The sequence below is a fragment of the Fundulus heteroclitus genome, chromosome 5, assembly GCF_011125445.2.
Source record: "Fundulus heteroclitus isolate FHET01 chromosome 5, MU-UCD_Fhet_4.1, whole genome shotgun sequence".
Classification (NCBI taxonomy): domain Eukaryota; kingdom Metazoa; phylum Chordata; class Actinopteri; order Cyprinodontiformes; family Fundulidae; genus Fundulus; species Fundulus heteroclitus.
This window is the reverse complement of record NC_046365.1, coordinates 17,826,420-17,970,598: the sequence shown is the minus strand read 5'-3', so window position 1 is coordinate 17,970,598 and position 144,179 is coordinate 17,826,420. Positions and strand designations below refer to the sequence as shown.

At 39.6% G+C, this 144,179-nt stretch overlaps 2 protein-coding genes across 7 annotated transcripts in view; both read right to left on the bottom strand.

Annotated features, from left to right (window-relative positions):
- Positions 1-39,539: 39,539 nt before the first annotated feature.
- Positions 39,540-125,159, bottom strand: npnta (nephronectin a). Of its 6 annotated transcripts, XM_012882211.3 has the most exons (14): positions 124,632-125,157; positions 110,705-110,805; positions 102,649-102,699; positions 97,118-97,210; positions 83,383-83,478; positions 76,348-76,467; positions 72,641-72,760; positions 65,880-66,014; positions 63,537-63,659; positions 59,283-59,681; positions 48,765-48,854; positions 46,879-46,977; positions 44,082-44,341; positions 39,540-41,851 (listed from the first exon to the last, which is right to left on the bottom strand). In XM_012882211.3, exons 1-14 carry the CDS (start codon positions 125,105-125,107, stop codon positions 41,741-41,743), a joined length of 2,274 nt encoding a protein of 757 aa, XP_012737665.2. In that variant the 5' UTR covers positions 125,108-125,157; the 3' UTR covers positions 39,540-41,740. The 6 variants fall into 6 exon arrangements, with proteins under 6 accessions (XP_012737665.2, XP_035992936.1, XP_012737666.2 ...); XM_036137043.1 differs by lacking the exon at positions 72,641-72,760 and having other exon boundaries at positions 124,632-125,159; XM_012882212.3 differs by lacking the exon at positions 102,649-102,699 and having other exon boundaries at positions 124,632-125,156.
- Positions 125,160-134,717: 9,558 nt separating this feature from the next.
- gstcd (glutathione S-transferase, C-terminal domain containing) overlaps positions 134,718-144,179 on the bottom strand; it is a gene marked incomplete in the record, with an annotated part of 61,403 nt that continues 51,941 nt past the window's right edge. Inside the window, 3 exon segments of the mRNA XM_036137040.1 lie at positions 134,718-135,027; positions 137,866-137,935; positions 142,557-142,587. Coding sequence (XP_035992933.1) covers positions 134,855-135,027; positions 137,866-137,935; positions 142,557-142,587 — 274 coding nt within the window.

The window sequence follows — 144,179 nt, the reverse complement described above, 5'->3', positions numbered from 1 at the left end:
CAAACAGGAACAAAAAAAGTCTACTCTGCCTTACTGGCATGGAATTCAAATACAGAGAGCTGTGGGGTGAAGGAGCATAAAGTAATGAGCACTCACACTTTACCTTCAAATGCCAGTAAAGGGTGAATGTTAACATTTTGACAGAGAGGGTGCAGCTCACAGTAAGTGGACTCGTTTCTTTGCATAAATGTTAGTGATAAGCATGCAGTACACCAAAATTTTAGTCAAATGAAAGCCTTGGGTTTTTTTCTTGTTTTATTAATATTTTAAATTCATTTAATTTCTTGAGCTGAATCACTGAAATGTCTCATATTTCTGCTGATAAACCAGATAAAATTTCACATGTTTAGTCAGGGAGATGCATCTATAAACTTCCAGCAAAAACAATATCATTGTATTTGCCACCAAGTGTTATTGATTAGTGAGGATTATTGTTCAAATTACTTATCTAAAACACCAATGAATGATTTATCACATCTTTGATAGCTGATTACATATTCAATTATATTTTGGTCTATAAGGATCTGACCAGATAATTAGAAATGACACAAAGTGCATATATGTTTGTGTATTTTACACAATGTTAATAAAACGTCAATAATTAATTCAATCCCTTAAAGTAAAAGTTGGAAGGTGTACATCTAGGAAGCCTGAAGTTGTTCAAGTTATTTACAAAGGTCTTCCTCAACATATAGTTAAACAGCTTCAATACATCAAATATCATAGTGATAATATAGTGTGGTGTGCACCGACAGTCTGTAGGAAAGCTCAAAACTAGGAAGGTCTAAAAGTAAAAGAGGTCTTTAATTCATAAAAGGAAATTTACATTTGCTACGGTGATTGGCAGACATGTGGAAGACAGACGTGGTAATGATCATGGGGTTTGTGCCTGTGTGTTAAAAAAAGTAAGCAAAAGTAGTAAGCAAAAATAATAAGCAAGTGTTTAATGTTCTTAGCATATAGTGTTATTCAATAAAGAAAAAGAGCAAAAACCTACAAAAACTCATGAACAGGAAATTGGCTGAAACAGGGGCAGAGCAGTGGAATAAAATGTAGATTCAGGCAGACAGATGGGAGATTTCAGCAAAGAAACAGTCCAACCATATATATATATATATATATATATATATATATATATATATATATATATATATATATATATATATATATATATATATATATATATATATATATATATATATATATATATATATATATATATATACTGAGGCAGGGGTAGAGAAATGACAGAAAATCCAGAAGAGCTAATCAGAGGTAATATGGATCAGATGAAGAGGCAGCTGAGGGAGATAAGTAATTAACACTGAGGAGCCGAGCTGGCACTCAAACAGATCAACAATAGAGGGACGAAAGGTAAACAGGATGATAACAAAATAACACTAAATATGTGGAGAACAGAATCAATTAGAAACTACGCACAAAGCAATAAAGAGATAAGGCAAGCTCTAACAAATAAGAAAATCATCAAAATGAAAACACAGATAAAACCAAAACTTAACACCAGTGTATCATGACACTTCACAGTGGACAAAATACTTCACTTGAAAAGGAATTCAAAATCAGGCAGATTGCTGGGTCTTGAAAAGCAGTATAAGAGCCTAATGGCACATTAGTAAAGGAGCAGGGTACTTCCTCCTTCGTGCATGGATAAAATTTCCATAATAAATTTGTGTTTGTTCATTATCATTACCTTCTCTCCATCTTGGCAAAGCCACCAAAGGAGTTACATCTGCTACTGCCTAAATGATATATATATTTTTATCCCTTAGATCAGGGGTTCCCAAACTTATTTAGCCGCACACACCCTTCAGTGTCCCAACTGGGTTGACGCACCCCCCAAAAAAAAAAAAAAAAAAATCAGTTGCAGTTAACTATCATAACAAATGATGTTATAGAAATAAAATTAGAACATCATTTGAATTAAATTGCAATAAAGTTACACACAACAGAATCCTGTTGTGGATGTTTTCAGGTGCATCAGTGGCTCAGCCTGGAGCGAGAGAAAGAAAGAGACGCTCAGATATGTCACACCTTCACAGACAACCTGAAACATCTCTGAAGCAGCCATCCAGGTGAATTCACTGACTAAACTCTGGTGTTCTACCTATGTGTGTTCTCACTATATTTATTTTATGTAGCTGCTTCTTAATCTGAGTCTGACTCGCAATTTACATCGCGAAATACAAATATGAAGAACTTTAATTTGGTTTGTGTCCGATGACGAGTGAGCAAGAGAGAAAGAGAACTTTGGTAGAGCAGACTAGAGTAATAGTAACAGAGCGCTCCATAAAGATATTTTTAATCAGAGAAATAAAAATGTTCACAGCGGTTACATTCAGCAGGTAGACACGCCCATGACAACACACCTAAGCTCCTTTCAGCTCCAGTCCCACCACCGGTTTGTTCCTGTCTGAATACGCGCTAAAACTGCATCTTTAAAATAACTGCGCCTGTCTGAATCACAATGAAACGTATTGCAGCTCTGTGCGTGAGCAGAGTCAAGAAATTATTGCTGCAGCGGTGTGGACGAGTCATGCGCATCAGTGGTCATATATGTTCAGAGTGACAGCACCATGAGCAGCGCTGTTTGTAGGCGCTACGCGATCGATAGAGAGACTACGTCACTCAATTTAGTCTTGTAAATAAAACTTTCGGTCCCAATTTAATTTGCCCACTACTGATGTAAATGACGTGAAGCGAGGAGAGAGATAGAGAGACATTTGTCTTCTCCCAGATCTGTTGCAATTCTCTCGTCTTTTACCTCCGATTCCCTGGTTTCAGCCAATTGAGCATATTTGCGAGAATGAATGAAGTAGAGGGCACAAGCTAGGTACAAGCATATGAAGCACAATGCGCAGAAGAAGATAACGATGAACGTAAGATGAAGCAGAAATGTAGGACAAGACTTTTTAAAACAAATAGATTTTCATGTCAATACATTTTATTTTTTTATTAAATTTGCGTTCCGATCCTCGGCTGCAGAAGCTGGCTCTTGGGACGTGGAATGTCACCTCTCTGGTGGGGAAGGAGCCTGAGCTAGTGCGCGAGGTTGAGAGGTTCCGACTAGAGATAGTCAGACTTACCTCGACGCATGGCTCTGGCTCTGGTCTCGATGAGAGGTGTTGGACATTCTTCTTTGTGTGGGGGGACGGACTCTCACTGTTGTTTGTGCTTATACGCCAAACAGCAGTTCAGATTACCCACCCTTTTTGGAGCCCTTGGAGAGGGTACTGGAGAGTGCCTCTCCTGGGGACTCCCTCGTTTTGCTGGGGGACTTCAACGCTCACGTGGGCAATGACAGTGGGACCTGGGGGGGAGGGGGGGGCGTGGTTGGGAGGAATGGCCGCCCTGATCTGAACAAGCCAATCAGATAACTGGATGTGACGCAAACTCCAAGGAACCCACTCTGTTTTAGCTCTAGCAGCCAGTTGTTGAGATTTTAAAAATACAGGTGCTGGTTTTACAATTAGAATATCATGAAATAGTTGATTCGTTTGATTCAAAAAGTGAAACTTGTATATTATATTCATTCATCACACACAGACTGATATACCGTATTTCAAGTGTTTATTTCTTTCAATTTGTATGGTTATAACTGAAAATGAATTTAAAAAAGACTAATTCAGTATCTCAGAAAATTTTAATATTGTGAAAAGATCCGATATTGAAGACACCTGGTGCCACACTCTAATCAGCTAATTAACTCGAAACACCAGCAGGTCATCGCTAAAGAGGCTAGCTGTTCACAGAGCTCTGTGTCCAAGCACATTAATAGAGAGGCGAAGGCAAAGAAAAGATGTGGTGGGAAAAAAGTGTACAAGCAATAGGGATGACTGCACCCTGGGGAGGATTGTAAAACAAAGACACTGAAAAATGTAGGGGAGATTCACAAAGAGTGGACTGCAGCTGGAGTCAGTGCTTCAAGAACCACCACGCACAGACGTATGCAAGACGTGCTTTCAACTGTCTCAGTCCTTGTGTCAAGCCATTCTTGAACAAAAGACCGCATCAGAAGCGTCTCGCTCTCTAATGAAAGTCAATTTTACATTTATTTTGGAAATCAAGGTCCCAGAGTCTGGAGGAAGAGAGGAGAGGTACATAATTCACGTTGGTTGATTCCAGTGTAAAGTTTCAACAGTCAGTGATGGTTTGGGGTGCCATGACTTCTGCTGGTGTTGGTCCACGGTGTTTTCTGACGTACAAGGACAATGAAGCTGTCTACCAGGAAGTTTTAGAGCACTTCATGCTCCCTGCTGCTGACCAACTTGATGGAGACAAATATTTCCTTTTCCAACAGGACTTGGGCACCTGTAAAGCTACCAGTACCTGGTTTAAGGACCATAGTATCCTTGTTCTTAATAGGGCAGCAAACTTGCCCGTCCTTAACCTTAGCCGACTTTGTAATTGTCCTTGCATGCCTTTGAAGGTTCAGGTCCGAGTCCATCACTAGACCCAGATTTTTGGCCTGATCAGTGATTACTAGCCTGAGTAAATGAGCATTCCCCTGGCTACTTAGTTTTTTGTGTCTTTTCTTTTCTTGTAACCACCACTCAATCGTGGAAGATGGGGGCCCTTGTTCTGTTTTCCTGAATGTCACTTTCTGTTACACGATAGTATATAATTTTCACTGTCACCACATACTTTCTCAGGATGACTGATTACTGCAAAGCATATTTCACTGCTATCGGATGTACTTCCTTAGTATCTATTTCACAATTTGCATTGTAAACTAAACTTGACTCTATTGTCGGATGAAATTGGAATGTATTCAATTGAACCTGCCTGTTAGCAGTAGTGATTACTGATCCATGAAATATTAGCTGGAAAATTTAGTATCACACATTTAAAGAAATGCCCAGATGTTATGACTAAGGATGAAGAAGGGAGGAAGAGGTAGAAGAAAATAATGTGACCAACTGATCAACACTAAACCAAATTATTGTTTAACACAAAACAAAATTCTTCTTAGATAAATTCTAACACTTTTTAGATGTATGTACTTGAGGCTTTCATCTTCAGATATCAGATTTGGGGCTTAAATATGTGAGTATAAATCAGGCCTGTGCTTGTACAGTGCCTTTCAAACTATCATTTCAGTGGCATAAATTCTAGAATTGCAGTGCTCAAGGTGGAAACATGTTGGAGGTACTTTCAGTCTGATATATTATGTTTTAAAACCTTTAATGTCTTCTTTTGTGGAGCAAAATTGCTTTTTTTTTTTTTGGACAACTATACCCTCAGGTCAAGGGTTAGCAACCTTTCCAACTCAAGGAGAAACTTTTACCCCTGCTGCTACTGAATAAAACTGGTGTAGAGGCCCAAAAAATAGGCTTTCGAAAAACTTACTCAATGAATTAATATTAATATTTTTAGATTTTAGAACAAAATTAACTATTTAACTTTTATAAAGAGAAAAAAATATTTTGTAGAATCAAGTTAGTTGACTGAGCCATTTACATGTATCTGCAAAATTGCTGAGAATAAAAGAAATAGCTGAGATTAAGTAGATCTTTTAAAAATATAAAGCACATAGTCAGAAGCCAAAAAAAACCATTAAATACTTTTAAAAGCATGGCACTCTTCTGTTGCAGACCGTGCATAAAAACAGACTCTTGCTCTTATGATCTTTATAATAAAAAAAACATTTATTTGGTTTATAAGGACCAAACTGAAGGGGCCAAAGAGCCATATGTGGCTTTGGAGCCACAGGTTGCAGACCCCTACATTAGGGTATTTGATACTATGCTGCTGACAGGATTAGGGTTGCTGAGAGCTTTTATACTTTTGGACATTTGTCATGATGCTGAACCATAGCAACAAGGTGTTTTTTGCAACCAGGTGTCATGAATCGGAGACAGGGGACCCAGTAGTGATGTTACGTTATGTGCCGAGGCTTCGAGGCGTGTGTCGAGTAATGGAGGGGGCGTTTCCGCAATGCGCGTATCGAGGCTTGCTTCATTTAGGGGAGGAGCCGAAAACGATGACGTCCGAAGCCTCGCTGCCCGGCTGTACCACGTGACTGCTTCGGGAAGTGGTTCAGATTTCGGTGCGGGGTTTGACCACTGAGATATAGCTCAGTGGGTTTGACAGCTTTAGAAACCCCACAGCAGTGTTTCCCGCAGCACTATGTGGGCGAGGCGGCCGCCTCGCCAAACTCACGCTACCGCCTCGGCAACATTCCAAAAAAAATAAAAAATAAAAAATAACTTGATATGCTACGCATGTTTATTTGACGTTAACACGTGTTTTTTTATTGTTGCTTTCTCGCGTACATATAGGGAATGACAGGGAAAAAAACAGGCAAAAATACATGGATACTTTGAAGCGAGAAGTGACTTCACCGACGCCTACCCCCCCTCCGCCAGTAACCGCGCCTATGACTGGCGCATTACTATTTTACAAACACACTATCACAATTTTTGCATGCTGATGTTTGCTTGTTGTGCAAATAAAGACAGGTAACAGACACTGTATTTATTCCCTTTTAACCAGCCACCAGAAAACAAGAGCTGGATGAAGCTCTTGTCTCCATGATAATGAAGGATACCCAGCCTTTCACTGTTGTGGATGACGTTGGATTCAGGAAAGAGGCAAACATAAGCAGGCTGGAGAACCCCCTGGAGTACTGGGCTAATCATTGGTCACTGTACCCCAATCTGTACAAACTTGCACTTATTTATTTATGCACCCTAGCATCATCTGTGCCATTTGAGCGTGTCTTTTCAAAGGCTGGAGAAGTAGTGTCAAAAAAGAGAAATTGTTTGAAACCAAAAACTGTGGAGAAATTGTTGTTTCTCAATAATAATGCATGAAATCATCCAAGTTACACAAGCATTAGCCTATTCACTACCCCCTCCCTAGTTCCACAAGCACTTTCACTGTCCTCTGCCTGATTAAGCTCATGCCATTTTTCTAGAGTCACGGAAAAACATTATTACACAACATGCCATATCACATGACACTACTATTTTGGGAATAATTACACACATAGAATACATTCAAACAATATTTTATTATACACATATGTGTATACATAATTTATGTAGACAAATGAGTTCGTCCTACACCTTTTTTGAAGTCATTCCCAAGAGCCATAATAGACAAAAAAATCAATGCATCACACATGTTAAGATACAGCTGGCTGTGATTATACACCTCGCCAGTAGGTGGTGTCGTGTGCACATGAAGCGTCAAGAAATGAACCCTTTCTCGAACCAGTTGGCTCAAGTGGTTCAATGCCTCATGAGGCTTCATCTCACCATCATTAGGACCCAGTATTCAGCCAGACAAAAAGTAGGTATGATTAAAGAAGGTTTAATGGAGGTGTTCTTCACAATGCAGGGACAAGCAGGCTCGGTGGTCAGAATAACAGTCAAAAATCCGGTACACAAGAAGCAATCCAAAAACAAGCAGAAGTACAGATCGGGGTAAGGCAAACTCAGAATATCACCAGGCAGGTCCAGGTCAGGAAAACGGGTAGGCAGACAGACAGGGCAGGGAAAAACAGGTTCAGGATGACTCAGACGTCAAAAAGGCAATTGGGTAATATCAACAGACATTATGGATGCTGGACAAAACTCACCAAAGGCTTGTAAAGACAATGATCTGGCAGAGTGCAGGAGACAGAGGCAGATATAAGTAGGGGAGTGAGCAGGTGAACAGAATGAAACTAATTACAAGAATGGGTGGAGCTGATCGGGGGGGGGGGGGGGGGGGGGGGGGGGGGGGGGGGGACAAAATGGCTGCAACTAAACTGAAGCTGATTGGATGGTAACTGGTGAAGGGGAGTGAGAGCAAGACAAAAGAATGCTGGCAGGTGAACTGAATAAAGGCTGGTGACAGAAGTGATTAGAGCAGGCCAGATGAAAAGTACAAAATCAAACCACATTAAAACCCAAACTATTCCATTAACCAAAACTAGTACAAAAACCTAAACCTAAGACAGAATTGATTACATAAAAGAATCACTAAACCAAAACTTCCAGAACCAAAATCACCATAAAGACCAAACAGAACATAAGCAAATAATAAAAACCCAAATCATGACACCAGGAGCAGCTTATCAACATCTCAAAAGCTAAAATGTTGCTTCAACTGCAGCCCCAAATCCCAGATGAGTTTACAAGGAGAATGTAGAGCAGGAGGAAAGAGAAGTTAAAACTATCTCTTCCATAAATTGCCATGGGCAATGTGTGAAACAAGCTGGATGAACTCCAAGGCCTAACAAGGACCCAGTCAGAGTATTGGGAACAGATTATTATGGGTTTCACTGACATGGCTGCAGGATCATACCCCTGACTTTCTAACCCTATGACCAGACAGAGATTTAAAGAGGAACAGCAAAAGTAAATTAGGTGGATTATCAGTACTTGTGACCAACAGAGGGTGCCGTCACATACTGTGAAGTGTCATCTCTGCAGCGCAGATGTTGAACTGCTTGCTGTAACAATGGGAACTATTGTTCTATGTTCACGTTGCACACAAACCTGTTAGTGGGGGAACACCAAATATACATGTGCCCAGATCGAGCTGTATGTCTTTAACATATACAGCTTCGTCTGAGCAGCATAACATTTAACTAAGTTAATAAAGTTAATAACCCTCAGGGTTAAAGCTGGACAGAGTCTGAGCTCTCTGAGTAAGTACGAGACGGGTCATGTCTCTGAAGTGTCATCTCTGCCACCAAATTGTTGAACTTTTAGCATTACTTTTTTGGCCATCTTTTTAGAGGGGTTATTTATATTTACGCCAGTGTTGTTTTGGCAACTGCTTATGCTCCACCATCTGCTGTCTGTGATGTCCCCAGCTCGGTTTTTGCTAAGCTATTGACACAACACTCCAATGGGCTTTTGGCAACATTTGGAGATTTTAATCATACCTCACTATCTGTTACACTTCCAATATTTCAACAGTTTGTTAGCTGTTCTATCGGTGAAAATAAACAATTGGATTTGCTTCATGCAAATGTCAAGTTTATACATCTCTAAAAAAAGACTTCCTCTTGGAAAATCAGATCCCAATCTTGTTTTTCTCTGCTCAGAATATACAGTAATCCGCTTGTTCAGAGGCACCCTGTATTAAAGAGAGATTTCATAAGATGGTCACAGGAAGTTGAAGAAGCCCTGCGAGGTTGTTTTGAGTCTGCAGACTGGGATGCACTATGCTAGCCACATGGACAGGACATCAAAACCATGACTGAGTGTGTGACTGACTATATAAACTTCTGTGTGGATAACACCATCCCCACTAGAACATTGAGACGCTTCCCCGATGTGAAACCCTGGATCACCAGTGACCTGGAAGGTCTGCTAGACTAGAAGAAACGGCCATCATGGAGGAAGACAGCAAATTATTGAGGAGTATACAGAGGGAACTTAAAGCTGTAGTTGGTAATCCTGTTCATAAACACTTTTTGTCATACTAGGTGAAATGGTCCTTCCATCCTGACAGTAGTCATGAGATTATGCAATTACAAAAATGAGATAAAAAAAATTACTGTAGATTTCTGTGCAGCTGCAGGCATGTATAAACTCTGATCATTCACTGCTATTTGGTGGTCAGAGGTTTGGTCCTGCCCTCACCCCACTCTGCCCACAAGTTCCAGGTGTATTGCTTTATATGTTGGTTGTCCCACATGCCAATCATTCTAGTCACATAATGCCAATGTGCGTGCTCGTTTCTTGTGAGTTTCCGCTTGCTCTCTGTGCATGCAACTTCTAGTGATTATGTATGTGGTTAGCTTCGGTGTTAGTTGTTCATTATAGCTCCGCTGTTCTCACTGTATACTTTGAACATGGCTGAGAGTCGCAAGAAGCAAAGAAAAGGAAGGCCTCAGGAGAAAGAAGACCAGAGCGGATGTAGGAGATTTTTTTCCACACAATCCTCCCGAACAGCAAGGTAAGACAGGGTTGCATGTGTACACGTATTCAAAAAGGGACTTATGGAATCTTCTTGAAAAATCAGACTATACCTTTAAGCCTCTTTCCATTTAAAGCCTGATACAGGTAATTGGGAGGAAACTTCACATTTTTGAAAATAGAAAATATTTTTGGTTGCTTTAAAAAAAACATCAGGCTTTCAAATTCTCTTTGTATTGTAATTGATACATTAGACCAAAAATACAATTTCCTCATGTTTTCTGCATTTCCATATGGGGAGTGCAACATACGTATGTTCAGAAAAAACCTGACTTTGTTGAAGAGGTAGAGGTCTTACAAATATTTGTATGAAAAATTATACATTTGGAGTTATTGGGCTAAAGAAGAATTTCAGCTGGAAATTAGGTGTCTATTACCTGAATAGCCACAGAAAACAAAATTTCTTACAGTGGTTAGTAGCTTTATGAAAACTACAGAAGAAATACAATTTTGGTACATTTACGGTTATAAGTGTGACAGGGGCTTTAGAGTGTAGGCCTACACCATGAAGGAGGTGTAGGCCTACAGGGAAGAAGGTGGAGAACAATCCCCTGCAATTCAATAAAAGAGATGTGTGTTCGAGGATGAAGAAGATCACAGCTTTAAGTTGAGGGAGATTTGGACATCTGGACAGAGCCAATTAGGTGAACACATTGTTCAACAGGTTCAGTTGAGAGACATGCTCAGCATCCTCCTCTGCTGCCCACAGCTAAACAGACGTCCCACCCTCCTTTGACCCAAAACTTTCCTGTCACACCTCAAAGGATTTATCTTCCACCTCAGGAGAGCTGCTTCTAAAGATATGTCTTCAACCAGATCTGAAGATGCTGATACTCACTTTCCCTATCTTGTTCACCTTTATTTCTCTAGAAGCGAGACACAGAGGCAGCTGGAGAAACTGCTTGGAGTAAGGCTGCAGGTCCAGATGGTGCTAGGATGAGAGTCCTGAAGGCCTGTACAGAGCAGCTCTGGAAGTCTGCCGAACCTCCTCAACCTTACCCTGACCCAGAAAACCTTTACCATTATATATATTATCGTAGGCTTTTGTACTCATTTTACCTGGGCTGATATTTATTCTGGAATTTCCTGATACATTTGGTAATCCAGAAAATAATTAGCTCATTTGTAGAGGTTAATGCACCTGGTCCTCAGTGTTAGTTATGAGCTCCACACAGCTTTATTACATTCAATTCCTTTTTTCCTCTGGCACTCTCATCTTCCTTCATATTAAACTTAGGAGTTCAAGAACAGCCTTTAATCAATTTCCTTTTTTCTGACAGCTTAACAATATTTCCTCACGCCCATTGAGAGACTTCCTTGTGTCCACAAAACAAACAGATTTATTTGCTATTCCTTAAACAATTGTGGAGAAGATTATGAATCAACACACACATTCTCAGAGATACCACTGGCTGTGTCTCTGAGCATGTGTGTCTGAGTATCTGTGCTGAGCCCTATGGCTTGTAGATTAGTTGTCGTAGGTTGGTTATTGTTATTGAAGAAATGTTTGCTCACCCATTTGGCTCTCAATAAAGATGCTTTTAACCAAAATGAAAATTTCAGTTACTTCATCAAAGACTGATTTAACACAAAATAAATGCAGGCCTAAATAAACTTTCGATTAGTGACTGTGCGAATTGGACTGGGTAAACATCTGAGATAGTACTTGTGGCACATTTACTGACAACTAATTTAAAGTTAACAGAATGCACAGCAAAACATAATCTTGAAGAAATGCACTTTCATGTCACTGCTGCTACCATATTCGGTAACTACAACTATACAATTTGTTTAATATATATATATATATATATATATATATATATATATATATATATATATATATATATATATATATATATAGGAGTGTAATGGTATATTTGCCCAAAGAAAAGGCTATGCATGACAGTGGGTTCACAAGAACTAGACAAAACTGTAGCACTATTAGTTACATTCTGGCTTTTCTGAATAGAATTAAGGTTTCATACATATCAAACTTCCAAGTTCAAATTTGATTTGTCTATGTATTTTAGAACCACATGCAGTCCAGACTCAAAAACCCTAGCCCTTTAGTTGCAGTATTCTCACAGTACTTGAAAATTATGGGTATCCTTTCCGTCACCTATTCTTTTTTCCCTCGAGTTGTCACACAAACGATTTAAAAGAGGTGAATGCTTTAGTAATCGATTGTGGTTAGCCAAATAAATGAAATCTTGCTCTATCAACAACATATGGCAAAACTCCAAGAACTACTTCCTTTTATATTTCAAAATAAGAGTCTTTAATACAGATATGATAGGAAAGAATACAAATACCTTTATTGTCCCACAATGGGGAAATTCAGAAACCTCCCTCTCGCCAGACAATTCCTTAATCTGGTGTGCAACTCTGGTGTATCCAGTGTGTGTTTTTGCCACTATCATGCCTGCATTTCTAACACGACTGTCACCAGATGGATTTTGTTCTGCAGAGCTCCACACATCCATCTGGGATTGCTCCATTGGAGATGTATTTCAGAAGGAGGTGTCTTATCAAAAATCCTTGCATTCTTGTCCGTCATCTTTACTCTACTACAAGCTCTTGCCAAACCTGGTCGGGAGAAGGAGAAAAACATAATTTACACTAACAAGAGACTTTTAAAGAATTAATATTCAGTAGCTTGGACAAAACTGAAGAAATAGCAGCATCAATGTTACCGCTTGCTTCCTCACTGTGAGCTGCCATTGTTGAATCAAAACAGTCGCTTCTCTGATACGTCACATCTGCGAAAATCCTGCCTGCCGATCCTGATTGACTCGTCCACTCCAGATGGACGTGTGGAGCTGCAAGGAGCTCTGCGGAACTACATCCATCTTGTGAGAGTCAGGTTACTCGTCTCACTCCTGAAGCACCAAAGTAGCCCCAGATAATCATACTACCAACACCATGTTTGGCTTTAAACATGATGTCCCTTCGCTGAAATTCTGTTGCTTTTACTGCAGATGGACCAGGCCCACAATTTACACACAATCATGATTTCACATTGTCTATTCAGTCCAAAGAATTGTACCATGGAATTTTGTTATTTTTGGTCAGCAATGATTGTGCCTTAAAAGTCTCCCCAGGATGCCATTTTGGCCCATCTAGGGTGTCATTCAAAAAACTAACCAGGTAATAGTAATGTCAGTTATGTTATTTCAAAACTTGTCCACAATTTTCTCTATGTGGAAAGCTAACCCTTTTCACACTTAGATATGAAGTTGGGGTCTTCAATTAGATGGAATTAAAGAAGAATTTTATTAATGCATGCACCAGGTTTTAAAGTTTAATGTGAAAGAGCTTCTGGGTAGTTGCTGATTAATGCTGAGGTACGTATTTTGCTTATGTGGCAGAGTCGTTGATGGCTGCTGTTAATTACTGAGGTTGCATTAAGTGTCTGTTAGCCGCAGTGCCTTTTTGCATCAGTAATGAGTTCCTTCTGAGCAGAAATCCTTGCTTTTGCAGGCGTGTGTGCCTATGGCAGTCTACTCAAAAGAATACTACAGCAATCGCTAAGTGAAATACCATGTAAAGGTGGACACAAATGTAACAGCAGCTAGAATGAAGCTTAACTGCCCTGTTGTAATTTGTACAATCTATTGCAAACTGAAATATTTCAAAGTCACCACATTCCCCAAAATAAAGATTTAATTACTCTTCAGATAACCCATTTGGTGTTACACTTAAAAAAAAACTAAACCGAGACGTCAGTGTCCAGTCTGAAAACACACTAATAAATGCAAGGCAACTAACATTAGAATGCAAATGTAGTTGCTGAGACTTAAAAAAGAGCAGGACACCAGTGTTTAGACTTCTTGTGTCTTAGCATAATTTAGCATGTCCTTTTCTGAACCTAATAAAAAACAGTAAAATTCCCATTTAATGAAACCCCTGGCTTCAGTGACGGGCCATGGGCCTGTGTGTGTGTGTGTGTGTGCCATATTTGCTGCTAAAGACACTTTACCTGTTAAAATGTAGATGTCTGAAAGGTTTACTCTTTTCCACAATTATCTTTTGGATCAGGCATCATTTTCCAGGTCTCCATCTTTGGCCTTGATCTAACCACAAAGACCATTGTCTCAGATGGTCCTACACTGAGTAGAGGGATACATTTTAAACAAAGTAAGACGATCAAAATCACACTCTTGCACAAAGCTGAAATTTGATGTTACGCACCTTAAACAACTACAAGAGGCCAGATATCACTGAAAATGAAGTGCTTTTATAATGACTGATGGGGACATTTAATGCAATAAAAAATTGATAAATGTAAATAGAGCTAATTTGGTTTTCTACAGAAACACAGACATAAAGCCAACAAAAATAACAAATGACAATAATATATCACAGATTTTCACACTGGCGCATCATCTAGTGGGGCGCTAAATGAATTACAAACAACCTCACAGTTAAGCATGTAATAACTCCTACAGAAGCTTTGGAGTATCATAAAAGTGACAATGTAAACCTGTCCTCATTGTATTCAGTACCAAGCTACTGCTAATAGCTAAAAGCTACGGTCATCGTGCGAAGTGGTTTTTGCCACAATTGCCAAGTCTGCTTGCTGTTTTTCTAAAGTCGCTTGTAAATTCCCTGAGTCATGTTTTTTTTGGGCTCATTTCTGAATGCCCAGTCGCTTATTTGGGGTCTAGTATAAGAGACCCGCTTTTATTGTTGCGCTATAGAAAGTGTGAACCAGCTGACTGAAATATCCAGGGCACTCAACTCTCACGCATTGACCGTGTGACACACACATCTCACTAACTTCACATGCAACACATCACATTTCTCACGCAAAAAAATAACAAAGCCCGGCTGGGCTGCGGATGATCCGCTCACAGCTCTGTCCATCCAGAGCTCAGTCTAAACCTCGCCTTCTACGGAGCTGAAGAGAGGAGCAATCAGAGTTATAAATAATTTTGGTCTTAACCAGTGGTGAAAGTACTACGTACGCAGGAGGCAAGGGGGGAGAGCGGCTGCCAGATAAAGCCTTCATTCAGAACCAGTCATGGCTGCACGCTGGATCAGAAAACAGTTCTGCTAACCAGATGCAGTCTAAAAAGCCACTTATTCTGTTTATAAGTTTTGTTTTTATTAATTTAGCATTTTTTAACTACATGCGCCGTGTTTCTGTCCCTCAACACTCTAACTGCTCCTCTCCCCTCCCTTCTCTCGGACCCAGGTGCTTTTATCAGCGGCCACCATTCAAAACGTGAATCACTACGTTTAATGTCCTCACACCCGTAGCAAAAGGTGCCAGTTAAAGTCAATAGGGGAGTTAGTAGTTGTGTTTCATGCTCTTTGGTTTTTAACGACACAGAACCAGTGGTGCTTCAGTGGGTGTGCTGCCTTGCGCTTTAATACAAATACTTATTTAATATAAATATGTTACATGTAATTTAGGTGTGCACTTTTAAGGGTAATTTTAAGGAACTTGTAACATCAGCGATTTTAGCTCAGACCCATCATTCCTCCTCTTCCCTATAAAAGCCCTTTACAGTCTTTATTGATGCATTTTCCCACTGTTTATCCCTCGCGTGGAGCGCACCAGTGGGGGTAATAATAGCTGCACCAATATAGACTCTGATTTTCTCTGATTATTAGTTATTTTTCTTTTCTTGGTGACTTTCTCTTCCCTCTCGCTGGGCAAAGAGTATGAATGGTCCTCCATTTTAACAGAAAACAGCAAATAGAATGATCTACGGTCATCTTTTCCTGTTTTATATTCCTCCCCCACCGACAGCATGTCTTTATATAGAAGACAGACAGGGAAAACACGTAAGGCTGACAAGTTTGGCCCCTTTCGGCTACTGAAATCAGAAATAGTGACACAACATGGGGCCTCCCAGTGGGTGCACTTACACTTATGTATTTATGAACTACTAATTCTAAGTTTTGAGAATGCTTGCATTTTTGATGGGATGTTTTTAGACAGAATAGCAATACTTGATACAGAAAAGGTCAACGATAATGACTATATGATAGATAACTGTTACCAAGCAACAACTCTTTAACTTAGTGACAAAGTCACATGGCGCAAACATGACAAAAATGTTTATCCTTTCACAAGGTTTGCAACTGGTGCTGAGTGAAATTCTGAGTCTTGTTACACAAGGAGTGTGGAGCAGATCTTGGCAGTGTATTCTGGGCAGTGAGCCATCGTTTACTCTGGTACAGCCAGACTCCTGGCATCACCTCTTAAACATAGCTGGTCACTACAATATCTTTACAACTGCAAACAGAACTACAGAAGTTGAATGTAAGTTAAATTTGGCCAAAAGCCTGTTCTGAATCCTGCATGGTGATGTTTCCTGTTGCGTCTGCAATGGATGTCATGTATGCTTGGGTCATGGCATGCACTGATTTAATAGTGATCTCTCTGCCAGTGTTGGTCTCAAAAACAGAGTAGTGAGGGTTGGACGTCTGACGGACTGCAGATGGCTGAAGATTTAGATAAAGGACTGACAGAAATAATTATATTCATTCAACATTCTGCCCGGAGCCATTGTATGACGTTTTTGCATTGCACAACAAAGGACTTTAAAGGGATGATGCAATGTCACAGGTTCAGTGTCAGCACATCTAGGGTTTGGCACATTGAGCGAAAGTACACACATGCTGTAAGCGGAATACAGAAGAAAACATTTTAGGGAACCAGAGTTCAAACATGAATCATAAAAGGGAAAACTATAAGGGTTCATCTGATGCAATGTCTGAATGACAGTTTCTACTTTGCAATCACTCTATATACGGCATAAAATTGCCTCTAACTTTCACCATTGAAGTCAAATCGTAGTAATACTCTAGGCCAAGCAGTGTTTAAAGACGCTGTAGAAAGACAACCTTTGAGGATCTAAAATGTTATTATTAACTGTTTTAGCTATGTGGGAAAGTATTAATGAACTTGCAAAAATGAAAATACACACAACGAGATCTCAGTTAAGTTTAGGAACAGTAGTTTGTACACAGAAGAAATTATTAAATAAAATTGGGGTACGTGTTCAAGCTCTGACAGGTTAGTGTGAAACTAAGCAAGCTGACCAAGCTTCAAAAGCTTTTTGGTGAATTAATAAAATGTTGAATTGTCCACATGACTTGATTATGGCAACAAGGATTCATCATGTTTTTCATGGGTGCAAGCCACTTACTCAGCTGTGCTGCTCAACCCACAAATGGATTTTTCTTACGGTTGTGGAGCCATTGAAAAGTAAATCAACTGTATTTATTGCTAAGAAGCATTTTTACAACATTTGAAAACTGATTTCAATTGATTTACTAAAATAAATTAACTTTTCAATAATATTTTAAGGATGGGTCTGTATGTCTCCTTTTTGTTTAAATTTACAAAACACAAATGTATAAAAGTTGAAGCCCTGCATAACTGCATTTGTGAGGTAAAATATTGCCGTTCAAAAATACTTACAATACAATTTGCTTTCTTTTAAATTGCCAAGTTGCAACAGCTGTCATGGAAGAACATGTTTTCCACGACAGGAAACTTGTCAGGCAGAATCAACATGGATTCACACCCTTTTGAAACTGGTAGCTATAAAAGGCATCTTCCTTCCAAAAGGCAAAAAGAAAAAAATTTATCTTTACCTTTTACTGATTTTAACACAAAAATACTACAATCATCATATTCCATATTCTTGAATACATGCAAGAGAAGGAAACATTTGGAGTTAACATTGTCAATATGAGTAAAGTGATGAAAAAATGGCGTACTATTATGAATATCATTAGTAGTAGTAGTAGTAGTAGTATTTATAATTATTATAATTGTCATTATTATTATTATTAAAATAGAACCCTTACAGGGCCACCTTTTCAAAATCACCACCTGAACCCATTCTTACACCGTAGCTCTTTTGCAGGGCAATTCCACACTTTCACCTTTTTTTTTTATCCTATTTCAGTTCAACTGTATGACACAGTGGGATGAAATTAGTTATCAAACCAAAACACCCCTTTTTATTCCAAATAATAAATGCTGTGTCAATCAACCATTCAGGTCACCTTTTGTCCTTTGCAAAAGAAAAAAAAAAAAAAAAAAAAAAAAAAAAAGAGAGAGAGATAGAGATAGAGAGAGATAGAGATAGAGAGAGAGAGATAGAGAGAGAGAGATAGATAGAGAGAGACAGACAGACAGACAGACATATAGATAGAGATATAGATATAGAGATATATATATATATATATATAATACATACATACATACATATATATATATATATATATATATATATATATATATATATATATATATATATATATCAAAAGCGTAAAGAAGATTTAATTTTTGACTTCTTTGCTATAACAGTGCATTGGTATTTATAGCAGGGCTAGCCTTTTACAATGCTTCTGTCTTATGCTGTCAGGACCGAGGATCGAAGCACACAGACCAACTACTTTCAGGACTCACCGCAATAATCAGAAACCCTGCCATAAATCGATACGCGGCACATGAATAGTTCAAACTGAACTTGTTTCTGTTCCCACTGTCGACTAAACCTACCACTTAGACTTAGACATCTTTATTTGTCATTTTGCATGTACAGAGTGCATACAGAACGAAATTTCGTTGCATACAGCTTCTAATTAAAAGTAAACAATTGAAATGTAAACAATGCATGAAAATTGCAGCAGTGATTGTCAGGACTCAGTCAGCAGGGCTGTGCAGCTCCCTGCCAGTCCTGCTATTTTTCCTCCACAGGTGTTCGTAGTTGACTGGTGGGCGGAGACGCACACCTGCGACTCATCCAGCAGCACCCGAGTGGCCTACAAGAACAGCATTCGAACAGAGAGAGGACGCCAGAGTGTTTTCGTTGCGGTATGCCTAAGCAGCTACGACCTCTCGCCAGCTTTCCCCTCGACGCTAAAACTTTGCCTCTGTGTCTCCCTTAAGGTTACCTTCTCGAGCTCCAAGATCCACTTCGTGACTCTTCAGTTCCTCCGACCTCCTTCCGAGTCGAAACCGCTCTTCTGGATCCAAGGCTCACTCCAACGTCCTCCGGTTCCTCTCGCTGTTCTGGATCTCGGTACCCACGGTGCTGCTCGGACCTCCTCGCCCCGCTCACCGGCAACCCGGACATCTGCCATCAACATCTGAGCTGAGTCCTCTCACACACCAACCTCCCCGGCCGTGTTCTCTCGCACCTGGTGGTAAGCTTACGCTCAGTAGTCACCTCTATAAGCCAATACTAGCACTAATCACTTACCTTGCTCCTAGATCGATCCGGTTCCCTGGTCCCGAGCCCGCCCGAGCCGTCTCCTCGTTCCGCAGATAGTTCTGCCGTCTCCGAGCCGTCTCCTCGTTCCGCAGATTAGTTCTGCCGCCTGTATCCACCCGAGTCAATAAAACCCTTAACATCTACCTGTTTAACCGAGTGTGTTTCTGCATGTGGGCCCGACACCTTAAGGCTAGCGTAGCGGCCCAGCAGGATCAGATTAGGGGGCTGGAATCCACCGTTCTGGGCCTGCAAGGCCATTTGCAGAGCTTAGCCGGTCAGATCAACCAGCTCACCGCTATGCTAAGCACTAACCTGCAGCCTCCTGTTTCGGCTCCGCCTGGTCCCGCCCCCGAGCCTGTCGCTCCTCCAGTGACGTCATCACCCGGTTCTGAGACCTCCTCCCCTGCTCTGGAGAAATTCTCCGGAGACAGTGGGGATTGTGGAGGATTTTTGTTTCAGTGTACCTTAGTTTTTAACCGTTCCCCGCGCTTATTTGCCCAAGATGAAGCAAAGATCTCTTTTATTTTACGGCTTCTTACGGGCCGCGCTCTTAAATGGGCTGAGGCACGCTTTCCTGACTGCCAACAGTTTGGTTGTACTTTTAATGACTTTCTGGCTGAGTTTAAAATGGTCTTTGCCGCAGAGGCAGACCAGGTTCAGGACTCCAGGCGGTTGTTAGCTCTCCGGCAGCGGGGTAGGCGTTTAGCTGATTTCGCTATCGAGTTCCGCACAGTGGCCGCTGCGGCTGGCTGGGAGCAGCGTGCTTTGAAGACAGTGTTTTTCCAGGCGCTAGATGAGTCCCTTAAGGACGAGTTAACCCGCCAGGAGGAACCTGCTACACTCAACGAGTTTATCTCGCTAGCTATCCGTTTAGACAATCGTCTCCGTTCCCGCTCCAGAAATCGACCCCTCGGACCGCTCGCTCCTCGACCACAGCATCACGAGCGAGCTCCCCCTAGACCCGCTGATCCTCCGCTTCCGCCCCCCCCGAACCGATGCAGTTGGGCCGGGTTCGGCTCACTCCTGAGGAGAGACAGCAGCGCATGAGTTTGAGGTTGTGTTTATATTGTGCCTCCGCCGCTCATTATATTAAGAACTGCCCAGAGCGGCCAAAAGGATCAGCTACCAACTTAAGTTTACTTGTTCATCTCCTCCGCGGCTTTGCCTAAAAGCAACCATTGTTTCCCCCCGTGCCACCCTTTCGTTGTCCGCTCTGGTGGACTCAGGGTGTGATTTTAATTTGATTGATAGTACTTTCGCCCGACGGGCTGGGCTGAAGACTATTCCCTTAGATTCGCCTCTCCATGTTTCGGCCTTAGATGGAGGCGTTCTCCCGAGTATTACCCATAGAACCCAGCCGTTTGAGTTAGTTATCTCTGGTAATCACAGAGAACGGCTTTCCTTTTTCGTTTTTCCCGTTAAACACGCCCCATTGGTTCTCGATGTCCCCTGGCTGCAGCAGCATAACCCCCACATCAACTGGGTGGACCATCGGGTGGAGTCCTGGTCGTCCAACTGCCATGCAGTCTGTTTGCAGCCTGCGGTGCCTTCCTGTCAGGCCCCACCGCAGCCGCCCCTTCTGACAGATCCTGAGTCCTTGAGATTGGTGCCTGAGTGTTATCACGACCTCAGGCAGGTTTTCAGTAAATCACAAGCCTGCTCCTTGCCTCCGCACAGGCCTTACGACTGCGCTATAGATCTCCTGCCGGGTGCCCCGTTGCCGGCCAGCCGTCTCTATAATATTTCTCAGGCTGAGCGTCAGGCCCTAGAAAAATATATAAAAGAGTCCCTGGCTGCCGGGCTTATCCAGACCTCTTCCTCGCCGTTAGGGGCGGGTTTCTTCTTTGTTTCCAAGAAGACGGTACCCTACGTCCCTGTATTGATTATCAGGGTTTAAATGCAATTACGGTGAAGAATAGGTACCCCCTTCCCCTACTCTCCTCGGCCCTTGAACCGGTTCAGTCAGCTACCGTCTTTTCCAAATTAGATCTACGTAATGCTTACCACTTGGTGCGGATCCGCCGGGGAGACAAGTGGAAAACGGCCTTCAAGACCCCTTTGGGTCATTTCGAGTACCGAGTCATGCCCTTCGGCCTGTGCAACGCCCCTGCGGTCTTCCAAGCCTTAGTGAATGATGTTCTCCAAGATTTCCTAAATGTGTTTGTATTCGTCTACCTAGACGACATTCTCATTTATTCTCGCAACCTCACTGAGCACCAACAACATGTGCGCCTAGTCCTCCAACGCCTGCTAGAGAACAAGTTATTCGTTAAGGCAGAGAAGTGTGAGTTTCACAAGCCCTCAGTATCCTTCCTCGGCCTAATCCTGGAAGGAGGACTAGTCCGTTCAGACCCTGAAAAGATCAAGGCAGTCCTCGACTGGCCAGTCCCCGAAACCAGAAAGCAGCTCCAACGTTTCCTGGGGTTTGCAAACTTTTACAGGCAGTTCATCCGGGGCACCCCTGTGCCTTTTTCTCCCGGCGCCTAACCCCGGCTGAACGGAACTACGACGTCGGGGACAGAGAGTTGCTCGCCATCAAGCTCGCCCTGGAGGAGTGGCGCCATTGGCTTGAGGGGTCCGAGCAGCACGTTCTCATCTGGACCGACCATAAGAATCTGGCCTATATTCAAACAGCGAAGAGGTTAAACCCCAGGCAGGCCCGCTGGTCCCTTTTCTTTTCTCTGTTTAATTTGTCCATCTCATACCGCCCCGGTTCCAAGAACCAGAAACCAGACGCCCTGTCCCGCCTTCACTCCACCCCCGACTCGGAGGAGGAACCAGCCACTATCCTCCGTCCATCCTGTGTTTTTGGTGCCCTCCAGTGGGAGATCCAGGATTTAATTACTCAAGCTCTGCAGACTGAACCTGACCCCGGTACTGGACCTCCTGGCCGAATGTATGTCCCCACCTCCGTCCGTCCCCGCGTCCTACAGTGGGCCCATTCTGAGAAGTTCTCCGCGCACCCTGGCATCCACCGTACCCACACGTTCATCTCCCATCGTTTCTGATGGCCCACCTTATCCCGTGACGTCAAGACCTTTGTCCTCTCTTGCCCCGTCTGTGCCCAGAACAAGCCGTCAAACCGACCACCTGCGGGTCTCCTACAGCCCTTACCCATACCCGAGCGCCCCTGGTCCCACATAGCCCTAGACTTTGTCACCGGTCCACCCCCGTCCCAAGGAATGACAACCATCCTCACTGTAATCGACCGTTTTTCTAAAGCCTGTCACCTCATCCCCCTCCGTAAGCTTCCCTCAGCACTTCAAACGGCCCAGCTCCTGGTCAGACACGTTTTCCGCTTGCATGGAATCCCGCAAGAGGTTCTGTCTGACCGTGGTCCACAGTTTATATCTCGTGTGTGGAAGGAGTTTGCCGTGGCCCTTGGGGCCCGGTATACTCTAACCTCCGGTTACCACCCACAGACCAACGGTCAGACAGAACGTCTGAACCAGGAGCTGGAAACCGCCCTCCGTTGCCTCACTTTTCAGAACCCAACTGACTGGAGTAAGTTCCTCCCTTGGGTTGAATATGCACACAATAGCCATGTTTCCACAGCCACAGGTTTATCCCCCTTTGAGGTGTCTTTAGGTTATCAGCCTCCACTACTCCCAGAAGACAACTCACATATCACAGTCCCCTCAGTAAAGGATCACATCACCCGCTGCAAACAGTACTGGAACCAGACCATCCAAGCCCTCAAGAACACAGCCGAGACTAATCGCCAATTCGCTGACCGGAGGCGCGTCCCGGCCCCCAGTTACCATCCTGGTCAGAGAGTCTGGCTTTCCACACGAGACCTCCCCTCCCGAGCTGCCTCCAAGAAACTGTCTCCACGTTTCACCGGCCCCTACGAGATCATCTCCATTGTCAGCCCCACAACTGTCCGTCTCCGCCTCCCGTCTCACTCCCGAGTTCATCCCACGTTCCATGTCTCTCAAATCAAGCCCGTCGTCTCCAGCTCCCTGTGCCCTCCGGCCGAACCCCCTCCACCCGCCCAGGACCATCATGGGTGCCGCATCCAGCGGATCGTGGCCTCCCGTCGGCGTGGTAAGGGGTTTCAATACCTCGTTGACTGGGTTGGTCGTGGTCCTGAGGATCGGACCTGGCTTGCCGGCTCCTCCATCCCGGATCAGTCTCTTATTGACTCCTTCCTCTCCTCCCGACCTTCCACGTCATCCTCAGGATCGCCAGGTGGCGATCCTTGAGGGGTGGTGTCAGGACACAGTCAGCAGGGCTGTGCAGCTCCCTGCCAGTCCTGCTATTTTTTCCTCCACAGGTGTTCGTGGTTGACTGGTGGGCGGAGACGCACACCTGCGACTCATCCAGCAGCACCCGAGTGGCCTATAAGAACAGCGTTCGAACAGCGAGAGGACGCCAGAGTGTTTTCGTTGCGGTATGCCTAAGCAGCTACGACCTCTCGCCAGCTTTCCCCTCGACGCTAAAACTTTGCCTCTGTGTCTCCCTAAAGGTTACCTTCTCAAGCTCCAAGATCCCCTTCGTGACTCTCCAGTTCCTCCGACCTCCTTCCGAGTCGAAACCGCTTTTCTGGATCCAAGGCTCACTCCAACGTCCTCCGGTTCCTCTCGCTGTTCTGGATCTCGGTACCCACGGTGCTGCTCGGACCTCCTCGCCCCGCTCACCGGCAACCCGGACATCTGCCATCAACATCTGAGCTGAGTCCTCTCACACACCAACCTCCCCGGCCATGTTCTCTCGCACCTCGTGGTAAGCTTACGCTCAGTAGTCACCTCTATAAGCCAATACTAGCACTAATCACTTACCTTGCTCCTAGATCGATCCGGTTCCCTGGTCCCGAGCCCGTCCGAGCCGTCTCCTCGTTCCGCAGATAGTTCTGCCGTCTCCGAGCCGTCTCCTCGTTCCGCAGATTAGTTCTGCCGCCTGTATCCACCCGAGTCAATAAAACCCTTAACATCTACCTGTTTAACCGATTGTGTTTCTGCATGTGGGCCCGACACCTTAAGGCTAACATGACAGTGATTAAAAAGTAAACAATTGAAATGTAAACAATGCAGGAGAAGAGAACAATGAAAACCATTTGTATGTGCAGAAATGATGGTGCGCATACAAATGTGCAGAAATGATGGTGCAAAACGCATTTGTGCAAAAATGCAATACCACTGACATGCACTGGGAGAACACTAGCCTCCTAAATGTGTTTGTGTACCCAAAAGCAGAAATAAGTGACAGAATAATCCCTGGGGTTATTTCAGGTTTGGAACGATTTGAAGAGAGAAGTAACTTGAATATAATCTGGTTGTACTGAGAACATTGCTTGTTCTTTACGAAATTCTGTTAGTGAGTAACCAAGTTTTGGTATTTTTCTCTATTACATTTTTCTCTAAATTATTTAATTTAGTCGATAGAAGTACAGTATACCAGTATACATTTGTAACTTTTTTCCAATGGTTCGGTTTGTTTTTGTAAATAGATAATTCCAAGCGAACTAAAACAAAACAAAACAAAAATCTAAGCAAGAATGTTGATTCTCTTAGTCAGATTCAGCCAGGGTGGGAGAAAGTAACATAGAAAGAAACAACCTAGTATATCAGTCATTAAACATTTAAATATTGAACATGTCGTACCAGTTATTTGCCTTGACTGTCTTTTGATTGAATGTAAATTATTATGAATCAATCAAAAAACGTCTACAATAATTTTCCTTGGGTCTAATTTTTAGTAAGTTGTTGAAGTGATTGATGAAGAGATGCAGATATTATGATTGATGAAAAAAGACATTTCACTGAAGGAGAAAGTGAAACCTTTTTTTGATACTTAGAAAAATTGACTACGCACGCACCAGGCTCCCCCTCTCCAGTTGGCTCTGCAGCTGCTCTGAAATCAACTGTGTTCCCTACTGTTTCACTGTTTGCGTAATGAACGAGGGAGGCTGACAGTTCTGTACCGCCAGTCTGTCACTGGTTGTGTACGTAGTTGGGTCAGTCCTAGTGGCGCTTATTGCACAAAAACATTTCTGTCTTCTTTTTTTGACTCGTTAGGTAATATTGGAGCAGGTAGTGATTCTATGGAATACAATACAAACAAGTCTGGTTGTTTTTAAATAACGTTACCAAATCTAATGTAATTTGGGAGCTTAATGCTTTTTTAAAAAAAGACATCTACTTCTTGATTTCTTCTTTTGTGAGGTGTCAGCCCCAGAAGGCAGACACGTCACAACGCGTCTGCATGTCATGATCTCCAAGGGTTTGTTTTGCACTGAAAACTCCAGGATCTTGCCCTTTTTGGTTCATTATTCATATGCAAAAAATTATTAAAGGAGTAAGACACTGTTTCATTAAATAGACAGAGAAAACAGGTTTTGTCTGTTTTAATTGTTGAAAGCAGCATTCGAGGGACACTCAAGCAGAAGCTTCGCAGATGTGCGCAACGAGTAAGAAACACCATGTCCTTTCATAAGAAACAGATGCAGGCATACAGCTTAAACCAGGAGTCCTCAAACTTTTCGTGGCCAGGGACCTTTTACCAGTGGTACAATTTTCCAAGAACCCCTTTAGATTCCTCATGCTGATAATATTTTTTAAACAGCCTTTTGTACTGTTAAATACATTATGTATATTTTCAGATATATATAAATGTACCTTATATTAGAGATTTGGTGATTAGATCCTCATTCTCGATAAAGCCAAACTTGATGTAACTGATGTGATACTTCCTTATTTTAGCTGATTTGGCTTTTTACCTTAGTTGATGAAGTGGACAGTTAAATATTTGTCCGTTGTGTTACTTAGCTCAACCCCGACACATCTTCACCAGTGCCTCCTAAGTCCTGTCAACATGCCTTTCATGGACTCCCACCCCGGGGATACGGGGACCCCGGTTTGAGGGCCGCTGGCTAAACTACAATAACAGGAAGAGCCTTACTGTTACTCTTTAACCTTCACTTTGACATACAGATTGAAAAGTGAAAATTCTAAGTATACATATGAACCTCATGCCTGATGTACATATTCGAAACTGAACTTCAACTAACTTCACACTGTTTATTTTTATTTTGTGGGTTTAGTTAGAGGGATTTGTTAGCTAATTATGTACATCGTTTTGGTATTATATTTATTATATTGGTATTATAGTTAGCTTTCTTCATGTTTCTTCGCTGTCTGCCACAGTTAATTATTCTGCTTCTTCCTGAGCCCTCTGCCCTGATTACTCTCAAATATTACCTATTATTCACTCATCTGCTTACTTACAACTGTTCTCCATGCGTTCTCTCCTCACTCCCTCTGTATATAAGCTGTCTGGTTTTCGCTTAACGTTTGCTGGTTTCTCCATTATTTCTCCTCTGGTTGTTCCTACTTTTCACTGTGGATTTGTGCCTCCTGCCTCCCTGTTTCTCACCTTCTGTTGTTACCAGTTTTATGTCTGGCTGTAAATCTTTGTCATTCTAATTGAAACATCTTCATAAACATATGTGTTTGGGTCCTTCTCCTATTGTGACATGATACAGAAAGAAGAGGCTGAGTTCCAAATTAGTCAACAACATGGAGAATATAATCCTGTTAGCATTTTTCTGGGTACTGTTTCTGGCAAAATTATCTGAGAAATACACCAAATGATTTTTGGAAGACATTTTTATAGTCACATAGTGATTTATGATTTATGAAAAAGAAATGCTGACTTTTTAATTAATGTGTTTACAAATAAACATTCCATATTCTCCATTCCAACCTAATGTGATTGCTTTGTTCACATCTACAGAAACAAACCACACTGATGGGAAACAAACCAGAGTTTGTATTGAACAGACTAAACACCTAGGGTGTGAAACCACAAAAGAAGATAGAAAACGGCCACATGGTGTGTACAAATTCACATGAGATCAAAATTAAACAACCTGTGTCAGAAAACTTAATATCATGCCCTACAAAAATTGGAAAAGAAATTACCAAAACTGCAAAGGTATAAAACAGCAAGTCGCAAAATGACCAGCATACACTCAGGCTTTATAATTATTCACATTTATCTTTATTATTCTGTGCACTGCTTTTTAATTCAGTTCTGTAATGTTCTGTTTTGTGTTATTTGGTTAGTGTTATTTTCCTGCCTCTTGGGTTATTTGTGTTCTAGGTTCGTGAGTCCTGTTTAGCCGGTTCATTATTTTGTTATCTGTTTTCTGTATTAGTTCTGCGCTTTGTCCTCATTGATGTCCTTGGACTCTGGGATTTTTCCCCCCAGCTCCTGTCAGTTCTGTATTGCTTCCACCTCTGGTTAATTAGTTTCAATTCCGCTCACCTGTTATCCGTCTATTTAAGCCTCACTCCCTCCTCAGTTAGTTGTCGGGTCGTCACATTTACATACCCATGCTCTGTTCCTCGTTGTCTGCATTCTGCCTCGGTAAGAGCCCTGACACCTTAAGTCTGTTTTTGATTAACCTGTTTCTGTTTATCCTGCCCAGTTTGTTCGCCTGTTCCCGTCAGTTATTTTTGGATGTCTGCCTTTTTTGGATCCTTTTTGTGTTCATTCCCTCAATAAATCCCTTTAAGTGAATTTCTGTTTCGGATGATTATCGGGTTCAGTCCCACACCACTCATGACAAGTTCATTGTTATCGTCTCATGGTATCTTACAAAAATAAAGAGATGAAATTAAAAAAGGAAATTCAAACATATCATAAATTCTATTTTGATCCTTGTAATCAAATACTGCAGTTAAGTTTGTTATTCAAACAGCTGAAGTTTTTTGTGCAAGGAAATTCCACCAGATTGTATTAAGTAACTGACTTCATGACAACTCCTAACACCAAGCATCTATATAGTGACAGTGGAGAGGACAACTTCCATTTTACAGGAAGAAGCAGAACCAGGCTCGGTGTGAACATCCATCTGCCACGACCGATTGGGGTTTAAGAAGAGCAGACATACAAAAAGTGAAAAAAGTACTGATCTAGGAATAGTTTCTATATTAAAGAACAAGTAAGCTGACTTCGTATAGGAGATAAACACAACCAAGCAAATAAGCTCTGAGCAAATATGGATATGAAGAAGGTAAAAATAGTATTGTTTGTGGAAGTACTTTGGACTGTTCTGACACCATAATTCTTGGTTTAAAAGTGTGTTGTGTGTTGTGGAAAAGTGTGATATATAAATGTGGGTTACTTCCACCTGAACTTGGTGTTTTGTATTATGTTAGCAACTGTTGACTTATTTTACTTCAATGCCTAAAAGACTAGAATTTTGATTTAACTTTGTTTGCTAACTATGTTTGTTTTTCTCAATAAATCTTTTACCAATCAAATCAGATATGATTAAACAGTTACCTTAGTCATAGCATCTGAACTTCAGTTGCCTTTTTATCTTCCAAGGTTTAGAGGCATGATATTATAAACTTCCCAGCTGCAAACTTAAAATCATCAATAAAGAAGTTAGACTATTATGTAGATGTTGTCTTTTCAAACACTAAACTGAAATTATTTTTGAGATTTTATTTTGTTTAGTTTTGCTTTGACTTTTTATTTATCTGATAATAGTTATATAATAATTCATTAAATACTTAATTAGCATTTGGTTAAACCTACCAAAATTTTATCAGGTTAAACAAAAAAATCCAGCTGTCTTTCATGTATAAAAACTTTCACAATAAAAGAAAGCTACCATCACACAGTGAAGTTTTACTTCACTATTGAGAGATAATTTACAATGTTTGTCATATCTGCAAAATGTTCTCTCTGCAGTTTTAGAAATGGTAAGAATATTAATACCAGTCACTGACATATTAAAAACCTAACATGATACAAAACTGAACATTTAAGTAAGTATTTATTTTTATTTTAAATTAGCAACTGCAATAATTAACACTTCATACACATTTCTATATATTACTGTATTTGTGCACAAAGCAATAATTCAAGTTCTAATTTTCTGGAAGCATGAACTGTTAACCTTATTAAAGAGATGAATAAGAGGTTGTTGTTGCTCTACATGTGTTTGTTAAAAAAATACGAAACATACATGTCCTCATCATAAATTGTAATTAATCTTTTTACCTCATTTTAATGATATGGAGGTGTACTTAAACACTTTAGACTTTTAACAGGAAACATTTCCTTTCGCTAACTAGAAACAACATTTAGAGAGATTTTTAAAATTCTCTCTTGACTAAAGATGATGTTTAAAGGCATTTTAAAAAGGCTAAACTGCTTTGCTTTTATTTCCATAAGGTTAGAATTTTCAGTAAATGTATTTATTTTGCATATCTAAACATCTACTACCTTAACACTCTGAATACAGTAAATATGTATTGTATTTATATCCCAGCTCAGTCTGTCTCCTCATTTACTGAATGTTATGTTTTGTAAAAGTGTACAATTTAGGATGAGTCAGACTGCATGAAGGTTAGCAAATGAAGATGTACTGTATGTTTACCTGAGATTATGTTTATGACATTTTGTTCTTCCTGCTCCTGTCTATACTTTGTGTCTGAAATGAATGGTAAAACATCTCCAATTTCATTATACATTGTAGAAGGACAATCAAGCAGATTATGTTCTGTTATGTTCATTTTAATTTTAAAAATCCACTTGAAGATTTCTTAAAAAAAATATTTTTTGTTCATCACTTTTGGTTTGTTTCTTTACATTTCATACAACGGTCAGCCAATAAACAATTTAATGCTGCAGAAAGGTTCTTTAGACTTTATGAAACATTTAGAAAGCTGATTTTATGCAATCAGATCCACAACTGGTATTACAAAAGAGACAAGAGAAACACTTGATGTTTGTGCGAGTTGCTTAATTAGTCTCCGTAAACAAACACTATCAACTGAACTTTTATAAGTTATCTGTGGTGTTTATGATACATAATATTGGTTAGTTGTTTCTGTTTGGGGAAGTTCTCATGTGACATGGTGAGAAACATAACAAATAAAAAGCAATGTACAAGCAGACAAATGTCATCCATCAGTCAGGTCAAAGATTTATCAATTAGCTTAGATATACATCTAGAAGTCATTAAAAAAAGAAATACTGATTCAAAAAGTTTTTTCTGATGATTAAGTAATTAATAGTCTAATGAAGGGATTTCCAAGCTTTTACAAATGTATACCTTCACTTGCACTATAGCTCCACCTTCAAGCCTTCTAAGCACAGGGGTGACCAGTGGGTCGCTCCTCCAAAGCTGATTTCTTATATATAAAACTGAAACCAGAGATTTACATATACAGTTATAAATGCAAACCAAACCATGGCATCATCATCTGGGCTTTCCATAAGTACCTAAAGGCAGAGTACTCTTAATGAGCAAACGTCTGACTTTGAAGAAAATCTAAAAAATCTAATTCTCAATAAAAAGACATCAAATATTATTGCCTGTGATAAGCTGACGACCTGTCTAGAATGTACACTGCCCCTTGTTGAATGACTGCAAGTGGTAGGCCACAGAACCCACCAACTCCTCTCCCTCCCCATATGCCTGCAAGGAAGAGAGGGTGAGGACAGTGGGTTTTTCACTGTTGTGGCTATTAGCAAACAGAAAGATACAGGAAACCTTTAGTCTGCTTTCATGCCATACATGGACAGACAAAAAAAAGTTCCATCTGTTTAGGTATAGGTGCTGATAGTATTGTTGCTTCTTGCAACTCAGCTACTTCATTGGGACGTACCATGTCACTCTATATACTGCCATCTACTGATAACCTTGTGTAAGTGCATAAAAAAACGTTTTCAAGCCAACAGAATGGCAGAGAGCAGGAATTTTATGGGATTATCCAGCCGCCTCTTCAAATGTTCAGGGTCCATGCATAAGGACTAATAAAAAAAATAAAATAAACAGCAGCTTTATGTTTCAAGGAAATTAGAATGATTTGTTCATTGGAGTCATCATGCTGTCATCATCATACTGAATCTGTTTCTGAATATTGGCTTCTGGAGAAAAAAAAGATAACCTAAAATATTCCAAAAAAGCATAAACAATATTTCAGTCTCTTCCTATTTTCCTATTTTAGGAAATGAAGTTCTACCCAAGACGTTGGTGGAGGAAATCTCTCCAGTCAGTGGGGATGGTGTTAGTAACAGTGGTCATGGAAATCTCAGAAAAGGAAGCACTGAAAATAATTGAAAGATATATTGTGGATGCTAAATAGACTATTGTGGGAAAGTTTGAGGATTTGAAGATATATTAAATTAGTTAATTCTTACAATAAAAATGTATTAAGGTTTTAAAATTAATGAGGTAAAGGATGACTGTTATTTCGCTCTGTGCCATAGACCACATTATTATAGAAATATATATTTGGTTGTTTTCTTATACAGATATACAGTACAACAGTAGGAAATAGACAAAGTATGAAGAGTGAAGAGGAAGAGATGAGTGAGGGATAAGCCAGACACATTAAAAATAATAGACTAAGGAGGTAAAGGTCAGAATTGTTATTAAACTGCAGCATTAGAAAACAGGAAAAAAAAAATGCTGGCAAGTATTTTACACATTACACAATCCAATTATTACATGTTACATTATCATTTCGACACAATACAAGAGATTTTCATGTGAAATACATATTTCAAAGTCAATAGTTATGTTATCCCCTGTATGTCAATAACCTTAGTGTTTTAGAATATAATTGAATATAATATAATTGAACAAAAATGTTTTAATTTATCCATCTACTTATTGTCTTCTGCTTATTCGAGATCGGGTCAAGGAGGGAAACCTAAACAACCTTTTTCTCCATTGACATCCTCCTGCTAATTTTAGGTGAACCCATAGTGTTCCCAGATTAGACATAAAGACTCTCAAACAAATTCGGCCTTCCCAGGGCTCTCCTAGTGGATGTGCCCAGAAAACCTCTAAATGGAGGTGCCTAGGGGACCTCCTCATCAGATGTCCAAACAACCTCAACTGAGTAATTAGGATGAGGAGAACCAGTGGCTCTACTTTGAGCTCCGCCCAGAAACCACGCTCCTCCCCTATCTCTAAAGCTGAGCCCGTCCACCCTCGGGAGGAATCTTTTTTCAACTGTTTGTATCAGGAATCTTGTTCTTTTGGCTTTGATCTTTACCTCATGACCATAGGAGAGGCTCGGAATGTAGACAGACCTACAAATGGAGAGCTTTGATTTATGGCTCACCTCTTTCTTTACCACAACAGCCTACAGCAGCACCCGTATCACTGCAACAAAACAAAACAAAAACAAAAAAAAGCTCCAGTCCGTCTGTCCATCTCCTGTTCCATCCTCACATCACTTGTTAACAAGACACCAATTTACTTAATCTCCTCTGCTCGAGGCCAGACCACCTTTTTCTGGTCTAGGACCATGACCTCAGACTTAGAGGAGCTGACTTTACTTCCCACTCAGCACCAAACCACTCCAGTGTACACTAGCGGTCACAGCCTGAAGACACCAACAGAACCACATCATCCACAAAAAGCAGAGATGAGATCCTAAGGTTTCCAAACCAGACACCCAACCAAGCATTGAGATCATGTCCATGAACAACACAGACAACATTGGAGACAAGGGGCAGCCCTGGGGGACTACAAGATGACTTTTAAAACCCACCCATATAACCCATACTCACACAGCACTGCAGTATACACTCAGTACGCCTGAGTATCTTGAAGCCTTAAAGATAATTGTGGGAACTTCACAATTGATGAAATATTACACTGAAGAAAAAAAATAAACTACAATATATTGTAAATAATAAAAACATTGTCTTTGAATCCTGCTCCAACACAGAGAGCTGTTTGTTGGAGGAGTGTGATATTTTTAGACTTCATTTTCTAAAACACTCTCATAAATACTGACAATGAATGCATGCATGCGTGCATGTTACCTTTTAAATGTCAATAAAGGTTAAATGTTAAATTTTTAAATTAAGGTAATGGCACACTGTGAGTGAACTCATTTCTTTGCTGTAAATGTTCATGATAATACTGCTGTGCACTGATATTTGAATATCATTAAAGCACAATTGATCTTTTTCTATGTTTTTGACATTTGGCTGTGTGAGCAGCACCGCTAAAAAGCTCTCAGCTTTCTGATCATAGACTTATTTAAAGAAAGGTTTGGTCAATGAGATATATCTATAAAACATAAAGGATTTTGCTATATGGTTTTCAGGAGTAAGTTTTTTTAATTAACCTCAGACTTAAGTAGTGAAATGAGCTGCAACATTTGTCCCACTATTTAGGGACAGATCTTAGAAAGCCCTTATTTGGGACAAATAAACCTGATAGTGTTTAATTTTGGAAGAGCTCACACACAAGAGGTGATATGTCTTTCAGCTTTGTCTCGCAAGTCATCATTTGATTGAACACCCAGTTTGTTTGCCATCTCAGTCTTGATTTTTGTGTTAAGTGAAAAGATCTTGTAAAACTGTGAAATTGTAACTTTTTAATGTCAATGATTGGTGAGCAAATCCTCACAGGATCTTTCAGAGTAAGTAAAGGAAGATGTGTAACGTAATGGATACATACTGTAACTACGTATATAGCCTACAGAATCTTTTTTATATAATGGCATTCAATAAAATAGATGGAAAAAGTTCATGTTTCTGTAGCTGCAGTGAAAATTATATAAAGTTATCAGATACAGACTGATGTCTCCAATCCTTTATGTATCTTTTAATTACATTTTCACTTACTTTTAATAAGAACAGCATCAAATATTACATCAGACCAACAAAAAAAAGTTTACCATAAAGTAATATGGGCTTAATGGTAAATTAATACCTGCTCAAAGGTCATCTTCAACAAGGTACTTTTAACCTGACAAAGAAGCCTCATTGGAATCCATATTGTTATTCATTAAATGACAGTTTAAAAAAAAAAAAGGTATTAAATATATGTGATACAGGGCTGCATAGTGACATTGGCACTGTTACCTTGAAGCAATAATCTCCTGGGTTTGAATGTGATTTTTCTGCATGCTTTCCTTGTGGATGTGGGGGTTCTCTCCAGGTAAACTGTCTTTCTCCCCAAGTTCAAAAACACATGCAAAATTGATTAATCAGTTCAAATTGCAAGTAAAAAGGTCATGTTCCTTACATTGGAAAAAACTCTTTCACAATCTTGAAAATGTATACCCAGTGTTTCCAAATGTATGAAATGAATTGTGATGAACCAACCTCAAAGACGTATGTGTAATGCTGAGACAATCAGAGAACCCAGTATTCAAGCCAGACACAGAGTAGCGCTTAAAAGGTTTATTTAAGATTAAATAATAAAAAGTAGGTGCAGGCAGGATAAATTCCGGAGTAAGAGAGCTAACAGCAGGGGATGATGGCAGAAAGGGCTGGAGACAGAGAGCAGATGAAGTGAGGAGAACTGGGGTCATGCACAGAGAAGGCAGGCAGGAAGCTAGCAGACAGATCCTTAGGGCAGGACAGGAATCATGGTCAAGAAAATAGTCCAAGGTCGTTTCCAGAATCAGAAGTCGATAAGGTACCCAGCTAGGCCAGGGCGAGCAGGAGAATGCAGAAAACAAAACGATGCAACACTAACACTGGAAGGCAACTCACACAAGGCTTGATGGCGATCTGGCAGAGTCTGGCGGTGGGAGGCAGGTATAAATAGACAGGAAACGCAGGTGGAACTGGTGGAGGTAATCAGGGGTGAAGGCAGATGTATCTGCTCACTCAATTAAAAGAGAAACGCAGAGAATAGTAAACAGCCAGCCAGAAACAACAGATGATCACTTTTTTTTTTTTGTATTTCTTAAATGGCCATTTATAACCACCAAAGAAAAAAAAATTAAAAATGTTTTTTGTCTCATAAAAGTGATAGTTTTCAAGAATATTAAATACATGCTCCCTGCATGTAAATACAGATATTGCACTGAGGAATTACATAAAGTAAAGTAAAAATTAAGGCATGATTAAACATAAGGTTTATACATATACATGTGTAAACAATGTTGTTCTATTTTTGTCTATATGTTGAACATAATTAACCTTACTTTTTAGGCGACCTGAAAAAATACACATACTTTTTTGAAAACATCTGTAGAACTTTAAAAGAAATATGCATTTGGCCTGAAGGTGAATGTTTCGAATTTGACACTTTAAAAAACTAAAACGCAAGGAAGTCTCTGAAGAACACAAGGCCACAATATGAACAATAGCAGGATAAGCAGAGCATGACTCTGCTCCGTCTATCTAGCAATGACAGCAATGCCTTAACTGAAATCGGACTGATAACCTGCAGATAAGAGCAGTGTTATCTGTTTTCAAGAGGCTTTTTGGTACAGTCCATTGACATTTATGTTTGATTTTCATCTGTCTTCACTTTGATTATTTTCTTTTTATGTCTTGCCCTGTCTAGGTTATCTTCTCTGTTTGGTATTGTTAGCATGGTCTTGCTATATCCGTTCATTTCTTACTATCCTTCTTACCTTCTTACTATCTTCGATTTTAGGAATCTTCTCCATGACAAACTATTTGACATGGTCCGAATAAACTTTCGTCGATCTCAAGTTTGATGTGTGCAAACTGGGTTGTTGCTTGTGGGCAGTCCACCAAGCACACGGCTGATTAAAATGCACCTGTTGGCAGGTCGATGCTCCATCGTGTGGTGGTTTGTTTGTTCTGGTCAGATCTAACAGGACAAGTTATCCCGGACAGGAGTTGAACTGGAATTCCAAAACATGTTTTCTTTATTTGCAGGGCAGCACCGTTCGTAACTTGTGGAGCCTCTTGTATCGGGGCAGTCTGATTAGCAGACGTAGGCTGTAGCAGCGATCACACAGTGAGATATTCATTGCAAATATCTGACACTCTCAGATATTGATCACGTTATCTTTAGTCGCAAGAGACGCTAACAACGGCCATCGTCGAACCTGTCTCACAGAGTTAGACCCACAACCGAACAATTTTGCTAAAGTCATCTTTTGTCTGCAATGACCCAGAATTGCACAGTATGCACCAGCCATTAGGCCCTTTCTTGTTTAGTGTAATCCTTAAGTTTACTTTTTGTTCTGTTTTTAAATTTTTTTTTTTACGTATGATCGTTTTACATTTGGATTGTTTCCCGTTTGATCTCTGTCTGACATTTTCCCTCAGGTTCTTTGTTCTGCTCTCTTCATGTTTATTTGCCTTTTTTCCCCATCTCTGCTCCACTCTTCTGTTGTCTCAGCTGCTCAATATCTTCTCTGGCTGCTCTGCATTCTCTCTCCTCCGACTCATCCTCACTGATTAGCCCATCTGGTTTGCCTGTCATTTCTCTTCCCTGCCTCAGAGTATGCTTACCAGTTTCTTTTGTTCTCCAGTGGATCCTCTTGTTATATTATGCCCATTGTTCCCTCGCATTTCTGTCCCGTTCCATGTCTGTACTCCACACTCTGTACTCCTTGTGCCAGCCAGTAAGTTGTTTTTTTTTTTTGTACGTTCCTCATTAAATCGTTTTCAAATCACTATGCTGCTGCCAAGTATCTGTCTGCACGTGGATCCCCACTCTCGTCCCACATATCATAATACTTTTAAGTTTGACGGGAAAATTCTTCTCCAGAATTTTAATGTTTCACAGAAAGTTGAATCATGATCCATTGTTTTACCAGAATTCATGTATACTTTCAAGACGGAGTTCTAAAGTAGTTCTGACATTCTGTGCTGTAAAAATCCCCATCCGCTCAGGAAGTGCTTCAGATCAGCCCATTTAGGCACAGAGACTTTTTATGGAACCATAACCCGGGTTCATTGATGTCTACATTAAGCCCTCTGCGCTTGACCCTTCAAGCCTACTTCAAAGATTCTACCAGTTTCACTGATATCATTTCCAGCCTTCGTGATTTGTCTGGTAATGTCTAGTATTATGAAAAGACATCCAATAAGTTTGCTTGGAAAGATGATTATCAATTGTTACTGGTGGGAAAAATGTTATCAACTAGTTTTTATGCTGTTTGCCTTAATCTGGGTTCCCCTACCTTTTACATTTGTGTACTGAAAATGATCTGCCAAGTACTGACTCAGCTCCACTGAGCGATTTTCTGAGGATGGAGGCTGAATGCAAAGGCACTTTTTGGATTTTTTTGTTGTAAAACCATGAATCATTTCCCCCTCTGGTTGACTATTATATGCTATGTTGTGTTGGTCATTCAGGAAAATCCCAAGTAAAATCCCAAGTAAAATACAATGATAATTTGAGAGTAGCATGACAAAAATACTAACGAGGTTAAAGGGTTGTGAAAGTTTACAGACTTTTTATAAACGTAAAAGATTGACCTTTAACATTATAACAAAACCAATGTAAAGACAAATTACCTTTATTTTAAGCTTATTTAAAAAATTTGAATTTCAGTCTTCATGACTTCAAAATGTTTTTAAAAATAATTTTTGTTCAACTATTTTAATAGTATAATAAAAACAATTTTAAATATTTATACACACTGAAGAATTGTTGGAAATCGCTGTTGGAGAAAGACTTGATCCCTCTCCTTGTTTGTGACACAGTTTCAGAGCTGAACAGAGTACACTCCCTTCTTTTGATGAGAAGTAGCCCTACATATGAATTTTATTAGTATGGTTTACTGTTCACACACACATTCCAAATGTCCCAAAATGTCCAATAATGGATCAATCAGAAAAATTATCTTTGCACCAGTTTTGTACTGGCCAAACCTGTATTCGCTGATGATTCTGTAGACATGCGATGCTTTGCCAACCCACCAGCTGCCTGGGATGAGGAAGTGCAGCACAGGTGGAACCGAAGTGGCACTTACGCATCTTTCTCCTCTTGTTGTGGCAAGAGATTTGTCAAAAAGGCCTCAGTGTGTATGAAGATGCACTTGCATACACCAGCTGCAAATGTTGGGCCAGCTCTGCCTCTAGTAGGAAGGAAACAGTTCTAGTGGTTGTTGGGCTCTTTTAGATCCTGATACCTTCATTGCTGTAACTGTAAAAAAAAACTGCTCTTTTGTAATATTCTCAGAGCAATGTCTCCTTGTATGAAAGAGGTTTGATGCGAAGCATTAACTTCACTTTTCTTCCAAGGTAACCTTGCTAATACAAGTTGACAGTGATTTCACACTGTTTCAGAGCAATTAGGATGTAGGTTAGCTCAAGAAAAGAGAAATGGTTTCACTCTTTCACAGCTTCACCTGTCCAGTATTATAAACATAAATTCCAGATTAGTGTAAATGCTATTTTGTGGTAAACTGTCCCTTTGCAAAAAGTAGTTTATTCAAGTGTACTACAAGTATACTTGAAGTTTACTTATTAGAAACTATATCTCATATACTTAACAATAGTATAGGGACATATGTTAACTTATACTGAGAAGTATAAACAGAACCAGATCTGGAAACTCTGCAAGGCAATCTAAAAAAAGAACAATGGTAATTCTCATTGCAAATATCAAAGTCAAAAGGTTTTACATATGTGTGTCCCTCTTGAAACTTTTGGCAATTATAGGCTGTAGTTTGTTTTCAGTATTTCAAGCATTCAGAGCAGTCATAAGAATTACGGGATTTTCCATCTACTAAATAAGCACTAGGTTTTGGTTAAAACAATCAAAGGCAGAGTAAATGGTCGAGTGTTTTAGTGAATGTATAAACTAACCCGGAAAGCTTTGAATAAAATAAATAATAATACAGTTATGAATAAAATAAACAATAATACAGTTAACATCTAGTGAAAGAAATTCTACATATAGGGATTGTCAAGTTGGGTGGGTTAGGTTAAGGACCAGAGTTCAAAAAGGGACTCAGAAGAAGCAGCATGGTGAGTTGAAATTACATAAAAAAATACACAAAACTTGCAGTCAGGCATGAGAGAGTTACAAAGTCAAGCAGGGAGCATGGACAAAGAGCTTGGCATCCCAAAGTAGAAGAAACAGGCACAGGAAACAAAAGGATCCAGCGGAGAGCAAAGTGAATTCAGGAGCTTAAATACCGGGGAACAGTTTGGAGATGAGAGGACGCAGGTGTGATAAATCTAAGGGAAATGTGGAAGAGCTGAGACAGAGCGAAAGCAGGGAGCTGAGGAAAGGACATTAATTAACATCAAAAGGAGCTGAACAAAGATACAAATAAATTCAAGGGAAAATATCTTACATGTAAAAGGAAATAACTTAAAGTACAAAAATCACAAGAATAAACTATGAAGCTACACACAATGAATGGACTTATATGGAGACACCTAACAAGAATGAACACAGAGAAATAAAATTTATAATATAACAAGGAAATTAGCAAAATTGACACACTAAAGGAAAACAAAACCCAAAGACCTGAATGCTGCGACAAGGATGCAGTTTACCTAATTCTCTCTCATAAATTCAATTCAATTTAAAAGCAGGTCTAAAAGCAAAGAATATCATATTAAGGTAATGAGCACATGGATAACAACTGAACTTTCTCATTATTAGAGGAAACAAACGAGTCACACGCAAGGTTTCCACCAACTCTTTAATTAAATACTGAAATACCAACCAAGTCCAATCAACATTCATATATGAATTTACATAACATATAAATCACACAGTATATGGCATTGTACAGAGTATGTACACACGACTACATTTACAAATATAGCATTCTGCTCATATCATTTTTTTTCAATCATTGTCTGTAACAAATATATTTAATATAACAAAGCACAATACAAAGAAACTGCTTATTTTTGAGTGTCCAAAATCCTTTGCCTGCTCTGTTTTATATACTTCAGGTCTCTGAAGAGAGTTTTGAGCAGTTGGGGGCGTCAGATGAAATTAAGGATGGAGACGGTGCTGAACAACAGATCTGAATTTGCAGGGGAAAAAAAGAAACCCTGTGCTGTTCCAAGACACATAGGATCATCCACAGCAATAAGTAATATCAATCACCAGGATTTTTCACAGGATTTTTTTAAAAGAATGTTTTTTTTTCTTACAGTGCAAGAATGACCACATTCCGACAAGCAAGTGAGATTTTTGAAGTCCTTTTGGTGATGAAATAGGAGGCAGAAGCTGTAGAGCTGAACTGGATGGATAAAGAGATTTTCCAGGGCCACAATGTAAATGAACAAGTATAAGATCTGCTAACAAAAACAGTTTATGGTAAAGTCATTTAAAATTGCAGGCAAAAAAAACATACTCCATTTGGTGTGTTTATTGTTTACAACAGACATTATGTATGTCTCCAATTAATCAGTTACAGCTAGAGACATACATAATTGTTTTTATTGTTTTATTAATCCTTTATTTAACCAGGAAGGACAACATTGAGATTAATGATCTCATGTCAGCAGATGTTTTAGATATTTTGTTAAGCAGGTGAAATAAAAACCATGTACAACAGCTGTCTTATTAGACTAACAAAAAAAAAAAACATGCTGTAAAGGTAGGGTCTTTTTTTGTGCATATGAGCACTTATATATAGTCGTTATCTCCCCTGCAGGAAACACTCAGAAATCTGTTTGGAGAAATTCCTTTTGGAGAGTCAAAAAGAAATGCAGAACTCAAATAAGCTCAAATAAAATTACTTTTTTATGTCACCAACAAAGACTGAACCCTTGGGTCAGCCAGTTTTTTTTTCTTTACATTGAAGACTCTTCATGTCTTGTGCAAGACTGCAAAACACATGTAACAAAGTCTCCAAATACGATGCCGTCACCTAAACCACTAAGAGCTTTTGTAGCGGGAATACTCAATACACGCAAAAAACTGAACGTTCCCTTTAATTTACCTGTTTAAAATTTACAAAGGACCCAAAGTACCACTAATTGATAAATGAATACTTTGTTAAATTCATGTAAGTCTGAATGGTTTATTGGAAATGTAATAAAAACAGGAATGAAATAAAGAAATGTATGTATAACAATTTAAATCTATCAATAACTTAAAGAATCCATGATGATTAAGTATAGAATGCATTAATTATACGTCAATTAATATGCTGATCTTGTGCATATAATTTAATACATATACAGTATGAATATTTATTTAACAACTTACATAGAGTATCATGGTGGCACTGTGAACTTTGTTATTTAATGTGGTATTAAATCTATTTAAAAAAAAAATTAATATCCTATTTTGGCAAATGGAACTTGTCCTAAAAATACAACAGCACCAAGTTTCATATTTTTCCTGAACAAAAACAGTCACAAGCTGCATTTCTGGTTGTGTGATTCAACAGCAAGAAAATAAAAAAAACGTAGATTTTGTTTACAATAATGGGACAACGCAAAGGTGCAAGGCAAAGGAACAGATCTCTCTCTGGAAAAAAAAAAACGCATGAATAGATGTTTCTTCCTGGTGTGGCTGAAGGCTGCCAGGGCTATAAGAGATGCAGCACATTTCCATAATTCATGCAGATTTCAGAGAATTGAAATTGTGGGGTGAGCGGACCGGAGCGTGCAGCCAAAAATACCCCCCATGAGATTCGGCTGAGTCCTTCTTGATCATGGACAGATGAATAGGAGAAACCTCCTGTAACACTATTCTGCATATGCATAATTTTTGATGCCACTCACAGGAGGACTGGGGAGATGAGATGGGATAAAGTGAGGATCAGAGCAGAATAAGGAGGTGTCGCAACAGAGTCAATTCTCTTTATGGTGGTTTTTCCTCTCGTTGTCCTTTTTGTCTGCCCTTCACTGTTCTGTCAGTCAGAGTCTCCTCAGATTGTGCTCCTCTGTGCAGGAGCCTTTCCTTAAGGTGATATCATCCACAGCCATCTCTCCACTTCGCCCTCTCCCACGCTCCCCCTTCAAGATAACCTGTTGAACAGCAAGAAAATGAGAATAGGTACTGCTGCTATGGAAAGGTCGTCACACACCGTTTAATGACAAAAGGGGCCATCATTAGAACATTCACAATACCCATGATTTCTTATGTTTTGTTACATGTATCACTTTTTAGAGCCAGGAAAATTTGGCTGGCAGTTATTTTAAACATAAAGCTGTTTTCTTCACAAATAAAATGTCAAACTGATGTGTGGTCGCTCACTGACAACCCAGGTAAGTATGCAGGGAGCACGTGTAATCCCCCCCAAAGACCCTGTTTACCAAAAGAGCGTGAAATATTTGTGAAAAGAATGTCATTCAGCAGGACAGCACAGGGGATTGTGGGATGCAGTCTACAGGGCATAGACACGGTCTATGCTGCACGAGTCCAGAAAAGGGCAAGACATATTGCCACAGAACCCACCCACCCACCCAGACGATGCACTGTTTGTACCATTTCCATCAGGGATACCATTCAGGAACATTAGATCAAAAACTAACAGACTTATAAAACATCTTATTTCTAAAAGCTGGATGGGCTGTCGCCCCCTGCTGAAAATAAACAATCCATCAACCCAGTTCAAAATCTGCTACATGTTACAAACGCACTACTGGTCACACACGTGTCTGATCTGATGAAAACCATTTATACTGTCCCTCACTTGCAAATGTGTATTCACACACATCCACCATCCAGGGACTGTCTGTTTAGACATCCATTTAAATTGCACTGCGACTACATTGATATTGTAGACTGCTATTTTTTTGGGTTGAACATAAGCCCACTAGCTGCTAAGGACTACATGCACGCTTAAGCCCCTCAGGGAGTGTTGTTGTCTGCCAGTGCAATTTGTTGTGTCTGCGTGTTATCGTATTTATATGAATTCTGAGCCGGTGTCTGACTCGTCAAAATATCCATTACGGGAACACATTGTGACAATAAAGATTCTTGATTCTCCTTACCTACCTAAAAACAGTGTTGTTGTTAAAAATACCCAGGATTGTCAAACAATTGTTCAGCTTCAAGGAAATAAAGAACTCAGGGTTGGGTGCTGGGGATACAGAATAGTTCATGCCATAAATGCTTTTTAAGTTAAAGACCACCGCATCAAAGCAACCGCAAGAGTTATTTGTGAACATACATTTTCTAAGGTAAGAAAATGTGTTGCTTTATCCTGTTCTTGTTTTTTTTTTTGTGTCTGACAGACAAACATGACGTCGGCAAACCACTTCACTAAATAAACCAATCACCACTTTCTCTAAATGTTCTTCCTTCCAGCAGCTACTGCTGCAACATGTTGGACAGATGATCGACAGATTATATATCAGTATTTTGATTTTCCTTCCAACCACCGCATGTGTCCCATTAACTGGAGGTGACATTTTAGGGCTAACCAAAAACTGTAGGGGGACTTTTGGAGTTTGAGTGGTATGACTGTATCCTCAGAACAACATTCTAGCAGCTACTTAACTGTAGTGCACCTAAATTCTTACAAGTAAAACAGACTAAGTGTTGAAAAGTGATCCTTCATGCCATTCGCTGCAGCCATGTTTTACACAAGAATTGCAGGGCTGTCTTGCTTTTGGTCTGTTGCTGGGAGAAAGAGCCATGTCCATCAGAGTAACCAGTCAGACGGGAGCCAGAGCAGAAATTAAAATGACTGCTCACAGAATTTCATTGCTTTGTTTGTTGTTGTTTTTTTGAACCAGAATCAAAGCATTTTTAAATGCCTGGGGAGGGCGCTGATCTGTTAGGTTTCCAAGTCACTGCTCTCAGACAACATTTCCTCTGACTTTCTCCGCCTCACTGGATGCAACGCTGTATAAATGAATGCCATGCAACCTCACGATTTAGCTGGACACTTTATGCCTAATACTTTTCCCTTGGGCGAACATTGTGTCATGTAGATTGTGACCAATCAGGCAGACGCTGTACTTCTCTTCACTTGATTAAGGGATCATTCTGGAAAATATATCAAAGAAGAAAAGACACGCTAAACTCTAATCATCTGTGTGATTCTGATTGATAACCTGCTGCTGATCCCACCTTCTTTGATCACGCAGGCTTTCTAATGTCAAGGAGCAAAGCTTTCCCACAATCAGCCTCCTTTTTTTAGGAATTTCACAAATACACAAATGGAAATGACTATGTCCATCTTTAGCTACAATCCCAAACACAGTTTATTTATACATAGAATAACTTTACTTTTATAACTTTACTTACACTTTCCAGGCCTGTACCCCACAAAGTGATCTGGGTGTGCCTCCAGCCGTTGCCACCCGTTCGACCCCACACTGCAGGGCTGAACTGCTTTCCCTTCTTCACAAACACTTGAAGCATTCCCACGTGGTGGCCTGCCAGCTTGTGTCGGAACGACAGGCACAAATTGCCATCATTCCACGGCGGGGTGAGAGGGAGTACTAGCCGGGCCCCCCGTCCCGTCCTCTTGTTTCCTGTTTCTGGGATGGTGAGATACCGTCCACCTGTGCGACCAAATGGATGATGTAAATGAATAAAACATGTTCAGTTGTATCCTGAAATATGTATTTGCACGTTTAACAATGTTTTACTGGATCCAGCATACTTGAACAGGGGAGAAAAAAATAAACTGCTGAGAGATGAGAGAATACCACAGAGCGAGAGAAAACAATAAAATGAGATTCTTGTACAAATGCTTCCTGTACGATTCTTGTTGTTTAGCAGTAGCTTTTCTTCAGAGTGACAGCTAATATTTAACAGGAGAACTGCAAGGAGAGCAGCTTGTCTAACGCTCTGGTGTCAGCAACTCCGCCGTGTTGATGTCACAATTTAGAAATGGTGTCTCAGTTTATTGAAATGTACTAAGAGGAGTAGGAAAAAAGTAATTCAGCAAATGTTTCTAAATTTAACAGCACCTATTGTCTTTAATAAATAATATTGTATAGTACATAGTATCAGTTATTGAAAGTGCTTTTGAAGCTTAATATAACAAAGGCTTTTTGGTGAATGAATCACATGTTCTGTTTTTTTTTTCCCTTTCCCGCCCTTCTGTCTAATTTTAGAGAACTACTTCCTCCTCTCACAACCAGGCAAATCCAGAATAAATCTGCCCCATTACGAGTGACATGTAGAAAGAGGACCAATTCTCATTTTGTTGCGGCCACAGCCCAAACCATCCTATTTATCATAATTACAGGTTGCTGCCATGTGCTTGCAAATACACGGCAATAAATGCACAAACTTACAAACATTCATTTGTCCCCGTTAGCGTCAGTGTCATCAATAATTTGACCCGATCAACACAGCAGAATCTGCAGAAACGTGCTTGCAAAACAAGCTGCCACTTAGGGCTAAAAAAGTTTATCTTGACTTTATTAGGGGTGTAAGGATGCATCATATCAAAAACCTTTAGTGTCTGCCTTTAGGGTTAATGCACACACCTCACAAACAAAGGCAACATTGTTTTAAACCTGTACTGCATACATAAGTTCCACATTATGTCCTAAACTATTTGTTCAACCACAAAATAAAAAAATTTAACAAGGAACATTTCATGTCTGCTGGCCCTATGTCAAACCTAATTTCTCACTTTAAATGAAACAATAAGTGGCAAGCTAAAGGCAATGTTTGTCATCAAAATGAGAACAGTATCAATTATGTGAAATTAGTTTTTGGTGCACCGAAAACTGCATTTTTAAATGTTTGGCATCTGGAGTTTGTGACAACATTCAGCTCTTGATATCTGTTTTAATACCTCTGTCTGTAATAATGAAATGTGGTACAAGCCGAATGATTAACAAGCCATATTAAAACGGAAACATGCCACTGAGCAAAAGCACTAAAGCAAACGGCGGCACATGAAAACAGCAGGACATCAGAAGGAGTGAGAATCTGACTTTATAGAAGGCTGTAGCTGTATGTAGAGTCAGACAGGCTGCATAATTAGAAACTAAAGATAAAGCTGTGCTTGCTTTAGGAGATTTAATATAAAATTACACTGATAAAGCATTTTGTGTACTGTCACACCTCTATTCTTCGTGTTATTCAGTTTACTTTTTCTATCTCACAACTTTGTGCATTCGTTTATCAACTGAATTGGAATTATTTTGCATCATTTGCATCTGTCGAGCTTACTGTTTTTCACTGCGCTCCCCACAAAATTATACTACACTTTGATCTGAAACTGAGCTATTCAGTCGGCAGGCCAATTAGAGATTCATTTTTATTAATGTATGCATCAGAGCAACTTAAATTTAAAGTGCTTCTGGGTAAAAGCAGATAAATGCTGAAGCATCCGTATTTTGCTTCCCTGGCAGAGCCATTTATGGCTAATTTCTGAGGCTGCACTAAGTATCTTTCTGCATGAGTTCCATCAAAGTCAGAAGTATTCATAAGAGCCATATTTGCCCTTGAATGTGAAAAGGAATTAAGGTAATTTAAAAAATACTGTTACATGGATAACAACATGTAAAACACCTTAACTATCTTAATTCAACATCAACAAGTTACTGCTCATTTATATGTTGAATATTAATTACTTAAGCTCAGCTCTTCTGTAATATGATATATTTTACATAATTTGATGAAAACACCTGGAAAAAATGTGAGGGAACTGGCTGGATAAATCAGATGTAGGTTATTGAGACTTAAAAGAGGCACTGTGCTTTTTAGACTTCTTGTGTCCTCTTATCATAATTTACCATGTCGTTTCTTGTGTCATTTAAAAAAAAAAAACTGTGGTACTTCTATTTGATAAAGCCTAAGGCTTCAGTGTGGGGCCACATAATCCACTTCTGATTTAAATTTCTTTGTAGAGCAAAGCACTAATCTGCAGAGGACAAATTACTCCCCTTAAATCATTTTCATCTTGACCTGTAATTGAGCAGAACTAAACAGATTTCCTTTGAATGCGTGCATGTGCGTGCGTGCGTGTCAATAAAGGAACAAAGCCCTTCTAAACTCCACTTATAAACAAATCATAAGCAAACTTTAGTCCCTAAGTACGTGGACTTTTGCAGGATCGACTCCACTCTTCAATTACCTGTTGGATCAGGCGTCGTCTCCCAGTGCAGGTCTCCATCTTTGTCGCTGATCCAACCACAAAGACCGTCATCAAAGGAGCAGCTCAAATACCCCGAGTCTGGGAAACAGAATGGATTGTAAATGTCTGATGTCATGCTGCTTGCTTTCAACATCAACAAAAAAGAAAGATAAACCTCCCTCTGATGAAAATTAGGTGACTTTGTAATTCATGAGGAGAACATTTGATACTTCCACAAAAAAAAAACTCTTCTACTCAAACAGAAATTCATCAAACATGAAATTTCAGACCAGAGGTCCCCAATGGGGGCCTTAATTAGGTCTTATCTGAACCCAGATCAGTTGGGAGTGAATAGAGTAATATTCAGTAAATTAGAATAAGTTTCAATGAGCCTCATTTGTCAGATTAATAGAATCTTTTAAAAAATAACCTTTAAGTAGGTGTTAAACATACTTTTCATTTAGCTCATATGCATTAAATATATTTTTTACTTGTCTGACGTAATATTCTATCTATGATCTTAAATGGTGCGTTTTTATTAGCCATATGTGGGTAAATCATCATAATTACTAGAAAGAAAGGCATGAAAACATCAGTCTGTGTAATTAATCTACATAATGTGCTTCACATAGTGAATTCAATTGCTGAAATCAATAAACTTTTGAATAATAGTATAATTTATAGAACATGACTGTATATTTGATCATATTTTACCACATTTACAATAAAACTAGTGAATGTCTACAACCTTTCCTAAATCTACAGCACTCAGTGTGATATTGCTGAGCAAAATAGTATGTTTCTTGCTTTTTTTGTGGCATTAGTGCTCATACAGGTTTTTCCATTCGTTATTTAAAAAGGGTAAAAATAATTTTCAACATGCTATTTTAAAATAGCATGTATACACAATAGGGAGCAGCTGGTTGACATCTCAAAGGCTCAAATAATAACCAGATCACGTGGGATTTGGAGACACAAATCCCTCGTGAGTTCTAAGGCTAATCGTCCAGATGTTGGACAAGAACCCAGTTAGAGTATGAGGAATAAAGTATGTGTTTCATTGACTCTTGTTCCATTTTTCATTTAAAAGAAATGTTAATATAAAACAAAAGTGATACTTCTGTCACATTTTTCTATAATCATCTGAGAAATGCCAGTCTCAGAAACAAACTTTTTGGTTCAGTGAAAACAAATGTATATCAAAATATGGTGCAGCTATGAATTCTTTTTGGCTAATCTAATTTAAATTATATGTGTCAAAAAGTATATTTGCAAGTGATGATATCATGACAATACAAATAAAACAATGCCTTAAGATATGAAATGCTGTTACATAAAAGGTTCAAAGGTAACAGTAATATCCGTTACATTGTCCTCAGTGAAGGCACGTTCTCTCCACGCATAATAAAAATAAAACAATCAATTCAAAAGAAAATGCAAAACCAAATCATTAGGCCATTAAATCCATATTTTCCCTCGGCATTAATTATTCACGTCAAGCTGACATGACTTCACAAAAACGGGCTGATGACATTGAGCCGAACTGTGCGCCGAGTCTTGTTTAATGTAGAGGTCTGGAGCAGAAACCTAATGCGCTCCCAATCAATTCATCATTTAATCATCAAGGCGAGTGGAGTGCGAGAAGCAGAACCCGTTGGCAGCGCATTGGACGCTGTGAGCCATTGTTTAAACCGACACGTCCAGATGCCAGGTGTCACCTCCTATTAAAACACACCTGGTCACTATAATAACTTCACCTCGGCGAGACGAACTGCTGGAGTTTGTTTTTTTTAGTTACACTCTGTCCCAGAGCTCATGTTTGTGATGTTCTGAACCCGGTGTGAAAAGCTGTTGCCAGCTGCGTCTGCTGTATAAATCATGCTTACCTGGGTCATCCTGGGGTTCGTCTGCCGTGTTGCCGAGCTCAATGTCAAAATCTATGTCGAGAACGGTGTTGTGGCCGGGATTCCTGGGGACTGAGGGAAGAGACGTGGGTTGAGATAAAGGATTAACAAATATTGATTCAATGTTCTCTGCTTGGAGCCACTGTATGACTTTGTCACATTGCACGCCAAAGTACTTCACAGAGATGAATCAATGTCACGGTTTAACGCCTGGAAAAAAAAAAAAAAAAAAAAAAAACAGACATCAAACATTATCATAAAAAGGTAGCTCTGAGGTTTCAGTTTAAATTCTGCATTAAATCAAAGCGTACAAATATCTCCATGGAATATCTTGAATTAACGCAGATTGCTGTGGTGAGGGTTCTCATGGGAGCTGTGGTTAGGGATCAGTCTTCCCCTTTGCTACCATCACTAGACTGGATCCTGTAAAATTCAGAATTGAGTAAAAGAAAAAAAAAAGTACTTCTGGTTACATAAAAAGCCTTCAACAGCCCAGCACCTTTGTCCTTACAAGAATTACTCATTGTCTACCATCCCACAAGAGCACTCCACCTCGAAAGATGCAGGCTTAATTGTCCTAGAACGTCCAAGGCATGAGTAGGAGGCAGAGGTCTTAGTTTTCAGGCCCCTTTGCTCTGGAATTAGATTCCTCCTTTGGTAAGGAACACTGACACACAGCAAGCTTTTTAAAAACAGAAACCTTTCTCAGTATGTATTTATTTCTATAGCATCTTTTATCTAACTGACAACAGTTGTTGCTCACTATGTATTTGTTACTCTTAATTTCAGCTGTTTTATATCATATTCCTGTGCATTTCCATGCTTGGCAAGTTAATCTTTTTATGAACTTTTAGTCCTAACTGAATGTCTTTTTAGGTTTGTTTCACATGTCTGATTGGTTTGTTCAGCGCTTTGAGTTTCACTTGTGGTCTAAAGCGCTCTATAAATACAACTGAACTGAGCTTAATTGGCAATCATGACCCCATGAGATTATGATGAGGTCATGATTGCCGCATAATGACACGTGACCTCCTCTCAGTTAGCCATGATCAGAGAAAGCAGTATTTCTGCACCTTGATAACAGAGAGGGTGTGAGTATAGACATGTTATCAGGAACACCTGTGTTATGAGTTTTCTCAGGAAATCAGACTGAGAGGCCGTCTGAACTGCAGAGTGTTCTCACTTCAGTGAGAGACGCTGGCATAAGTCCTCCTCTCTGAGAATCATGGCCAGAATGCTGAGTGTGCTTTCTCACCACAGCTCCTTCTTTCACACATTAGAGGAAAAATAAAAGCTGGCTTGTGTCTTACATGTTGGTTATTTTATATTTTTCTAAAACACCCAAGAACAAAGTAGTCTATATATTTTATTGCATATGCCCAACTGTCATTAAAGGTCAATTTTGCCCTCTACAGCACGAAAAAAAAAGATTGATTAAATTATTTTATTTGTATAAGAAAAGTTCTAACATTTAAAGCATTTAAAATCTTCATCTATGAATTGACTGCATGATTCACAAAGTCTATGAATCCCTGAGCATGCGCAGCACTGAATCTGCCCATCTTCGTGGAGGATCATGACCACCTGGCAGAGAGCAGAAGCCGGTCAGTCGGAGAAACCCGAGAATGGGAGAGGTCATGCATACACCAGGCTCTCCAGCAATCTTCGGCATCCCGGTCCACGTGTGTGCGTGTTCATGTTTGTTCGGGTTTCAGTCTCTGGATTAAGACCGGTTTTAGATCTGTACTCAGAGTGGATGCACAGCACACTGAAGTGTTGTGATGTCATATTCACCTCTAACAGCTTTCTTTTATTTTTTTCAGGTGGAGGTTTTATTCCAAACTTAAGGAGATCAATACAAATTGGACTTGCTAAAAATGTTATTAATCAAAGGTGATTTATACCTAAATAAATTAAATAATTAGTTGAAAACTGCTTTTTGCATTCACTTAGGTTTTCTCTACACTCAAATTAGGTTGATGCTGAAACATTAAAGTGAGACATAAAGTAAAAACCGGAAAAATCTGTAACGTTGTCATGTATTGTTGTATTATAAGACAATGCAGCAACATTACTAAACTGCGTTTCATCAATTCCCTCTTGAATTTAGGCAATGCTATGATGCGGTCAGACTGTGAAAACAATCATGATGAGGACTGAATCACCTTATTTTTAAAGTGTCACAATTATGATATTTCCTGGGTAAGCTTTGGCATTAAGTATACATTTTATAAATAAATATGTTTTTCAGACTGACAATCCAAATCCAGAAAATGTTGTAAATAAAAGAGCATAACCCAAACCCAGATAAAGGGATTGGTTATTAGGGAAGGTTATTAAAAGAACTGAAGCGAAGCAGTTATGAAATCCAAAAGAAATCACTGCCTGAAAATTATTGGGTCGCGATTCCCTTACGACACAACATGCCACATGGCACAACAAGGTCAGACTGCGATAGTAAAAACAAAGAAAATGACTAAGTATTAACACTGAGGAATAAAGTCTACATAAATTAATGATCAACCTAATGTTTAGTGAAAGGAGAAGTCCAGACTTAACTTAAAACACAGCTCAACAAGGTGAATTAATTAATGATACAGGGGCTGGTATTATAAAACAGGCTTGACGTATCTTTAAAGAATTTGGCTTAACTGAGCCTAACTGTGATATAAACAAAGTGATGGTACAACATAATTATTTGGCGTTTTATACCATTTCTCCTGTCAAAAAAAAACTGTGAATCAGTCAGGAAACGTGTAAAAAAAAAAAGGAAGACAAAAAAGGCATTCTGTGAATCAAAAAACTAAGGAACAGAAATTAATGTCCTGACATTCATTAAGGGTGTTATCATATAAATCCACTTTTTTTAGCCCTTGTATAATTTTTTGTGGCGTACTTTGAGTCTCTAGGAGTGCAGAAAACCTGAATGTAGTCTGCCCAGGAGCTGTGTAGATTTCTTTATGTTCTTTTTGGGTCATATTTCTCAAGCCGCTCAGTTTTCTCTATTCTCTATTAAGTTTTTTGAACAATTACATCACAGTATTTGCTGTGAAGTGCCTAAACAAGGTCATGGACTTACCAACTTCATGAATACACCATTTTTATTTCACTCTGCAATTTTGTAGTCCAAGCTGAAGAAATGCTGAATCTACAAAAGTGCATACATCTAAATATTGGGTCGTTGAGTGTATTAACTCAACAACTCACTACACCGTCCCCCAGCATACTACAAAATGTAGTATGCCTCCTTTGCATTTAAAGGGATAGCAACAAAACGAGGTGTAGGCCTGTGAAGCTACAATAACAAGGAATTCAGCCCAAAGCACTGCAGTACCACTTTACATAGACCACAACTGAATGATTTCAATGTGAAAAGGAAGGATTTAAAAGTATATTTCCCCTTAAAATGAATGTGCAACAGGTGAAAATGTTCTTTAATTTGATACTTTTAACCAAGGCAAGGCTCCATGTCTCATAGTTCTCAGGAGTCACTTCTTCCTTTTATGTTCTCTAGTTGCAGTCATTTATTTCATTCTTGCTCTTTGTATGTTTTGTATAATTTCTGTTTTTCTTCCCCGTGTTTCCCTCAGCTCGTCGCTCTCCTCACCTCTGTTTCTTTGCCTTCATTGATCTCAGCTGTTCCTCATTTCCCACCTGATTACTACGAGCTGTGTTGCTGTGTTTTTCTCCACCCTCTCCTGTATAGCCGCCCAGCTGTCTTTGTTCATTGCCAGAAACCCTCTGTGGCCTCCGTTCACTGCTCCTTGTCTCTCTGTTTTACAAGTGTTGCACACCTGCTGGTCCAGTCCCAGTGTTTCCTGTTTGATTTCTCTGAGCAAGACCCTGTTTGTAATTTTTATTCATTTTTACCTAATAAACGCTAAGCTTGACTTCAGATCTGCTCTGCATTTGAGTCCTTTTCAAATCAAACATGACACCACATATATCTCTCCATTTAGTTAAGAAAAAGTTTCTCGCACATTTTCATTCCCTCTGTACTGGACTATTGCATTTCCTCAGATTGCTTGTTACAGGATAGATTCTCCAGGGCTCTACAGGTACCTCAACAAAAGAAATGGGCTGATCCTGTTCTACTTACTGATACAGATAAAAACCTCTCAAAAAATAGACTCCTATGATCATCTTCAGCTGTCACTTTATACATGTTGTATTAATTAATTAATACTGTTTCTTCAGTGATGGTATCAAGGCGCTACTTTATTATATCTGTAATACTTATAGGTTGGTTGTGCTGTTCTTTTTACATCTCTCTTTGCAGGTGAAAAAGCAGACTGAGGATGTATCGTTCTCTCCTTTTCTCTCCTCTCTCTTTCTTTTTTCTCCTTTTTTCTCTTCTCTACCTTCTTCTTCCAGTGTCCATATAACATGAAATATTCCCTGCATTAATTATAATAAAGCTTCTTGCATGAATAAATCAAGCGGAGCAATATTACAAATGCAGTAAGGCTCCACTTGTGAAAGTAAAATCTGTTGGGCTCTTTTTGGCACTAAGACAACAATTCTTATTGCCACATTGCCAGACAGGAATCTATTAAAAAAAGACTCCTTAAAAAAGACCTTCTAAAGATCATATTTCTACTGAAAATGCCTATTAGGGAACCCTAAATTAAATCTGTCATCTTTGTTTTGTGTTATAATAAGGATTTTGTTCATTCAGGCTGTAATTTTGTTTTCTTATTTTTAAATAGTTTAACATTTCATTCACTGAATTTCGTGCTGGTTTGCAGTGCATAAACATAAAGTACATGTTAATAATAAAATGACATTGACTCTATTTCACATTCGACTGTCAACTGTTTTGTATTTCCACAGAGTCAGTAAAAATGTTTGAAAAAGGACTTGATGTTTGGACCTGATGTGCTTTAAAAAAAAATAAAAAAAAATGTGGACCAAATAATTTCAGGTGAACAGATGCAAAATAGCCTGCTTTAATTAAAGCTTGCATCCAAAAGCACAGTTTTTATGGAGCATAAATAAACAGTGATGCTTTTTGCCAAAAGTAAGGGAATTTTTTTTTTTTTTTTTTTTTTTACAGAACCCAGTGCCATGCGTGTTGAAAGGGTTTTTATTGTCACGCAGGATTGAGGCTTTCTTATGCTGCAGGGAGTATATGCACTTTTATAGAAGGCACATTTGGGAAATTTGCTTGTTTACTTTTTTACTGAGAGCTTTGATGCTAATCTTCTGTTTGTGCACATAGAAATAGCTGTAGGAAGGTAAATAAAGAGGGAACAAGGGTGTAAGAAAAAAGAGCAAAGTAAATATAGGCTATTACAAAAAGAAAAACATTCACAAAAATACAGAAATATGCAATGGAAGGAGATTATATAAAGGGATGGTGTCTATTTCCAGAGGTCATTGAGCGAGAGGTGGAGTACACCCTGGACTCGCCATGTCAAAATTTTTCCAAGGGTAATGGTTACATAGGGCTATTACATTGTTACAAGAAAATCACACCAGACGACGGTAACAAACCAAGTAATCTGCATATACAAAGAAAAACAAACAAGTCAACATTATGTTTAATAAAGTGGAACTACTTGGGAATAAGTATTAAACACAAGATAAGAAGCTGCATAAACAGCCAAGAAACCAGATTAGATCTGTCATTATTTATACACCACTTCTGCAATGTATCAGTGCAAATAAATACCACTCTGTTTAGTCCCCATTGATGACCTATAAAAAGGTTTCTAACGAGGTATCACACAAGCAGTATCTCATCATGGGTGAATGCAACGACTGCTCTTAAGTCCTTTGCAACCGTATTATCGCAAAACATAATGATGACAGTGGTGTCTAAATGTACTAGTCAGATACATCGTTTTACAAAAAAACAGCTTCAACCGGGGGGCTCCTTGTGAAACCTGACTGAGGAGTCAAAAAATAATCAGGAGACTGAGTCCAAAAGCCAAAAGTCATTCAGTGAAAGTACAGATGTTCTAAAGAAAACATTCATTAATGCACTCAACCACCATCGCCTCTTAGCAGGCCCACTGCTCAAGACTCCCCTGCTGGAGAAAAAGCTCACAAATTAAAAAGTCTTGGAAATATTGGGAGACTATAGTCTGGTTAGGCGAGGCCAAATATCAAACTCTTTGGATGCCACCGCACACACCCTGTTTGGATGAGGAATGACACTGCACTTAAACCCCAAAATAACAAACCAACAGTTTTGAGGTCAGAACAACATGAGGTGGAGCTGTTTTTCAGCATATGGTACTGACAGATTTAATTCAACAGAAGAAAGGATGAATGTACCCGGACAAGTCAGATTGATAATGTGTACAGCTCAAGGTTCTGCACATTATCATTCTGGGACTGCTTCTACCGAATCCGTTTAGGGAAAGGAGGGCAGAGCTTTATGAGGTGACTGGACAAAGCGACATCTACTGCCTGCCTACTAAAGGTTGATTTTAGCCAATAACGGTATCAAATTAAAACTTAAGGAGTAGGCACCATGAGAAACCACAAGTTTGTCTGGTCAAGGCACTTCTTGCTGTTCTTGTGTCAAAGAAGAAATCTTGGATTCTGACAAAACACATATGATAGCTGCAGCTGCGCATGCATCTCCCTGCACTGCCATGCTTATTTCGGTTCAGCAGCTCTTGCTTTTGTCACGGCTTATAGAAAATTCTTCCAGGATGATTGAACTTTAAGGACCGTTTGTGTGGAACAATGGACTGAAATGACTACAGAGTTGTTTTGCAGTAAAGTATTTCTACTAAGCATTAAATAAATGTCAGTAAGGGTGTTTAATACATATTCCCAGTGTAATTCCACTTTAATTTACATTATTTATGTACTAATATGTGTGGATTTCTTTGTAAATGGTAATTATCTGGGTCGTTACTGGCATCTGGTGTGAATTTTATGTCGACCACCTCATTAGAAACTAATCTAACATTTATTTTCCAGGCTGTTAGAGATTATGAGATTACAGATGCTCTCGCTCCCTGATTTTACCTTTCTCTACATTGTGATCAATATGAGAGTCCAGTTCTGAAGCTGTACCATCTATATGGCTTGTTTAGATTAAAAGTGTTAAATATACTTTCTGCCTCAAGAGTCTTTTCTTACTTAAGTGATCTATGAAAGAAGACCACTTCTCCAGGGTAAAGGACAGGACCGCCGACAGGGAGCGGTTAATTCTTTACAAGGCTGTATATTAAAAAAAATAAGGCAGAACCATTGAGAATTACTACATTTCACAAATGATTAAATGAATAAAAAATAAAATGCTATTGAATATGAATAATTATTGTTAAACTTTAGAATCCTTGATCCTCCATGACAGTGACCCAGTGGGCTGCTACTGCGTTTACTTGAACCTTTCTTACATAAACACTAACTTTTAAAACACATTCACGGTTATGCTAATGGAGGCATTAACAGAGACAAATTAAAATGCTCTCTTTTATCACTCAGCGTACACACCATGTTGACCACCTGTTGACCTCAAAAAAAAAAAAAAAAAGAGGCTCTTTTCAATTCTCATTTCTGAGTAATTAACTACTCTGTGATATATATCCCCTCCTTTCCAATATCTCATTCTTCACATCATCTACAGGAAGCTCTGCTTTCTTGAATTACTCTGCCGGGGTGAAAACTATTAGACTTGATGTCTCCCTCAAGCCGTGCAGACAGGTGCTAATAAAATTTTCTTTCCCTATTTGCTTTTCTAATCATGAGATACCATCTGGCAAGAAGCAAAACTGAATAAATTCCTTGTGGACTCGGTTTTGTTTATTTGAAAGTAATTATTCTGTTGCTTTTGTATGATTACTTTTCTTTGTATAGGCTACCTTATGTGTATCATATTATGCAAATTATCATGATGACACATGATGAACCAACAAAATATAGTGCAAGAAGGTGAAGGAAACTGATACCTGGTTTTCAAAATGTTTTGAACATCTGAAAACTCTGGAGTGCATTGGTATTCAGCACCCTTGAGTCAACACCGTAGAATTACCTTTTTGCTTCAATTACAGCAGCAGGTGTGAACACAGTGGTGTTGGTGTGTTCCAGGCGATATGCGTTTTTAGTTTTCCACCCCCCTTAGAGTTGTGCGGTTAAGCCAGAAAGTTCAGTGGTCGTCTCCTCTGCTCAGAAGATCTACTTGTACACGTCTGAGGTTTAATGTGCTTGAGGCAACCCAGGCTTCCTACGGCTTTCTTTCGTCAACACGTCAAGGAGAATGAATAAATCAGCTTTTTCTTTTTTCTTTGACTACTATTGAGTTTCTGAAGTTTAGTTACAACAGCCTTCACCTGTCATTACTGGTGTTTTTGCATATCTAAAAATGTATTAATCTGTCTCCTACATATTAAATACGGAATTTAGTCTTAGATCTGTTTTGCCTGGTTGGTCATATGTGAATATGACATATCTTAGGAGGAAACAATTTCCAATCCTTAACAATTTCATAACGCATAACAGTTTCAATTTCCAGCATTTATCGTCTGCTCCTTACAAACAGTTTGAAAGGAGCAGAAGATAAATGCTGCTTTTATATTCTACTTTTTACAAAAAAATTATGTTAATCCCTAAAAACCACTTAGTTTAATGTTTTTAATTACAATGTCAAGCAAAAACAAAGCATGGCAAAGTGCCCTGACTGAAGTGAGTCAATGTCATTGATTCATGCTTGTCTACCAACATAGTGTGGCATATAGATAAGCTGAAATGACACGTTAAGTCCTGAAGTCGAAATTATTACCTTAACCGTGCATCTATGCAAAACCTCATTCCATCATCTCCGCAATATTTCTAAACTCCGTCCCACTCTATCCCTCCCAGCAGCAGAACAACTGGTCCATGTTTTCATTTTCTCAAGACTGGACTACTGTAACGGGCTCTTCATCGGGATACCTGGCAAAACCATCCAGAAGCTGCAATACATTCAAAACAGTGTTGTCAGGGTCCTGATGAGAGCCCGTAAACACGAGCACATCACCCCCATCATTCAATCACTGCACTGGCTCCCTGTCTCACCCCGGATCAACTATTAAATGCAGCTACTCACCCATAAATGCATCCATGGACATGCACCTACATACCTCCAAGAACTCATCACCCTACAGTCCACCACCCGCACCCTCGGATCCACAAACACCCTGCTCTAAGAAAACTGATTTTGTTTTTAAAACCCACTTCTGACTGACTAAAGTCAAAACATTTTTAATGCAAAACCTGTTGATTTACTGTAGCAGCGTAGCTGGTATTTTTATTTCTACACCGTTATATCATTAATCACTAAAGGAATAAGATATCACCTACCATGTTTGACTCAGGCTGTTATTTATTTTAGGAAAGCTAGTTAGAGGAAGAAACTCTATGTAGCCCTGTCAAAATGTATTTTCTCTGGTTTTGCCTTGTGTGGTCAGACATAAATATTTCAGGTCTTGAAACAAATTTAAATATCAGACAAAGGTAAATACAAAAATTAAGTTTCATAATTGTGATTCTATTAATTAAGAGAAGACAGGCTATCAGCAGCAACCTGGCCCTGTGTGGAAAAAGTTATTGGCCCCTAAACCAACAGGTGACTGTGCCACCCTTGGCAGCAACTGCTGCCCTCAAGTGTTTGTGATAACTGGGAAGGTGTCCTTTTGGATTTAGCTGGGATTACAGGCCTGTGTCAATATTTCCCAGTTCCCAAAAACACCGGAAAAACTTTCATAAATCAATTTGACAGTTTTATAGAGAAACACAAGTTGTTGACAGATCCACAGCCGTGGCTCTGATTGACCCGGCAGGAGTAACAGGATGTGGCTGGACCAAGTGTTCAGTGGGTAATTACCTTTTTCATCAGGACCAAGTTGTTTCTCTTAGGCATGTGTTACAAAGCAAGGATGCTTACCTTTAAAATAAAAAAAGCGTCTCCTACACAAAACTTCTTTCTACAGCAAATAAAAGAGTTTGTCTTTTACTATAAAGACTGTATTTTCTACTAGCTGTAAACTGAGTGCTGACTGTACAGGTTAGAGTCCTAAAATACAGCCTAAAAACAAGAAATGTATGATGAGAAAAAAACAAATAAACAACAAAGGCTTTTAGGTCTTCTGAGCCATTAAGGCTCATTAGTATTTTGGTAATAGAGCATCACATTCAAATGCACGGGCAGCTGCAGCCGAACTTTTGCCTGGTAGTCTGTATGAAAAATGCAAGCTCGTGTGTGGGTAATCTAAAAAGCTCTGGAGCGTCACTTGGCTTCGTCGAGTGTTTTACCTCATTGCTTTTGTTTAACAGCCTGCAGCTTTTTTTTTTTTTTTTTTTTTGTCGTTGTGCTCAGTGTCGCTGGTTTAGTCAGCATTATTTGTCAAAGACGCAAAAGCTAATCTCACCGTCTGTAAACTGTTGTTGTGAACGACCTGTTTTTGAACCAAAATTTGGCTTCAAGTTCTATTAGAGATTGTCTATAAAAATACACTTGCTCACATGATTGTAAAGACAAAATAAGGTTTTGGTTCTTACTGTGCACATCTCCTCTTTGTTTGGTGACCTCCCTCTGGATGGTGTTGTCTACTGGTGTAACTGCTGGTGGGGTCGGTAGTGGCGGTTTTCTCGTGGGAGCCACTGGCCTTGGCGGGACGTAGGGTTTACGTGTGGGTATGGATGGCTTTCTGGTAGGGACGAAAGGCTTTCGAGTGGGAACTGCTGGCCTGCGTGGAGGTGGGGTGACCTTCTTGGGGGTTGGTGGGGCTTTGGTTGTGGCCGGGGCTGGCGGTTTTGGAACAATGGGGAAGGTTTTCTTTGGAGTCACTGATGGGCGAACCGTGGTAATCCTTTTGTGATCCAGGTCGGGGATGTGGTTGTGATGATTGGGAGGCAGTTTGCCTGGTCTCGGGGGGTCAATAACCACCTTTGGAATGGCTGAAATGATAAGAGAATGCAGATGGTGGGCTGAAAGATGAGCACTTAGGAGTTAATGAGGCACAGAATTGCAGACTAACTGCAGTGATTAGCCTAACTTTCGCAGAGAGAGCTTTATTTCATCCTCTGAGACTTCTCCATGATATCTATTAACTAAATATAAGCAGGCTGAAACAAACCACTCTCAGTTTAAAGCCTGAACAAATTCATCTGAAAAACAAATGCTAGGATCAAATTGTATCATATTTTAGAGTCTAAAAGGCAAAAAAAATAAACATAAATCATACTTAACCTTTCCATTGCTTTCAAAGCAGAGGTAATGTTAAAACGTAAGCTTTTGACACACAAATTGAATCACTGTTGCTATATATGGTATATTCTAACAGCAGTTTTAAACAGAAAACAGATTAGAGTTTCAACTAAAAAGACCTTAAGGGGATTTTGTTTGTCTTGTAGTGCCTTTAGAGGACATTTGTTGTCAATTAAATTCAAGAGTTGAGTTAATCGAATGGATGTTTGGGTACTTAACACAGAGTAAGGATGAAGGGAGCACTTTCTGTCCCCAAAGAGGAAAGTCAATGAAAGAGGGAGATCTCTGCTCTCCCTCCAAAAGGAGTCTCACTATTCAAACCATGTTGTGCATCAAGATAACGATATAACTGTTTATGTGTAAGAATCGGTTCTACACATCATCTCTTTATGGGGTGGGGCCACATCCAAAATCTGAAGGACAAGGAAACAATACAGTTTTTGACATAACAATGAATAGATTTGGGGCTCTCAGTAGCCAGGGCAGCAGGGGTTGGTTTTCAGGAAACATAAAGTTTCTAAAGTAAGAAAATGTTGTTATTTTGTCATGTTTTCAGTTTCCATGTCAATAAAAAGTCCACTGATGTCTGCAAATCGTTTTAATAAACTAATCAATAACTGCTCTCTCCCCTCCGTTCCTGCCACCTGTTTACCACTGATAATCAGTTGCAAGAGTGACTAATCTTTTCCTATTGTCTGAGCAAAATGAGCAACACAATGTATATTAGTATTATGACTTTCCCCTCACAGTGACAACCTAGAAAACTAACAGCAGGCAGAATGTGAGTTTGAGTAGCATGACAGGGGGTATTCTCAACAAACATTTTGACAGCTACGTTAATGTTGGGCAGTGAAACCTCAATGAAAAAAAAAAACATAAATTCGGCTGCTACATTTAATATGTTTAATACCATTATATTAAACATAACTACACCACGTGTCGTTAATATTTGGAGGAAGAAAGTGCTGGTGCATCAGAGTAGCCCCACCTGAATGCTTCCATACAAATCCTCCCGAAACATGCTTTTAAATCGGTTCTACCTCACTGGCATTCTCCTTGCTTCATCAAGTCACACTACAGACTTCACCATCTCTACCTTTGTTTTAGTTGGTCATGCACAGCTACTCTATGCTAGTTTTCTTTCTTTTTATACCTATTGATGAGCCAAGAGCCAAATACATACATATCTATATCTGTATATCTATATCTGTGTGTGTATTCTTTAAAAATGTTAAGTAGCTGATTCATGATTCATGTCAGTGATTAGAATGAGAAAAATCATTTACATTTCGCGAATGACTTTCACTTCTGGCTGACGAAAATTGCCACATGACAGAAACAGAGTCACTTTGTGCACACGCGATAAGGGAAGCCGGGTGATTTTAAGCAATGACTGACAGCTCAGTTTTTTTGGTGGACACCAGCGGTGAGGGAAGCCGTCAAGCTGAAGAAGGAGTCCTATCGGGCTTTTTTGGCCTGTGGGACTCCGGAAGCAGCTGATGTGTACCGGCAGTCGAAGCGGCAGGCGGCTCGGCTGGTCGCCGAGGCAAAAACTCGGGCGTGGGAAGAGTTCGGAGAGGCCATGGAGAAAGACTTCCGTACGGCTTCGAAGCGATTCTGGTCCACCATCCGGCGTCTCAGGAGGGGGAAGCAGTGCAGTACCAACACTGTTTACAGTGGGGGTGGTGTGCTGCTGACCTCGACTCGGGACGTCGTGCGTCGGTGGGCGGAATACTTCGAAGACCTCCTTAATCCCACCAACACGTCTTCCATTGAGGAAGCAGAGCCTGAGGACTCTGGGTCGGGTTCTCCCATCTCTGGTGCTGAGGTTGCCGAGGTTGTTAAAAAGCTCCTCGGTGGCAAGGCTCCGGGGGTGGATGAGATTCGCCCTGAGTACCTTAAGGCTCTGGATGTTGTGGGGCTGTGTTGGTTAACGCGGCTCTGCAACATTGCGTGGACATCGGGGGCAGTTCCCCTGGATTGGCAGACTGGGGTGGTGGTCCCCCTATTTAAAAAGGGGGACCGGAGGGTGTGTTCCAACTACAGAGGAATCACACTCTTAAGCCTCCCTGGTAAGGTCTATTCAGGGGTTCTGGAAAGGAGGGTCCATCGGATAGTCGAATCTCGGATTCAGGAAGAGCAGTGTGGTTTTCGTCCTGGCCGTGGAACACTGGACCAGCTCTATACCCTCAGCAGGATTCTTGAGGGGGCATGGGAGTTTGCCCAACCAGTCTACATGTGCTTTGTGGATCTGGAGAAGGCATTCGACCGTGTCCCCCGGGGGATCCTGTGGGGGGTACTCCGGGAGTATGGAGTACCGGACCCTTTAATAAGGGCTGTCAGGTCTCTGTACGACCGGTGTCAGAGTCTGGTCCGCATTGCCGGCAGTAAGTCGGACTCGTTTCCGGTGAGAGTTGGACTCCGCCAAGGCTGCCCTTTGTCACCGATTCTGTTCATAACTTTTATGGACAGAATTTCTAGGCGCAGCCAAGGTGTTGAGGGGATCCGCTTTGGTGGCCTTAGGATTGCGTCTCTGCTATTCGCGGATGACGTGGTCCTATTGGCTTCATCAGGGCGTGATCTACAGCTCTCACTGGAGCGGTTCGCAGCCGAGTGCGAAGCGGCCGGGATGAAGATCAGTGCCTCCAAATCCGAGACCATGGTCTTGAACCGGAAAAGGGTAGAGTGCCTTCTCCGGGTTGGGGAGGATGTCCTGCCCCTAGTGGAGGAGTTCAAGTATCTTGGGGTCTTGTTCACGAATGAGGGGAAGATGGAGCGGGAGATCGACAGGCGGATTGGTGCAGCGTCTGCTGTGAAGCGGGCGCTGTACCGATCCGTTGTGGTGAAGAGAGAGCTGAGCCAAAAGGCGAAGCTCTCGATTTACCGGTCGATCTACGTTCCTACTCTCATCTATGGTCACGAGCTTTGGGTCGTGACCGAAAGAACGAGATCCCGGATACAAGCGGCTGAAATGAGTTTTCTCCGTAGTGTGTCTGGGCTCTCCCTTAGAGATAGGGTGAGGAGCTCAGTCATCCGGGGAGGACTCAGAGTAGAGCCGCTGCTCCTCCACGTCGAGAGGAGCCAGTTGAGGTGGCTCGGGCATCTGGTCAGGATGCCTCCTGGACGCCTCCCTGGAGAGGTGTTCCGGGCACGTCCCACCGGGAGGAGGCCCAGGGGAAGACCCAGGACACGCTGGAGGGACTATGTCTCCCGGCTGGCCTGGGAACGCCTTGGGATTCCTCCTGAGGAGCTGGCCCAAGTGGCCGGGGAGAGGGACGTCTGGGCCTCCCTACTGAAGCTGCTGCCCCCGCGACCCGACCCCGGATAAGCGGAAGACAACGGACGGACGGACGGACGGACTGACAGCTGTTACAAAGAAAGGCATTTCAGCACCGACTCCAGGCTTTCATGACTATTCCTCCCTCTTCCTTGCTTGCCTAACTTTTTAAAGAAACGGCCAAAAGAAAACAAAACGTGAGGCCCCATTCGCCCTTCTGCAGGAGTGACCATCGGGGCTGGTGTGATTGTTCCCAGCCATTACTTACGTTTACAGTCGTGCCCCATCCCCCTGTAGCCGTCTCTGCATTTGCACTTGTATGAGCCTGGCGTGTTGTAGCAGGTGGCAAAGCTGCTGCAGTGGCTCAGGCCTAAAGAGCACTCATCCACGTCTGAAAGATAATAGAAACATGAAAACATTCAGCGACAGGGCTCAAGTGGGGAAACCCTTCAGACATAACAGCAGAACACCGAAAACTAATTGCCCGATGTGCACATGAGGGGAAATTCAAAGTTTATTAAACAGAAGCACTTTTTTTTATAAGTGCCTGCGCAAAAAACATTATGAGGGCTGTTTGGAAAATATCCCGAGACACATGGACAGAGTAAGTCAATTTAAGCATGTTTCTGATCAGTGAAACCTGTTATCTGCTGATGGTAAACCTTTTTAGAAGGTTTGCTCAAAATAGTCAATAAACCATGTAGATTGATGCTATTAAAGGAAGGTAATTGAAATTAGTATGATGAATGCATGAGAGTGAACTGTAGAGAGAGCGCCTGAATGCTCTGCTTTCTCAAGGAGTCTTAGGTGTTTTCAGCACTTACTAATAATAAGATTTTCTGCTGAACGTATTTTTAACTGGGATCTTTTACTTTAATGACGGCAAAAAGCTTTTATTCATACATAATTTATACCATATATGTTTTTTTTTTATTTAAGCCAAAGTTTTTTTTTGCAGACAAATGCCATGAAAGGAAATTTAGTGTTTACTTTCAGAAATAAACACGTTCTTAAAATCTAAACGCTTTCATTTGATATTTTTAGCTCATTTCTTAAAGGAACACAACTGGCTCCCACTATCCAAAAATGCACAATAGGTGCATTTTACGAAGCAAAATATATTTGAAAAGTATAATTTAGCATCTAATTCCATTAAATTCGGATGATTATGGATTACATCTATAAGAAACTCAAACAGAAAACATTATCTTAAACTAATAGGAATCTTAAGTACAAAAACATTAGTCTATTGAAAAGTATGTCGATATACTTTATGGTATATCAACAACTGGTCAGGGCTTGTTTACTCCATTAACACAAAGTAGAATTGACGTGATCAACCAGCTGAGGTGTTAAGGAGGCCAATGTTGCGTTAATAGTGTCCTTCAGCGCTTCTGCACTGTTGGGTCTGGTGTCTCATCTTCCTCTCTGACAATGCTGCACAGATTCTCTGTGGGGTCAGGCCTACTTGGTGGCCTGTCCAGCAAAGGTATATCATGGTCATTAAAGCAGGTATTGAGAGCTTTGGCAGTGCCCTGCTGGAAAATTAAATGAGCCTCTCCATGAAGCTTGTCAACAGAAGGAAGCATAACGTTCTTAAAACTTTTTCAGAAGATGGCTACACTGACTTTGGTTTTGATAAAACACAGTTGACCAAAACCACCAGATGACATGGCTCCTCAAATCATCACTGACAGTGAAAACTTCACCTTGGACCTCAAAGCTATGTGGATTTTTAGTCTTGCCACTCTGCCTTCAGGCTCTGGGACCAAGCTTTAAATGGAAATTTTACTTTCATCTGAAAAGAGGTCTTTGGACCAGTAAGCAACAATCTAAACCATTTTACTGTTGCCACAGGCAAGACACTTCGGATGTTGCGTCTGGTTAAGGAGTAGCTTATATGAGGCATCTGAGAGTTAGTCCATGTCCCTGATATGTTTGTGTTTGGTGGCTCTTAAAGATCTGACTCCAGCCCCAGGGTGTCAGCAATGACCTTTTGTGGCTTACTTTCTTAATGGAGGGTGTCGGTGACTGCCTAGTCAGCAGTCTTCGTGTGATACACTCATGCAACTGCACAGTCATCTTTAGCGCCTGTAAAGAGACTGATATCTGACACCTTTTGACTGGCAAATGAGTCTTATTAGATCCCAAGGACTATTTGCATGCTTTAAGCTTCTTGGGGGATGTTGTTGGTCAGTAAACTGATTTTAGAAAATAAAGTTTGCATGCTATTCTGAGCTGGTGTCTGCCTCATCAAAAATTTCATTACAGTTCTTGAGAGGAAACAAAAAGTGATTCTGAAACTTCACTACTGGCGCGATCAGGTAGAAAGGATGGAAATTTGTCCACAGTCACCTTGAGATCTTGTTCAGATAGTAAAAACTATATATATATATATATATATATATATATATATATATATATATATATATATATATATATATATAAACTTCTGCCACTAGTTGGCACTAAAACCTTATAAAACGATTAAAATGTTTATAATCATGAAATGTCCACATTGGTTTATAAAACGTTGCTAATGTGGTTCGTGTGTACATGAAAGGATGGTTAAATTGCTTTGTTTCTCTTTAAAAACGCACTGCGACCTTACCTATGCACTGGTATTTCCCATTAACGTACTGTAGGTCGAACCCTTCATGGCACTTGCAGATGTAGCTACCAAAGGTGTTGATGCACTTCCTGAACCGGGGACAGACTGCTATCCCTGCTGCACATTCATCCACATCTGCAGGAGGAAGACAAAGTTTCAGGTATTTAAAACACACTGAATATTGTAACAAATTGACCCAGCTCTTCTCCCACCACCTCTGAAACCTTCTCATATAGAAACAATATAACCTGCAGCTACAATAAAATCAGGCCATGCATATCTTCAATATTAAAAACAGCGAATTATATCTATGCTAAACTCTGTTATTCATAGCAGCAGATGGCTTCACCTTCTGTGCTTAACATTCATTTATGAACAAAGCATTTTTTTTCTGTGTGCACAGCACAATACATGCTGCCTTCTTTCATAATTTAAAGCCCTATTTCAAGTGCCACTGCTGCTCACCTTAGCAGAAATGTGGGCATTAATATTAAGAGCCTTGCACTCATCTAAAAAAATAAAAAGAACATCATCACTAGTTTGGATGGCATCTCAGAAAAGTATTTTTTTTAAAAACCATGTTGATGAATTTAAAATCATATACCGCCTACACAAGTTTAAATGTACTATTTTCCCAAAACCATAGATTCAGACTTAACTATATACACATAACCCTCCTAACATATGGTTAAATTACCTTTACCAAACTGTAACTTGACCCTGAGGTTTCTGGGGCCCTTTTGAATTGGTTGATTTTCTGGCATTGATTCAGCTTTTAAGCACGACCCAAAAATTTTCAGTGAGATTCGGATTCTGGGAACGTTAACCCAGTTATGTCCCAGTTTCAACTAGTTAGTTGCTCATTTGATGTGAAGTTGAAGAATATGGAGGTATTTGTCTTTTTTTAATACTTCTCATGAAATGCCACTGTCAGCTCTCGATGGGAGCATCACCTTCACTCGTTCTTACGTGAATCTTTTCATCGTGATATAACAGCTACATCTTTCTCTTATCTGACCATAATATTTACCCCTAGAAGGCTTTTGACTTGGCCAAGAGAGAGAGAGAGCAGCTGCAAATATCAGAAAAACTGGAAGGCATCAACTTTGAAGCAGAGAGTTCTTGGTCGCCATCCTCTCATTTCATGCAGATGTTAGACCTGACTCTTGGGCGAGAGCAACATCAATGTTCAGGGAGTTCCAGTTCATTTCAGGCTTGGGTCTTTGTGGTTCCTGGCTTGTCATGGAAGGTCTTGATCAACTGAGAGACAATTTTGGCATTTTTCCAGCACTTGATGAAATAGTGACACATCTGGATAACGTGTACTCAAGTACAATTGTTTGAACTGATGATCTTGAGCTCTATAAAAATGGCTCCAAAAACCTTTGCAACTGATGCAAATCTACAATCCACCATCTTAGATCTCCACTGAGTTCCTTGGACTTTCCCATTGTTCTTAGTTTTGGTTCATCTGTACATTGAAAGCTGTGAACAATAATATTTTTAAGGCAAAGGAATCCCAGTTGAAGCTAGTTATGATCACAGATGAAAGGTTAGTAGACCTAAAGATTAAGGTGAAGGCATTTCTATACTAAAGGCTGTATCTATGCTTCTGATCCTGTTCGAATTAGAGAAAATGCTGAATAAATGTAAACTTTTGCATCACACTGTTGCTTTTAAGAATCCTTGAAATCTTTGTTGTACAATCAGTCCACTCTGAAAGAAGGACAGTTCAAAGATATTTTTTAAACCCCCAGATTTACAAAGCATCTATGGCCTTGATCAGTATGTATACCTTTTGACTGAAATGGTACATTTATGTAAGTTATATCTATATACCAACATAAGAATAACACAATAGTTTTACCTTCAAGATTATTCGATATCTGCAATTTCATAACATAGTAGTACCATTAGAAGGCCTCACATATAAACAGCATAGAAGCTAGTAAAGACAGCATCATAATTTCTTTTGTAGAAAAATCGAACAACAAATACCGACGAGACAATAAGCGGACAGATGGTTGGAGACAACTCAAAAATCATTTGTCTTTGCTTTTTTTCTAATGGATATTTGTTGCTTTGTCTTTAATGATTTTATTTTCTAAACAAAACTGAAACTAAAGTAAACTAACAAACTAACAACAAATAAATGAACCACAACATTTGTTTTCTATACCTAAAGTAAAAACAATGGTTTGGAGTCAGAAGGCTGAAGTCCTTTAATCTTCCAGATTTTCTTGTTTTAACAGTGTCTGCCCTCTATATAGGGTACAGCGAACCATACCCAGCCCAGCATTTTTCTGGCCATACACAAAACATTATTTGTTGTCAGACAAGCTAATCTGGAGCCAAACTAGTGGAAAATCAGAGCTTCAATAAAGAACAAGAGCAGACCTGTACCATATACACAACATCCAAAAATCTCAATGTCTGCCAAACAGCATTTAGAGCCACTCTGTTCCTCTCTGGCAATTCAGCCCTTGTCCAATAATTTAATTTGTCAGATATTTTCATGATAATGTGTGAATGCGGGGGAAAGAAAAACACTGTTGTAACCATTTCATTCAAAACCACTAATAACGTTTTAGTGTCTCCATTCTGTTGACAGCAGGGTATTAAAACTGACCTTCATGAAAGGGGCAAATGGTGGAAATTAACACTGACAGAGAAAAACACCCTATACTCAATATTTAATAAGTCCACATGGAGATTTAGATGAAAAATGTGAGATCAATAAAGATAGCTTATCTTATCTTATCTTAAAAGAATATCATCAATTGTTTGTTTTTTTACAAGGAGGTCGCAAAATACAAATAAAAATGGGTCCTGAATTGAGTAAATAAATATTTCTGAGTTGTTGTTTTTTTAACAATTATTAATTGATTTTGGCCAGGCAGGTGTTCTGCTTAGCTTTCTCATAAAGGTAATATGTTTTATGAATCAGGTGCATGACCTCCTTATCTGCTCTTCGGCTCCTAAGGGGGATCACATGAAAAAAAATCCCCCAAATACACTGATCTTATTTCTTTCTTCTGAGGCCTTCCTCTTCTTCTCATAAACTTGTCAGACAGTTTGCTTCTTGTGCCTCTCAGCCATTTTTAAAGTATACAGTGAAAGCAGAGGAGCTACAATGAACGGCTGAAATCGAAGCTAACTAAACACTAGAAATGCACAATTGCAGCAAGAGGAAACTAGCAAGGAACCTGGATGAACATTGCCGTTACGTCAGCGTGTCACAATGATTTGCATGTGGGGCAACCAATAGATAAAGTGATCCACCGGAACTAAAAGCCAAAAAAAAAAGATTGTCCACTATACCTTTAAGGTGGAAAATGGGACACTAAAGTGTGCATCTTATTTGATGTTTCCAATTCAGCAGTTCAGTAAGTTAAGCAGCCCTTTACACAAGAGAAAAAAACAATAACAGGCTTCAAATTGCGTGCCAGCTTTGGATGGTAAGAACAGCAGGTTCCACTTCCTTAGTCTGGCCTACCAGACTGACTTACACGGGGCGCAAATCAGTCTGCTAAGGCTCCATACTCTCCGGTCTAAAACAGATTGGACCAAACACAGCGCGGTAGGCAGGACTTTACAATGCATCACTCTGAGTGGCAAAATTGTCCATAACGCAGCGGCGCTTTTCTGTAACTAAAACAGTCAAGATACTGGAGAGTTGAATTGCTGGGTGCCTTGAAAATTTAAGAAAGTGCATAAGAATACACCTTGTATCCTCAGATTCTTTCGACAGAAGCGGCAAAAATCATTCAATTGAGAGTTTGCTCAATGGCATGACATGTTCTACAGACTACAATAAAACAAAGCGTGGAGTATTTTGCGTCACATCCGTAGTTATCTGGTCCTAACCTAATGACATTGACCCTGTTAGTCCCGCCTTTGAAATCCGGCTCTACCAGCTCATTTACAGACTGATATGCCGCGTATACAATGTAGGTCAGTCTGGATGGCCAAGCTACCATTTTCTAACATTAGTTAGCTAAACTGTAACTTAATCCTAAAGTAACTTTTACCATCAGACAATTTATGGCGGGCCACAGCTGGTAGCACTATTGCCTTCCAGCAAGAAGGCCCTGGGTTCGAACGTCGGCCTGGGATCTTTCTGCATGGAGTATCCATGTTCTTCCTGTGCACGAATGGGTTATCTTCAGGTACTCTAGCTTCTTCCCACAGTCCAAAAACATTCATTGTTCTTTCCATATTGCCCGTAGGTGTGAGAGTGTGTGTGCATGATTGTTTGTCCTCAATGTCTCTGCGTTGTCTTGTGATGGACAGGCAACCTGTCCAGGATGGATGCTACCTCTCGCCCATTGACCTTTGGAGATAGACACCCTGTGACCCTGTATGGATAATCTGGTATTTGTAATGGATAGACAGACAATTTACAGACTGTCATTAAGAAACTCCGAAGAGAACATGGCAATAGGAATTAATTTAAACACTCCTTTATTGACTTGCAGCTCTTTGTGTCCAGCATTAATAAAGAGGTTCATTATTCAGACCGTTTGATTGGCAACGGTGGAAGATTAAATTAACACCAGGTTCAGAGTTTGGATAACCCAATTTGGGGGGATTCAAATCTGAATTCCTAACAAAAGGCTCCTTGAAACTTATGTTTAATAAACCTAATGTAAATATCTAACTATATGTGATATACACAGATAGATAGATAGATAGATAGATAGATAGATAGATAGATAGATAGATAGATAGATAGATAGATAGATAGATAGATAGATAGATAGATAGATAGATAGATAGATAGATAGATAGATAGATAGATAGATAGATAGATAGATAGATAGATAGATACAACACAAGATTTAATATTTTCAGGCATTTGTTGGTAACCTGGTGTTAAAAAAACAGGCTTTTTTAAAGGCTTAGTATAATGCTGCTCCTAAAATACAGACAATTTCCCATTAGTTTAGCAAAACAGTTTTCACTTCTATTTAAGTATCAAGGGTAAAACATCCATTAGGCATATGCAATCATAATGATCCCAGAATATTCCTTCAAGCTTCTATAACACCTGTGGAAATTCACCTTTCACTCCCCTCCTCCGTCATTCTTCCTAAATTGAAGTGTGCCTGAGAAACCCGCCCACCCGTTACCCAAACCAGCAGTTAGAGGCAGTATTAAAGGAACACACTGGAGCAGCCTACGTATTAATACTGACACAGGTTAACTGCTTTCACCTTCCATCACACCCTTCACACCTCTTATCTGTTAGGTTGCCCATCTGAGCCGCAACACCAAGAAATTCCTGTAATGAATGGAGGAAAGGTCTATTTCTGCTGGGAATTAAAAGAAAGGAGTGGAGTATTTCTGAGGGCAGGAACAGTGATAGATTTATGGCATCCTCGACAGGAGGAATGAAAATTATGAGAAAAATATCCCTGATTTGTCCACCTTGACTACTTAAAAAAAGTTGTTCTTAGTATTTTTAGGCCAGTTCTGTTATAAACAAAGCTTTATGAAGTTATTATCTGAACGCCCACAGCAACTTAATTTATTATAAATTCAGATTGTGGTCTCCGAGGCGGAAGCTCACAGCTAGTCGAAGGGGGGCTGAGGCCAAAGCGGACTTCTATCATCTTATAACAACGCTAATATCAAAAACGTTGAAGCAGTTCTATCAAATGCAATTTTATAGCCTTTCAAACAATCATCACGTGTACATTGTGCAGTTATTTTACAGAGACTGGGGATAATCTACACATGAAGAAGAGGTATGAAACATTTCCGGGAGAATAACTACCAAACAGAAAAGAGTGTAGTAAAAAAAACTGTAAAATAGCGTTATACTTACCAGCTTTAATATTTTTGCTCAGACATTTACTTCACATGTTCTTTTCTCAGTACAAGTTTAACACTGGAAAGATCAAGTGATAGGAAATGGTACCGCACAGCCTTCCTCCCATTTGCTGTGTAAATGTAGAGAAGAACACCCACTTCTGATGTGTTACTTTACCGGTGACTTCAAACTTCCTTGTAGGATTTAGTTAAAGCAACCTCCCATCCGCTCAGGTGGTGACTCAGTGTCTCCAACCATGAGGAGTCTATGACCTAGCCAAGTTTTCTTTGTCTAGCTTGTAATTGGAGAGCCGGATGACACGTGAAGGTTTCCTTCAGATGAGACTGAGCAGAAAGTTAAAGGTTAATAATCTTGTTTTGTTTCATTTACAAGTCCATAGAGCTTTGAAATAATCTGTTACTTAACAGCAATTTTAAACAGTGATTGCTGAAAATGTCCAACATTCACTATGTAGCTTTGTTTTCATCAATCAGGTAATAATAATAATAACAACTATTATTATTATTATTATTATTATTGGCGGGTGTTAATATGCTTGGGACTATGTAACGAGAAAATATGGGAACATTGTCACTCACAATTTTGATTTTATGTTATGATCCTTGGTTCACACTTCATTTACATGTTGTTCATTTAGGGCTAATTAATCTAAATTTATACTGAAAGAATATCTACTGCACCCAAGATATGAACTAATTGTAACGCTTACCATAATTTTGCTCCCAAAAAGTCTGAGCAATCCCTTTAATACAGATAGTGACTGATTCGTATTTATTTTCCAAGGAAGTTATTGCTTCCAGTTTTCACTCAGGCAACTGAGAAGCTGAGAAAAACCCATTCCATTTCACGTCAGTTGCTCATAGACGGGAGTGGTCACATACATCTCAGTTTTCAGGCCAGAGGATATATTAAGACTGGGACGCACCCACACAGGTTCTTCCATCTGGAGCCAGCTGCAAGCCCGGCGACGGACACTGACATCGGACCTCTCCTTTCAGCACCTCGCAGCCGTACTGGCAGTTGGCCATGGCGCAACTGAGAGCGTCTGATGATAAAAGAAGCACAGCACATATTAACTCAAGCATGTGCCACGAGGGAGTTCAAAGAGGAGCAGTTCATTCTGCTCCCACGTTTCCACACATACACACACACACACACACTCTTTCTTTATCCTCCAGCCAATTTGTTAGAGCAGCGCCACTCGTCTGCCTTTTCTGATGTTTGCCAGCTTGACCCTGGGTGCAGCCAAGAGAACAACACAAGCACGGCCATTATTAGATTCCTCTGGTGTGCAGTTGCTTTGTGCTCACACCTTAGCTCAAAGCTCCCCCCCCCTTCAAGCCCTTTGATCCTTCCTTACACTGAGAGTCAGATTATCCATCTCCACCGTATCGTTGTGGCAGCGTGCGGCCCCGTTTCCTGTTTATTCACATTGGGGAGATCAAGACCCTCCTAAATAATAATATAATACAGCAGAAAGGGTTCCGGCTCTCCTGATAAATTCAAGTCCTAAAAAGGAAATTAAAAGCAGGGCTCATGCTGCTGCAGTGACTTTGGCTGCTTTCAGGCTCCCTGGAGTACAGTTTGATGACAGAGGCAGTCTGAGCTGATTAAATGCCACGGCGATCCATTGATCAAAGCCGCAGCAGGGGGAGAAAAGAGGAGACGCAAGGTAGTTAACACCATCACGCTAATATTACAAAAGCAACACCTAGAATAATTTCACTTTGCCTCGAGTGGCGCACAATTCAGACTCTAGAAAGGGAACAAATTAATTAACTTTATATAGAATAAAAGGAGCTAATTAAAATGATGTGGCAGCAGCCACGTAATCTTAAAGTGGAAATGTGTGGAGAAATCATAATCAGGTGGGAAACCAAACTTACAGGGAGACATGCACAGGCATCGGCTGGTATTAGGAGGGGAAACCTCAGGGCGTCCAATAAAAACTGTATGTTCACCTGAGGGCTGAAAGACTTTCTTTTATCTTTTTCATTTTAGAGCTATAAGGGCTCTTCACAGGAGGTTTTCCGAGACAGGAGCTGCTATAATGAAGCGGATCAACGCGGGGCTTTAATCAAAACAGTCTATCAAAGCATTGCAAGGCTATTGTCAGGGGCACTTACACGAGCAGAGAAATGAATCTGTATCACCAAGGGCAAGACATTTCCAAGAGCTACGATGCTCACATTTACAGAGCCAGGCAGAAGTTGACATGCACTCACAAAAAGGATGAACATCATGGTGATGCTGGGGCTTCAAATTATCCATTTAAATGTATTTGTTTTACAGGGTGGAAAGTTTTTAAAACATAAAACTTCAGATATGTTTCTAAATAAGAATCTGGTGCACTAATCTGAGTGCATTATGGCCTTTCAACATACAAATACCCCACCAATATTTGGAGAAATGACTCTAGTTGCAGCGCAACCACTCAATTGTGTAACCATTAACAGGTGCTAATGTCATTTTAATTTAATATTTTGCCACATTATCTTCAGAACTGGTTCTTTACTCAAAATAGTTGGTATCCAGGCACAAAGTACAAGAAATAAATTATAATTTTTTACTGTTAAGCTGTTTCTTTAATGCTTTTAACAAAACACTGTTTTTTGTTATTTTTACATCAGCTGAATTTTTCAAAAATATTTATATCATTTGTAAGGCTGTTATGGTCATGTACTCAACAGCTTTTCAAAGCCAAAAAGTTTTACACTGTGATCCTGAAAAGAAAAAAACAACAACACTTTAGCAGTGAGTTAATTAGGTAGTGCTATTTGACAATCAGGCATCAAAAATGTCTATAGTTCACAAAGTTAGACTTCTTTATCCATTCTCAGCTTTGATGTGAGGTTAGGATCCGTGTCTTGTTGCAAAACCTGTGTCCAAACCTTCAGCTGTTTGACAAAAACAATCAGACATGATATTCAAGAATAACCCAGGAACCATCAGAACTCAAACCATATCATAAAAGGAAAAAACAAAACAACTGGACCTTTTTCCAAAGTTTGAAGACGTTTGGTTTCCTAACCCGGAAGCTTTCTCAATTCAAAAAGTCTGGAATAATGTGGAGTTGCAAGCTTTATACTACAAAAAAGTTGTTTTGTTTTTTACTTTTTTGGAATGACCATTACCTGGATGACTGAGAATCTTCACCAACTCAAACCATAAACTCATAACCTGGAGGATCCTGGACCAGCTGGATGTCCACAGCAAAGCAAGTTTTCAATGTGGACTAAAACGCTTACCAAACCACCAAAAGGCAGTTCAGGCACTAAAAGAGAAACGCGCCCTTTTTGCTGCACATTTTTTCTTCGTTCGCCAATATTTCAAAATATGAAATTACCTATCCCTGTTGGGGTCACGAGGGGTGCTGATGCCTATCTCCAGCTGTCAATCGGCGAGAGGTGGGGTACACCCTGGACAGGTCACCAGTCTATCGCAGAGCCCCCTGGTATGTAGGATGCTTTATTTTTATTTGTTTATTCAGAGCAGAGTTTTGATAACTTTCTATTTACAATATTTTTGATGGTTATTTAATATATTGTTTGGTTATAAAAAAAAAATCATGCACAATGGGGTCTTGTTCTGTTTGCTTTTGCCTGTTATTCGTTTATTTATTCAGTTTGTTAATTTATAATCGTCATCCTGTTTAGACGTGTATTGATTGTGTTAACAAAAATAAATATATCCGTTAAATATATTCTACTGTTTGTTTTTTATGAATATTTTTATGATGGTGCCCTTTTTTTTTGGCTTGAGCAACTGCTCCCACAAATGTCTGTGCATGAGCCTGAGGCAATTGCTCCAAAACTAACACATGCAAAAACAACTGAAATGTGCAGCCGCCTACATGGACAAGCCTGATTTATGGTCGGACAAAATAAAGATGAAATTATTTGGCAACAGGGAAAGGAATGTGTTTGGGGGACTCAAAAGGCAGCTTTTATACCTAAGAATAGACGTACGAACTGTCAAGGAAGATTGTGGCAATACGAGATCAGGTTCTGTTTTGCTGCGATGGACAAAGTGGATGGAATAAAAATGACCAAAGTAAACAAGCTCTGAGCTTTCAACTTCAGCTCGAAGCAACAGTTGGCTGGTTGAAGGGACAGTTGTTCCAAAGGGACGATGATTGCAAAACAAATCAAACAGGTTTCAGAAGGGATAGAGCAGGGAACATTAATCTTCTGGAATGGCTCTGATCAGAACTGAAAATTTAAGGAAACAAGCCATTCAAATAAGTTTGAACCGTTTTTGACAAGAAGAGTGGTCAAAATGCTTCCAGTAATACTTCAGGACCTTGTTGACGACTTCAAAATGTTTGTGGTTTGTACGCAACTCGATAAGGGGCATTTATCCAAATATTAGTATATATTGGTGCATGTATATATTTCTGCAAGTACGTGTAATTTTGTGTTTTTTTCATCATTTAAATCCTCTGTTTTGCCATCAGTCCACCCTGAATAATGCCTGGCACAGGCAATTAATGAAAATGACATTTAAGCCCATGCTCGTGTGTGTATGTGTGCGTGTGTGTGTATGTGTGAACTACAAAAGAGCAAAGCGAATATCCACCACAATATAAGCGAGGTGTAAAAGAACATTTTCGTGCATGTGAGAGAGACTCACTTCCACAGGTCCCATCAGGCATCAGCATGTAGCCGTTTAGGCAGTAGCACTTGTAGCTCCCGTATGTGTTCATGCACCTGTGTTTGCAGGGCCTCGGCTTCAGCCCACACTCATTCAGGTCTGCAGACAGACAGGGAGAGGGAGAGACAAAGACAAATACAATTTAAGTGGACAAGAAGATACAAAGAAAGGCCCTCCCAAACAGGGCTCAAATTAGTCAAGGGGCAAAGGTGATGGGGTCAACTATGTCAAACCCACCCCCTGCATTTATGTGCGGGTTAGGCATTGTCTTTTTGTCTGTCTGCGTGTGCGCTGATGTGCATGCTTTAGAGGTGTAGGCTATCTTAGAGGCAGTAAAGGTGTTACCATGTTCCAACAGGCCCTGAACTCCTGTCTTTGATGATTTACCAGGAAGCCAGTGTCGACTGTCAGCAATCCCCCCCCCCCCCCCCCCCACCTGCATTACACTCTTTGACTCACCATGACTTCAGGAGGCAGAAGCTTCCACATCCGCCACTCTTTGACAGATGGGTACAGGTCCACTGTCTTCTGCAGACTTGTATGTCTGCAGAAGACAGTGGACCAACAGCCCGCAGGAAGGATGCTGTCAGCTTTTTCTCACCGCAGAAAGACATGCTCCCAGACAGCAACACCTGTCAAACGCTCAGTCTAATTCTAGCTATCAGGTTTTCCTCAGAGTAGACATTTTCACTTGTCAACCGGAGATGTAATCAGGAACATTTGCTCTTCCTTCTATATTTAGACCCATATGCTGTATGCTGCTGCACTGGGATTATTTAAGGGCATTGTTGCTTCTGAGAAGTCAAAGTTTCCTGAGTATAAATAATGTAGTTTCTCATATTTCCCTTTATTGTAGCTATTTCTGAAATCTCAATTCTGAGAAAAAATTAATTTAAGTAGTTATATGTACTGCCTTTGTATAGAGAACCCAAGCAATCAAGTGTCAGTATTCTATCATTTTAAGGGAAAATAAGATTAAATGCAATCACTGTTATCAACTTAATATCTCTTTACTTTTTAACTTAAGACAATACTAAAATCAAGGTAACAATTTTAAAAAGTCTAAATTTTACGCAACAACAAATCAGGATTATTAGGCTGACACGACTGAGGATGAATCTTTGAGTTCAGAAATACAGTTCTGGTGAAAGGTTTACAGACACCCACCATGGGCACAAATTTCATGTTGTTTTAGGGATTATAATGAATTATTTTACTGTTGGCTTTACAGGGTATAATGATTGTACTGTGTACAACCGCACAACAACAAGTTCTGATTTAAATCATGGAACACGGTACAATAAGTCAAACATAGTGGTGGTAACATCATGAAGCGGAAGTGTTTTGCTGCCAGTTGTACTGGTGCATAAAGTGGATGAAAAAAATCAGAAGGATTCACTACAAATTCCTCAACTTCAATTTAAATCAACAGCTAGAATGCTGCGTTATGGACACAATTGGTCCCAAATTCTCGCCAAACTTCCTTTTAGCAAGAAAGGAGGCAACATAAAGCTTCTGAAATAGCATTTCCAAATCTCTTGAAGCAACTTTATTAAAAATAGAACTAGAATCTACAAACTGTGGAGTGATCAAAAACCTACCAGTCCCAGTAGCTTGATCCTTGATCCTGATCAGACATTGTGTGGCTGAAACACAGTTGGCTAAGAGACATTTAACCATTTATTGGTGAGTCTGTATGTCCACATTTGAGAGACTATTTTGACCCTGTGTGGATTAGGTCCATAAAATCAATAATCCTAAACTTAAACTTAAAATGTTGATTAAAACACATTGTATTGAAAACGAACGGTTTAAACTCATTTTCTGAAAGTCAAAAACTGATTGTATTCATGGACAAGTAGGACAAGTAGTTCCCGTTAATAGCAATTTGTAGATTTAAAACAAAACAAAAACAAACTAGTTAACATTTATTTATCAACAATTTTTGTGTCAAGATTGCCTGAAAAAGGTTCACAGTTGGAATATCATTTAATGCCATAATAAGCTGTGCCAAAAACAGCATTTGTTCAGACAACATAGCCAACATTTAGATTGTATCAATGTGTAGAAAATATTTTCCTACTGCATGGAAAGAAAAACACAGAAAAGTCATTTATACCACAATCAAACTCACTGTAAAGATTTTCTGAACTAATGAGACTAAAACCTGTGGCAGATATCAGATATTTCTGAAACAAACCTTCTCGCAGACTAATGAATAATGTAGACTAACCATGTCTTCAAATCTATTCTACCATAGCAGCAGCTTCTTAATAACGGTTTCAGAAAAAGATTTGTTTCTCAATACCTCTACAGTCAATATCTGCTGTAGTGTACAGCATTATTATTATTTACGCCGGCGCTCTTCGTTCAAATATTTGCCGTAGCAGAGCATGCTGGAGCTCTTTAGGTTGTGGTGGGAAGCAGCTAATTATTCCCCCAGCTGTAAATTAAATGTGGTGTGGAGTGCGTTTTGAAAGTCTAAATACAATCAATATTTCATATGAGCACGTCTTGAATATTTCTGCACCATTAAAAAAAAACAGAGAGAGTAAAGAGTAGCCTGCAGGTATAGAAGTCTGATACAGACATAGTTTTCATTTAAATTTTTTTCCCCCCTGAAGCACTTTTTAAAATTAAGTTTTCTCATGGAGGATATAGTGTCACTATTGTTGGAGGTTATCACAGAATTAAGAGAGGGGCTTGATGGTGGAACGTGTTCATGCTGAACCACTTCGACTTTTTTCTGACCCCAGGACTCACTTGCCAGTTTTAAAAGCAAGTGGAAGTATTTATTGTGATTCTTTCCACGCAATCTGGCTCCCTCCCACAGTCCAAAAACATCGATGTTAGGATTATTGGTCCATGTAAATTGCTGTTCGATTGTGTGTGCATGGTTGTTGGACCCGGTATGTCTTTCAGCTGCTCTGTGATGAACTGGTGACCTCTCCTAAATGCTCCCGGCTTCTCACCTATTGACTAGAAATGAGAGGTGCTCCGAGAAATCAATTTGTGACCAGACTCACATGATCTCTAGCCAAGACCAGTAACAGATCCAGTAGAAACTCAGAAATTGTCACTTTGTACTTAGTTTTGTTTTTTTGGGTACAAAAAAAAAAAGGGATCACCAACAACAGGAAATCAATTAGTTACCTCGTTGGGTTAATTTCGTTGCACTGGTGAAGGAACCAATTGTCCCTGAGCCACTTTAGTAGATACCAGAAAGGCTGAATGTGTTATAGTAAAGTTGTATTGTGTTATGTTGTATTGGTTTGAGCTTCCAACCACTTTCCTTTTGGAGTGCGCTGATTTTTGATAATGTTGGCAGTTTTCTGGAAATCATAGGGCAATGAACGACTCCAAGATTTTGCAGAGAGAGCTAATTCGTTGGCACTCTCTCACTCAGAGACCAGTGTTTACATCTAGTATTGCTAATCATGCTACGCATTGTAATTGCTAGTATAATATGTTTAAGGGATTTTAAAATGTCAACTCCAAAGTAGTTTGCTTTTGCTTTAAATTGGAAAAAACCTGATTTACAGTAACTGCTCTTTTACACGGTATGACAGTACTCTTTCTATTTTATATATATATATATATATATATATATATATATATATATATATATATATATATATATATATATATATATATATATATATATTATTTCATTTTTTTTTATCTGTTATTTATAGCTCTAAAAGACAACTCAGAACTGGCAAGGCAAGTTTTACAAAATCTAGAGATTGTAAAGCAGCCAGAGATCACTGATTGGAAATCTCTTTTGGAAAAAAAAAAAAAAACACACACGTAAACCTATTGATAGGTAAATAGAGCTGAAAATATATTATTCTCATAAATGTGTAGTTCATCAGTTGTAATTGTTTTAAACATTTTACTTCTGCGGTTAAAGGAAAAGATAAGAAGCAGGGTAGGGTTCTTTAAATCCATTTACTTTAACAGTTAGGCTATAATAGCCTACCATAAAGGCTTTACTGAAGGGCTAAAGCTGAATTAGGAGTGTTTGGAACCATTTAAATTAACTTAACTTCACACAAGCATTAATGAGATTTAGAATACTTCTTGTCTTCTAATTTGCTGTCCAGAACTATTTAAATAGTTGTGAACATAGAGCTCAAAGGATCATGCTGTGCATTTTGATTATTGGTTGAATTTTTTTGCGAAAATTATTGATTCCTGACAAAAAGAGTTAGAGTACCTGGCGAGTTGCCGGTTCTAACCCTTGCTTCGACTGTCTCAGTCGCTGTGTCCTCTGTTTAGTTTCAGTTCTTGTTGTTCAGCCCACCTTTGCAGCACCTCTTGTTTAAATAAGGTTGTTTACGCTACTCATGTCTGTCTCTGAGCTTTCTCCTGCCTTAGCTATCAAGTCACGCCCTGAAAGAAAAACATAAACAGCTACTTGCCCTTTGTTTGAGATACAGCAAAACAATCACAAATAGACTGCATTTAACATCAAAAGTGGGGCCTCCCTGGCTTAGCAACACTATATATGGCCCCATGTTTGGCTCTGTGAACACATGGCAGGGTGAGCTGCATACCTTTGCCATTTAAAAGACACCGCAGGTTTAATCTGGATGAACGATGAAGCAGCTATACGGTTTCTATGATCCCCTCCTCTTCTATTAATAGAAGTTTCTGATCTACTGACACCATGCTGGCTGAGTGATCAGTGGATGTAACAAGGCTTTGGAACGCTTGCCTGTTTAAACCTACAAAGTATCACCAGGCTTAAAGCAGTGTTTCATCACTGGGACTACTAGGGGATATACAGCTTAGGGTCATTTTGTTAACACTTGTTGCAACAGAGAAACTATTTAGAAATGTTAAAGCTTTGCTCCTAGTGACTTTTTAATTGAGGATAACAAGATGCAGAAATAAATCTGGAAGGAGATACTGAATGTGACGTTTATTTTCTTCATTACAAACCAAGTAAACGGCATTAGATACAAGCTTCCTTTTTACAACAGTGAACAAATGATCCAGAATGTTTGTTCTGCAAGCGCAGAGATAAACTACATAATTTCTAATTTACGGGTCTGAACATGTGTCCCTGTGCGATGCAAATCCCAATATGGCTACAACACATGGGTACATGTAAAATACTGTAGAGTCATTGTTTTATTTTTATTTTTTTGGATAACCATGCAGATGTTGTTCTTGCTAGCAAACTGCTAATTGATGGGTTGGGGGGGGGGGGTCAACAGCAACCCATTTTAATGTACATTTCTGCACAAAAAAGTGGATAATTGTAATGTAGAAGAAAAATTATACATGGTTTTCAACATTAAAGAAATATCAACCAGATTGGTCTGTAAGCCTTGTTCATTGCCTGTTTTTTTTTTGTTTTTTTTTTGTTTTTTTGTCTGTCTCTCTTTTATGTATACTCTTAGCCGGAGTGGCCAATAAGAAATTTCACCACGGTAGCACACGGTGACAATAAAGTATCTTTGAATCTTGTCATGCATTTGTGCTTAGCCACTGTCAAAATATTTCTTTCATTGTAATTTAACTGTGTTGTCATTTAAATAAACAGATGTTTTATTCTTTGCAAAGTATTTCAAGCTCAACCAGGTTTCATGTGAGCATTTATTTGCATATCATGCCTTATATTTCCAGTCGGATTTGAGCAATAACTCTGACTGGGACATTCTAACATATGAATATGCCCTGATCTAAACCACTCCACTGTAGCTCTGCATTTATGTTTAGGGTCATTGCCTGAACCTCCACCTCAGTCTCAAGGCGACAGAACATAAAAGCACACATTTCATTTCAGATTTCTAATTGCAAAGAATTTTGAAGATCATGTATAATTTTTCTTCCACTTCACAGTTTTGCGCTACCTTGTTTTGGTCAATGACATAAAGCTCAATTTAAAAACAATTCGATTTTTGTTTTTACTATGATAAAGGAGTGCGAGTTGTTACCGTGAGATTTGCACTTGCATTTGATTATATTTGCCCCTTAATATTCAGTTATGATAGACCCTCATTAATGCATTTACAGAGACCCCATAGCAACAGGCCACTGTCTGCATGGCAAAGAAACAGGTCTCCACTCGCCTGCTGGACTGAAAAACATCTTAGAAATGTAAATGAGGCATTACTGAAACAGTCAAATTCTCAGTCAGCTAAAGAGCAGTGAGCATGAGCACAAGCCAAACAAGACAGAGGCAGGGCGACCTCTATGGAGAAAGACAATAAAACAAAAATTAAAACAGACCAAGAGAGAGGGCAGTCAACACAGTGCAGACACAGGTGGATGAAAAAAAAAAAAAAAAAACGTGGGAGATAACAGGCAGACATGAACAACAGCTCAAATTCTGAAATTGGCCCCCAGGTGGAAAGAAACCTGTGCTCCCGCAGAGTTGGAAAGCCCCTTTGGGGTGTTCACTGAATGGTAAAAGCACTGCTGAGACACATCTGAAGCTACGCAGGGTGGATTGATTTATTGGGTCGAGCCCCAAAGATGTGTGCCACGCAGCATTCCCGACACGCCTTTACCACTGACAGAGGGATTAGTGCAAAGCTCTTTCCCGGGGATTCACTTGTCTTTAGAGCAGGTAACATCAGGTAAAACAGGCCATGTAGCAGCTGCTCTGGTGGAGCCTGTAGGTGTAGGACCATGCTAATAACTACTAGAAAGTGAGAAAGAAAGAAAGAAACCTTACTCTGGGGGCTGAAATAAATAGGATAGTGAGTGCTCTTTTATTCCAAAAATCTTTTTCGTTGCTTTTTTTTTTAAATATGAGAGAGAAAGGGAAGAAAATATACAGTGCTAAGAAACCGTGACATGCTCTGTGATCATGCTGGCATTTCAGCTCAATTGCAGCTCCTGGAAGGCACTTCATCTGTCATGGGCAGCGGCAAGTAGGAAGTAAACAGCAGAAAGTGACATTCACACCCCCTCAGGTGGCCGCTACCATGCACGTTGCTGGAAGGCAGCAGAAAAAAAAAAAACTGCTGAAAGGGAGGCTTAATTGAAGAGTCTCACCCTCCGTCACCACTTCCACTGGCTGATGGTCCACGGGAAGAAAGACGGGAAGGTAGCCGCCCCACACCGGGGGGGTTAAATAGTCCAGCGTCTCCTCTTTGTGTATAAGAAAAGAGGTTAGAGGGGGGGAGAAGGGAAATGTGATGGAAAAGGGTGTTGTACATTTGATTGACATAAAGGGGTGAAGGAGAAAAGAGAGAGACAGAGATGCGGTGAGAATGGAAAGCATCAACCAACGGATTAAAATGCCCGTGACTACATCAAACCCCTGGAAAGCAAAAGAGGAACATTATTCACCAAAGACGGCTACACGGATTGGGGAACGGGTCATGAGAGGAACAGCAAATGCATTTTAGTTTCTCTCCTCCTCCAGCCGTCTTCACTCATCTGCATTGCTTTTTTTTTTTGTGGCGGGTGTGAAATAGGATCTGAGGGGATAACTGTATCTCACAGATTCAGAAGATCCATTGTCGGTGTGTGACTGGACTTTCAAAAAGGAGAATCAAGTTTCCATGTAAAGAGGGAAATCAGAGGTGGATTACACACATTTGAGACTCAGGAACGACAGCCCCTCCCTCTTGTGGGAGCGTCGCACCATCCGTCAGTCAAGCATGGTTTCCTCCGGCAGTAAACTAACAACAGCTTTTGTTGGGTGACAGGGAGATGACACATCTATCTTTGACTAGTCTACACACTCAATCAAGCGGTTCCTCCACTGAGAGATGAGATAACCTATCGGAAGAACGTTGCTACCTTTAAGCAGCACTTGCCACGGGTTTAGGTTTTTCCACAACTTGTCACTTTACAACCACAAACTGTAACATTTCACTGTGATTGTTATGTAATACATCAACACAAAATAGCACAAATATACAAATAGCAAGATCCAGGTTTTCAAGATTGAATTTTGAATTCAAGTTCAGTTGGTTTATATAAATATTGTCTTTGAATATCTGCTTCCTGTCCAATAACCACTGAAGATCAGTACCAGCTCTCCTCTACAACCCTCAAGGATAAGCGGGTGTAGATGATAGATGGAGGGAGTTCTTGAGTCCTCTCAATTGGATTAATGTTTGAACTTTGACTAGGCCATTCTAACATATGAAGGAGCTACAGTCTAAACCACGCAACTACTGTTCTGTAAGTATGTTTAGGATTGTTGTACAGCTAGAAAATAAACATTCTCCTCAATCTTAAGGCTGTTGCTACATCTAACATTTTTTTTTACCATGATTGCCCTGTATTTACCTCAATCCGTCATCAACTCTAACCAGCTTCCTCATGCCGGCTGAAGAAAAACATCCTCACTGCCCGAGGAAGCTCCCACCATGTTTCACTATGGGAATGGTGTGTTGAGGGATGATCTGTTGTGCTGGAGTTCTGGGAAACAATTTTTACATCCACATCTGACTGGAGCACCTTCTATATGATTACTTTACCCCCTACATAGCTGGCAACAACCCAAACTTTAAGTGGTTTTCCTTAAATATTAGCTTTCTTCTTACCAAAATTATATGGTGCATGGATGTCCAAATCCAGTCCTCGAGGGCCAGTATCCTTCATTTTTTAGTGTTGGCTCTGCTCCAACACATCTGATTCAAATGGCAGATTTACCTCCTCAGTATGTCGTCAAGGTCTGCAGATGCCTGCTAATTAAGCACTTGTTAAGTTCAGTTGTATTGAACCAAGACAACACCTAAAACATTCAGGACATGGGACCCTGGATCTCTGCAGCTCCTCCAAATTTATGATGGGCCTCATGGCTTCTCTAATTTATACTCTCCAGGCCTTGTCCGCTTAGGTGGACAAGCATGTCTTGGTAATTTTGTAGTTGTGCTACACTCTTCGTTTTTCATACAACAATCTCCCTTCAGCTGTTCACTAATATTCTAAAATTAACCTTTCAAGCCTTCATAGAACAGCAGTTTTATGAAGGCTACAAATTAAATTACAAACATTTTCCAAACTAGGTCAGGCAAGTCTTTGCACAGGACTTTTTTTAAGGGATTCTAGATTAAAGGGGGATAACTACAAATGCAAGACGCACTGATCAGAAAATAAACGCTGAAAGAAATGTATCAGTTTCTTTCCACTGTGCCATTACACACCACTGTTTGCTCTCTGTAAGCTTTAACAAAATGTGAAAAGGTTACAAATATATGAATACATCTGCAATACAGAGTACATTTGTTTCTGTATAATGCCAGAATACACAAGTAAAATATTCCAGAAACCCCATTTAAACTATATTGGTAGCTTGCTAATGAGCAAGGATGTTTTATTTGAGATGATATTAAAGGAAACTTCAAAAATACATTTAGAAACTTTATAAAATGTTCACCAGATTAAGTAGATGCTCATACTAAAGCTTAAACCTCATTAGTTGCTTGATGTTTCTGTCACTAATGTCAAGTTTAAACAATTAAACTACCATCCTTTTTTTTCAATTTGCATTCAATTGTTCGTGTTGCAAAAGGTATTAATTTTTAAATTGTTAGGATGCAAATTATTACATGGCAAGAAACAGAGAAACAAATCAGCTTTAAAACAACATACCCCGCTGGACAGATTCTGCAGGATTATTTGATAAGATCAAATGCTTCCAAACTAAGAAAATCCCCTTTAGTGATCTGCAAGATGCTGATCTGATCAATGAACAATCCCTTCGTAGCAGCAACCTGGAGGCTCAAGCTTTGCTCTTTATCCACGTGAGATCATTTTGCCATTATGCGGGATGTTTTATGGGCTGTGCTCTAATTAATGCGTTTCCTATAGGAATATAGGTCCACCTTTGCATCTGGCTGAACCCCCGGTGAAGAAGCAAAAGCCGAAAAACATCCATCCATCCATCCATTTTCCAAACCGCTTAATCCCTCATGGGGTAAGCCGAAAAACAAACCCATCTTTATTTGCTCTAACATAATCTAACGCTTAGAAATAAAAAAAAATATGACTTAATTTATTGAATTGGTGGGGGGGGGAAAAATCCCATTCATTTTTTAAAAATATCACTGTTGTGACAGTTACTGGCACCCATAGAAATCGCTGGAATAACAGAAGGAATTTGTAATTCATACATGACCTTAAACTGACTAGATTACCTGCTAAGTTTTAACAAGCAATCCATTACTTCTTGTTTCCCTATAAACATGATGTGACACAAAGGACAGATTCTCAGAAACAAATCTTCAAAATCCCCTCGAGTACCCAACCCCTTATTGATAGATGTTGGTGAGAACACTCTACTGTGGTTATTATTTCCTTCAGGAGAGATCGGGAAGCTGGACGTAGTTCATGTGAAGATGGATGAAGCTAAAAACAAGTCAATCTGGGGGATGGGGTGGGGAGGGGTGGGGAGGGGGGGTTAGGGTTAGGGAACGAAACAACATATGGAGGCTGACCAACACTTAAGGTGACACTAAAACTAAATCCGGAGCTAAAATAAAGGTTTGGATGAGACAATATCTTAGAATACCCCAGTTAAAGTTTACACCGAAATACAATAAAAATCTCAGGCAAGAATTAAAAACTGCTTCTCACAGACGCTCTCCATGCATTCAGACTGAGCTTCAGGTGTTTTACTCTGAACAATACGCCACAATTTCAGTCGGTAAATTTTCCAAACTGGTAGAAACATCCTAAAAGACTCACAGCTGTTTCCACAGAGTATTGATTTAGTTGAGTTTAATAAAAATGCAAGGCACGCTTTGGATATTTTTCATTTGTAGTCAATCTTGAAGGCGATGTTATTTTCCTTCCACTTTACAGACCAACACATAGCAGCTCATAATGTTAAGTTAAACCCCAGTAAAATACACTGTAATTTTGATGGGTCGGCACATGGAAAGGTTCAAGGGGTATAGATACTTCTGCAAGGTAAGATACATGAGTTTAACTAAAAAAAGTATATGTGTTTATTGACTGCATTTAATTAATCTAAAAAAGTTTAAGCAATTTCATTGAGTTTCAATTAATGAGCTCCTCTACACATAAAAAGTTTCATGTTTCAGACTTGCCCAAAAATAGTTTCTGTGTGTTGTGATTCTACACACAGTTCTGCAGTTTGGCTGTCAACACTGCGGGAAGATGGATGAAGAAAAATATGAGACTCCCTCTAGTGAAAAGCTTCATCGGAGTTCTCACAATCCCATGTTAGGTTGAAGGTTTTACAATTTCATCAAACAGTCTGCAGATCCTGCAGGAGCAATTAAGGGGAATTGGACATAAATATCAGTGAAAACATACTTTCTGATTAACAATAATCAGGTGATTAGTAGAATTGATGAAGGGTTGCTTATCCAGGTGCAAAACATTTTCTACTCTGGCTCACAGCAGTAAAAGCAGTAAAACAAAAGAATTTGAAAGTCTTTAGCGACACAGTCAGAGTCTGCACCTCCTGTCCTGGCCTCATCTCTGGAAAAACAAGAAACGGAGCATGTTTTGACCTTCCACCCGACCTGGTTGTGTTTGAATGTTTCTGCAGAGAAGAATGTGAAAAACTTCAAAAGGAGAAAAAGACGTCAAGCCGATGGGATGGTGATCGTGGAGACTTGAGGCTGCTACTCGAACCAAGTCTGACTAAACATGTAAATATTTTTAGTCTTCTACATTTCAGACTTCTGCAAAGAGGCAGAATCTCACAGTGGTAATTTATGTGTGGGATAATGTGAAAGAACTAAAACCAAAAATAAATGTATTCAAAAAGTGAAAAGATCATTATCCAGATTTGTTTATATAGTTCAAGCATCTCTTTGGTTTGTTTATATGATTTATGGCTCACAGTTAATGAAAAATAGGAATATGACTATAAAAAAGGAATTACAAAGAAATGTTAGCATACTGATCTTCGGTCGGGACTCCTTTTGCTTGAATTACTGCATCAATGTCGTGTGGCATAGAGGTGACCATCTTGTGGCAATGTGGAGATTGTAGCTCATTTCCTGGATATCTTTGCATGTGTCGAAGATCCGACTCCAGCTGCAGACCACATCTTGTAAATCTCCCTCAAACTTTTCAATAGCCTTCATTTTACAACTCTTGCAGTTTTTCTTTCCGCTCAGCTCTCCAGTACCTTTTAATTGAATTAATGAAATTAAGTAACCTTTCTGTTGTATTTTGTTTTATTAAGATGAACCTGTAAAGTCAAATAAATGTGACTTTGATGAACCTGTATAACTACAGAGCACAAATAAACACATTTTAAAACAAGTAGGAGATTGCACGCATGCCATACTTTAAGCACTTGCAGCTGTAACCAGGGGATGTCTAGGAAGACAAACAGTAACACAGAGGGATCAGTTCTTAAAACCAACAGTCTCTGGAGAAACAAAGCACTGAAACATCCCAATGTAAGGCCACGCTTTAAAAACACATACATAAAACTATTGGAACACGTACACCACAGCACTAATCCAACGCGTTGGAAAAGCATTAATCACATATCTGGCTGATGGATGAGATGTAAGAGAAGAACACTGTATCTGGAGGCATCGCTCCGCCAGAAACATCTTTTAATTGTGTCAAAACAGTAGGTCATCTCCACCTAATTAAATCCACCTGGATGCAATAATCATCTTATTAAAATGTTGAGATCGGCGGTGGGAGCGTGCTGCCAAACTGTTGCTCAGATTATCCTATAATGAGTTTATTTGTGCAGCAGGAGCACAGTCGTATATCCTCGCCAAAGTGTTTCTCCCACTCCTCTGCGCTGAAGGATGAGGGGCCTTCTTGAAGAAAGTGATAGGGTTTTAGTGAGCAGCGGGTATTATTCCTGACAGCAGAGCGGTTGATAATTTAAGGATGAACATAATGACATTTATGTAAATATAATCCATTCAGAGGATTTTGATCAAAATCCCATTCAGTCTTTTAAAAGTGTAAAACAAATCCCTCAGAACTTAACTCAGAAAGAAATTTATATTTATAGCACAGGGCTTGTTTTTAGTCTCGACCGCAATAAATCCTCACGTGGTTTGCCCCTGCCTATCGTAAGCAAGGCTCTGAAGGCGTTTGACATGCTTGTGAATCGGAAAGCCTCCAGGGTGATGCATCTGTCCACACCTCTCACTTAAGGCTGCAAGAATGTGTGTTGAGCACAGCATCTTTATGTAGCTACAAGTTTATGAACACTAATTCTAGTTTGGAACAATTAATTGCCTTCCTTTCTTGTCTACTGGAAACTTCAGTCTCTTATATATCGGTTATTTAAATAAAACCCCACACGAAATGACCTTTTCAGCTGAACAGCTACAAAATCGGTGGAAAATGTGGAGGAGGACAAAAGACTCAAAGGTCTTTGTAATTATTGGCTTTTAAAGAGATAATAAAACCTGAAATAATGTACTGGCTTAATATGAAAAAATGGATTCATTTTCCCATTTATTCTGGTGTACTTTTTAAAATAAGCCAGCTGGAAACCACGATTAGGGGAATAAAAGGCACAGTGTCTGAAGTAGAGGTAAACATGTTTACATTGGTCATGGGATGTTTACAAGAATCAAGGTGCATCAAGGTTTTGCAAAGTTGCAATTAAAAAAAAAATTACATCTTATCATAAACCATCATCATAAGGTTTAAAGCCATTTTTTAATGAGATGGCAGAGAACGTTATAACTGGAGCTTTGTTTCAGCTGTATGGAACATAGAGTAACACAGTGAGTCGGCTGACTATAAGAAGGCTACTATGTTTTTCTCACATCTCACGTGTAGTAAAACAGAAACATTATAGGGGTGGAGAGTGTACCTGCTAGATCATTTTCTGCCTTGCCATGTGTGATGGCATACAGCAAAGTTACTGTTCTCTTTGTATAAATGTGAGGAAATGCAACATTAATTGTATGCAACATTAAGTCCTTTCATAAGATTAAAGCATTTCTTTCCTCTATTGAAGCATTTTAAAGCATGCATGTATACTGGGACTCGCAGCTATTTCAAGACTGGTAATTATGTAATTTAGCTGTGAGATCACAGTCTAATTCAACGCTCTATGACTGCCCCTAGCTGACCAGACAAGACAATCATTAATTGAATTAATCAGAAAGTATGTAAGTCAAGATAAGATATTGATTATGAGATTTTCCTTTCACCATTCTTCCTTTTTCATTGTCAGCCTGTCCTCATTTTTGTCCCATTGCTTTCTGATCCTGGTTACCCAAAAATACATCAGGTGTTGGCATTAGGGACAGTGAAAGAACATCATAGCCATGAATATATTATGGCAAGCAGAGTTTTGATGCACCTGATATCACAAAGCCTACCAAATATTGCATCCAAAGACTCCTTTGAAATTGCAAAATTGTATGCATTTATTTTTCAGTGACAATTTATTTTATTGTGCAGCTTGTTTCAGGCATCCTGCATGCTGAGTTGAATGAAGCGTGTGCAAAGCACAGTGTGAGACACAGTAATGGTATTATTAGGTCATTGCTGCTATATTTAAGCTGTGGTTGTGTTGATTCTGCTGCAGCAGCACATATGGTCAGCAAAGATGGTGGGTGCGCTAAGGCTGGGACATTTTTTGACAGTGGCAGCCTGGCTCAGCAGGGAATCAAACTCATATGCTACAGAGCCAAATGTTTTGCACCAGTTGTTCGGCAACTATTTGGAGTAATAGCAATTGCACTGTGTTAAATATTTTTTTATTTAAAATCATGGAGTCTTGAATTGCAGACCACTAAAGTCATGACGCCCATGGTATTTTTACTCAGTTATCATTCCTATGTACAAATATCTAGTGCAAATGAGAAAATTGCACTGTATGAAGGATGTAAATGTTGGAAATTGCCTAAGTGATCAAGAGAAATTCCTTGATCATAGTTTCCGATCCAAGCACTTAAAATGTTTGCTGATGCTTAGGTAGGTAGCTTTCCTGCTGTTGTGGACATATCCAGCCAATCTCCCTGGTGAACATCTCCCACACCTTGACTCATCTCCTTATCACTTAATGTGCTGGACCAACACAAAGGAGTGGAATGAAAATGAAGTGAAATGAAAATGATTTACATGGTTTTCATTTTTGTTTCCTGAATAACACACCTTTCGAAGTCTTTGTATAAATTCAGGTGTTCTGCAAAAGCCAGAGGTGTGTTGGAAACCGTTGGTGGGCAAGCATAATCAAGAAGCAAAATACCAGACATGGATACCACTGCAAAACTACAAAGAAAATTGGCAGGCTACCTAAACTGACTGGCTGAGCAAGAAGAGCATTAATCAGGTAAGCAGCCAAGATGCCCAAGGTAACTCTGGAGCAGCTGCAGGGATCCACAGGTTACCTGGAAGAATCTATTGACAGGACAACCATTACTCATGCTGTCCATAAATATGGAAATGTATAAAGACCGGAGCCAACTTTGAAAGAAAGCCAAAAGAATTTCCATTTGCAATAAGTCCTGTAGCAGGGCAAAGTTACCAAAAAAAAAAAGGTACAGTGTTCAGATTAAACCAATACTGTTGTTCCATCAAGAAAACAACTCTAAACACCAGAGATAGAGGAATCCCAATAAAATCCATCAGTGTTGTGTTTGTGGTTGTAACGTGACAAAGTATGAAAAAGTTCAAGGGGTTTTAACCTCAGAAAATTCAGCAGCTGTCTGGATATCTCAGAGTTAATGTGAGGATCTAGATTCTCTCGGGAATACACACAGAGGCCAGCATTTTTTTTTTTATTCTAGCCATGCCAACTGCTCTGACCTAATATATGAAGCTGAAGACATTTTCCCTTTTAATTCTGCAATTATTTGTCCTTGTTTTAAGCTACTGATTTTTCACACTCTGTGTTGTGTTGTCCCTACTCCAAACATCAGTAATTCATGATTACTGATTGTGACAGAAAAGCTAGAAAAACATCAATGAAGTAAATATTTATTCATAAAGAGAATCTGACTCATCTAAAATTATATCAGCAGAAACTGAAGGTGAACAATTGCCACAAACGTCCAATCAGTACATCTCTATTATATATGTGGAATGCAAAGGCAAGACGTCTGTATTTGCATAGAAACTTTCATATAAAAAGTAACTCAAACAAAAAATAAGGCTGCAGTTGCATCTTATATCTCCTTCTTCTTAACACACTTTTAGTATCTTCAGTTGTGGTTGTTTCATTTAAATTATAATCAATATAAATCATTATGGGCCAACATTGAACATGAGAATGGATACTTGTGTATTTTGCATTGTTCGGTTCATTCTACTGGTTGTGCCTGCAGTTATTAAGTAACCACCTGGTCTCCAGGTTACCATTTCTAAACTAATTTGAAACCATTTTGGGAAAAAAAACTAAAACAAAATCTTTGACCTACAGCAGCTGGTCAGAAGTGCATGTCGACTTCTTCTTACAGTCATTACTTAATGCAACAAAAACAGATATATTGCTTCAAAATATTGTCTACCTGTCTCATCAATAGTGAACTTCAAATCAGTCCCAGGACATGCTGCATTTCAATGATAAAAGTTAATTTCTGAAGTCTGAATTAGGATAGTAGTTTCAAGAGAACGGCAGCAAATTAAGCAGAAACCACTTCCATCGATACCTGTTCAGAGTAAAGGTCAAGACTGCATCTTCAATCAGGGTCAGTTTTTAGATCCTAATCTCAGAAAATGTATACAGCTAAGTGGAAAATCAGCAGATGGTTGCCTTTACTTTACAGACGATTGTCGCTCACCCAAAGCCCTCAGGTTCTCCATATAATGCTCTCCCTTCTCAACTATCTAAAGAGGTTTCCTCTCTACAACACCAATCGAACATAAAGTTATTATTAGTAGTTTGTCCTCTGGTGTTATACCTGCAAATTTTAAATGGCAGTAATTCAGCCTCTACTTATGAAACCTGCTCTTGATCCTGATATTCTTGAAAATTTCCAGCCTACCTCCAAGCTGCCTTTTATCACAATAAACTATCTTTTCAATATAGTTTATAGGCAGTTAATGGCCTTTTTAGAAGAACATTATGTTTAGAGGTGTTTCATTCTGGTTTTAAAGCTTTGTACAGTGCCGAATCTGCCCTCTTACGAGTTTTTAAATATGCATCTTTAGCAACTGACTCAGGTGACTGTGTTATCATTATGCTTCTAGATTAAACTGCTATCTTTGACACAATGGATTGTAACATTTTCATTTCTTGTATAGAGCAGTGGGTGGGTGTCAAGACTGCTGCATTGCAGTGGTTCAAATCTAATTTGGTGATTCTCTTCAATGTGGGGTCCAGCAGGGCAAGGCTTTAGGACCCTTTAGTTTTCAATACCTGCTACTCCTTGGCTCTATTTTGATGAAACAGTATTTCTGTCCTCTGCTGAGTGAAAGACTCCCAGATTTATCTCCTTCCTCAAAATATAAAGGGTATCTCAGTAGACTCACTGTTCAAATGTTTTGGTTACATACAGGCCTGGACGGCTTTGAAATTTTTACATCTCATCAAAGCAGAACAGATGTGCTGGTGTGTCTGAGACCTCCACCTTTAATCTTTGTTCTTTGACACAGCATGGTAAACCTATCATCACTAATCTGGGAATTAAAAATGGATTCAGATATTTACCTGCAGGTCCGCCAACCAGCAGCTTCTCAATGTCCCTTAAACCGAGAACACACTTAGAGGTGACCGTGCTTCCACTAAAGCTGCTCCAAAGTTATGGAACGATCAGCACTTGAATGTTAGACAGGCAATCTATCTTTTTGAGTTTAAGAATCTTCTCAAAACATATTTATTTGCTTAAAGCTATAGTTGGCAATCCTGCCATCCATGCCCTTCGGACCGAATGGCAAAGATTGGTTAGAGTTTTGTTCCTGTTCTCACCCATAGACATAGCTCTCAACTCTCACGCATTGACCGTGTGACACACGCATTTCATCAATTGCACACGCTCACACGCATTACTTTGAAAATCTCAATCTTACAATGAAAATCTCACTCTTGAAACGCACGCGTCCGGACGCTTCGCGTCATGGCGGAACCAAATTGCGGTAAAATGGTTTCCGCACGTCCAGTAGTAGAGGTAACACAGCATGCAAGGACCGCCGCCGCGCAAACAAGTTTCCCTCATCCAAAGTGAAACACTTCTACGGTCCGTGTTGCGTGCAAATTAAATGGTAAGTCGTCATGTTATATTACAAACTGTAACATGAAAGCAAAGTCCGTTTAAAATAGTGACCGTCTTGAATCGACCAACAGCAAAAAAAAAACACCCCCCGTTGGACCGTCTTGAATCGACCAACAGCCCCCCCCCCCCCCCCAATCTCACTCTCAACTGTAATCAAAAGTTGAGAGGTATGCCCATAGACATTATAAACTCATCTCCCTCTGTCCCTCAAGTTCCGGGAGTATTGGTTGTCCCACATACCAATCATTCTGACGCGCTCACGTAACGCCAGTGTGCGTGCTCGTTCCTTGTGAGTTTCCGCTGGCTGGTTGCGCATGCGCACTTCTAGTGTTTATGTATCCAGTTAGCTTAGTGGCTAGGTTAGCTTAGCTTAGCGGTTAGCCGTTTATAGTAGCTCCGCTGCTCTCACCATAGACTTTGAACATGACTGAGAGTCACAGCGAACCATGCTCATGTTTATGAGAGGAAGAGGAAGGACTCAGTAGAAAGAAATAAGACCAGAGTGGATTAGGGGGATTTTTTTCACGTGAACCCCCTGAAGAGCAAGGTAAGACAGTCTTGCGCGAGCGCAGTTATTGCAAAAGGAACTTGGGGAAACTTCCAGAAAAATTGCTGACCCTAGCTTTGAGCCTTTGACACATTTTAAGAGGTTTGACTGTATTTTCAAATTACTTTGTGACTTTGTGGATCTTTTTCATTTTAAAGTATATTATAGGTAAAAGTAGTGTGGTATTGTACGATACTGCTTCATCTTTAAATGTACTTGGATCCCATTTGTAGGAAAACCAGCTCTGAATGCTTGGAAACAAGGTCTATTGTGGCTGAATATGGGATGCAGATCCCTTTTCCTCTTCCCTTTTGTTGCAGATTAGGACAAAGTAGAGCCGTCTGGGCCAGCAGTCAGGAGCCGCCAATAGCCTCAAAACACAGGATGAGTCATTTGGAACATTCCGGAAAGGATTTTCAACAAGCCCTCCTCCTTCTCTCTTGTTTTTAATTACACACTATCCTATTCCTGTCTCAGGGCGTGAATTCCACAGGTAATCTAAGCTGCTAGGACGCACGTCACGAAGAGCTAACTGAGGAGCTTCTATACTTTAAAACATGTCCAAACTGCCAATACCCCCCAAACACACACTCCAGGAGAAGCACTTTAAATAGCATCTGTTGTACTTGGTTATCACACATCAGGTAATTGAGATATTATCTGCACAAGGCAGGATGCGTTCAACATGGCCCATTCTCATTTCCATTTGAGCTGAATCAGCCCTCTTTCTGCACCTCTTCCCCAATGATTAAAGCTCCTCACTCCTGTCAGCTAAAGGAAAACCAGCTAGTGCTCCAGCTCTGGCCACAAAACACATTGATTACGCTGCTGTTTCTCTGGGGCTGGAATTGTCCTTCACTTATGCTCCTCCTGAAAAATGTACATGTCAATAGGCTCGTACAGAGCCTTGCAGAAATATTTATTCCCTGAGAAATGTTCCTATGTTGTCAAGTTGCAAACACAAAAGTTCAATTTTTTTTTTTTTTATTGGGATTTTATGAAATAAACCCACCCCAAAGTAATCATATTGCAACATGGAATGAAAATCATTCATATCTTACAGTTTATTTTTTACAAATATAACTCCTGCAAATGTGACGTTTACTCTTTTGGTGTATGTCGCAACTAGCTTTTCATATCTAAAGAGATTTTTCCCCCATTTTTCTTAGTTGAAGCTTAATCAGATTAGATGTCAAGGATTTGTGGCCATCAATTTTCAAGTCTTCCCACAGATACTCAATTGGACATAGACTTCAACTGGACACTTCAAACACATGAATATGCTTTGATCTAGAATTTAAACCATTCCACTGTAGCACTGTATGTAAGTTTAGGTCATTGCCCTGCTGGAAGGTGAACCTCCGTAGCAGTCACAAGTCATTGCACCCTCTAATGGGTTGTCTTCCAGGATAGCCACATCTTTAGTTCCATCCATCTTTCCGACCAGCTGCCCTTTTCCTGCAGAAGAATAGCACACCCACAACCTAATGCTACCACCACCACATTTCTCAATGTGGTTGATCTTTTAGGAGTGATGTGCTGTGTTATAAATTGGTGCTATATGAATACACTAACAGACTGACTAGTAGACTGAGGAGCCATTTGATACAGGTGTGTTGGACCAGGGACATATCTAAAATTTGCAAAATACCTTGAGGACCGGAAGTCAAGACCCCTGTCCTAAACTTAATTGTTGAATCTGATCAATTTTCTTGTTGATGTTCTCAGTTTAGGTAAAAGTAGATTGTGAATGATAGATTGCACTTTATTCACTAATTAGATGACTTCTAAATGCAGTTGTTTGTGTTTTATTTAGGGGGTTCATAGTAAAAGGGGGTACAATATGTATCACACAATTTTCAGAGTATGTTTCTTCCTCTACTCCATGATAACTTTGTGTTAATCTATAACATAAAATCCCAATAAAGTATGTTTAAGATTGTGGTTGTAACGTGATGAATTGTGAAAAAGAATACATTTGCAACACACACACATGTTGCTTTGTGGTAGAACACCTTTGTGATTAACTTTGAGGTGTAGGTCGCCCTTTTCACGGACCTGTTAGTAATAAACGCAGCAACCTGTGAGAACTCACCCTGGTTGCAGGTCTTGCCGGTGAAGCCCGGATGACATTTGCACTTGTTGGGTCCCACGCACTCTCCATGCTTGCAGCCAGGCTGGCACACGGCTGTTCAGAGAGGATTCAGAGAAGACAAGAAAGATCAGTGCAGCATCCCGACAGAGAACTTGTACCAGAGCTGGTTGAAAAAGCACATAATCCTGCTGCTTTTCAACTTTCACAACCCCATCCAACATTAAATCATCTGTTTACTCCACACTGTAGCTGCAATAAGGCAGCATCATGTCTTATTCATATAGGAAATGTGCTTGTTTTGTTTCTTCTTGTGTGACTGGGTTATTATCATGATAATAATGGGAATGAGGAAATCCTTTTGAGCCAAACACAACGTATGGTCCAGCTTTTCTAGCCGTGCCTGATCTTAGAAAAATAAATCCTTTCTCCCTGCAGGTGAAAAGTGAGAAGTTTGACCTTTTAACACCCAATAACCTGTTCATTTGCTGGCTGCTAACCCACCACTGATATTTACACTGGCAAAGAGCTCACAAGGAATCACCAGGGAGGATATTTGAATATGAGACAGAAGCTGAAACAATGAAAGTACCCAAATAGAAGCTTTTAATTAGTTCCTGAGTAAAGAGCTGCCCTCCAGATTTTACACTGTGCGTGGAGGTTGATTATTTGAGTCTGAACAAAGACGAAGCCTTCCAGCTTCACTGGTTCGGTGTTCTATATCTTAGTGAGCTGGAGGCCTGCCCTGCTTATCTGTCTGCGCTCACTGCAGTTGCTGCTGAGCACGTCTGATAGAGCCAAGTGGTACTAATTTTCATTAAAAAGCTCAATTAATTATGTCATAAAAGGCAGCCATCAGAGGATTTAATTGTCACTGTTGTAAAAGAGTCGGTGCACATTAATGAGAGTGAGAGAGGAAGTGAGGAAGAGAGGCAGGGACTGTGGTGAAATCTGTTGGACTTTCTGACGGATGTACAAAAGTACCCAGACTGTATTTTGATGTAGCTACAGAATTTGCTGCTGACGCTCCTAAATATCACAACGTTTATTGAAATAAATCTGGCACGTGAATATTTTAAGTTTTGGTATCCTTCTTCTTGTGTTTAATCAGGAGGACAATTAGGTTTGCAGCTCAGGACTCGCTGAGAAATTTCGATTTAGCTTGCTTAGATGCTCAGAATTCAAAAAGTGCAGCATTTAAAACAATCAGTGGCTTCTGTTTTTTATACTTAACCGCACCAAATAAAACAAAATGTTTTATTAAGTCTCCGCATTGCTCAACGTCTCACATTTCTAAAACAGGACATTTAAAAGCTGAATTTCAGCAGACTGTGAGATAAACACACTTTTTCTACCGTAATTTCCCAAATATTTCTTATGAAAGGACAAAATTAAAGGGCCTGAACGCACATGTATCTTTTTATCTTTACATGCTGCCATCTAGTTCAAGTGAAAAAAAAAAGATCAGTCCATTGTTTTTTGTGAATCAGGGAATCACAAAATAGGAGCATTAACATCGGTATAGCCATTGTTGGCCCCAGTTAAATTTGTACCTTCATCAATTTCATATTGATATGAAGCTATTTTGTCCAAACCTAAGAACCTATAAATATATAATGTTTTATCCATGAATTAAACTATTTTCTTATCTTATTAATCCTTCTGCTGGGTTATTCATCACTAAACTAACTATATATATTTTTTTATGGTAGACTATAATGAAAAGACAAATCATTCCTAAGATGCTCACCAATTGGCAAATGGTTATGAAATGTTCTGTGGCAGACAGTTTGTTTTCATAGTTAAAAATGTCAATTAGAAAAAGAAACGTTTCTTTGGTAAGAAGTATAATGGAAGCAACTAGCTCCGTTTTTCATTTGGTGGAAGTAAATCTCAATTCACCCATGTTCAGTCAGGCATTATTGTTGAACATTGCTTTGATGACTGTCCAAGCCTGTATTCCTTCTGTCATCATGTCGCTTTAGCATTTCATCCACAAGAGTCTAAAATAGTATGGGCTTTCAGGGTAGTGGGAGTTCATCTAATGACCAAATGTATTTTTAGTTAATATGTTGTATGTGCACACAGTAAATGTAATGATGATAAAACAGTAATAGAAATTAAATTGTTAATAGAACCTTCATTCAACCATTTTGTATTAAACAATTTTTAATTTATAACATACAGTCACACTGTCCATTTTAAATGCTTAAAAACGCCTATTCACAAAATCTCAATTTACATTTCCGTGAATTGCCATTGAGTGAAGGACATGTCAAACCCTTAAGCACGCACACAGATTTACAATATTAGATCTGAAAAAGAAGCTTTGCACAATTGTTCAAACCACATTCAAAATGCACAGGGGGGTGAGGAGGGTCCTTAAACTGGAGTAGATAACATCTTCAGACTCATTCAACTTTATTGGGCTATTCTGTCAAAAAGAATGAAGGCATTGTTAAGCCACTTTGAGAGGTCCGTGAAATGACCTGGGTGTTCGCACACTGTGCATTAAGAGCCTACAGTTACAAATTAAAAACAGCCCTATTTTCAGACGGAAAGTAAAAGAGCTTTTCTGGATGTGAAGCATTAGTTTGTCAGACCTTGGTTTGGTTCAGACATAAAAGCAAGAAAGCCACTGATGTTTTAGTTAGACTGTTACCCTCTGAATTATTTTTGGTTAATTTTCACTTCCTACATGATGGAAGGATTTGATTAAACATCAACAGGCTTTACCTCAGAGTGCATTTTCAAGCCTCTGGTCTGCCAGAGAGCTCAGGGAAATGTCCAGTGCTCATTAACCACAGCAAAGGATGAGGAGGACTAAAAATGGCCATGCCAGCTGGTAGACCAAACATAGCATGTGGGATCCCACTTTCCTGTACACGGTTATAACATTTAGACAAAAACACGCACTCACTTTATCAGTCTTTCATTTGAACAAAGATATTTTTAACAATAATAAAGAAGTCTCAGAATAGTACGGGTTTTGTTACCTGATGATAAACATGTAGAATTTGTGTTTAGACGGATCTATTTTGTGTTTTTGTGATGAGGAAGTAATTCTTACTTGCAGTGGTCATTAAAAGTCTACATTACCCCTATTGAAATGTATTTATTTTATTTATTTAAAAAATGGAGAACAAGGTGAATGGTTTCAGATTTTTTTCCATCCTTAAGGTGACATTTAACCAGCACAAAACGTTTTTTTAAGACAGAAAAATATTAAATAAAATGATCTGGGTGAACACCTGGTTATTATACTAGGGGATGTGGCTGAGCTCAAAATTAACATTTTGTAATTTTCTTAATCACATCTTATGCTATAAGACATAGTCCACAAGTAAATGATAAAGCATCAGTGGAATCTTAGGTATCAGTCAGGATGAGTCCAAATAATTTTCAGGGCATAGGTTAAAACATCAAACACAGCTAAGACATTAGTCATCAGGTGAAGCAAATGTGTAAAACAGTGACATTATCAGGAAGTGGATGTTCTTCCATAATGGATATTAAAAAATTGAGTAGATCCTCTGCAAGGGTTCTTCTTTGCTGTAATGTTTCATCTCTTCTCCATGAGACTTCTTCAGTCTGAGGAGTGAAGGTAAACTCAGCCTTATTAGCAGCCTGTACAACATGTACTCCTCAGACTGAAGAAGTCTCTTGGACAAGAGACGAAACGTTTCAACAAAGAACAACTTATCCAGAGGACATACTGAATTTTGTTTCCTATCTAGATTACTGAGATGCATCAGGACATCCAAAATTTACAGAAATATGAAAAGAAAAACTTGTTATCAAGGAAAAACTGCCAAGGAGCCTACAGCAACATTAAATGATCTGCAGGCATTTCTGGCAAGTACTGGCCATGTTGTACATGTGTCAACAGCCTTCTGGTATTTTTCATATGTCTGGGCTATGGAGTAGGGTGGGAAAGGATGGAAGCCTTTTCCTTAGAAGAAAACATCTATTCCCTCTTTCATATATTTTCAAGTCAAAGTGTGCCGTGCTGATAGAGTCCTATTCGAACAGACCGAGTGCTGTAAAAATAAAAAGTGTTGCAAAAGCAAAAGTTCCCTCAACAAAGCCTTAACTTAACAGTGTGTACACATATAAAACCACATTATTTTGCCTTTTTGCCCTATAGTCAAGAGTCGTAGAAGTCACATCATAAATACTATTAAAAAGGTAGCAAAAGTTTCAAAACCATTTATCAATCAAGGTGTTTAGATGTTTTATATCCAGTATGATTATTACTTTTTTGTGTAATATAAAGTAAACCTGTGACAAAGTGGTTGAGATTATATCGATTGACCAATTGCCCCTTACGGATGCTCATAATTCATTTAATCTAATTTTATAATTAATCATAATGCTTTAGTTTAACAAAGCTGTTGTAACTTTTTTCGGCATACTATCCCTGGTCTCTATGTGGTAGCATTTTGTTAATGTTTACATCCAAGCATATGTCTTTTTTTTTAACACCATTGAATCTTTAGGTAACTTAAATTTCTGGTAAATGATTTCTGTTAATGTTTCTCTTTATTTACTCGCCACTATTTATCCATTTGTTCAGAGCCCACATCCAGCACATGTGTTTTGGAAAGGGCTGGCCCAGTATTTCCTGTTTGTATAGGTTCACAATGTCATGGACTGCATCATCGGGTTCAACCAAATGAAGGGTTTTCTTTTTTGTACAGTATTTATTTTTTTAACAGTAACATTTAGAGCTGTACTGTATGGAGGGTTATAATTTTCAAACCATGTAGTTTAGATGGGTTAGTAAATTAAACTAATACTAATTCCCACTACTTTGTATAGATTGTATTGTTTGGTTTATTTTCTATTTTTTTTCAATTTTTAAAAACCTGGGCTTTTTAAGATGGAAAACTGTGAGAGACAAGTATGCATCAACCTCCTTCTTATAATTGGCAGAAATAAAAATGTCTGTGAGTAAAATCCACCAAGATGAAGCGCAAATTGTCTGCTGATGCAGTCTACCTATCACCTTCCTTGACACTTGTTTTACACGCTCTTACAAAATGAAACATGAAACTAGAATACTAGAGAGACTGCAACCAGGAATATTTAATTTTCACTTTGCACATCTTGAAACTGTTCATACTTTTATCTCATAATTTTGTCATACAAAAAGCTAGACTGATCAGCATTGCTACTTCATAAATGCCACATCATGGTTAAACACATCTAGGTTTATGCTTTTAGGGTCAGATTAATATCCCAACAGGCTGACCAGATGAGCAATTAAACCTTAATAAGTCCCTTAAAAACAGCCATAATTTATGCTAGACAGGTTTTAAGCAAAATATGGCCTGCATAGTTTAATTTATTTGCATAGATATGAGGCCAGAAAGACATTCGCTGCTGGCAAGAGGAGTGAGGTGTTACTTAGTGCTGGGGGGGTTGGGGGTGATAGGCTATAAATAAATGAGCGAGTGCACGATTCAGAGGATGTGCCCCCAGCATTGCACGTCTAGTTAGGTTATTGCCAAAAAAATATGTGTGAAGCTAACCTTGGGGCTGGCACCTTATCCCGACTACTCTGTGAGTTAAGGCGAAGAAAGCTGCAAAACAAGTAGCCATACACACAAAAATGAAGGGCATTGTTTAGTTCTTAGGAGAACACAACAAAAACAAAAGGCAAGCATAAGAAAGCACATTCTAGTCAATTTATGCACAAGCAAACATGCCGAGGGAAAACACACATGCACAGTTAGGAGTCCTGGAGTCACACATATTCCGTGTTGTCTCTCAAAAGGGGTCATTTGAAAACTGACAGTACAAATTCTGATTATAATTGAGGTCCAGGATGCTTGAACAATATTTGAATGACAGAATATACACAAAATTGGCAAAAAAAAATGTTAGATTTTCAGATGATATAATTATGCACACCAATTATTACTCTTCAAGGCATCACTCTGGCCTAACCTAATCTTTTTCCAATGATAATCCAAATTTCAGTCATGCTAAAGCTCTGTTTGTAAGGTGCTTTTTTAATTTGGCAGAATAAAAAAAAAAACCTGGACACCACAACTTTTCCTAAGCTCCTAACTGCAATGGTTCTGACCTCAGGCTAGAGTCAAAAACAGGTTTATTGGTACCAACGGCAGCAAAAAGGCACAAACTAGCATCATTTTAGCCCTGACACTTGTTTGATGGAAAACCCTCATTTTGGAGCATCTTTCCTGTGAAAACATTACCACCTCTCCTCCACTTGGATACCTCAGAGTCATTTTCTCAGCTAACAATATTATTGGTTTGGTATATGCTTTTGAAATGCATCTCCGTTTGGTTAGACAGTGTTTTATTTCACTGTATGCTGATAAAATGGTTGTTTATTACCCAAAAAAAGCCCCTGTAAAAATGTTGCAGTAAACAGATCTAATGCTAAAGGTAGAATTGTGTCTTTAAAATGCTACTTTCGAATAAAATTGTTAAAAAGAGTATTTACTTTTCAAAACAGAGTGAAAAACTACCCAGATATTTTGGTCAAAGAACAAAGAATTTCAAGTAGTTTCAGAAGTTAAACATTTAATGCTGTGTCAGATTCCAGAGGTTTTCAGACTAAAGTAAAAAGTCATCTAATACATAGACTTTTCACGTAGCAGATTTAAATTCATTTGATATAACATCAGGTAAATATACTTTATGGATATGACACTCAAATATTCCAGGCAAGACAGGAAAAACTGCATCAGATTTTATGACGCTCTCAAATCAACATTAGATCTGTTAAAATTGAAATCTCTCTTTTTAGGGGTTTACTGTAGGAAAAAAAATCTAGAAGCTGTACATATGGTCCTTTTCAAATCTCAGCACACAGAAACATGCCAAGACATCTTTACCTTATGGCAGATAATGTGAACTCATAAAATAAAAGATAGTATTGATGTGTTACAATCGAAATCTTCAAAACCCCAAATAAGGAAACATCTGTATTATGTTCATGTACAAAATATTTCCTAATCTTAATGCTACTTTAACAAAAAGACAATATGATCTACTATTTAACCTTATTTTTAACAATATTTTGCTCTAAAATGTTTTTGTAGGAAATTAATGATATTTATTTATTGTATTGATTTTCTCTCAGGGTTTTTAATCTAACTTAGAGAACTGACTACAAAAAGAAAGCAAATATATCACTTAAGCGTAATAATTGTTTTAAAAGGTGAAGGTTAAAACAAAGGTTAAATATTTCCTGTTGGATCATAAAGCTAACCATTGAACTAGAGACCTATACACTATATAGCTGTTTTGCTTAATATTACTTGCACTTATTTTAGTAACATTGATGCTTTTGTAGTGCAGCTGAAATCCCTCTTTCACTGGATACATTTCCTGCTGTGTTAACCCTCAAACATTTCTTTGCAGATAAGTTTAATGCCCAGTAATAATGAAAGTAAGAACCCACGAGAAAGAAACCACTCAGAAGTCCCGATAAAAAAAACAAAAGAATTAATCTGAGGTCTCACTTTTCCTTTCGTTGCTCACTTGTTAGCTCACATTACCAATTCAAAAGTCTGGCTTTAATCCGGCCCACAGCATCCAAAGAAACAAAGCCGGCACTCAATCAAACTAAGTCCTGGTCTCCGAGGATTTGTAAAATCCACCAGGACCTCTGGGGAAATTATAACGCCTGATCCACGGAGATGAGGCTCAAACCAGTTCCTTCACACAGCGAAGGAAATTTGTGTAGTTTTTGCCTTTTTAGTATGGGAAGATCCAAGTCAATTCAGAAAAAAATGAAGGTGCAGTTAACTTCAAACATCTGGAATATGAGATATAATATATGCCCTGGTAAAGGTGCAACAGACAACTGCATTATCTGCTAGATATTCACCATACTGCTATTCTTCATTTATATCAATATAGTTTGACAAACATGCTGTAATGAGCCAATTATGGAAAAGACAATGTTAATTAACAGTTCCATGTGTTTTCATAGTCAATGCCAAGTGTAAATGAAACCTGATAGTGTTATACAGTCTAACTGGTAGAACTGGTGTATTTTAGGCAGGAAGAGACACGGAGGAACATTATCTTGTTGTGTATCATCCCCGAATAGATGTTAAGATATGTCCCTGGTGACTTTGACCCATTCTTGTTCCTAACAAGCCCTAAAACCTCGTGAGAAATTGCTCCAATAATAATAACACTTCTGTCTGCCTCTCTGCATTCAGCATTGATGCTCACAGCTTATGGAGACAAGTACAGTGATTTTATGATAACAGTCCTGAGTGGGAAGGCAATCACAATTTGCTAAAGGATTGATAATATTGCCGGGCACTCAATGCCTTTTACCCATGCACACTTTTTATGGATTTCTCTACATGCCAGTTGAAGCTGCAGCCTTTAATCACACATGCTGCAGTGGTGACAGGATGCGGTCCATTTTTAACTTGCATTTTCCACCGGAAATGTGTTGAAATTAGAACTTCATTTTGACCACGTTTAACCTTACAGTTGATTACATTATTTTTTTTAAAAAAAGGATGGTTACGAATGTGAATGTGGTTTCTCTTCTTAGGTTTTCGGTCAAAGTAACAAATAGGACAAAAACAACGTGAGAATATATCTTTTGAATCAGAATTAACTTTGATCGGCAAGTTTGTGCAGACAAACAAGGGAATTGACTTTGGTTCCACTTTGCCCTCATTGAAGACGTTTTAGGAATAACAGACTTGAATAAATTTCAATGTTTCATACCAGTTCAATAATTGTGCAATATTTTCTCTGGTATTTATCTTTTATCTTCTATTCTTGATGCTTCTTTAGAGCTATTTTTTAAAATTAGACTAGTTTTTCTTTTCATGGCTAATAATTGTGTATAATTGTGTGTTTGCCACTGTCACATCTGACTTTCCTTATTGTGGGACAATAAAGGAATTCTTATTTTATCCTAAAATGGCAAACGATTTTATTTGTATTTGTGTATACACAGTTTTTTTTACAAAAGAGGAAAACATGGTTGGATTGGTGCGAATATGCATAGTATTGATCTGGGCACTCTGTCAAGGATTCTTCAGCCTGGCAGAAGAATCTGTCTCTGAGATGCCTGTTTTTAGCAAATAGCGCTCTGTAGTGCCGACCTGAAGGAAAAAGTGTAAACAGTTTTTGTGTGGGATCTGCAGAGATGTTAGCTGGCCTTTTGCTGACCCTAGACCTGTACAAGTCCCAGATAGAGGGACGATCAGCCCTGATGATCCTCTCTGCAGAGCTAATTGTTTGTCGTAGATTGAAACTGTCCTGTTTTGTGGATGAACTCAATGGCACAGTTATGGATGAATGCAGGATAAACTGAATCATGGCAGCTCCTGTGGAAGGCTGTACTTCCTGGTTGCAGCAAGAAGTACAGTCTCTACTGGGCCTTCTGTCAAACAGAGTCTATGTTACCAGCTCGGGTCCCAAGAAAGAGTGGGACCCGAGGAAAGATCACTTCTGGAAGGATCCAGTTCCTAGGAAGGATCACTTCCTAGGAACTGGAGGTGACCCAGAGCAGACACAGTGGTGGTGAGAGTGGGGAGTGTTCTCCGGCTGTCCACCATCATTTCTACAGTCTTGAGCAGGTTTAGCTGGAGGCTGTTCTGACCACACCAGTGGGTCCACTGACAGGTAAAGCTTCTGGTGGAGGACATCTGGGTTGATGATATTGAAAGCCACGCTGCAGTCCACAAACAGGACGTCCCTGGGTAGTTGAGGTGGTGCAGAATAAAATGTGGCCCCAGGTTGACGGTATCATCTGCCAACCTGTTTGCCTGGTTAGCAAACTGCAAAGGGTTTCCAGCAGGGGGGGCTGATATCTCTCTCAGATGCAGCAACACAGGATTTCATGACCACATATGTCAGGGCTTACAGGGCTGTTGTCATTTAACCCTGAGATGGTGCGTTTTGTCTTTCCATTTTAACTTGGCTTTGCTAAATCCCACTGCGCCCCACAGAGAGACTAACTGGTGAAACTGGAGCTATTGGCCCTGGGCGATGCATAATTGTGCTTAAGTATGTACACAATTCCGATTTCTTTTTCAGTCTCTGAAATGATTTGCTCAATATGTTTGAGCTACGATTATAGGTTTTCAGAACATCTACAACATTACTGATGACATTAGCTTAAAACCAGAAGCAGGACTTGACCTTCCTTTGGTATTTTCTCAGACCAACTCGTTAAAAGGATATTTCATTACTTTATTTTTTTTAAATCTCTGATGCTTCTTTAAAGTATACAACTTGGTCTGTAGCCCAGGGGGTGTCATAATGACACCATGCTGTTTTAAAAGCCCACACTTCATCTGTTGAGGCGATGGAAACCATCACAGATGAACAACAAAGATTCAACAAAGACATCTTTACAATAATGCAGTTCCATCTCTGAGTGAAAGAGGTTTAGGTTTCAATAGAAATTGACTAAAATATGCAAATAGTCAAATAGTTGATGTGACGGTAAAATGCGATGACACTTGGTTAGGAGAGAGCTTCAACTGTGGCTTATCCTTACTGATAGTCTGTCACAGTGAATGAAGCTTCGGTCTTTGCTAAATCTCAAAGCCCCATGCGCTCTGTCTCTCTCGCTCCATCTGCCTGCCTTTCTGTTTGTCTCCATTTCCAGACCCTGTAGCAGCAACCACTTCTCAACTTCCAACCTCTAAACTATTTCCCTTACACTAAAGGTTTTTTCTTTTATTACTCCAAGTTCTCTCTGCCCACTACTCTTTTAGTTTATCGAGCTAAGGGGAGGGAAAAAAAAGATCATTGTTGATCCATTAAGTTTTTCATTATTTGAGAAAAGTTGCAGAAAACTGATTCCTGAGCTTTCTGGCTGAAAGTCACAATCCCATTGCTCCAATCTAATCTCTTTCATCTCCACGAAAGCCTACCAAGACCTGAAATCTGTGACGACCGCAGCCTCTCACACACACGCAGGCAAACACACACACACACACACACAGAGTTTGCTGATTACGCTCGCTTTCTTTCCAATACCTTCCAGCTTACCCGTCTAAGGCTTAAATCAGAACCTTGCTGACTTGATGGAATGCTGATTGTGAGTGAATGAATTTGAGCTGCGACTGGCGAGGAGCATTTGGAAGCATTAAGGCAAGCACTCATCCAGTGATTTGACTCAAAGAGGGGGGTAAAGTGGTGAAAGCAGAAGATCTGTGGTTAAGCGCAAAATCAGCTATTTTCTGCTCAACACCGAATATGTGGGACTCCAGAAGAACCACGAAAACATGCACACACACACTGCTGTTCGGCTGCACGTAGCAGGACTTCTGATTATCCAAGAAACGTCACCTCTGGTGGATTAGAGGGGACATTTCTTTAGATTTTAAAAACAAAAACAGAAACTTGAACAATTGTCATCTGAGTGTTAAATATAAAAACACGACTCATTTCTCTTTCCCCTGATCTAAGCGGTTCCAACGAACACATCTTCTTCTTGCCTTCTCAGCCAAGGTAAATAATGCATCTATTCTACCGTGAATTTTCTCAACATGAGAAGCTGTGAAGGCAAAGAGCCCGGTGCGTATCACTGGGAGGCACTGGGCACTGGGATGACTGCCTCGAGCCAGAATTACTGTGCAGCCTGGCCCAAAAGGAGCTGCTTTTGCCATTATATTGTAGCGCATCATTTTGTTGCTTAGCAGTCAGGACCTTTTAATGAGAAACCAGGTCATGTAAGAAAAAAAAAACACTTCCCCTCAAGCTACAAAATGAGGTCCGTATAATAAAAAACAATTAGCATTATAAGTTGGCTTAAGTTGTTGGAGTAAGAATAATATTAACATATTTCACTCGGATAGATCTGAGAAAATCAATGAGAAATGGCTCACAGGTGGATCTGGTGGAAATAATAACACAACTCTGGGGCCACGAAATTAAACAATGCTATTTGTGTTCTCAAGAACAATATGATAATGCAACAACTCCCTCAGAGATCGAGTAAAAAAAAAAAAAAGACTCTTTCACACTTTCACATGAAAATCAGGCTGCAGCACCCAACAGTATCAGCAGCTGCTTAAACCGAACGAGCACTCTGACATCTTTACCAAAAGAATTATAAAAAAAAATAAAAAATCAAAACACGCGTTTAACAAAAAGCATCCGGCACAACATAAATACAGATATGAGGATGAAATGAAAAAAAGTGCATAAATATATCATGCAGTCGCGATCAGCATGCAAATATATGAATCATGCAGGCCTTTTCCATGGCAGGAACTTAACAACCAGCGTGTGTTGGCACTCTGCTCCATGTCTCCTCCTGTGTTTTACAAACCAGGGGCCTCATGTATGAAAGAGTGCACAGCTCTGATAATAGATGTTGGCGGTCGGCAAAAATCCTGAAACTTGCGGCGCACAAAAAAATTCAGATGAACGAAGCTGTGTGTAGACGGGTCACCGCATCTGTTGCCTTGCTAAATCCCAATTTGTGTCTCATCTAAAATCTCACTGTAGTAACCCATAGTGACAATACAAATTGTTGATTCTAGTTTGTAAACTAGAGTTGCTTCCATAAGAGCAACGTCACAGCTCTATGCTTTGTGTTATTTCGCTTTAATTGAGCAGCTTGTGCAATCAGTCATCATGAACTCCACTGAGACTGGATCTTGGAGGCCGCACAGGCCTTCGGTTTGGTTGCAAAACTTAAACTATAACTCAATTTGGACTCTTCTACCACCGTTAAGCCAAAACATAGCATGACTAAGTCAGCAAAAGCTCAGTCAATGGCTTCACTCAGGAGTCTTCTGACTCAGCTTTTGCTGCCATTAAATGAGTGTACTCATTGCTTTTTCCAGGTGCTGAAATTCTAGTCCTTATCTAAAAAAAAAAGCCTTATCTATTCAAAATGAATTATAGGTTGGTAAATTCCCACAGTGGAAAAGGCATGTTTATGTATGTCAGTGCCCACATTCTTTGATAAATGTCCACAGCCAAGCAGCAAGAGCTCCAGGCATCTAGCCATGCAAAGGAATAGACGTTTGCGAATCAATCATGCAAATGTGTAACCCACTAATGTATTCACACCTTCTTGGGTAACTGTACGGGACAGCAGAGGGGATTTGCGCTGTGTGTACATCGTAAAGGTACGAGGCTAAAACACAACACAAACCTGTGGCATGGCATATGAGGAACAACAAAACACATCCTCTGGATCTTTTAAGCATTCGCTCAGTTTTCTGATGAATATGCACATCTTACCAAACCATGGACTGAGTACAAACCACCGGTGCTGTTTTCCTTCTCACAGTGCTAGATAAGGATTTTTGTTTGGTTCTGATATATCCCGTCTATCTTTAAATGTGTCCACCTGGAGTGATGTTGACTCCCTCGATGCGGCTATATCCAGCAAAAACATAAAAGCCAATAGACCCTACGATTTAAACCAGCCATTACCATAAATCTCTTCAGACAGACTGTACCAGACAGGGAAGACTGTGTGTTGTGACCATATATATGCATGTGTGTGTCCTTAGTTTAATAGCATCTTTGCCCCCAGCTTGAAACATTGCAACCTCATTAGTCCCATTAGCCCCCAGCAGCAGCGGCAGAAATGTTGGCACTCACGCTGGCAGTGACCCCAGGAGCGGCGCGTCCATCCCCAGCAGCAGTCCACCCTGGCCCCGTATCGACACAGGCCATTGGATGATGCCATCTGCCGAGGCCACCTGTGAGTGGATGACACAATCAGTCCTCAGCACGCTATGAAAAGGAGCCATTATTCACTATTCACAAAGATGTCATGGTTTCTATAAGACCTATGCCGTTTCCATGCGACAGTAGAAAAAAAATGGCAGAGGATAGTTTGCAATTGAATAGAGTTGAAATATATTGTGTTTTCACCCAAGCTCTGAATATGAATCTTTTTAATGATCATGTACTCAAGTGTTTATCATTCTGGGTTGTAAAACTGAAACTAAAAAGGAAATCATGGTATCACTTCCCCTCACTATATTTTAAGTATGTGCATAGTATGTAATAAAAAGTAAAAAAAATCTTTTTGAAAGCCCACCAAGTGCATTACAGTGCAGAAATAAAGCAAATAGCGAGAGCAAAGCAGTGTCAAGAACTTGCAATTTCACCTCAGGGCAAGACAATAGAAGAACCGCAGTTAGATCCAAGTCCATTATTTTCAGATCATTTCAATTTAAATGCTATGTAAGAACAACCACTTTTAAATACAATCATCAGGGAAATGAACACGTTTAAAAAAAATCTTGCCACTTACCTAATCTACAAAATTTTAAAAGCAGATAATATAAACCATTTATCGAAACAGATATAATGAAGAATATCAGGCCATATTTCCGCAGCTCGTATGTGGCAGATCACCTTTGCTTTCCGTAAGGAAATGTTTCAGCACATCGAATCATGCAGGCCTGTGTGACGGCAGACTGGAGATGTGTTCTGAAAGCCTGCCAGACTCGATTGGAATTTAGCTGCACCACCAAGACTCACATCACTGTAGAGATCTAGATTATGAGCTATTCTGGCTGTCCTTGAAAATGCAATATTTTCCTCCACTGCCCTTTTCATGACAGCTGAGTATATCTTTAATGCCACGGAGAGGATGTGCCGGAGTTAGTTTTATACAGAAATAGGTGATTTCCTATTTCTCTAAGAGAAATTACGATTGGCTGGATTTTCCTTACCCTACTCTGTCTAGCCCAGAGAAGGAAAATAGCTTCTTGGCAGATACTACAAGTGGATTACCTTTTTATCTGCACCAACAAGGAGGAAAGGAATGAGTCCTTTTAAGGACATTGAAGAAAATCCAAGCCTCTTACTTTGAGAGCTGTTCTAAGATTTTACTAGTATCATGCAAAAAAAAGAAGAAGGCATTTTTCCCCAAACTAGAACATGCTTATCAACCTTTATTGAAGACTGGAGAATTTTTGTGTGTCGCAGAACGTAAAGGAAATGGAAAAAAAATAAATAATATTTGATTCAATCCCGTAACAAAATAAAAAAAAAGGGGGGGGGGAGATTTGTTCAGTATTCAAGGCACATCCTCTGCTGCTATCCATGCCTGTTAGTGTCTCCATGCCAAGATGAGGAAATGCTAATGCTTGCTCCCGCTGCCAATCACCCCAGTAGTGGAAAAAAAACAGATGGATGTTAAGTGAGAGTGGCAGCTACAGGGAAAATGTTTGCCCGCTGCCTGGCAAGCAGGAAGGCACCCAGTCAAACAGACTGAGGAGAATAGTGCAGGGAAAAAAAACAGAAACAAGGGAAACAAAAGGAAAGGCAAACACATGAAAAGAATTACTAAATAGTCAGCAAGTGAAGATACAGAAAGGGAGAGAAAAGAAACTAAGAAAACAAAAGGACCACTAACAAAATAAAAATTGGGCTATATTAACCCTCAATGTTGATTATACCCCGTTATCCCAGCATAATCTAGGCGTATTATCAAGAGAACAAAAGGAAAGGGCTCACACTGTAGAAAAACGTTATTTGGTTTGGGTGTGCTAACATCTTTGAAGGAGCTCATGTATTCATTTATAGGCGTAAATAAGCTTAACGCCAATTAGAACAAGCTCACATATCAAGTGTGAAGACATATTCCTGTCTGGATGTACCTCTTCCTGGATAACCTGCTAATCTCCTATCTACTTTGAGTAATTATCTCATCTTAAGACACTCTACAGAGAGCTTCCCTTATTGCTGACGCAGTTCCTAGATCTGATCTTGATTTTTGCCTTTGCTCTTCCGTAGTGTAATTGTTGTGCTCTTTTCACTTTTATTGTGTTGTAAAAGATCAGAGGAAAAACTAAAAAAGGTTTTTCTTTTTGTATCAATATTGTCTTGTTGCATCTGGTTCCCCAGTGTTTGTCTGGGTTTTAACCAAAAAACAAAAACGTCCATGTTGGGTTTATTGGCCAAACCAAATAGCCTTTAGATGTTATAGTTGGTGTAATTTTAAACTCAAAAAATCTAGATAATACAATAGTTTACATTGCACACATTCAACACTATTAAAGTCTTCAATTGATTCAAAATGCAGCACTGTAAACTACTAAAATCAATTGAAATGTTATGCAAAAAAAAAAAAAAAAAAAACACAAACTTAAACTTGATGTTGGGTTCTGATATCTTCCTGTAATTTCTCCAATTTTCCTATCAAAAAAATTAAAAAAACTAAAACAGTGATGAAAATAACCATTAGTTGTAGATGTTCTGATTTTTATTCGGCTATAAAGGAATAGCCGAAGAGGTCAATGTAGAATCAAGAAGACACTAAAACATAAAGCTGTGAGGAAACGATCAAGATCAATAACAGAGCATGGTCCCAACTCCTACGTAGGCACAAGATGAGCCGCTGACATCTGAGGAGTACGGGATTAGTGAATCAAACGTTTCACTCTGATGGGTTTTCCAAAACAATCCTACTTAATTGTGCGTGAATATGGCATCGCGTTTCATGTTCCCACGGTTACTCTGACTCACCCCGGGCTCTTCTGAAAAATCAACACAAAGTGAACTTTAAGCCAATGGCTTCACGCAGTTTACTGGATCAAAGTCGTACCAAATGAAACGCCACTGGTATGTCAAATGGGCTCCTTGTTTGACCTTTTACTGATGAAAAGCTGGGAACTAATCAAAGTCAGTAGTGGCAACTGTGGGTGGACACCGCACATTAAAGAAGACCAGCTTGTCCTCTGTGATATTCCACCGAACGAAAAACTGGCATATCAATTTGACGCCGGTATAATACCTGCATTTATTACCCTGAAGGCATGAATAATGATCCAGAATTGGACTAAAGCCTTGAGGGAACTCAAGCAGATAATTATTACCCTTCACGCATGACGCATGACACCTCCTCTCAAGTACAGTCAAAAAGACAAGCTTCTTTCCTGAGAGCCTGATAATGTGGATGCCATTGTCCTTCCGTTGTATTGCCGAGAAATACAAAGCGGCCCAATCTTTTTTTCTTTTTTTTGTCCCCCCCCTCGACAGCAAAGAGTTGTCAGTGCATCTCTCACAGAGAGATTAGCTTCGTAATCAAGACCATAAAACTATATGGTCTGTATTCAGTGTGATGATGATCTAATCAATGTCTCATCCGTCCATGGCACACCCTGAAGCATGAAACGAGCGAGCTGACTGGATTGTTCTCGGGCACATCCGTGAACACTACCTGCCGCGGTTGCATAGCGTCTCAGCGTGTGAGGCGTTGCTTCAACCTGCCGAGCTTAGCAGAAGGCTTGCAGGAGTTGTTAATGTGTCACACCGTTTTTAATTAACCGTCTCCGCTGCATGCTCTGCCAACTCTGCGCACACACAGCCAAGACCATCACATTAACACCGAGCACCGCGCGGCCGTACGACAATTATGGGGCAAAAGATTTATACGAAGGTGAGAAATACGATGCCTTATGAAGCGAATGTTGTGTGCAGTGGTGGATATTTGTTGAATGAAAACCTGCCTGGGTAGCACGACAGTGTATTTTAATGTTTCATCGGTACTTCTGATGAAAAAAAAAAAAAGAAGAAGAGGTATTCGAGTTTAATCCAGGGCTTGCTATGAGGCTCATACTAAAATACTGACAAAACAAATCCCCTGCGATGTTTCACCAACATGAATTCAAACGAATGCACCGAGAGCTAAATGCAACATCAAAGCTTAAAATCCAGGTTGCAAAAAAAATCATGTTTGTTTTGACACAAGTTCTTAAAAGATGAGGTTTTCAACTCGCTGAATTTTTACACCAAAGTACTTTTGACATTTCTTACAGTTTGATCCTCCCTTTGTTGTATGCCAATTTTTTTTTTACATGATAACTGTGCAAAAAAACTGTTTAACCAACAAAAACTGTATCCTTTGTCTTAGTAAACCCACAAACAGATGTTTTAGCATATCTTGCACACACAAACACTTCGAATTTGAACTTCAACTGACAATAACACTCCACTCAAAATGCCCCTGTGGGACTTTCGACTTTGTCAAAATACCCTAATTGCCCCAGGGTCTCAAAATTTGACAAGCATCTGATTTTATGAGCCGATACGCTCGGAACGTTTTGTCCGAAGCAGTCTCGGCTGGTGTTACAAAATGTTGGGGTTGCAGTAAAGGTCAGGGATTACGACACAATAAGCTCCACTTGAACATCCATTTTGGTGTCCTCCTGTTCATGCAAGCACATTTTCAACGACTTTCTGATTGAAAGCTCTCATTCCCCAAACAGATCTTTTATTCCATGTGAAGCATGGCCAGTGCATTCAGCCTCTCCTGGGTGATGATGTTTCTGAGAAAATTCTTCACTCACTGCAAGGTTGAGAAGCACCTCAGAGGTCCCGCTGTGGTCATGGTAAATGGTAAATGGCCAGCACTTGTATAGCGCTTTATCAAGTCCAAGGTCCCCAAAGCGCTTCGCACCATAATCAGTCATTCACCCATTTATACAAAAATTTACACGCTGATGAGCTACATTGCAGCCACAGCTCCCTGGAGCAGAGTGACAGAAGCGAGGTCGCCACACAATCAGCACCACCTTTTGATGTGGACAGTCTATGTTCTCCTTCTAGAGCTCGGCTTAGAGGAGGTCCACACGTGGCATGATGTCATGAAAAAGTTTCAGTAAGAACTTGAAGTCTCCAGCAACGTGGCCAGGTTTGCATTTTTCAGAAATGTTCAATGTCTCTGAACCCCACTGCTGTCCAGAAAATTTCAGTGGCAGTTCTTTGAAAAAGCAAAAACAAATAAAAATAAAATTAGCGTAACGTTTGTAACGTAACGTCCAGCTGTGTGATGTTCACGGCTGTGGATCTAAACTGGCAGGGTTGGGACTTTGACAGGTATCATGAAATAATCTGATTGAAATAACTCAAAAGGGCCGAGTAGCAATGAGCACACCCAGAGGAGACTCTTTAAGTAACCGATTAGAGACCAGCATTAAGTCACATGGAAGTCAAAAGTTTAAGAACAAATGTACTAAGAAGCATGTAATGAAAATGAGAATGCTGGAAAAAAAAAAAAAAAATCAAGTCTGACACATTTTACGAGACAACATTATGAGACAGTATTAGGACTAAAGTCTCAGCCTAAAGAAGGCGTTTTAAAAATAGGAGAATCAATTTTATAACAAAATGCAGCATAGCTATCACATTACCCAAGTTAGCCTCTGTTTGGTTGACCAGTCCCTTGAAGAGCATGCTTCTGAGTGGAGTTCAAACACAAATCAAACCTTTGAATCCTAGGATCAAGAACCTTTTGCTCACCAATGACCACATGACTGATCAACCGTTTGAGACCTAGTTTAAATGACTGTTTGCATTGTACACAAAATTGCATAAATCTAATTTTGTTTAATGTTCCTGAATTTGTTTATTTTTTTTCTCCTTACACCATCATGTGGGCTCAGTGTCAAAGTTAAATTCTCTTTGCATCAGAAACTCTGTTCTGAAAGTCATACAGAATGCGAAACTTCAGATATCAAAATCCTGTTCGTATACAGACAAAAGCAGTCGTTTGTCCAGTGAACCAGTCCATGTTTTGTGTCAAGACATGGTTGTGTTGAACAACAAAAAAAATTGAAGCAGAAAAGTGAACCAATGCATGAATTAAGTTGTGATTTTAAATTCTATCGTGGCGCTTCTGGTACGTAAACTGGCGGGTCCACATTGTCCTATGATGACCTCCATTTTTATCTTCTCTTCTTAAAAAAATAGTTAAACTAGGTAGTAGAAATGTTCAGAAGTTTGAGTAACAGTAAATTTAGATTTATCAGTTTAGACAATATTTTTTGATGTTTCTGACATTGTTGATTTTGTTGACTAAAACTATGAAGGAAATATTTTAATGGTCAAATAGATTAATGGGAACTATAATGGTTGGCCTTTTGATCAATGAATGAAAAAGGACAAAAACATTACTTCTATTATCAATCTATATCCACAAATCTATGCAAAATGTGCAAGGAGGTTGGGGTGTTGGGGAGATGTTGATGACCATCCGCAGTAGGTATTGAGCAAGAGGTGGGGTATGCTGCTATGAGAGAATGACTGGCTGTGGTGTTAATGGTAGAGCAGTTTTAATCGGCTACCAGCAGCTCTGCTGTCTGTTGGGCTGCAGGAGGCCGATCTCAGTAGATCCAAACTGTTTAAGGTCCAATCTTCCCAGGACAACAAACCCAGGCTTTCTTTGGTAACCAGTCTTGATAAATATGCTCTCTTTTCACATTTCCTGTCAGCTTTGTGCACTTCAGCTGTCAGGTCCTTGCAGGTCCATGCAGCCTCTTCGTATCAAACCAAAAAGGGGTTGCAAAGGATTACCTCGCACTGTGGTGAAGATAAGGCTTTTGTTATTGTTTGATGAGCCAGTAGACAAACAGTTAGACTGATAAATATGATGATTTTGAATCGTGTTTAGGATTCTGGGTTTTTGAACACTGCATTGAAAAAGGAAATCCAAATAAATTTGATTAAAAATGTATCTGTGTATTGTTGTGATTGCTTCATCACATCCTGAGATAAATACGTTAATGTCAGTGTCAACTTTATTGATATAGCACATTTAAAAAGGACAGTTGACCAAAGTGCTTTATACCAACAATCATAAGATTGCAGAAAGAATAAAACTGTAACAAAAATGAAACCTTCTCAGCACTATTCATATCTCATACTCAATCAGTCAAAGGCCAGGGAGAAGAGATGAGTTTTTTTTTTTTTTACCATATATGATTGTATGCTTCTCTGCTTTAGGTTTATAAATCTATCAGCCTCGTAATCTATCAAACTCAAACCTTCTCAAAATTTGTAAAATGACAATGCATCCAAAATGAAGAATGAATTTTTGACCTTCCCATGAAGCGACCTCTGTGTTCTTAGGATAAGGATTTTTATATCTTTGTACAGGACTACAGTGAAGAAAGACAGTTTAAACACTGAAATATAATTAATTTCAGTACATGCAAAAAGATGCTCTAATATCAATCAATGATGGGATTAAGCTGCCAATTTGGGGGGATGGCTCATTATCTGTTATGCTTTGCAAAATGATCCAATGTTGCATGGCTCTATTGTCCTGGCATGGCATGCATGGGGCTTTTTACAGGTTTTTCTTTTTTTCTTCACACCAACAATCATGCACCTGTAGTGTGAACACGGGCTTTTGTAAAAAATAAATAACTAAAATAACATTTTATGGCATTTTTTAATTGCTGATAGCATATAATAGGCCTTGGGGGGCAGCTGGGCTTAACAGGTTAAACGACATCCATGAAAATTTACCTGGGCACGTGTACTTTGCTACCGATCACATGTGCGTAAAAACTAGGACTACCACCCATGCACTATTTATCTAGTCTTGTTTTGCTTGGGTTACCAAGGTATCAGCAGTATAAGAAAAGGGAGCTCTTTTCCATTTAAAGCAAGGAAAAAAAAACAGCAATTTAAAACAGCTTTAAAGCCATGGGTACAGAGTCAAAAGAAGCATGACTAACAGCTGGAAATTTAATGGAAGAAACTCTTTAAGAGCACCAGCTTCTCAAAAACTATATTTTTTCCACTTTCTTATTCATCAGATTTCAAATATCAACCTCCAATCCACTCGACAGATCAAGGCGAAAAAGGCTAAACAACAAGGAAGAAAAACAGTAAGAGGATAAAGCAACTCTTTGTGATGGAGCTAAAATTGTTCAATCACGCTACGCATCTTCTTGTCAACGCTTTTTTTCCCACAGTTTTTCTCCACTCTGCTTCTTTCTCACAGTCATTTCAGTGGTCTTCTTATTGTCTACCTGATTTAGAGGCAGTGTCCAACTCATCTCCAGTTGACGTCCATAAACTAATGAGATAATAAATACAACTCTTAGATAGTATAAGGTCATCTTGTTGAATTTATAAAGACTGCAGCTGAATTCATGTTTGCCATTGTGGTATTAAAGCAAGTAGTGAAACATTCACCACAAATTACCAAGATTGCACCTTTCTGTCAAATATTTTGACAGTGCAAGTGTGCAAGCAGGGAGCGATGTTCAGGGAACTGCACCCTAACCTTGTCTCTTTACTAAGTTGTGCTTTAAGCTTGTGTTTTGTCACCAGCAGAATTACTTTAACCTCGCCTGCAAGCTGAATTCTCATGGTATTTGTGCGTTCACAAACAAACACACAAGAATCCATCCTGTATCGCTTCCATTTCAACCGTTTGTGACTGAACCAGACATGGTTTGGGCCAATCACGTTGCAGTATTATGGTTTAAGGTGGGGCATACCCCTGTGATGAAAGCTGTAGCTGCTGAGGCCACATCCGTCACAAAATAAGCATGGCACCAGAGGACGGGCACGTAGCTGCTGCTATTACATCTGTTTTGTCAGAATCCACGATTTCTTCTTTGAAACAAGAACAGCAAGAAGTGCCTTGACAAGCTTACCTTCTTGCTGCTTCTCATTGCGCCTGCTGCTTACATTTTCGTTTGATACCCTGATTGGCTAAAACCAACCTTTGGTAGGCGGCCACTAGATGTCGTTTCGCCCAATCAGCTAGTAAAATTCTGCTGAATGTCCCTCCTTTCAGCAAACAGATTCGATAGAAGCAGTCCCAGATTGATCATGTGCAGAACGTAGAGTGCTACACATTATCAGTCTGGCTTGCCAGGTTAGAATTACTTTCAAATCTTGTACATTTTCTCCAAGATGTTGCCCTTTTAGCCATCTGTTAAGGTACATTCGCACCTATCCCAATCCAGGTAAATATCATGCCTGGATTGGGCAAGATATCTACCACTTGCAAACAATCCACAGCTATTTTCTCCCCAGCTCGCTTCCCTGCGTCATCAAATAGGAGGAGCGTATATACGCTTGCCGGTTCCTCTTTCTGTTTTACTCACAGTGGCAGAGATGGATTTTACCGAGGGAGTCACAATGCTGTATGTAATGGGTCCACCAGATCCTCCAGAGATGCACCCAGGTTCGGCAAGTACCACCGCATGTAGCTCCGTCTGGATAACGGTTGCTTCTAGCTGTACTTCTGTCTTTCTACGGCCCAGTATCAGGAGCTGCTGCCTCACGTTGGGGGATGGATCACCGTCCAGGACGTGAACTACAGGCATCTTTGGTCAGTAAATCCATCATTGCTCAATAGAAATACAGCCCAATTGAAATGTCTAAATATGTAAAAACACAAAAAAAACATTTTTGTGCTTGAATAAATATACAAGGAGCACCTTAAATGTGATGTAAATTGACTGAAAAGTTCAGATTTTACTTAAAAGTTAAAATGTTTGAATTGGGTGAAATTTCACAGTTTTGCTTCACTTTTTGCCCAAAGCGTGCTGTTCGTATCACTCAAGACGTGTCCTGCGCATCGAGGACCGTTAATTCGCTCCTGAAAGTGCCATTACACAGGGATAACATGTAAATCACTCGCTCCAAGCGTCTCGTTCGAAGCCCGTGGGAACACACCTTTGGGACAATGGTGTCTGAGCTTGTGACTAAAACAAACTAAACAAAAAATAATGGTTTGTAGGGACAGCTCTGGAGTTCACAGAGAAGATTGCAGAAATAGGAGTGCTACATGGGGAAGAATTGTTCGCACTGTGACCCGGCACCAAGGTGAACTTGGGTTTGAATCCTGACTGGGGATTATGTAGGAAGATTAGATGCATGTGTGGGTTCATTTTGCAAACTCAGGGTTCATCACTAAAAAAAAACTAAACTAAAAAATACATGTTAGACTAATTTGCAACTCTAAATTACCCATGTGTAGATATCTGTGTGCATGATTGTCCGTGCTGTCTGTCTCTGTGTTACCCTGTGAGCTGTCCTTGGAGTAGTGCTGGAGAAACAAACTTGCTCTTCCCCCACCCTCCCCCCACGCAGCCCTGTTAGGATGAGGTAGACGTAGAAAATGCATGGATGGATGGGATACGGCACAATCTTTAGGTCGTCATGATGGACCCCACTGCACACAACACCGTAAGCAGATAAAACATTGGTGTGTCTTCCATAAAACCTCAGAAAAAAAACAGAAAATGTCTAGTCAGACAAGAAGTACCAGTCTGTTTTCTGCTAAGTGCACCGACTGTTCCCTTAACCTTAAAATGGATTACACATAAACATTAAGAAACATGTCTGACCCCTCCGGCTCTTCTGGAGGCCATCCCTCCAGCGCAGAAACACAGCATTGTGAATTTCAGTGCAGCCTTTTGTTAATAAACCCAGTTTTCACTTCTTTTGTTTTAAATAAAGCAACTCATACTAATATACTTTCTATATTATATTTTATTGTGTCATACATTTTAACACACAGCAGTTATTTACAAAGCAGACCTAAAAAGCAGAGATAGCCGAGGTAGTGCAAAATGTCTTTTAGGCTCGAAGATGACTTCTTTCTACTTTCTACTTACTTCCATGCCTGAAAGCCCAAACGTGGATCCGATATCCCTACATAACCTGGCACCCTTCACAAGCTTTGGATTATGACAGAGGGTGTCTGGTATGCACCGTTTGGCTGTGCGAGATTTAACAACTTAATGACATCAGTGGTTAAGAATATCCTCTACTGTACACGCTGCCTTTCCCTTTCAGGTATTTTCTGTTATGACATGCAACCGGCTGGGTTTTGGTCCCTACCCAGGACCGCAGAACGGGGAAAAAGCAACAGGGGCGCTCGCTGTGGAAAACACCGTAGCAAGTATATTAGGCATATTATGTGCTGCTATGGGAGAAGAGAAGTATCTCATCGACGATGGCCGCAGAGGACCCTTCAGGGCTGGACGGATAAGCCTGTTAGGAATGCTCTCTAAAAAGGCAATAAGTGAGCAGGACGAGGTGATAAATGTTTTCCCTGCTTGCACTCACTCTCGGGGGATATTTTCCTCAACGAATTAATATTGAAGTAAGGGACTCGAGCCGGAGCATGTTTATACCCATAAAAATCGGCAAATTATGAGCACGGTGACAAGCCACTCCATCAGCAGGAATGTTAATAATGTACAATATGCTGCTGCAAAGGTTGGAATAAATGACGATTTCACAAAGGCAGCGCATGAAATGAAGTCAGAGCCATACTCTCCTGATGAGCCCTGTCAGACAGATATTAGCCATGATGATTAGGAAGAAAAATAGCCTTGGAAAAAAACATCTGTGAAGCGCAGGTACGCCCTGGCGAATGTAAACCTATTTCCTTGTCTTCTCCTTCGTTCTGCCTCGCACAGAAACACCCGTTTTCCAGCTGGCTGAAACCTTTGATCTCCTAATTGCTTATTCAGAAATATGTTTAATTGGGTGCAGAAACTGGGTTGGAGAGGCTGAGATTTGAAAAATAACTGACATGCACCCCTCCTCGAGTCAAAGGAATTAGGTGAAACAGGTGGAATGACGACGTCTGTCAGGGCTCCTCCAAGCCATTCAAATGAGAATTGACTGTAATCGTCAAATACCATTTCAGTTATCTCGCAAAACGGGAAATACATGGAGGGGCTCTGCTGTGGAGATCAGTCGGCCTGACGGAGATACTTTGCCTCGCAAAATATTCCATACCCCACATTGCTTTACATTTTATCACAAGCCATTTTAGGGAAACCTGTGGATGAAGGGGAATTTTTGGCATGCATGGGAAACACAATGCCAGAGGAAATCTAAGCCTGCACACCACACTGGTGGTGGCAGCATCATGTTATTGGAATGCACTCCATGCTTGTTTTGGTAATTTGGATTTTTTTCCCCCATCAGAAAGCAATAATGAAGTAGCAATAAATAAATGCATTTCTGTGACTTTTTTTGTTGTTTTACAACCGAAAAACATCAATTTGAAAAATGTGTGCTTGTGTGCATGTGTGTGATGGTAGGTGTGTTTTTTTTTGGTCAGTAATGGATGAGCTGATATTCCAATATGATTTGGTTTTCTTTTTATATGCAAATCAAAAGTGAAAACAAACCATAAAATGCTGTGTTAAGAGAAATAAATAAAATTGGTCTATTTTTGTTCATGTTCCTTCACAGACGCACAACTCCACCTTATATTGTGTCTGAGAGCAAGAGATAATCAAGAACTTTGTTCAAACTTGATGCCTTGGGACAAGGATAAGTGCTAAATAACTTGATAAAAAAAATGTAAATAGCATTAATGTAAATGGACAATGACATAGCATGAAGTAGAGAGGTTGCCAGAATAGGATAAAAAGGCTATTTTTTTTATTTCTATTTGTTTGTTATAAAGAGAAAAGAACATTAAGTTACATTCAAATTTCAGCTCATCTGTTTTTGACCACAAAATGGAAAACTTGCTTTTTGTGTCAATGTAATAGTTTTCCTTCACACAAATACATAATAAAAACACTTTTGTTTCAGTTTTTCACTAATGGTTTCTAATCATATCTAGTTACCAAAATATGTCAATGCTGTTACTAATCTTTTCAGGGATGGTGTTCACATATGATGGGAAGATTGATGAATAGGAGGAGAATAGGAGGTTTGAGACGGGGGCTGTTCACTTCCAGCCAGACAAGGGCTATGAACATGCAGCCAGAGCAGCCACTGAAAGGTTTAGATCCGAGTATATCCATGTCTTAAGGTTGGCTTGTCAAAGTCCATACAAAAATCCTATTGAAGATTAGTGGCAAGGCTTGAAAATTATTGTTTCCACAAGCTCTCCTTTTAAGTTGCCTAAAACTGAGCAATTTGACAAAGAACAGACACAAATTCTAAGTAGAGATTTACCCCCCAAAAAATTTGCAACTTTAACAAGAATCCCATAAAAATACATTAAAGTTTGTAGTTCAAGGGCGATGAAAACTTGAGCACTGTACATGAGGCAAAAAGGGAACACTTGGTGACACTATCTGTGGGAGATGGAGGGAACTTGGCAGGAGGGTTTTGTTTGTGTAACTTTCTCTCTGTTTGGGTGGATTACAATCGGTCTCTTTGTCTGAGCTCCATAAAGCCATCTCAATATGGCTTCAGTGAGAACCAGTGCATTGTTCTGATTTGACACTAACCGCTTTTGAGTTGTTAAAGACACAAAAGTGAACTTTGGATAGCAGCACAGCAATTAAAGCAGTTTCAGTAAAAGAATGCAGCAGAGACGTGCCCCCCCCCATCTCAGTGTTGTTGTGCATAATCTTAAAGATTAAGAAAGCAAACAGCTTTAATTCAGATGCACCTTCGGGCAGATCGGAATCTCTAAAAAAAAAAAGGGTGCATTCTTCTGGTGCCTGGCGTCTCCTCACACACACTTCGTGGAAATCGTGTTTGAACATGATGGAGCGCCGGGCTGAGTGTCCTCTCGCATCAAATCAGCCTCTGCGCAACGCAAGCGCCGCTCGGCGTGACTTTTGCAAATGTAAACAGTGCGTCCGCGTCTGTGCGTTTGGATGGATTCGACCGGCGCTTCGGTTCGAGGAGCGCAACGTGGATGCTTCAGTCTTAAATTGATAGTTTAGTTTGCAAACCCCACAGAGCCGCTGACTGACTACATCCAGGTGCAAACAATTTAAAAACGATTCAACTTATTTCAACAAACCACCGCTGGATTTTGAATTGCTCCTACCTTCCATCGAACTCCGCACTTGCTCCAAAACAGCAACTGTAAAACAGCACCAACTTTAACCACGGTTCCATTATCCCCAGAGTCTCGCGTGCCCGGGCTGCTCCGTCTCCTCCGTAATCCAAAAGCGGCACTGGGTGGGAAAAGGTCGCCGAAACACGCCAACGATTTAAAAACAGCGGGGATCGGGTGCAGGAGGCTGGACGTGCTCGGGTGGGAAGAGTTTGCCTGCGTTGGCAAAACTGTTCATTTGCGATATCCAGCAGAAGGAGCGGGGGAGACCATCCAGCTCGATGCCTGGAAGCCGAGTGAGTCCCGGTGGTGTGCGTGCGTGGAGCTGGACGCACTCTGCCGGGAGAGGAGCGCACAGCCTCCCTCCCTCTCTTCTTTCTCTCTTCTTCTCCTCCTCTCACAGGTTCAGGTAGCGGGCTCCCCAAACCCACATCAAGCCCTGCAGGCTGACCCCTAAATGCCTTCATGTGTTAATCCAGCACCTTGAAGAAAAATCCGCGCAGGCACGCTACCTGTGGAGTCACGGGGAAGGAGGGCAACACGTGGGGCTCTGCGCGTGTTTTCTTTTTTTTTTCTTTTTTCAGAAGCGCTTTAATTAATCGCGCGGCCTGTAGAGGCACGCAGGTGCACGCGGCCACCCAGGTAGATGGTGCTGCTCACGAGAGGAAAGCAGACGCAGTTTATATGCACGCGCGCACTATGCAGGGGGGAAAAGTGACAAAAACTGCGATGTAGTGTTGGTAGCACACGTCAGAAGGGCTTTACAGAACTAGCCGGATTATTTCTGCAAAAAATGACACCATCAGAGAGGTGTGTTGCGTTTTTTTTTTGTTTTTGTTTTTTTGTTGTTGTTGCGGTTTCCATCGCGAGGAAATGTGCTCCGGCAGCAGCAAACTTTGCGGCTTCTCAGGGCCCCATGATTACCTAAGGGGCCACACGAGAAAATTAATTTCCACAGAAAAGTTTGGCAGATGCGCACGATGCCAGGCACAAAAAAGGCGTTTTGTCTTAGAAAAAATATTTGAGGAAGAAATGTTATTAAGTAAATAATACTTTCATGTTAGCCTCTTCAACGTATTTGCTTCAAATGTATGAATGTGTACTTAATTCAAAACAAATGTGTTTACAATCTGGACTAATTAACCGTAGAAGCTGTTTGAGGATCTAAATTAAACTCCCCTCTGTCGAGCATTTTATCTTGAGTGGTCAACACGGCAGGGCTGTGAATTAGACATATTTATATCCTTTGTATTTCATCTATGAAATAGGTTAAATCACATCTCCATGAATCAAAATGTAAACCAGAATAGTAAATCTCACTTGGTTTGGGTTGTTTCTGTACATTTTTTAGAAAAATTTTTTCAACTATTCATTCATTTATCAATTCAATTTCTTGTCATATTCTTGGGCTTTTCTACATAAACATTACTTCCTCATTTAGCAGCTAAATTCCTTCACTCTTTATTGCTTGCTTTGATTTTTCATTCAGTATAATAATAAAAAAAAAAGTACAATAGCTGGCTAATTGGTAGTACTGCGTTACAACATACCCACAGAAGCAAATTCTTGTCAAATTTTGTTACAATTCACGCAATAATACTTATGGTTTTTAAACTTGTAGCTACTAACATTTAGTCAGTAGGGAAGTTTATAATGCTGCGCTGAATTCCAATGATCTGACATGTAGCTAGCTATTTAAAAAAACTGTATGGAAAAAGAAAGTTAGAGAAGCTAAAACACTCTTTCCCACAAAGAAGAGCTCTGGGAGATGTATTTGTAGAACATTTTGGCAATTCTTCAAAATGAACTACACATTAGTCCAACAGCAGCAACTCCATAACAGTGCCATTACACTTAACTGTGCGTTAGGTCTTGCTCCCCTATACTAACAAGAATCTTAAGAGCATCAAATGTGATCTTTATCAGAGAACACTATTGTGTATCTGCCTGTATCCTGCTGTTCAGCGACATAAAAAGGTTTGCTGCCTAAGGCTAATAGTGCCCGAGGATCACCTTCCTACGCATAGAACACTCTAGCTTATATATTTGATCATGCTGAGGCAAACCATCACAAATATTTTGGACATGTCAGAAAACTTTGCGGCACAAGCACTGCAGCGCTCAAAAAGCAAGTATATAGCAATGGCTCTGGTTTCAACATTGAGGCGACGTGTAGATCTCATTTATACACATCACTGTTAGTTGTATGCAGAGCCCTGATTTAGAAATATTTTTTTATGTTTAGAACTAAACAATTGCTAAACTGTTCATGGTCTAAGCTTAGACCTAGAAAACGACCCACACAATTTCTATCCATGTACAGTTATATTATATTAATATCAATGTGTGGTAAAAGTACTAAGTATTATTGCCGTGTACAGTTCAACTGGTAAAGACAATAGTTTGTAGTAAAGTTTGAGCAAATTAAAATTTTCCTTATATTTTAAGCCTGGCCAGTGTCTGTTAAAACAGTTCTGAATTTAGAATAAACTTCTACAAAAATCTATGTTAGATGTATTTTAGTCTAACTTTTAAACCAGAAATATTTCAGTTTTAACCCATCCACTGTCTACACCTGCTTATCCACACAGGGCAGCTGGTGCCTGTCTCCAGCAGTCATGGGGCACCCAGGACCTTCTTGCTGCTCCTGCAGCCCTATTCTGATATATTTTAATTAACTTGGTGCTACAGTGTTCACACAGTTGCCAATCTAATGACATAACAACGATTTAATAATATTGCTACTTAAACTCATGCAAAACTATGCAAAAAATGCTTGGTGTGCTCTGATAAGGATTCACTCACCTCTGGAATCCAGACGCTCAAAACCTAAAGGGAAACTGAAGACTTCATCTACTTGATCATTATTTTGGCTAAAAATTCATCTAAACATGAATCACTCATTGAGCATTAACATTTCATTCCCAGAAGGTCAGCGGAGGCTTACATGTACAAAAAAACAAAAACAATGTTGACACAGCCAAAGAAACATAACATGTACTTGCACTGTTGAACAGCCTTTTTTTCCCCCAGTTCCTACACACGTTTGAAACACGAAGTGCATCAAAACGCAACATGTAAACTTTAAAGACATTACAAGAGTTGATGTTCCACAAACAATTACATAGAGCTCGAGTAACACCTGCCTGACAGCAGCTTTAATTTCCTCAGCACAACAGACTGCTACAGCAGAGAGCAGCTCCCTGATTTCTGCACTCATACAATTTGATGGTTTGGATAATAATGACAACCTCAATGTGTGCTGGAAGACAATCTAGCCCTGTGAAAACGATTCTTATCAGATTGAGGTGGTTGGCTCATTGACTTAATTCAGAGCTCCCCACTTTAAAACAGACCTTTAGGGAATTCGATAAAGCAACGGTGCCCTAGTAATCCAAGGCCATTTATAAAGTACATTTAAAAAAAAAAAATGTTTAACCAAAGTTCGGTACAGTACTAAAACAGATTAAACCAAACATCCATGAATGATACCTACTTATCCGTGCAAGACGGGATAAGCGGGTATAGCTTTTTCACCAACAACAAAAAAAAAAAAAAAATAGTACAAGCTGAATAAAGCGAACTATAAAGACTGTAGTAAAATAAGAGAGAAACAACAACAACCTGGCTGACATTGTGTCAAAAGGCACTGAAATTAAGTGTTTTGGTTGATTCTTAAAAACAGCCTGAGAGAAACCCTGTCTAATACTAACATGTTTCATAATTTTGGAGCCACGACTGAAATGGCCTGAGCTCCTCTGAGGTTAAGTCTAGTTTTAGGTACAACCAACAGAGGCTGGTCAGCTGATCTAAGGGGCCTGGGAGAAACACAAAGGCTTAACGAAGACTGAGCAGTACCGAGGAGCCAGACCATCAGCACAATTAAAATGTCAAGAGAAAAATTAGTCCTGGACAAATTACTCTCCCCAACAGCATGTTACTGATCATTAATAGACGAGGATAACAATAACCGTAGGTTTTTTTTTTTTTTTTGTAGAGTTGCCAGACTAATGTGGACCCAAAACTCATTTCAGCATTCAGTTCACTCAGCTCTCAGTATGGATGACTTCATTTAATTTTTTCTAAAGAAATTGATTGTATCAAAATGCAGAGCATTTTCCCAATGTGGGACCAATGTTACCAGTAAGTAAAAAAAGAAATAATCAGGACTAACTTTAGCTTCTGATTCCGGTGAAGGATGTTAATTCAGAAACAAATTCATTTAAATCTTTAACTTGTATGTTCTGAACCAAATAATGTAAGGCGGTCTTTACTTTGGTTATCACCCCGTTTCATCGATGATTAACCTATCCTCAGTAAATGGAGACACACATAATTAAACCTTTACTTAAGAAGTTTCCTTGCCACTGAAATGCTTTAATCAATCACAAACCTATATTTTTCTTTCTTACCTTCTGTGAGCCCTTACTCTGTAATAACCTCACTGAAGAGTTCAGTAATGCTTCAGAGCTCAGCAAAAAGACAGAAACAGAACTGCTGAAAGTCACTAATGATATACTCCTGGCTTTAAAGTAGTGGACTTCTGCCTATAATTTTCCTGTTAGATTTCAGCGCTGCGTTTCATACAGTTGGTGACAATGTTCTTCAAGAGGGGCTTTAACATGTTGGAATCAAGGGAAAAACATTGCAGGGTTTGATCATATGTGTCTGGCTGATTCTACTTTATTTATTCACCCATACATACAGTGTCTATAAGCTCTCTTCCATTGGGTAGTAGGCAGTGTTCACCTTGGATAGACACACAAGACAAAAAAACGAACAAACAAACATTCACATCTAAGAGCAATTAATCTAAGAGCTAAAAATTATTTAAATTCACCATTTATATAAAGTGTAAGAGATTAATATCTACGTATGACCACCTTCCCCCCTGTGTTATCCTGATTCAAGAAAGCATTATAGATATACAGTGGAAATACAATTTGCTAAAATAAATATATTTAAAATGAGCACTTTTTCTGATGTCCCATTTGCCAGATAAACTGCTTGAAGTGACTGCAAAATACATTTGTACAATTGATTCACTGCAGCCTCAAGAATTATCAGCAAAAATATTTCCAAGAAAGAGTTTTTTTTGTTTTTTTTTTTAAGTCTGCACAAAAAGCAAGCACTGACAATCCAACAGGGATGTCAGCAGAGCTGCAGTGGCTGGTGAGCTGAACCTTCACAAATGAATTTCTGCTTGGCCTCATTCAGCCTTGTTCTGGCGCCGCTCTTCAGCAGCCAATAAGTTTGAATTGCTTTGCAGAAGCTTAAAAGTCTTCCAGTGATTACAAAACGCTAGTTGAAAATTAGTTGCGCGTCACCAACGGCGCAGGAGGTGGATAGCGTTCAATTACTGTGACTAGCTCCTGTCTGACTCATCAGCAGCACAGCTTTTTATATAGTCTGGAGAACAGAATCATAACAATCATCTCATTTTAGCTTCGACAGCAATCTGCTTGTTACAAACTGCCTGCTAAAGAACTCAGTGGGCAAAGGAATTAAACACCATGCTGGTTTTGATGGGATTAGTCTACTGTTAGTTGATCAAAGCCTTTGTGCCTTGATTTTGCTCTTAGCAAATGTTGTTAAGGCCTGTCACTTGTTCTGGTGATAAATCTTGGCCTACGCGTTGGCACTCAGGTTTGACAAGCAAGCGACCGGAGAAAAGTTGGTGAAGTGTGATTAGATGATCAATTACAGAGTGAAAGTGCGTCATATCATGATTTATTTCTTTGAAAACCAAGGAAGATCGGCCAAATCAGGCCTCATTACCAAGAACACAGCCCTGAGGATACATGTGGAGGTTCTTAAAGAAACCATATAAACACACTTAATCTATATATAGGTAAAGTGTTAAAAAATACTTGTAAAATTAATAAATAAGGAGAAATCTTTGGAAATTCAATCACTTAGTATATTACCAAACCAAAAGGAAATGTATAAACAGTCTATTATGTTTTTTTTTTATTATTTTATTCATTTTTGGTTTGGTTGACTTTCATAGTTAAAGGTACCACTGATTAGGAATATTGGGAACCTGAACCACATTGGATTTGGTTACCTTTAGCAGATTTTAATAGCTTGTTTTTTATCCATCCATTCACACTGACATCATTTAAGACATCTCACAAACAGTCTTTCACAAAAGTTGTCATCTTAAAAATGACAGTTTCTGTTGTTTTCTGTGAGTTTAGTCACAAACCTGAGCCAGCCATTAATCTCACAACTGGGCTCATGGGTTATCACAAAAAAGTAATATTGAGAACGTGAAGCTTGATGATTTATTTCTTTTGGTAAAATGTTTTGTTTGTATTCCCTAATTTACCTTTAAATTACAATAACTTTACAGTTTTCCGGTTGCTTAATCAGAAAGCAACCCTAGTCCTCTTTAAACCTATATAAAATCAGAACAAAAATAAGTTATTTAATGTAACCTGGGCTCTGTGAGTAGGTGGAGAGCTTGTCACGTTAAACTCCCCTGCTGCACAGAAACAACAGAAGACATTACAGGAGATCATGTATGTTTAACCAACTGAGAATCTTGTAATCCATTGGAAATGAGAAGACCGCACCTACCCTCTGACCAGAGGGCTCTAATTCCTTTAGTATTAAGGTTAAACCTGAAACAATTACACTGTGCTCACGGTATTACATTTGTGTTCCTTAAGGATCACTTTAACATTAAGTCGAGCTCTATGTGCCTGCCCCTCTAAAATGCAAAAGACGTCCATTCTTCTTGGGGTGGTATTGATATTATTCGGTAATAGCAGTATTTTATTTTTTATTTTGCTGTTAAAGGAGGTGTCAGTTAAAAATCTGGTCACAATGGCTCCTTAAAAATGAAAGAAAATAGAACTATAGCTGAATACTGGCCATTTTAAACCCCAAGTAGGAAATTCTGACTCTGCAGGGGTAGAAAGGACGTCCAAACGCACAAGAGGTCTGTGACAAAGGAATATGAGAACAGGAAAGAGCACACAATTATACACACTTGCGAGGCTATGTGAACACGTCACAACAGAAAGTATTTCATATATATATATATATAAAAATGTAAGGATGCAAACAGATGTATAAAGGTATGGCTCTGTTCTCGTAGAGATGCAATAAAAAGCTAAGTGGATGTGTATTGAAGGGAATATAACAAGTATTCCACATAAGCTGTAAATTGGACATGGGGGACTTTAAACTATTGCACTATATCATGGTCTTCTGGGAGCGGTGCTGATTGTAAAGTCTGACAGCTGCAGGGAGGAAGGATTTCATATACAGCTCCTTTACACATTCAGGGTGCAGTAGTTTGTCACCGACGAGCTTTTTCAGGGACGTGACCATTTCATGCATGGGATGGGAAACCTGCTGATGCCAACATGAGCCCAACCGCCCCCCCGTATCTCTTCAAGAACCACGGTGTAAGACGTTACGCATAATTGAAACAGATGTTTTTGAGAACGTTTCTGTCTCGCCCTTTGGTCATGAGCACATAAGCATTTATCGTTGATACTTGTAGCAGAGGCTCCATGGCAGTACCAAGAGAGCAACTGCTGTCAAACAAAGAAAAGATTGGGACAGAAATGACATTTTAAACTGTATGTAGCATGATGTTGCGTTCACAATTATCTCACAGCCTGAGATAAAGGCAGACATGTCTCCACATATTGCAGATAGAAAATCATTTTCTTAGCTTACAATTCTGCAATTCTTCTGAAAACTACTACTTCAAATAGCTGTAGGTATGAGACTCTTCTGCACTCAGAGAGAGCACCCGTTCAATCTGCACATCCTCGACACTCGTCACCAGACGACTGTTGGTGCATCTCCCCCATGGAAATATCGAGCAAGACAACCTGAAAGACACTCTCAAATGTTTTCAAAACCGAACACATGCCCAATAATGCCATGTTTACGTGAACGTATTTATTAGAAAAACTATTCAAATCAAACACGATCTACTAAAAAACACAGCAAAATAAGTATTACAGAGCTGACATATTAGGAAGAAAAAAAAAACAATAAAAACCAGCACAGTTCTTTACATGTATTTCAGATGGTTGTGTGTTTTTCATGTTTATTTTAGCAACCAAGAAAAAAACAACTGAAAATTTGGAAAAACTGGAAAGCTCATTTCTGCTCAGTCACAAACAGCAGCGGCCCACATTTGGAATAATAGACTCTTTGCAACATAGGGGGTATTAATAAAAAAAATTAAAAAAAAAAAGGTTAACTTAGAACTAATTCAGCAGCACTTGGGTGCTGCTGGATTAGTTTTGTAGCAAAACCTTTTGAGAGCTAAATTTGGTATCCACACATCTGATTGCGGCGATCCGACGATGATTACTCACTGATTAAACGGCTGCCTTCTTTGAAAGCAATTTGCATCAAGTGTTAGTTTTCGTTTTCCTTTAGACAAAAGCAAATAATGTTCCTGACGCCGCTAAGAAAACAGCACACTTTAAAGAAAAGTTAATCACCCAGTAACAGAAAAATATTTAGTTCTTTAAACACCTCAGTGGAATGCGCTCCTTTCAAGGCTTCAAGAGGATCATTGTTAAAAAAAAATATGTAGAAGTCAACTAATCCTCTCCACCTATTTTACAATAATAAAGCATCCTGGTCAGCCTCTGGATATTTGCCTTCAAGTTGAATCAAGCAATTTAGATCCCGTTCTTTCTCATGAAGGCTTCTAGTAACACCGCCTCCTCGCTCTGCGTATACTCCTACAGAGCCACAAACACGCTTCTGAGAAAAAAAAATCCCGGTCCTTGGAACGAGCCGTGTCTGTGGCCATTCACCTCAGGATAGACCGACTCTGCTGACTGAATTCAGATGAGGAAAGATGACAGAGACCTGCATGCCCCTTGGATGCCGTCTCGGTGAAACAAGCCATACTGCCTCTCCAGCCACCAAACAATATTGAAAGCGACAGCATAGTGGTGGAAAAAAAAAACTGAACTAAACACAGTGTTATTTTTAATAACGAGGCTCTGAAACATGTACCTTATAAAGCAAACCAACCTTGTTGGAACAGACATTACCTAATTAGTCCTACTGAACATAATGGATGATATGTATTTGTATTTACATTTATATGTATTTACTATTTTTTTTCTTCACATTTCGTCAAAACTACCAAGACCAACACAAAGTAGTATATACAGTTGTATCCAATAAGAATATGCATTTCTAAGAGGCTTTTTATTAGCTGGAGGTATAAAGAAAATCATACTTAACAGAAATAAAGGCTTTAAAACAGCATCAGTCTGTGTTAACCTACATAACGCATTTCTCTTAGTGAATTGAGCTAGTGAAATAAATGAACTTGTCAATAATTATCTAATTTATTGTAATATGAATGTATATGTACATTGGAAAAAAAAAAAAACACTTGTGGTCCATTAGTCAGTTTATCGTTTTAAAAAACCATCACAATACAATGAAGTTTGTAGACATGAAAACATGAAAGAGTTCAACGGATGTCAATACTTTTGCAAGGCACTGTAGCCATTTACGTCTCTTTTATGAGAAATAATCATGTTCTCTGCAGAACCGCGAGAAGTCTCGTATTTCATCCGTGGCATTTGGAGTTTTAAAGCTGATTTCTTCCTCCAAAAGGCGCCTCTCTCTCCCAGTCTGTTATCAAAGCGCAGAGGTGATGGCGAGGTAGGACTGAGGGTATTCCCTATTTCATCTTTACCTGCTGATGAGTCTTATAGCTCTGAATTTCCCCCGCAGTTAATCAGAAGGAGCTGACTGCAGAGCGCTTGCACAGATTGGCTGCAGCTCCAGACGTATGGTGTGCTTAATTAACAATGTCAGTGTGAATTTCCTGCTGCTTCTGTGTACACGGACAGCTTGATCCACGCGGTGTAGGAACAGGCATAAGCATAATATTGCAATTGGTGGAAAGCTTTAGTCTTTTGACAAACACAGATAGCTGAGGACAAAGTAGCTCGACTAAATTCCCTGCTCACAGAAAAAAAAATGACATCCTTTTTACTGAGTTTATTTTTAAAATGAGGATTTTACTTTTAAAATTGCGGTTTAAAATTTTTTTCACTTTCTAAAAAAACAAACAAACAAAAAAAAAAAACAAGGCTGCCTGAAAACACGATTTTTAAATAGAAACGTTTCTGCCATGTGACGCTGAGCACGGAGGATTTCCACCATTCTGGAGATGCTCAGCTGTGCGGCAGAGCTCACAGGCCTGATTATGCGTCGCCGCGTCCAGCTGGCTCTGCAGTCCTCTGCGGCGGCCTTCCCACCAACATGTTGTTCTTCGGCGAACAGCTTTCAGGCTCCATGGTCGTCACCTGCACCGAGTACCCATGAGTCTCTGCAGCCCAAGCCCGATCCAAGTCCACCAAGCCCATGCAGTGTTTCCCTGCAGATCACAACATGCTGGGTTTTGTTATCGAATAATGAAAAGTAATCAAGATAACATGCACTATGGGTTTGAAAAATCCTAAACTGTGCGATGGTTAAAAGACAAATGTGGAAATTTACTGGTTTTATTAGTGTCTGGGTAGAGAGGGACTCATTATGTAATCAACCACAGATCTTGTAAGTTAGCTTATTTATGAACAACAGTCTCTAATTATTATGGCAGCTGGATGAAGAAAGAGAAAATATCAACTGGAAACACAAAACCAAAGCATTTTGCAAATCACTTAAGTAAATACGCATTTAATTACCCATCAAATAATGACATAGGTGGAAAAAGCCATTATTGGCAAGCACAGCTAAAGGCTAGTGCATGTGTCTTGGGATCAAGAGTGTTGGATTTACGATGTTCTGCTGCAGTTTGTTGTGACCTTACAGTCTATTTATATCAAATGATCAACTGAGAATCTGGGAAGGAAGTTTCAATGCTCCATGAGTGCTACAAAGTCGGCACATAATTATTAGCCAAATCAATCGGAAACTATGCCATGTCGTAACTTTTACATTTTAAGCATCTTAAAACGTCATTAAGTTCTATTCCAGTGCAGCTAATGTGCGGTATGTATACAGTGTGTGAGGGCTGCGGCCCTCGTGGGCAGAAAAAAATAAATACAGTGGCTTAGGTGGTGCTAAAAATGTATATGTTGCATTACAAATAACGCGGAACCAGGTGACGTTGCAACTTTTTTTTCTTCTTCTACAATTTAAAACAGAGGCAGTGAAGCAATCGCGATGGAGTGTTAATATCAGACAGCTCTGTGTCACGACAGTGTGATGTTGTGATGACTGGTAGTCTGCGCAGCCAGCTGACCCTCAGACTAAAGGTGAGAACACGCTGCATCACATGGATGGATCAAGTACATAATTACTGCCATCAAGCTGACAATAGAATAAAAATAATAATAATGGTCTCTAAAATTAGAGATGTCTAACAAGCCTTATATCCATAGCCCTAAATCACACCATTTGCTTCCACTATCCTGGCTGAATTTTCTTTAAAGCATGCATGTGTGCTTGAATGATGATTTGGGAATCATTTATTCTTCAAAGCTTTATGACAGAACTGTTTTGTGAAAGCCATCTTCAGTGTTAAGGCCCTTTAGTAACCCCACCATACAGCAAAGTTATCTTGCATGTGTGATCAGAAATTAGCTCCAAAGTTTGTCGTTTCTACCTTTCTGCTTTAAATGGGATGAAGTTCTTCTGGTCGCACTAAACATTTATCTTCTTCCAAACAGTACTGCTGATTTAATACCAAAAAGCTAAACGTGTCCCTGATGACCTTTAAGGAATCTTTACAGTCATATGCTGAGATCAGCATTATTGCTTTAGATTAATTAATTAATCTACAATTTGCAATGTTTGTGCCATATCAGCATAAAGCAAATGAGCTAAGGGAGATCAAATGTGCATTTATTTCATTTTTAACTCAATGAAGCAATGTGTTTATGTTAGTTGTGTATATTTAATTCTAGATTTTTTTGTTGTTGTTCATGATAATTAGACTCTTAACAGGAAAATTAAACTCTCACCTAAATTAGACGCTGCTCATTGCCATGTTGTCTTAATGATCAGAGCCTGACTAGCAGGCTGAGGAGGGATGAGAGGATAGAGGGGAGCAGTGAAAGTTGGTGTCAGCTACATATAAAAAGGCCTCCGGATGATGAGGCATTGGGGAGCTTTTGTGATTTAGTGAGGCTTTCATAAACTGGGAAGTATTAACTTCAAAAAAGGTACTTAACATTATAAAAATAGTTCTCAGTGAAGATGCCGCACAGGAGTGGAGGTTTCACACCATGAGAACGGGACTCTGATCTGGCAGCTGTTCATCTCAGTCCATTTTCTATAGTGTCACATATTTTTAACATATCTCAAGTTTAAAGCTTCGTGTGAGGTGATCTCAAGATGTAAAAAAGACAGTTTTATAGTGTTATCCTTCAAGTAGAATGAAATAAAGCATTCCTGCCAACCAGAGTTGGAAAAAATGCCGTTTACCCATCTGCATGGGATAACTTAATATTTAAACTAGATGTATCAAAGAAATCGACAACTTAAATACAAGTGTAGATATGTCATATTGATGTTTATCATGTTGCCGTTCAAAAAAAAAAATGAATAAAAAAAAATGAATGAAACCAAGTTGAAAAGGACAAAGTTGTGTTAAGGAAATCATTTATAATGGCCACTTTCATGTATTAAATGCAAATCTTTGACAAATTTAACAAATGGATCCCACCAGGAAATTTTTTGCTAAAATAAGAAAAAAAGCCAATAAATGAATGTCAGCAAAAATTTAAGGCTCCACCAAATGAAATGCATGGACTGTTATATAATTTCCCACTGAATCCTATTGATTCTATTTTTTTTAACCTTTTTTTGGATTCTATTGAAATCTTTTTTTTTTTTTTGTATTTCAACTGAATTAAACTGAAGACATTTGAACTGAATTCAATCAGAAAAACCTGGACATATTTAAGACTTTCTAGAGTTTAAATTTGAGGTAACTCAAATCCCCTCAGACCTCTCAGAAACCTTGTATATAGAGAGTTTATGAATTAATAACCAGAAGACAGTAAGAGAACAAACAGGGCAAACAAACAAACAAACCACCTGCTGATACTTTGGGGGAAAAATGGCCAAGAAAGAGTTCAGCTAAAGTTTTCACAGTTCACCATAAGTAATGATAGTAACTAAATGAACCGCAACAACTCTTATACTTTATGCCCAGAATGTTTGCAGATGACATGGATGAGTTTAAGGAGGAGACTATGAACAGTACCAATGAGGCGCCTCTCAGGTGGTAGCTGGACCGCAGTCTGATCTGCAAAGCGACAGAGGATCATGTGTTCCTGGGAGGGAAAAAAAACAGAAGCAAAAGCTACTTGTTACCTTCGTAGATAATTCTTACTTTGTTTGATAAACAGTTAAACATAAACATCTCAAGGCTTCAACAGTAAGCACAGCAAAAGCATGTATTTTGCATGGATGAACGGATCAGCTCTGCTCGTCTATTCCTCCTACTTTAGCTTAAATCTGCTCGAATTAGCGCACGGCCATGAAGCAGATCTCGGCATGCTCTGGCTGCAAGGCGGGAAAACATTCTTGGCAGATCACACGGTTAAGTACAGTAAGCGTGGAATCAACGCAAACGCTATCTGATCTCTCTTTCAGACGCACCAGCTCATGACTTTGCATTTTATTTTATTTTTTACGGATCCAAACGGATCATCCTGGTATCATGGAAACAAACCGTAATTGCAGACAGCCCGTAGTGATTTTGTTTGTCAAGCACGTATCCCAACAATCATCTTATTAGACTCGCCTAGCGACCGTGGAGCCAAAACAAGCAAAGTCCATCAGACAGGACTGGCGACGGGGCGAGGCTTTTGTAAATCTGGGTAAACAGTGGCGAGAAGTGACATCGCAATCTCACTCGGGGTGCTTAGCTCGGCGATGAGGGAACGATCTTGCAAATGAGACGTCTCATCTCGACGCAGTCGTAAACCTGTCAGCAAATAAAAGCCCGAGATTCCACGACGTGGTTATTTTTACACACACACAAAAAAAAAAAAAAATCAGAGCCAGCGTGCCCGAACCTCCGGCTCCGGCATTAGCAGCCAGACTCGCTAACAAGCCTCCATCAGCGGTTGTTGCCTTGAACAAACGCCAGCAGCAGTCACTCCGTCTGCCTTTTGCGATCACGCGTCATTAGACGTTGTGACAGGAATCCAGCTCGCAGCTGTTGGTTTGCTCAGAACCATTTCCAGGGACATATTTCTAATCCATATGTTTGTAAAAACAAAAAAAACAACAAAAAAGTTGCCACATAGGGAATAATAGGCCTGCCACGCCCGGAGTAAAATATGTGCATCCCCTGTCAGCTCTTTAAACAGACCGCATGAACCCGGGTAATTTATTTCCAAACAAAGGACATATTTCCCCGTTCAGGGCTTTTCCTCTCGTGTGGTTCATGTAACGAGTGACTCAGCAGAGCGGTAAGTCATCTCTAACCTGCCTCTGCTTTAATTGATCCCATTTTTCACCCCCACAGGGTAAATGCCGGCAAGCAGAGCAGGTCCTTCGCGTTGGAGTTGAGCACCAACACCTCACACCATTAACCCTTTATTCCACAGCCATCTCTCAGCGTCCTGTCGTTTGCTTTTACTACTTTCCGCTCACAAGGACAACGGCGGTGCTGCCGTAAAACAAGACAAGTGTCTTGGAGCAGAACCACAGTGAGCACTGTTCTCTGTGCTCTGCCGAGATAAAGAGAAAAGCTTGGAGAGGAAAAGGATGGTGATTTAGGTTTCAAATTACACATAACTGCTTATCTCCTACAGATTGTCACCATTGTGGAGCTCCAATAGGAGAATTATATTTTATCGTTTGGCATCATCTTGATTATGTTCAGAGGTTAAAACAACAATCAAAGCCTGTAAACTCGGAAAACGTATTCATGTCTGCGCTGTACCTTACAATAGGACTCATCAATTCAAGCTTTTTTTTTTTTTTTTTACATTGTAATGTTACAACCACAAAGTTCTGATTATTTTATCAAGCATTTAGGTGACTGACCAACACAAAGTAGTGCATAATTGTGAAAAAGAAGAAAGATTACAGCACTTTGCTTCAAATCTTTATTCTGTACAGTCAAAAATCTGACAACTGTGCTGTGCCATTATATTATGCAGTCTTTCCTATGATGCCCCTTAATTAAAACGTGTACATGAAATAGCTTTCGAGACAAAAAAACAAACAGCCTTTGAACAAATAAAAACAATTATTTTGTGTTTAGCTTCCCTGACCAGCTTTTCAGTTCCTGCTGAAGGAAAGCATTCCCACAGTATGATGTTGCCACCACCAAGTTTGATGATCAGGAGGGTGTGTTTAGGGTGATGTGCAGTGTTGGTATACCACCACAAGTGGCATTTCACATGAAAATAAAAATTCCCCTCTTCCAAATGTTTTCTTTATCCCCTTATGGCTGAAAGCAAAATTTAAACAGGACATAAGATGGTGTCCTTTCAAACATTCTTTATTTTCTTGCCACTCATCAATAAGGGCTTTATGTATGAAGTGAACAACTAACACTTGTCCTGCAGACAGGTTCTCCCACCTGAGCCATGAACCTCTGCGACTCCTCCAGAGTTACCATGCGCCTCCTTGGCTGCTTCTCTAAATAATGCTCTCCTTATCCAGCCTCTCTGGTGAGCCGTAAGAGGTCCTTTAGGTACTCATATGTCTTACACCCATCTATAAACATCTCCACATCTTCATCCTTGGCGTTTCTGCTGCGTTCCTTTGTCTTCATGACGCCGTTTGTTTACAAATGCTCTCAAACAAACCTCTGATAATGAATAATACTTGTAACAACAGCTACGTTTCCACCTAAATGAACCCCCCCAACATGTCTCTCTGCGAGTATTGACAGCAGCTAATTCCACTGGGTTACATTTATGGGTTTCAGAAAGAAGGGGCTAAATATAAATGCGTAACACACTTTTCAGTTTTTATTTGTAAATCTATTTCAAACCTCGCACCCCTTTCCTTCCATGTCACAGTTACAGTATGAGCTGCACTGTGGGTGTGTGTGTGTGTGTGTGTGTAGCGTGACAACATGTGGAAAAGCTGAAGGAGCATGAATAGCTTCGCATGGCGCTGTGTACTATTTTTTTCGGTGCCATTCAGCCCGTGTAAGGATCTGATTCTTGCTCTGCACCCTGGAAGAGAGGCTGGCTCAGTGTTTTGACACATCAACCTGAGGTTGCCATGGTTAGGACCTGCAGCTACTTTACACAGATTTCCCCCTCGGGGGCTCTGACAGGTCCCATAGATCACGTTGGGACAGCTTCTCCCTGAAGAGCAGCAGTGTGTCTGTGCTGAGCGATAAAGGCTTGAGTGGCTGGAGGCAGCGAGCTCCTCCCTCGTTAGACCCCGCAGAAGATTTCCTCCCCGAGACAGAGATCAGTTTAAAGATTGCATTAATTCTGTTAAAGCCTGATTAAGAATTATAAAAATAGGAATTAAACTTCTGTTGGCTGGAACCATATGACTCATTCAGAAAAAAAATGAAAAAAAGAAATGAACAAACGCATGATGTTCAAACGGAAGCTGACCATTTGACACTTTTTTTTTTTTAATTAATACACTAGGGTTCTAACCTGACTCCACCAGATGGATTTGCTCCGCATATCCATCTGGAAACCTTTCGTTGAAGTAATTTTGGGAAGGGGCGAAAATACTGGTTAGCTGATTGGCCTATGTTGGTGATAGACGTGCCAAATAAACCAATCAGATCAACGAAGCATATGACGTACTAACAGCGACGACGAAAACACAACCACAAGCTCTTGCCGAAACCAGTCGGGAGAAGAGCAAAAACATCCTCCAGAGCAGTGTTTTGCTCTTCTTTCAGTGAATAAATACTCTGTAATTCCGATAAAACTTGCTCGATAGCCACGCTAACGCTAGTTTCATCGGCTGAAGCCGCCATGTTCTTTAGACTGAACTGTCGATCTTCTCGTTGCGTCACACCTCAACCCGCCTCAAAGCCAACGCTGATTGGACGTTCGTTTGGTGAACGGCTCCAAATTTTGTTTAACGGAAAGTAGCCAGACTGATCTGCGAGTGAAACCTTGAAAGCTCGCGAGATCAGGATGGTCTCACGAGGCTACCGAGGTTCTAGCATAATAGAAAACACCAATAATGCAAATATATACTACCTTTTAAACATGATAAAGGACTTATTTACACATTTTAACAAGTCAATGATTTGTTGTTTAGTGTTGTCAACCCCCCATTTTGGTTAATCTGAGACATTTACAAAAAAAGCATAAAAAACAACAGCAAATAATTACATTGCAATGATGAAGATATTTTACAGTAACTCCGCAGCTGCTAAAGTTTCTGGTATATATGAACATTTCATACTAGAGCTAGACGATAACTCTATAACAAAATATATGTGCGATAGAAGAAAGGGTCAGTAAAAAGTTCAATAGAACAGTTTTTCTTCCTTTTGCATTCTGGCCTATCATGTAGGTTGATACTACAGTCATTACATCCTCCCAACCAATCACAAAAGCAGATCCAGGAGCGTTCTGTCATCAAGCTCCGCCCCCTTCACAGGGTCCAGAGAGCATGTGTTGTTTGTTCTTTTTCAAAAACCTTTTTGGTAAAAATTTGGTTGAATAAAGGGTTGAGGTTGAATTCAGTGTTTGTGTGTTCTTTATCTAAATATAGGCCATTAAGCAATAGCATAAAATGACTAGGCTGCAATTAAAATATGCTTTGAATTTTCAAATATATATTTTGAATTTTTTAATGTATCCATCAATATGATTTTTATTTTATCGATATGCTTTTTTTCCTATATTGTCCAGCCCTATTTCATACAACAGTAAAAACTGTACTTGATGTTTAATAGCAAGTTATGAATTGTTGGAGATTTTGTCACAGTGTCAAACGTACCTTGGTGGTGAGAGCCTCTTGGAACCTTTTGCTGTAAAAACAGAAGACAAACTGTGTTAAAGTGAATGAAGGAGAACAACATTTTTAGTACACAGAGAACTGCATTTTCAAGCTTATAAACGGGGATGACGACATAATTATTTACCTGGTGCGTTTGCAAACTCATGAAAGGGTATTATTTGATCAAATTAGACATTTAAAGAAACAAAGCTAAAAAACTAGGTGCCTAAATATAGACCCACAAAGTCAAGGTTTTGAAAAATACTCTTAGCAGCTGGTACAGTTCCAGCTTTCTTAGGCTCTGACTGTGAATTTAGCGCTGATAGGCACTTAGACTTAATAACCTGTTTATTATGTCCAACCATTTTTGCAAGTTGAAATGCCTGAATTTTTTGTGGCATTGTCCCACTGGAAACAGCATCCAGAAGACGGTGCACTGGGCAACAATACTCGGATATTCTGTGGTGTTTGAACGACTCTCAGTTGGCAACAAGGGACCCCAAAGAGTGCCAACAAAAATATTTCCCATACAGTTACACATCCACCAGCAGCCCGAATAGCTGATACAAAGCAAGTCGAATTCATGCTTTGCAAATTCTGACCCCACTATCCAAATGTTGCAAATGGAATTGGTATCCGTTGGACCGGGCAACATTTCCTCAATCCGTCGCTGTCCGGTTTATGCGAGCCTGTGTGAATTGTTGCTTCGGATTGCTGTTTTTAGCAATTAGGAGGGGTACTGTCTCCAGCTGATGAGGCCCATCAGCTTCAGGGTTCAACATGTTGTGGTTCAGAGATGGTATTCTTCATACCTTGGCTGTAACAAGCAGTAATTTGATCTACTTTTGCTTTTCCATCTTACCGAACCAGCCTGCCCATACTCCTCTGATGTTAACATTTTTATTCCCACCACTGCTGCTCACAGAATATTTTCTCTTTTCTGAACCGTTCCCTGTAATGTGCACTCAGTTTGAACTTCAGCAAGTCACTTTCAGTATTGAAATATACAAAATCCTACATGGGATGGCCCCCACCACCTCTTAGTGATTTTGTCAGGCTCAGAACATCCACACACAGAATCACACGAGGAGTGTGTAGAGGTGACTGCAGTATCCCGCTTAGAAAAAGTGCTTTTAGTCAGGCAGCTTTTTCTGATAGAGCTTCTCAGGAATGGAAAACCATTCCAACTACAATCAGAGACATTAACACATCTTTCGCTGTCATCTAAAATGTTTGTTGATTAATAATCAGAACTGCCGACACTGAACTCCTGCTGCTGCTGTTATCTTGGGTTTCAGGTTTGAATGTGTGACTCCTCTCTGGCCCTTTCGGTAACTGTAATTATTGCATGTTTTAATTTCTTCTTTTTTTTTCTTTTTTTTTTTACTAATATTCTGTTTCTATCAAATGTTTTAACCTGCTTACTAATGCATGACGCTTGCACTGTCGTTTTTATCATTTTACTAAACGCTTTGTTACTGCTGCTTGTGCTTAAAAATCTCTATGCCGCTTCGCTTGACTAATTTTATTCGTATTATTGCTTCTTTTTTGCTGCTGCTTCTATACTGCAGTGGACTAACACAGCCCTAATATGTTGTTTTGACTCTTGTTTAATTAAGTATT

Excerpts from the sequence above, each read along its gene's own strand:
- npnta (XM_012882211.3), bottom strand. The coding sequence starts at position 125,107 with ATGAAGGCATTTAGGGGTCAGCCTGCAGGGCTTGATGTGGGTTTGGGG. Across the intron at positions 83,479-97,117 it reads CGGCAAGACCTGCAACCAGG|AGGAGACGCTGGACTATTTA; the intron begins GTGAGTTCTCAC and ends TTATACACAAAG. Across the intron at positions 59,682-63,536 it reads GATGGGGCACGACTGTAAAC|CCATTCCAAAGGTGGTTATT; the intron begins GTAAGTAATGGC and ends TTATCATTTCAG.